Here is a 140,846-nt window from a genome sequence, read left to right on the forward strand (position 1 = left end):
TGGCAACCTACCCCATGATCAATGTCTTCCTCTGCTATATTCAGCTTCATGCATTTGGCCACCCTCTTAGCTTCCCCATCGAAATCACTTCACCCAGCAGCTCCTTAACAGAACAATAAGGGTTTAATTTTTGTCGTTGTCATTTTTGCATTAATGTTCAGTCAATAAAACGTCATAATTAAAAAATAATTCTGCCCATATGCAAAATGCGGCATTTGTGGCTGCAACTGCTGCTGTTGCTGCTGCTGCTGCTGGTGCTGCTACGGCTGCCAGAATGACCTTAATTGCTGACATACGTGTGGCAGCGATTCATTTGCAGCACTATGGCTCTGCTAGTGTGTGTTTTGTGTGTGAGTGCCGGCCTGTGTGTGGCAGCAAGTGAGCCTGTGTTGCAACTGTCAAATGAATAAAATTAAGTGTAGCTCTATTCCTGTTGTTGGCGTTGTTGCTGCCGCTACTGCTGTTCGTGCTGCTCTTTCGCACGATGCGGCAGCAACAGCAACAGCAACAGCAGCTGGTTGGCAGGATATGTTGTTGCACTAATTGAATGTGGCAGGCATGCAGTCGACGGACAGAAAGTTGAGCTTGTCTTTCGCCACAGCCTGCTGCACTTACCATCTCGCTCTGGCTCTGCCTCTGCTGTGTCTGTATCTGTGTCTGCATGGCTGTCTGTGTGCGTATGTCTGTAATTGTATCTGTATCAGTGTCGGACACACAAGTAGCTTCATTTTGCGCCACAATTCGTATTCGCATTCGCATTTTAAGTGCAACGGCACACAGATTGCTATTGCTGTTGACATGGCAATGCAATAAAAGTTTGTCTTGTTGTGCTGCAATTGCACTGGCAGCAAAAGGCGACTGCCAACCCTACGGCACCATCAGGCAGACGTCAGCCGTCAGGCGGCGGCAATTGTTTCCTATTATTGCTTATGCTGATGATTAAGAGCGCCAGGCGCAGTACTTTCTCCATTGGGTCCACAGCGACCACACAAAAGCCATCAGCCAGCGACAGATTAAAATGTGTTAATGGTTCGCAACACACACATACACACACACATACGTATTCATTTAGAGTAGGGAGTCTACAAATTGCCATCAATTAGAATTAAGTAAAGGCAAATCCGTTCACATATCTCTTGCTATTCTTGACTGCTGGACAAAAGAATTTGCCTAATCAGTTTTGCATTTAATATGCAAATCAACTATGAACATTTCATGCTAGACTTGTGCTTCAAGACAATAAGTCTGCAGTCCCAATGGCAAAAGGCAATCGCAATGGCAATGGCAGCACAATAACTGCCTGGTATTTGTGCTTCAGCATTAAAGTTTTCGAATATTTTCTAAAATATTTATAAGCATTTGCCAGTCAAAAATGCTGTTCATGCAGTATTTCCTGCCCGTCTACCTGAGCTGTGTGTTTGCACTGGCTTATTGTCTATTTACTTGAACAACATGGGCAGCAACAACAACATCGAGTGGCCTTTTATAACTTTATATGTGTATGTGTGTGTGTGTTCCATTTTGCCCATCTTTGCCAAATTCCACCATGTACTTGACTGTAAAGTGCAGTGAAATGAATAATATTGTTCAACTAAATCAGGTTAGTAAACTTTTTTAAACTCCCCAAAAGTTGATAGACAACAAAGTTGAATCAGTTTAACACATAAATAGAACTTTATTTAATTATTCACTAAATATTACTGCTCCTTAATTTAAGATATGTGCATTTACGAACGAAAGGAAAAAGGGAATATATAAAGGATGTTTTTTTAGAGTAACAATAAAACTTATTAATTATAGCTGATAGTTTCATTTAATTAAGTACAGCTTGACATTTTATTATATATAAAATAGCTCTTGGAAATGAGTGATACTTTGATCAAGAATGACTATTTTAAACATGAATATCTATTATTAATATATTTAAGACATTTCCCAAAGTTTTTTTATTTTTCTTGACTTTTTAATATTTTTATTATTAATTTCGAGTTTGACCCTTTCATATACTGAGATCCCCAAAAAGACAAAACTTAAATTCAAATTTCTTTTATTATTATGCCAGTCTGAAAAATGGATATTTTCAAAGTAAACTCTGGCTTGTGGGACACTTGGATATGAATTAAAATTTCAGACAAATCATGTCTTTTATTATTCTATATCATAGAAGCAGTTCTGAAAATAAACATATTTGAGCCTTAACACGCCTCTGGCAAATTGAATGGCAAATGCTCACTTGCATTGTTATCTCAGTAACGTCTCATTTTTTCAGATTGACAGCACAAATGCAAAAGCTTACTGCTTTAATTGCACTCAGCGGCAGCCACTGTGACTCAAAAGTACTTAACTACACATAGAGACAACAGATTGCACAGCCTTGTATATAGAAAAAAACTGGAGGATCTCAGGTTGCGTTGCCAACAGATGAAAATATGGCTCAGGCTGAAGCTCAGAGCCAGTCGAGCTCAGGCACTGTTAACTAACGTTCGTAGCCGGCTTACTTGTTCTGCTCTTAGTTCCAGAAGTGAGTCCGACTATACAGCGGACAAGCCAGGCGGCCCACCCACGCCACTTACGCTGAAAAGCATGTTTAATGTTGCTTACTTTGTTTGCCATTTGCTGTATCCAATGCTTGTCGCTGGCTCTGCTGCTGCTTTTGCTGCCGTCTTTACTACATACTTACCAACATATATACATACATAAATATATATATTTATATATATTCCAGCAATTTGTTACATGTACTTGGGCCCGTGCCTGTTTGTGTGCGTGTGCAATATGCTGCAGGGGCACACACGACTTGGTAATGGCCCTAGACTCAGACTTAAGCTTCGATTCACTAGACGTGCCATCGCCCCCACCCATGCTTACACCCATCTCCAGTCTCCTTGGGCGGCAGCGCAAAAGTCAAGGTAGGTATTTTACTTGTGAGCTGCAAGTAAGTGAAAAACTTTGTGCACACGTTGCTTCATAAATAGGTCCAACAAAGCGGAGACAAAACAAAGCCGCACTTAAGCGACACTATAAAAATAATATAGGGAGAAAGTTGAAGAATTTTGTTAATATAAGCGATTTACAATTTTCCACATTCTTGTAAAATTCCTTTTACAATCGATTTAAATACATTAATATTTATAGTTATTAAAGTAGAGGCATCAAAAGTTGTCGATACGAAATTGATGTCGATATTTACTTTCGCAGTAATGTTGAGCAATTTCTATTGAAATGACATGTTAATATGCAAGTTGACAGACTCGCACATTCTTGTAAGTGAATATTCTGGTAATTTGGCAACATATTTGTCCATGACATTGAAATTATGTTAATTGATTAATGGCCGGCTAAGTGAAATTAGCTAACAATGCATGTGAAAGGACAGCAACGGCAACATCAATTACTCAATGAAAGTCAGGTAAGTTGGCCTGGCGACTGACTAGTGTGAGGTGAGGGAGTTGGGCGTGCCAGATAGATCAAAAGCCATCAAATAACGAACAGAGCGACAGACAATCGAGCAGAAGCAATCACATTTCATGCATTCACTGCTGTCGTGCTAACAACCCTGGCAATGCCTCCCCCAACACCCCCAATCAATGATAATCCGATTCTGCAGCCCTGCCCCGCACTGCACTGGCAAATGACTTTACAGACGAGGCAGGCAGGCAGGCAGGCAGGCAGGCAGCCAGAGCATTGGGATGGGGTGGACAAAAAGCACCACTGTCAGAGCCAGATTGCTGCTGCATTTGGTAAATTAATCAACCCTTGCCGAATGACGCATTTTTTGGGCGTCGTGGTTGACAAGTCTGCTGGGCGACAAGCTATAATTGCGCTTCAAAATGCAACCTTTACGTTCTTTGTTTCCCTGTTTAAATACCCAAACCATTTGACATTTGCCAAACAGCTTGGAAATCAATTGCATTCAATTCAATTAGAGATGCTCTGCAACAGTGTTTCAAGTGCCGTGCTCCAAAGTTGAACTGCAAATTCAGATCGAGCCCAGAAGCAGCCACAAAAATGTCATCAATATCTCTGATGGACCTTGCGATAATTATCTTGAGGCATTTGTGCAGGTGATAAGTGCTAAATAGGAATAGAGCTATGAACTATTTTAAAGATATTTAAATAATAAATAATAAAAATAAGTCAAATATTTATCATTACTTTGAAATTACAGGTCATCAGATAACCAGTTGCTATTGTTGCTGCTGCTGGCTATATGCAATATGCGTGTAATTTACAAAGTCCATTGTTTCTGCAGTTTTGTGTGTGCGTGTGTATTGCAATTGTGATGTAAAAATGGTTCTGTTTCGATTTTCGATTTTGCCATTCCGATGCACCCTGCTCGTGTGCGTGGTTGCATCCTTCGGTGGCACACGCCCACAATTTATAAGCCTTTTGGCTACATTTGTGGCTTTGATTGCAATTATCTTTTGAATTTTGTATTTATTTGCTACACTTTGTCCAATTGTTCGCTCATCGGCTTTTGTATTGTCATTGTTACTGTCATTTGTGTCCATATGTGCAAATAAACTGCAAGCACATCGCAAATGAAACAGCCATGGGTTGTGGGCTTTGTGCTATGTTCTGGCCCCGTAGGCTAGCTAGGATTGGGGCACTGCATAGCAGGCGATAGCAGGTGCGTGTGTATGTGTGTGCGTGCGTGTGAGCATGCAGTTAGCCAGTTTTCAATTTGGCAATTTGCCGTTTATTAATTGGCAATAACGTGCAGTCTGTAAGCTATTCAAACGAGCCTCGAGGCTGTTGGTCCTGACTATTGCCAGGCTTCACTGGCAAGCTGATAACATTGCAAAAGGTTTTTGAACACAGGCTGAATAATACAGGAGCCTATTGTATTAGATTAGCTTTTATTGGTTTATTGACGCTTAACCTTTCATCAGTGTCTCGTAGGAAACTATTGAAGGCCAAGCCGAACTTAGAACTGACCCCAGCGGTTGGGCAAGCCTTCGCCATTTGGATAGTTTCGACTGTTCATATGTTTGATCAAATAGTTGGCAAAGTATTCGCCGCGTTTCTCCGGCTGGACACACTGCACTGCTCTCCAGCCATTCGAAATGAGAGCGCACCTCTCCGGCTGCACATGAAAGGGCTTTGAGATAGTCAAAAAGCTCCGTTTCTTGCGCGGCCGTTGGGGCACGTTCACCGGCTCCAGCATGTGGTGCAATTCAATGGGCGGCTCGTGCGGGGCATCTAGCAACATGGCCACTTGGGGATTCTCCAGACGCATCGCTTGCATCTGCACATCATCCAGTTGCCTTTGCCATGCATTCTCGCCGTCGCCGTCGCCATCACCATCGCCGTCACCGTCACCGTTTCGTCCATTGACAACGTCGGCAGCTTGAACCTCGGGCAGCTGCAAGTGTATCAGTTCATCATTTACTCTATGATCCATATGGCTGCTCTTCACTTTCCTTTGCGTTGATTCGAAAGTGTTAAGAAAAATTCCTTTAATACGGCAGTAAAGATATCTGCTAGAGTGGAGTGATTCTAGACGCTTTATTTTTTTTCTATTTTTGTTTTGTGTTGTGATTTTAGACATTTAAGTAAAACTAAATTTGCTAATAACAAAAATAACACAATTGTCCAAATTATTCTCCAGGCCTGCCTGACTTGACAGAGAGATGCGCACATGTGTCCTCAATGTTAAGTGCAATCTTTTTTTCGATCAGGTCTAAATGCTTTTCGATGACGATTTCATATGCGATAAAGATACTACTGTGATCCGATATACATACACACAGCATCAGGAGAGCTACACATACATATGTACATGCTAAATATCGACAACTTAGTCGTCTGTAGAGCCGTCTGGCTGCCCAGCGGCAAATGCTACTGTTGCTCCCCAGCGTCCGGCTACAAATGGATAAATGCTGTCTGACATTTACCCATTTCACCCCTCGTATACACTTACACATACGCTCACACCTACGTAGAAAACCCGGCGCCCACCCAATGATTGCACGCATTTAGCCCTCTTTAACCCGATGGCGATTGTGTGTGTGTGTATGTGTGTGTGTTCGTAGCTGTGTGGATTGCTGCCGCTATTGTTACTGCTGCCACCGTCACCATCATCATTACAAGCAATTTAATTCGTCGAAATGTTGCCATGAAGCACACGCCGCAGCTGCTGCCCCATGTTGTAAGTAGGTGTTGGTGTTGTTGTTGCTTGCGCTAATAGTGTGCGATAAACGATGTCATTATGGGTATACAATTAATAATATTGCTTATTATTAGTGCTTATATAATAACTGTAACTCGCAATTGCCACATTTGAATCTACAATTTCAGTTTTACAGCTTCATCAATTTGTTCGGCAGGCAATTGATGTGCTTAAATACCATTTTTGGGGGTCGCTTAACTCGAAGCTTTTAAATGAAAGTCAGGCAAGCGCGTGGTGCCCAACGCGAAAACAAAAACACACAGCCACACGCACACACACAGACACACACTCACGAATACAAAGTTGCGCGCATCCAACAAGTTAGCAGCTGGCAACATGTTGCTAGCAACATTTAAGCAAAGCGCCGTCGCAGTTGCTCACAAACAGCCAATTTGCTACTCACTTTCATTATCGTTCTCTTTCTCTCTCCCTTTGGCTCTCACTCGCAGTTGCCGTCTCGCTCTCTGAGTGGTATGTGTGTGTGCGCGCTTCTGCTTGCAATTTATTAAGGTCTATCCTGTGGCACTGTGTGTAATCACATTGTTGCCATTTTCACTTCATTATTTGCTTTTATATGTGGCAATTTTGTTTTATTGCTGGCGGGCTGGCAGCATCCTTCGGCTTGTGCTCGCGTAAGCTTTGGCGCACTCCCTGGCGTCCCCTCACTGCGTTGCTCTCCCTTTGAACACTTGCAATTTAGACGGTTAAGCAACAAGGCCTCCTCACGCCACCCATTGGAGTCAAATCCAGCGCCAGTTGGTGCTCAATGTCGCTTATTCGCTTCTGGCGACCTTGTTTGTGTGCTTGCGTGCACGTGTATGGGTGTGTGGGTGTATGTGCGTGCGTGTGGACAGCAGACAGTAATTATTATCCCATGTCCAGCGATAATTGGATTCAATGAAATGTCTCCATGGAAGGTTCGACTGTGCGAAGTAGCATAAAAGGCTTCGCATGTCAATGTGTCAGCTCCACAGTGCTAGTTCTTCTGTCTACGTATATATATATGTGTGCGTGTGTGCGTTGGTTCGCTAGGATTTCTATGTTTATTAAACGCTTGGATTCCAATTGAATATTGTGAACTAATTTCATACAGTTGGATAAAAACACATTTTCCCACTATTGTTCGTTCGCTTTGCGAGAAAAAGCAAATAAGGTGCATTGAAATACACGAAAACTAACTTGCGCCTTGTCCTCGTGATAAATAGTTGAAGAGTTGAGAAACAAACCAAATGACCCCATTAAACAACAATTAATCAATGTGCGAAAAGGGTATATTTTAAAGAACTCCATTTCATAAGTATAAGCAATTTCCCAAGGTTATTATATTAATATTATTATATTAATTTCTTAATATGCAAATGAGTAATAATTTTTAATATTTTTTATGAATATAAATCAGCAAGCTTAGTTAATTAATTAATATAATAACAAAATCGAATTTCGAATGTTTTACACAATCTAACAAATTCTAATCGAAAACATTGCAGTCTGACATGATCAACTCCAGGATACATGTGCATAGTTCTAAGATATTGAAATATATCTGGACTTTAGGCAATCGTTAGCAGCCGCGAGGTAAGGTATTTGTTGAATATTATTTACCAATAAAAAAGGAAGGTATATTAATTTAAACATTTTTAATTTGTCTATATAGCTCCTTGAAAGCAATCTCAGTTCTATCAACAAAAGAGTTTGCTAGCTAACAATGACTCGTTATAGACTTACTTCTTTTTTTTCTAGGTATAAACAGCCGAAGAAAGTGAAACCAGGTGGCATATAACTGAGAGTGGCTTGCCTCTAACTATATTTGACAATGTTTTGCAAACGTCAAAAAAGATGAATGAATTGAATTGATGGATTAAAAGACATTAACATTAAAAATGTTACTTCTCGATCTACGAAAACTGTGCAGTGGAGTCAAGGGTTGTATTCTTAATATTCTATATAATACAATCAATATTCTTCAGAATACAGGCAATCATAAAAACGGTTCCAATAATAAATATATTATAAATGGGCTTTATTATTAAATAAGCATCGATGCTAGCTAAGTTTTGAACAGGTGTCGTTTTGAAAGCCATTTGGTGTGATCATAAAATTGTCATTATCAGCTCATAATGAATTAAATCACATTAACATAGCCCAAATATTGTACTAATGAATCTTTCAGTATTCGTGGCACTGAACATTTGCCCCAATGGTATTTACCAGCTGCCAGCTAATTAAATTGAAATATTATTGCATTTAATTATCGGGCTGGCATTCGGCGTGGCCCATAGAACTGCAATTGGCTGAGCCTCCCATTCGGCTCGTCGCCGTTCTACTCTACTCGACTCTAATGTTTTGGTGCGTTCTCTGGCCTAGCATAAAATGTCAACTGCATTAGCATCATCATAATGGCAACACTCTAAAGACTGCCCGGGAGCAGTCTGCCCGTCCGACCGGGCCTTTGATCTGCGTTGGCAGCGATGGCGGCGACGTTTCGCTTGTTGAATCCAATATAGACAAACATATTTTTTATGGCGGGAGAGAAACTGAGATGTGAGATGTGAGATGCGAGCTGCGAGCTGCGAGATGGGAGCACTGACTGTGTGCGTTTTGCTTTTATATTTTCGTTTTTAATTACTTTTGCGCTATTTTTGAGCTGTCTGCGGTACAGGCCCATAGCTGTACCCAAACCCGTACCCGTACCCGAGTAATGCGAAGGCAGCCTCTTTACTAGGTGTTAATTTATTTTTAATTTTTATTATTTATCTGAGCTATGCGATCTCTTACAGGCTGCGACGACAACGGCAAAGGCAGCGACAACGACAACGACAACGGCAACGACAACGTTGACGTCGACGTCGGCGACATTGCAGCCAGGCCCGTCCCCTTCATAGAGTCAGGCACACATTTAAGTGGATCTCGCAGTGCGCCATTCAATTCCATCATCAAAATGTTGACGTTTCTATTGCATGCCAGTGGCAGTTGGGCTCCAACTCGGGTCTCCGGTTCTCTGGGCTCTGCACTCTCGCATGCAATTAATATCATTTTTATGTTCTAATGACATTCGTTGCGCTGCATTTCGTATGCATTTAGTGGCCCCCAACATCATCGCTCAAAACGGCGTGGCAGGCACGAATCTTTCAAGTTGTAAAAACGCCATTAAATTGGCAGCGAAGTGGATGCCAAGCTGCTATTGCCCCTGCCCGCCATGCCCATGCCCGTGGCTGATCTGGGATGATCACTCAACAGCCAAACAGCCTGGCGGGCTGCCATCGCCACAGATGCCTCGGCTTCGTAGTCATAAACTTACCAATGCGTAGGGCGCCCCCATTAATGGGTGCGGAGCGGGTCGGGGTTTGGCTGGGCCCTTGTACTGTATGGCAACATGCCTCTTGTTTATTGGCATTAATTAATTTGTATGTTTTTATTTCGATTTGAGTAAAATTTTCTACGTTCACTCTTTTGTTGTAAATATCATAAATACTTCGTTGTCGGCCCCATAAACTTGCTTCAAAATTATAAAACCCCAAAAAATGTAGAAAGTTGCGCCACTGACACGGACAGCCACTGGTGGGTGTTATACTTGGCTACTGCGTCTCTGGATACAGTTATTGTATCATGACTGGAATCTTAATGGTCAATAAAAGCTAATTAAATGTTAATTCAAAGGAATCTTGGGCCCTGACAAAGAGTTGGACAAGTCGATCAAATATGGAAAATTTTTGAATAAATCAAGTAAATCCAATAATTTAACTCTCTGTTTTAGACACACAGACAACCACACACTCCCACATTCATATATAGCCCACCAATTATGTGTGGTTCAAATGTGGTGTGTGTTGCTGGCGTATGCATCACAATTTTCACTGTAGGGTTTGCCTTTCGTTGACAGCCGTCGAAAAGGCGAATCAAAATTGTGGGATGGTGCCGGCGGGTGTCTCTGTGTGGCAGTCTGGCAATGGCAACCGTCTGCATCTCTTTAGCATCAACAACGTCGTGGCTCTCTTGACTTCTTGGCTGTCTTATGAGTGTCTGCCCCTGTTCCCGGTTGGAGTCGAGTGGGGGCTATTCACCGTGTCCCTTTAGTCCAACCCAGCAAATCGTCGTGTGTTCGCCTCGCAAACGCATTTTCAAAATTGATGCAGTGTCTGCGTTTAGGTGGAAAATTGAATTTTCATTTTCAGCTTTCAGTTTTCAGTTTTCAGTATTCAGTCTTCAGTCTTCAGTTTTTATTTCATTTTATTTTTTCCTCACCGCCGTCTGTCGCAATGTGTCCCGTTCGGGGTGTGTTAACTTAAATTTGATGAGCCCGAAGTATTTAAATAAATTGTTGCATGCGCTCTGTTTGACATTTTGTTATTTTCGTTGTTGATTGGTGAAGTTGCCGCCTCGAGAGTATGTGAGTGCCCATTCCCGTCCCCGTTCCCGTTCCCGTTCCCATTTCCATTTCCATTTCCATCTGCCACCCATTCCCTGTCACCCACTCATTTGTGTTGTGCATTTTGGCGCCCCTTTGTGCACCTGCGGCGGGTGGCTCGCCCACGCCTATGAATTGCTTTTCGGTGAGGTATAATTTTAGATAAATTCCCGCACTCCCAATCCATAAATCTCTTTAGGGTGAGAATGTGTGTAAAACTAAAGTTTTCAAATGCATTAATAATGCCATTTGGTTTTGAATATGCCAAGCGTAATTGCCGTGGCAAAAGGTTAAGAAATTAATAAAACCTATTTTAGTTTATCCATAAATTATTCGAATATAACACAAACACTATTAAAATAATATGCACTTAAAAATAAGTGTAAATATAATATAAATATAGCTTAGGGTTGCCTTGAGAGAAGGGATGTTTTCTTATGTGACAACCTATTTACTAGTTGATGGCTTACTTTGCTTGAATTTGGCTTCACATTTTATTATGGATAGACTTACATTGGACAAAGCTTGTAAATTGTTGACAAAACAATTTATTTTACTTTACAATTTATAGTTTACTTTGTCCCTTGTGGCGTACTTAATGATGGAGGCCATTTTAGGTTGAATGGGTACGTAAATTTGCAAATTGCAGCGAGGATAATCAATAATCTATTATTGAAGGTTCATTACATTCACAGAAAATCAATATTTGGTATACTAGTTGGGCTGGCGGAATCATTGGTTCATATGTCTTCAAAAATGACGATGGTCATGATTGTGATGATTCTGAAAATTAGTGTTCCCGATTACATTTTATATGCGTCAGTCGAGGTAGTTATTCGTAAACATTATGTCATATAATTCACCATTCAATAAAGCTCGTTTTATTGATTTTAGAAATGTATTTGTACTATACTACGATTATACTACGATTTAAATTTATGTAACTTAAAAAAAGACATTCGAAATATTATAAAATAAATTCATGTCGATATATGAGAGATACAAAGAGCGCTGAACAAAGTAAAAATATGCAGAAAACAGATAATTGGCATATAATTAACTGAGATTTATAGATTGTTAAAGTTTTTATATTAAAGACATGAATATCTGGGGAAATTCATTTAATTTCTGAGAGTCGAACTTTCCTTTTCAATTGTAATCTGCCCTAGCTAACTGCTATCAGAAATCATAGAAAACAAGGAAGAAACAGCTACATATCCAGCTGGTAATAATAAATGTTCATTCACAATTACATTCATATAGTATAAATATACCAATATATACCAATGACAATTATAAAGGTCATAAACTTTAAGTTTTTCATAAAAATATCATGTAAAAACAAGTAATTTACTGGCCAAGGATCAGACCATACTTATATAAACGTTTTCAATGTGTTGTATCGCAACCTGATATATATATATATATATATATATATATTAATATGATATATACTTTAATCTAAAAGTTGGGAAAAGTCTTTAGATAGACATCTTTTAGTGAATACTGTAAAGCTCATTAAAAATCTTTTTAGTGCGTCTCTCTCAGTTAAGCAACCATTTCGTATTTAATCAGCATTTAGTTGTTGACAATTAAGAATTTAGTTACATTTTCGACAGGGGCTTTTAGAGGCGATCAATATCTACGTAATTTTCAGATGCAGCAGGCTATGTAATCAAATTTTGTGACTCTGTCTACTTTTCCATCAGTCGATCAGTTTGGCCAACGTTTACTCTATTAATCAAATTAATTTTTATTGATTTAAGTCAGTCAACTACTCTATCTTAGCGACAAATCTCAAAGTATTTACCAATTAGCGAGACTCTTAATTACATTTTCCCTGAGATGTTAAGTATCTATTTTATCTATATAATCGAGCTGAGTTTAATAGCTAATTATAGGTAATTTTCAGTAGCCAAATGCTTGATATTTATTGTTTCGGATGAGGTCTATGCTTCAAATCAATTATAAATGATTTGGGAAAGCTAAAGAGACATCTTTACTACTTAAAGGAATTCTCTTTAATATGTTTAGCTTCTCAGGCAAAACAAATGCGGGCTGGTGGGTCTAGGCAATCAAGCGCAGACATTGCTAATTGCATGGCACTTTCATTAAGTTATCTATGCCCATACCTGGGCAGTAAATAGAATCATCAGAGCTCGATAAACGTTATCAGCCAATCACTTTTATAGCTGCTGATTAATGAAGTTGAACGTGGAGCACAGAATGCCCAATGTCGACTGTCGAATGCCGATTGTCGATTGTCGATTGCCGCCGGCCGCCGGCAGCAGCAGCAGCAGCTCATTTAATTGCTCTGATGGCGGCTTGGTTGTAAATAAGGCAAAGAGCAGAGCACAAAGTGAAGCACAAAGAGCACGCAGAACAGACGTCTCGAAGCCCATCAGCAATATCAACAGGCAACGGCAACAGTTGCCGCTGGCTGTTGTTGCTGCTGTTGTTGCTGTTGTTGGTGGTGGTGGTGGTGGCGCGATGCGTTGTGGCTCATTGTGTCCGCGTGTCTGGCGCGCTGCATTGCCTGTCAGCTCTTAAACGGCCGACTGCAACATTCTTTGCTGACAACGCAGTAATTAAAATTCAATTGCAATTAAAAGTGCGCACGCAAAACAGGCAACGACAAATGAAATGAAGTGCAATGTCGAGAGGGCGCAGCATGCGAAGGCAGAAGAGGGTGCCGAGTGCGCATTGCTTAAACATTTGTCGCATAGCCAACATTTTACCTTATGTTCGATATAGTCTGCTGCTGTTCGGCCCTGGCTACTGCGCCCTTACTCGCGCCGTTTCCACTTGTTCGCACATTTTTCGCGTAGGCGTTTGAGGTGCCGCTGATTAGCTTGCAGTTCCCAAGTTGTATGTAGATGCCGCAAACGATTGTCAAATAATAAATATGCGTTATATGAGATGCTTTCGGACCTTTAATTATTTGTTAATGCAAAACTGCCAAGCCAACAGCAAGCAGCGGCCAGTGCCTGGGAAATGTTTTCTAATCAAAAAGCTTCGTGGAATCAATTTGAAATGTTTAATTATGATGCTTCGGTGCATTATATTACTTCGAATAATACCATTAAAAGCAAAAACAACAATAAGAAATGAACAAAACAAAAGACAAAAGCCACCCATACGTAATTAACTTCAACCAAAGATATGCCAGTGTCGATCCGACCCTTTTGTGGCCTTCGCTTCCATTGCTGCAGTTCGCGTGAATTTTCTACACCGGCCGTCAGCAGAAAATTGAAATTATTAATAAGTGCAAAATTAATAGGAATTATAAACAATTATTGTCCAATGGCTCTGTGTCGTTTAGCGTTGTTGTTGCCTTTGACTCAACACTTTCGTGTGCATTTAAAGGTTTTTCTTTATGAAGCGAATGACCGTTTAGACAGGTGCCAAAAGAGTCCAATGGATCGTTGCGTGGCAGCTGTTTTTAAAGTTGAAGCTTGTATTCATTCGCCAATCTCTCTGTCATTAACATAAGCATACATAGCTCGTATTCATATTTTAAAATACCCATAGACAAATCCAGTTCATGGCAAACTCGTTGGTAGTGATACATGCCAATCAGTTCGTCTCTGTTTGTGATTATTATTTTATGTTCATTAAATAATTGGAGGCAGTGCAAGTAATATGAAGAAGCATGCACACATGTATATATACATATATATATATATATATATATATATATATATGTATGTATATTTTGTTATTTTAGAGGATTGACGCTTATCCACCCCCATTATGTTGAGCTGAACATAATTAATTGCAAGCTGTTGTCGAAATACAATACAAATACCCTATGCCAGAGTCAGCTACGCAGGGCATATCAACTTTAACTGTTGTTGAAGTACAAATAGAAAAGTAATTTAAAAATGAATGAAATAGAGGAAGTGTCTTGGAATATCTTATATGCCTACACAGTACATTTAAGTAATCTCTAGAAAATGCTAATTGACATTCCCTTAATCTTAAATCTGCGCAGCTATATATACTTATGCATATATAATTATTTTATAGCGTATTAGTTACGCTTCATCCTCACACTTTTAATGTTGCAATCATTTTAATTAGTTCTTTAAACTGATTTGGAAACGAATATCAATAATATTGATTACATGAGTTAATGACGAATTGTCGGGTTCTGGTGCTTGAAAAACAAACTTAATTAGTTAGTTAATAAAAAATTAAGAGAATTTCAATTATTTCGCTCAGTGTCATTATTCATACGCAGATTGTACAAGTCCCGCATAATTGTCACGGAATATCTGGAAAATAATTCACAAATAATTTCATCAATTATGTAGCTCAGCTGTGGAGGACCGTTAGCTGGCTGCGTTGTTGCCATTTCAATTATGTTGATATTAATTTTCATATTTAATTTAACGCGAAAATAAAATGGCAGCACGATTGACCGCCGCAAAAGCAGCTCAGAGGACACGCTTGAATATACAAACAAACAAATATACATACATACATACATACATACATACATACATACATACATACATACATACATACATGCGTATGCGTTCACGTGCGAAGCTGGCGGAGAAGCATATATGGTCGGCCAGGAGAATACAACTTTTGCGAAATCCATTTTGCAGTAAAAACCGCATGCATTATTTAAATTTTAAGTGAAATCAATTACAAGCTCGTTGGCAGTGAGGGGCGGGGCCCAAGGCTTTTGATGTTAAATGCCAACCGCCGACGAATGGCAACAAAGGGGCACATAGAGCACGGCACGGAAAATGGTAAATGACAACGCCAGCATCAGCAGTAGCAGCAGCAGACGGCGAGGGCGACGGAAGTGCGCATAAATGCAGTTGCAGTCGAATAAATAAATAAAAATATATTTTGCCATTAAATTTCAATTAATAACAACGCAAACACACACACGTACAGAGCATCAGCGGCCGTAGTTGTTGTTGGTGTTGTTGCATTCACAGCTGCGACTGCTGCTGCAATATTAATACATTTTGGCAGTCGTGCGTGCGCTGATTGCCGCAAGCCCATGAAATTAAGTCACAAATTAATTAATTAATGCAATCAATACGTGCGACATTTGCATTTGCAATTACAATTATGGTTTCGCATTGCTTGGCTGCCAGTTAAATGCAACAATTTCTTGCGCTCTAAATATAGTTACGCATACACACACGGGCACACACATGCACTTAGATACATATGTGTATGTGTCTATGCATTTATACAGCCCGTTGAGGTCGTTTGCCAGCTTAGATTTGGAGACACACACATGCACACACACACACTGCTTACGCTACCTAAACAGGAGCCCTGGTACACCATGGCGAACATAATTTTTTAATGGACTTTTAATGTTAGTCGCCTGCATTTTACTACATGTGAGTGTGAGAGTGTGTCTGCGTCTCGCGTGTGCTTTTGGGGTCAGCTTGGTTGCCTGGGCACAATTAGCGGCAGCTTGTACATAACATATGTCAGCCACATAGGTGGGTTTTCCGCAGACAAAACGTTAAGAAGTTGTTGGATATCGGGATTAGAAATGAACTGATGTAGGTTAAAAGATTAGTTTCATTGACTTAACGTCCGGCCAAAGCGAAACTCTTGAAAACGATTATGAATGTTGCAGTCACGTGCTACCTGCACAATGTTCATTTAAAGTGTAAAAACAATTGAATCTGTTTTTGCTAAAGTCACGAAGGAGTCTGCAGTAACTAAACGGCCAAACTTTAAAACGTCCATTTGCAACGTCCTCATGAAGCACATATATATATATATATATATATATATATATATATATTTAGCCACGGCTTCATTGGGCGCAGATATAGCCACTGTATATTGCAGAACTTGGGTAATCAACGTGAGTAAATATTCTAAATATTAAAATAACTAGCTTTTTAACTAATAGCGTTTGTGATATATCAATAGGCAAATACTCTTATTCCCCAATAGGGAAATCTTACAACTTTTCATGACAAGCACGCACAAGACAATTAACAAATTCAATTTAGGCCAAGCGGACATTGAAAAAAGCCAAAATACTCTTTCACCTCGTGAACTAACAATGAAAATCAAATTGTTGGATTTGATTATGCCTTTATCTGTACTATTATAGATAGGTGTAATTTGGATTGGATTTCGGCAAAAACTACTATTTATTGATAAGATTATGCTTGTATGAGCTCCGATTACATAGCTCATATTTTCAAGCATTTCAATAAAAAATTTGTGAATTTTAGTGGTAATCTTTAAGCGAGTAAGTTTACTTAAGAAACTGCTTGCACTGTTTGATTTTATTTACACTGCTTGTTTGAACACAATCAAAGCACCTACTGTTGCAATGTTTAGCTCTACTTCTACTGCTTGCTTCTCTTGCTTATTACCCTACTGCACGATAGATGGCGCCAGTAAAAATAATCTATTTCAGCAGATCTGTAGAATATGAATCAAACGAATAAGATAACTGCACAAATAAGTCGGAATATATATACTGTTTTTGCATTCCACATTTCATAGTAAGTTTATTGTATTTCGCATATGTAATTTTATGTGATTATGTATACGTAATACTTATTTATATGCTTCGCTTTCTACACACCATTTCTTGACATTGGTTAGGTTTTATTTGTCACTGCTACCTGTAGTAGTTGATACACATTTACATTATCGTAGCATATAGATAGATATACATAGATATACATAAATAAAACTATGTCGCCAAAATGGGCATTTACAGTATTACAGTATATTGATCAAGGATCATAAGTTTCATACATACATACATCAATAATATATGAAGGGCTTAAATTTAGAAATAACTCTGACACTAAATCATATCTATATAGACATATATTTATCATTGCAACACATATCGAGGTGCTGTGAAATATTAATATAACCAATTTAAATGATTTTTATTTTCTGTCTAAGAACCAAATCAATGCAATTTTCATCAACTTGGTAAAAGATTTTGTTGAGTGTATGGGGTTAGTAATTTAACTTAAGATTATAGAATTTGACTAGCTGAATTTGCTTTACACATTAAAAGGTTGCTTTTCTGATTCCTAGAGGGATGTATCCATGTTTTCCGTTTTATATATTGCGACGACTACAAACTAATTAACATTAAACATATTTTGGTGCCATAAACATAATTTGAAGCTTTTTAGAAATCGTAAAAGTACATTTGTGATATTTATGTGTTGAGTATTTTGGATGTTAGATTTCGTTTCGTAAAGTACAGATAAAGTAAAGTATGCATAATTAAGACCACGTATAAATATAATACAGTAAATTATAGCTAAACAAAAAACGTATTGAAGTTTTTACGAAATAGTTTTGGAATTATCGTAACTAGTTAAGTATTTACAAAAATATATGTTGTAGTAAAATATATATATATATATGTACTCGTATATATTCCTTTACTTCCTTTGAGTAGTATATCTTAAGCTCATGTGGTCTAGGTCGTAAAATATGTCTGCTCGTTGGGATTACCGAAATTCTTGCGGGATTTGTGTGTTTGTTATATGATTTTGATATAACAAGTTGCATGTCGCACTTATTAGACCTTACTCTCGGGTCCATCGGCAACATGCTTAAAAGCGAGACGTATGCGGGACAAGTAGTGCGAGCAGATGTGTCCATAGTTCTTGTTGTACCACTCCGGAGTCTTGCCCCTGAAAGTAGGCAAATTTTCAGTTAAATTCCATTGCCAACATGTTTGCATTGAGCTTTTGCTTACTTGACATCCACGCGCGCCAAATGCATGACTCGGGAACGTCCGCTGCCGCAGGGTTCGATAAGGTAACGGGAAGCCAAGACGACACCTCGTACAGCACAGAACAACGGCTTTGCCTTGGCGTGGTCGATCGAGGTCTCCACAATAACACAGGCGCCACGCGGCAAGTCCGTTTGCCAGGAACTAGGAGATGCAAAGACGAATTAAACATGTCACGTACAAAGCTGAGATTGAGTATAGCCGCAAACTTACCGCAGCACACAGAAGTCTGTGGTCAACTGACCATCCAAAGCATACTGATAGATTTCGGTGCGATCATCTAGTTTCTTTACCGTTTGGCATTGCAATAGATTTGGATCCCAGGAGGCGCGTTGTTTGATTATGTACTCCAGCACCTCCCGCGGCGGACCCTCAATCTCTGTAGAGCAACGCCACAGACGCAGAGGATGCCCATCGCCCACCTTTTTGTATGCAATGTCCACATTGCTGTCGTTGAGTGAACTTATTGCAATCCAGCTACGTGTTCTGGTTGGGTTAAGAGAGAGTGAGATTAATCCGTTTGGAGTGAAACCACTTCAACTTACTTTTCACGGCCTTCTTTAATGGTGGCGCTTGTGCACTCGTATAGATAGCCGCGCCAGTTGTGAAACTGCATGCCCTCGCCAAGAGCTTCCAGTGGCACTGGCTTCGACTCCTCCATGTAGCCAAAGTTGCATTTTCCCAGTTTCTCTTTGGCGGCAGTATAGATTGGCTTGTAATGCTCAATCATAAAGGACAGACACTCGTGCGATGCCTTGGCTTCTGCCAACTCCTTCATGTCCGGCATTCCGGAGCCCTTGCCTTTGCGCCGCGGTGAAGCCGACACCGATGCGGAGCCAGTTGAAATGGACGAGTGGAATATGGACTGTGCTAGACACACGCCAAGATTGTTGCTTGTCATTTGATTCTGTTGTGAGTTGGCAGCCACAATGGTGAGGAACTCTAGCAACACATAAAGTATTTCTCGGTTCTCATCCGGCAGCAGAAGCACGGCGCATTGAACGGCATCCAGACGCACATCAGCGGGTAAATCTGATGAAAATTGAATTCAATAACTGTCGAAAGATAAGAAAGTTGCATGCTAACTTACGCTGAAAGATGGCCACAAAAGTCTCGGACATTTTGGTGGTCAGCAGCGACTCGGGGAGCTCGCGGAAGTATTGCTTGAGCATGTCGGCCACATCATAGGCCTGCTGTAGGTCAAACACATCCATGCACTCTGCCGTCGAATCAGTGATCTCGATCTGCTCGCGCAGCTTCATAATTCTTGATTTGCCACCGCTCTTGCGGAACAGTCCCACCTGGTCAAGGGCATTGAGTTGCAGCCAGCGCAGAGCAGCGCGCACGGCTAACGGCAAGGTTTGACCGCTGCGCTGTAGTATTAAAAGCAGCGGAACACCAAACACTTTCTTGTCCTTGTAGTCTGGCATCTTGATCTTCTTGATGAATTTGGGCAGCTCCCAGTTCCAGCCAGAGCGATGAGACGGGCAGTAGCGTTCCATGTAGCCCGTCAAAGTGACCAGCGCCAATTTGCGAATGATTTGCAGCTGCCCAGCCGACATGGCAGCAAAGGGAATGCCAGCGTCCTCTTGCTGGGCATGTGGCTCGATCTTTTGTGAGAAGCATTTGCGGAAGATCATGTTGGGGCGTTCCTCCATCTGGAAACTATGCCAGCGCACAACTGGCTGACGCTTGGAGCCGCCAGTATGCTCCTCCTCGTTCATCGTCTCTTTACGGGATGTGCTTCGTGAGCGGAATGAGGAAGAACGGAAGCCATCCCGTTTCTTGGCATCTTTGCCCAGATTAAGCGAGCCACCACGTGTCAGCTTCTTGATCTTTACCTCTGTGGTATTAGAATTTGCATCCTTAATGAGCAGCTTACGTCCCTGATGGCACTCGGAGTCTGAGTGCGCACCAATGTCGTCCACCTTGCCGGAGCGCTGCAAAAATCGACGGGCTTTGGAGGGCTTCCGCAGGGAAAGTGAGAGCTTGCCTCCAGTCGACGATTCCTGACTATCGCTATAGTAGGAGGAAGAGTCGTCTGACTTACCCTCCTTTAGCTGTGTCATGGGGCTGGAGAAGAAGTGCAGCGGACTGGTGCGCATTGAACGCGGCGTGGTTGGTGTTCGCTTGGGGCTGGATCGATTCGGACTCAAGAAGTTCTCGCTATGACTGGGCACCTTCAGCTCGTTGCCAAAGAATGGTACCTTGGGGAATGTGTGCATTGGACTTAATGCGGATGGCGAAGGGGGCGTGGAGTAGACGGCATCGGGTTTGCGCAAACTGCTGCGTTGACCCAACTGTGCCAGGTCCAGTACTTGTGGGCCACTAATAACCACATTCTCACGATTCTGACGCTTGCGACGTCGCGACTTAATCGACTCCACTCGCCGCAGAAATGCCTTAGCTCCGTCCTTGAAACGCTCGCTGCCCGTTCGACGCAGACGCGCGGTTCCATCTGAGCCCTCATTCAGGGAGCTATCATTGGCATCGCCCTTGCTGCAGCCTGGAATCACGAGGGTAATGCCAGCGCCGCCTAGATCGTAGCTGTCGTCTTCGAAGCGATCGGGACTTGACTCCTTGGATGAGCTTTCGGTTTTCTCCAGGTTCAGAAGTCCCGGTGGTGGTAGCTCCAGACCCATCTCACCTATGCGCGACCAGCGTCGAATGTGTGGTTGGAATGTCCAGTTCTCGCTCAGAGCAAAGTTCTCATCATCAGACTCTTCCTTTTGCTGCCAAAATACGTAAAGATTAAGCTGATCCTGCATGTGCTGTGGCTTGTGCAACTCACCTGTGGCGTTTGGGGCTTGTGTGACTGATCCAGTCGCATATTGGCGCAACGATTTAAAACACAGAGCCGTCTGTAGAGCGACTGCAGCTGATCGTTTTCAAGATTTGTGTGATCTTTGGCTACATTGTTCAGTTCTATCGGAAACTGATGATCTGCAAATATCAAAAAGTTTAGTTTGTAATTGCCTATTGGCCAGGGGTTCGATGCGGCTGCTGCTGTTTGCTGCGTCTGCACAGTACGACGGCGCATGAAATTCTAATTGAAAACCAGAAAAATCGAATCGCCAGTAGCGCCTACAGTCGCAACGGCTAGGCGCCTATTAAACGCTCTACACACACACACATATGCGAATGCCTGCGAATGTCTGCCAGAGTCAGTGCGTAGAAGACATTGCCACGCTGTCGCAGTGCAAAATTTTCACAGAGTTTTTCCACATATTTGCGTGGCCAATTTGCACGTAGGAAATCAAGTTCCCAGACGACGACGAGCCAGCCAGCAACCGACCACATAAAACAGATACGCCAGACGTTTACACATGTCGCGTCGCACTGTTACAGATGCAAATGCAGATACATTTACAGCTACAGGCTGGATAGCTGGCTAGTTGGCTGGCTGGCTGGCTGGCTGGCTGGCAGGCAGGCAGGCAGGCATTGATGCCGTGAGATACGAACTGTGGCAGTTCCGTAGGATGTACGCCTGGAAAAGCTAGCCGCTTTTGTTTGTACAAATATTGTTAGTATTACAATACAATAATCGTGCCTCATGGAAAAGTCATTCTCAGTTTATTGAACTTTTGATGAGCTCGCCTCTACCTCCAATCTCTACCTCACCTCCACCTCCACCTCCACATATATTAATGCCCTATCCCTGCAAGCTTTCCATAGATTTGTTTACTCATGAAGACGCCTTATCTGCACTTACGTGTGGCTGCTTTAGGGTTATTTATAATTTAATTTAAATGTTTCACTAAATACTGTGCTTAGTATCTAATTGTGTGCACTTTGATGCTAATGAAATAAACAGAATTGCGCGCATGCCAGCACATTGGAGACCCAATTTAGAGAGTGTGCCACTTAGTTCAATAATATGTGGTGGCCTCACCCAACGGGCGGTCCCACACCACGGACCAGCAGCCACACACCACAGAGCAGCAGCAGAGCAGTAGAGCCAGCTGCAGAAACAGCAGCATCATCTCATTATCAATAGCAACAGACACCGTGCGCACCGTTGACGTCATAGAGAAATTCTTGGGAAACTAATTTGAGTTTTTCGACAGTTTACAACAGTTTACAGGGCAATGCGCCCGCCCGGAACCACTCCGTCCCGGGATTCAGTTTATTGGGCCAATTATATGATTAATTTTTTCACTGTGCCACAATGGAAAAGCGAATTGTTTGTTTGTATTAGATAGCATCAGCGGATGATGCAGCCTGCAGAAATATCCAGCTCTTTTCATTTTTTCGGTAGTAAATTTGAATCTATGGCAAATTTGGGAATATTTTGAAATCATTCGAAATGGAATTGGAATTTTTACAGGCCCAAATTTTTCCTTTCGTTCAGGAAGTCAGTTGTTATGGGCCTAAAATATCGCATGCCTGGCAAATCATTGTTCATCCGAGCTTTAATCGAACATCAGTCGTTCTTAAGCACACCCATATGTGGATGTGGCCATGGACCTGCCCTGGCGCAAGTCACACCCTCGAATTAAATCTGCCACTTCTCAGTGAATAATGTGCGTATGCCATGGGAGCTTGAAGCGAACAGAAAACCAACAGAAATTACACTGTATCTTCTTGCGTACGTTTAGTCGCATTTCTTTCTGGGTTTCTGTTTCTGTCGCTGTTTTCATCCACCTTGAGCAAATTAACAGTCGCTTACAACTGCTACACCTCCTTTCAGCAGCGCGGGTCCAAATGACAGAGCAATAAAGAGTGCAACTGCGTCCCAACACCTACGGCATTTCAATCTGTAAAGCTGTGGACGCAGTGCCAAAAGAATCCCGAAATCCTGCAGAGCTTTGGATATTTGAGGCGCTCTTCGCGCATGCGCCGCTGCCTTGTTTACACAAAACTCATTAAAATACGCATTTATCATTTCTGTGTGTGCTTGGGCAGATGGGTTATGGGTTGGGCTCTGTGCTGCGCGCACCACTGCAGTGCAATTTAAATGCGCGCACAAATTATTCTGCCTCGTACAAATTCGGCCGGGCCTCTCCGCAGGCTCTGGCCCTGGCGAATTTATGCAACCAAATGGGCATATTTCAAGGTCGGCGACAGCCGCAAATACACGAAGATATGCATATGTGTATCTATATATTTTTATATATATTTATCGTGCGTTGTAAAGCAGTTCGTGCTGGGGCATCTGAGCTGGCTCATAATTCAACTGAAGTCGGCGAACTTTTTGGCCAGCTCTAAAGAATCGCGATTTCTTATGTTTCGGCGCTTTATTTATTTGAATTTGGAGATTTGGCGGCGTCATCAATCTGCGCGGCCTTCAGGCGTTAAATGCAAAGCGACGGCGCGCAAGAAACTCGGCGACAAATGCGTAGCAAGAGAAGAAGAGAGGACGGCGGACGATTACGATTAAGAGACCCAAATAAATATGCAGCTTCGGCTGGGTTCAATGAACCCATACTAACATTTTGGCTAGTGGTTGCCCAAGAGCTCTGCCCTCTGCCTTAAAAAACCAAACCATTTTAATTTCGGTCTTCAAATCTCTGCTTATTTTTTTTCTTTGTATCATACAAAGGTGGTCTTTATAAATTCTTGCGCAACGTGTCCTTTAGCCTTTTATTATATTTTATCTGCGCTTCGGAGCTTGATGAGTTTTTGTGGCTGCGCCAGTTACCTGTGCTGTGCTTTGCTTTGCTTTTACTTTATTTTTTATACATTTTTTTCTTAAATTCTTTCAGACCACGATCGCTCACAGCGTTGCTCAAAGTTGGGGCGTTTTTAGCTTTCGTTTTCGCTCGAGCAGAGATCGCTCCTAATTGTTGTCGCGCCGTCGTGCTGGGCATATCAGATTCACTTGGTGGCTGGCTATCATATCCCGGCGCTGCATGCCAATGCCCTGGTGTTGGAATCTTTTAGATGCTGGACAGTTCATTGGCCAGCGCTGAACAATGAGCTGCGCGTGATCCAGCACTAAAGCGGCGTGTTCTTCTGTTTAGTTGTGGCGCAACAAAAAAGTTGCCACGTCATAAAAGCTGAGTTGCTCGAACTGGGTCTATTTGATGGCTATTTATTATTTTTAGTGGCAGGCGAAAGTGAAAGTGCGCTTCATGGAATTAATAAACGCCACTTGGGAAGCGTAAAATACTCAGTGCCTTCAAAAAACGCAGCTAAATGGCAAAGCAACTGCCCGAGTCAGCGCTGATGACGTCGTCGACAACGTCATTGTTGGCGTCAAGCGAAACCATCAATTACTCCGCTGCCAGAGTACAGAGTATAGCCCACGTGGCCACGCCCACGGGGCAGGCATGTTAAACATGACAAGGCACCGTCTTGGGCAGACGGAAGTGCGTGCTTTGCTACGCTATTGGGGCGCAGTCTGAACTCGTACTTACCTTCGTACATCTGCGCATATTGCGGAAAGCCTGCTGCCCGCAGCCATTTACAAGCTTCCACGGCTTCGATTTCTGCAAGAGTAAAAGAAAGAGATGTAAGAGGGGTGAGTGAGAGCGGGAAGGGGTATTACTATTACGCATACGCCGTGTGGCCTACAAATAATGCTAATTGTAATTAAATTGCTGTGCGAATTCTTGCGGCTGACAAGCCTCAATGCGTTTCGCCTGAAACCAATTAAGGCGCGAAATGCGCTTTTACTTAAGTGGCTGGGCATGCGTTGCTGTGGTTAGTGCACAATATTTGTGCCTGTTCCCCATGACCACTTGATGGATTATGCTGTAAGCTGTCCAAATGATGTCGACGTCGAAAATTATGCGGCAGCAAACTTTGCCTCTGACTGACGGCGCTTTAAATTGTGTTTTGGTTTCCCCCTTTGGCCGTTGCGAATATTTCTTAGCTGGCTGCCTTCCGCTTGATATAAAAGTAAAAGTTAAGTCAAATCGCGATCAGTCGTTCGACCTGTAAAGACGTGAATTCGAACAGCCTTCGCTTAAGCTCTACTGCTGCAGAGTTCTAAAAATAGAACTTTGCGGTGCATTCTTCAACGCAACAGCAACAAAAACCGCACACGCAGCGTTTTCTTATCGCTTGCTTCCGCGTAACTCAATTGCTTTAATTGCAATTTACGAAATTTCGTCGCTTGGCGCGAGTGCGCCTGCACTCAAAAGCACAATCCGCGATGACATCTAATGTCAATAACCTCGCTACAGCTGTAAAGGTAAATGCAGAAATGCAAGCCCAGCTTAACGTTGTGATGGCAAATAGGCAAGCCTCCATCATGCCAATAAACTCAAAAATAGATATCGCCTCCGTGCAAGGCATCACTAACAACAAAAACACGAAACGTAAACAGCCAAATTCACCAAAAACCATCAAGAAAAGGCTCATCTTCGACGAACCAAGCACCAGCAATGCAGCATTAATATCAGAAAATCGATTTTCACTGCTCGTAGAAGAAGATGAAGACTACAGCGAATCACCTGTAGCTCCAGAAGCCCCAGTATTGACCGACCAGCAAACTACTCCGAAACCTCGTCCGCCCCCCATATGGTGTCCAAACATCAAGTCTGTGGCCCTACTTCAACAGATAATAGATAAAGTAATTGATGCTAAATCATACGTAATTAAGCCAAAGAAGAATAACATAGGTGTATTAACCCAATGCAGTGAGGACTATCGCAGAGTTATAGACCACTTTACTAAGCTGGAATTGGAGTTCCACTGCTACCAGCTTAAGGAGGACAAACCATATAGAGTCGTGTTCAAAGGGCTTCACTCCAGCACTGATACAACACTAATTAAAAAGGAATTGGAAACCAAAGGCCACACAATTACAAATGTGCACAACCCACTGAGCCGTATGGACAAAACACCGCTAAATATATTTTTTGTTGACGTGGCTCAGGCCCCCAACAACAAAGAAATTTTGGACATTCGAGTTGTCTGCAGGCAACGCTGCACAGTGGAACTGCCAAGAAGATACAACGACCTGACACAATGCCATCGCTGTCAAGAATTTGGACACACACAACGCTACTGCCACAAAGCTCCCAGATGTGTGCGTTGCGCCGGGAAACACGCATCCAAAGACTGCACCCGCGAAAAGGACCAGGCACCAACTTGTGTGCACTGTGAGTTACAGCACCCAGCCAACTATAAGGGCTGCCAAGTATACAAGCGGTTGCGCAAATTGCAATCCCCAGCACAAAAAAGGAGTCCCACACAAACACCGTCTACGGGTCCGAGTACTGCTTCCGAAATTACAAGGCCCCGGAGCATTACCCAAGCCACGAGCTTTGCAACGCCTATTAGTGGTGTTTCTTACGCACAGGCCGCTAGAGGTGGACCGTCAAATAAGAATACCACAAGTGACACTTTGTTCACTGAAATGCTTCAGCAACAACAACGTCAGTTTGACGCAATTAATGCCGAGCTCAAAGCGATGCGAGAAGTACAATCCCAACAAGCAACCATGCTAAACAGTTTAATGGCCATCATAACCAAGCTTGCCTACAAATAATGGCTTTACGTGTGGGTATCTGGAACGCCAATGGCCTGAGAAACAAGACTCAGGAACTGGCTGCGTTTCTCTCACAAGAAAACATAGATATAATGTTAATAACAGAAACTCATGAGTGCCCCACTACACAAATTTTCGGATACGAACACTATCAGGCTCATGGTGAAGGAGCAAACTGCTTTGGTGGATCCTCAATCCTCATACGAGCAACAATACCGCATACACCTTTACTGCCAATTTGCAACGCAACAATGCAGGTCTCAGCCATCACCCTGCCTACGTCTATTGGAGCGATCGAAGTTGCGTCAATTTATCTTCCGCCAAACACTGGTCTGTGTGATCATCACATGGAACAGGTTCTAGGCCAAAGGTTGAATAAGACCCTCATCGGCGGCGACTGGAATGGATGGCACCCATTTTGGGGAAGCAATAGTGCGAATCGTCGCGGAGAAGTCATATTTGAGGCGATTCAAAACTTACAATTCAGCATATTGGCGACTGGAGCCCCCACCCGTTACCCAATTAATGGACACAGGCCCTCGGCAATCGACTTCGCTGTCTACAAAGGCATCTGTGACCGGCAATTGACCATTGAAGAATCCTTGGACCTATCCTCTGACCACCTGCCACTAATAGTCACAATCCACGCGCAGCCACAGCCCTTGCCCATTAGGAAACAACTACTGCCAGCAGGATCAGATTTAGGAGTCTTTAGGCGCGAGCTCCATTACTCTTTGCACATAGAAATGGAACTTAACACTCCTGAAGACGTGGACTACGCAGCAAACAAACTGCAGGAAGAAATAGTCAAAGCTGCGCACCAAGCCGCCCCACCATCTTGCCAAACAAGACAACAGTCTCCGTACAACATCCCCCTCACCTTGGAGGCCCAACACCTACTAATACACAAAAGATGGGCCAGGAGACGCTGGTTAAGATTACGCACGCCTGATGCCAAATCCATGTACAACGAAGCCACGAGGCATCTTAAAGCTGCTCTCGCCCTGCTTCAAAAGAGGTGTATCAGCGATGCGCTGGTACGAGCTGAATCGCCCACTGACGCAGAGTTTCAATTATGGAAATTTACAAGAAAGCTCAAACGGCAGCCAATACGACGTCATCCCATTCGGAGCATTTCTGGTTCCTGGCACATTGGAGACGAAGCTCAAGCTGAGGCTTTTGCAAACCACCTTCAAGACCAATTCACGCCGGTGATTACCGCAGAGGCCTCAGAAATCGAAGCAACAGAAGACATCGTTCTCTCGCCCCTCCCAGCTGAAGACCAGATAACTGGATGTACAAAAGAAGAGGTTCTTGAACACATCAGAAGAGTGAAGGCAAAAAAATCCCCTGGATATGATCTAATAAACGGCAGAGTCCTTAGAGCACTGCCTGACTCCACCATAGACTACATAACTATGGTGTACAACGCCATGCTCCGCATCCGGCACTTTCCAGCCTGCTGGAAGCGCGCCGTGATTGTGATGATTCCTAAGCCTGGCAAACCCGTGGGAGAAATTGAGTCGTACAGACCAATTAGCCTGTTGCCAGTACTCTCCAAAATATTCGAAAGAATATTTCTGGAACGAGTACTGACACATCTGGGACGCCAGGAGGCCATTCCAAACCATCAGTTTGGCTTCAGGAGACAGCATGGAACACCGGAACAGGTTCACAGAGTTGTGCACCATATCCTTGGAGCCTTTGAAGAAAAGATGTACTGCTCTGCCGTCTTTTTAGACATCAAACAGGCGTTTGATCGAGTTTGGCACCTGGGACTGCTGCAGAAAGTGAGGACCACCCTTCCAGCCCCATTTTTCGCGTTGCTATCCTCATACCTTATTGGAAGAACCTTCCAAGTGTCAAGGGGGCAAACAGTATCCTTGACTAGACCAATTATGGCTGGAGTACCACAGGGTAGTGTTCTAGGCCCAACACTTTATACTTTATTCACAGGAGATATGCCAACTCCCGAGCCAAATATAGGAAGTACAGATGCAGTACTCATAGCGACCTATGCAGATGACACCGCCATCTTATCACGTCACGTATCTGCGCAAGAAGCTTCAGACTCACTACAAAAATATCTGGACTCTTTCGGACGCTGGGCAAAACGGTGGTGTATCACCATTAATGCACAAAAGTCTGTACATACTACCTTCGCCACTAGAAGAGGAGATTGCCCAAGCGTTGCATTGGGGCCCACTATTCCCAAAGCCTCAAAAGTAAAGTACCTTGGTATCACTCTTGACAGAAGGCTGACTTTTAAAGCGCACATAAGTCAAGTAACCTCAAAATGCAAAAGCAAGCTAAAAACCCTCGACTGGATGCTGAGAGCTTCAAGCAAGTTGTCTTACAGCAGCAAGGCCGCCATCTACAAGGCAATAGTTGTCCCAACCTTCGTATATGGTATCTCTCTATGGGGCTCCTCGGCGAAGACTACAAGGAACAAAATTCAGACCCTGCAGAATAAAGCACTACGCAGATGGACTGGAGCCAGCTGGTTTGTAAGAAACTCAGTCTTACATAGGGATTTAGCAATTCCCACAGTTGCTGAACTCATTGGGCGACACAGTTCAAGATACGCGGACAGACTTGCAGCGCATCCTAACCATCTCGCAAGCAACCTGGCTATAAACAACAATAGGCGAAGACTGAAGAGATTGCATCCTCTAGACAATATTAGAACTAATTAAGATAGTAGCTACAAGTGCAGAATAATTGGCATATCTGCCCTCCCATTAGTTAAGGTTTAGAGCTAAATGCGCTATAGAGTCTAAGACAATAAGCTGCAACAAAATAAAGAAATAAAAACGAAAAAAAAAAAAAAAAAAAAAAAAAAAAAAAAAAGTTAAGTAGAATTTTTCGAGTATTTGTGGTAGATGAAAAGTACCATTCGGTTTAAGGTACCTTGCCCTAAGCATAATACAGAAGGCGTCTCGTCAAGTCGTTTTCTTTATGCTGCTTTGATATAGATACAAAATATTTATTTATGTTCTTAATGTCCGTATTTAGTAGCTCAAGTCAGGGCTAACTCCGTATTAGCTTCAACCACTGCTCAGAAATAGGCAACGATTTCTTTTGTAAGCAACCAATGAATACATGAATCGCATTTCAGCTTGTCTGCCTCTAAGGAGCTCAACATTGGCTCAGCTCTGGTACTCGCAGCCAATTGAGTTAAGCCAAAAAAGGCAGCCGTCTATGTATATCTGTGTCTATAAGCTGCCACAAGGGCTGCTATTTTAAATGCTAATCTGTTTGCTGTTTCACATTGCTCGTTGGCTCTCAAAACGAACCTACTTTGGGACACTTTTGCCCACCACACCGAAAAGGCAACTGCGAGCTGAGAGGGGAATGGGTGTCTGAGAGTGGATTGCAAGGATACTATTGATTTTTAATCAACTTTGTGGAACAAGCGAAACACATAGGGACGACAACATGAAACACTTTCCGGCAGCTTACTGCCAGAGCGACGGGCTGTTTTATGGGGAGAATTATTATTGAATTTTGCAAGCGATTAACTTGCACGCCAGCTGAAAGGGGTTGCCTAAAGGTGGACAACTGCCAATCAGCCAGGCAAGCAGGCAGGATGACAGGATGGCAGGATGCCTGTCGCCTTACTTCCTAAGTTGGGGTGTCGCTGGGCTTATGTTTTTAAAAATAGCCATGCATTCGAAATCAATTTAGGTTAGTTAGAGATTGTAGCAGTTGCCTTAGACGCGGCCACTTGACACGCCTTGCACACGCTTAAAGTCGAACAGTGTCGATTGCAACATGAGTAATGTTGACTTGCTCTGAAGGTAAACACAAATTGTGTGGGCTCGCCGAACGTCACAGTGCGTTGTTTCGCTGCGCCCATAATTACATTGAGTGGTGCAGGTCGCTTTCCGAAAATAGTCCAGAAAGAGCTTATTAATTATCCATGCGTATGCAAAAATAAAACAAGCACCTACCGACAACAACTCGTCTGTGGACAACAGCTACAACAACTTCAACAACATGTCAAGACCCAACAATGCGAATTCCACTTGAGCCTTATTAAAATTGCGCATACGCCGCGTTGTCGCGGCTGAGCTACTTGCTCATCCGAAAGCCATTTAAAGTGTGCACATTATTGTTATGGACGCTTGTCAGGGAGGCGTGTGCCGCACAGTTTATTGCGCCCGTGTCAATATTTGTTGTTGTTCCTGGCCGCACAATGTCGCCCACTGGCCATGCCTCCGCCCCCTAGACAGGTGGGGCGGAGCCGACTACAGAATATACGGGCTCTTTGTTGTCCTTAACGTTCTCCTTGTTCGACTCATTTTCGTCGTTCGTTTGGTCATGTTAAAACATTTTAAAGCCAGCCACGCGCGAATTCATGAAAGTTCGCCTTACGTTGGATAATTGTTATCCACTTTCTGTGTGTGGGTGGGTGGGTGTGGGTTGTGGGGCTTTCTCGCGGCTAAGGGCACCAGCTGCGAATGCGGCGATGAAGGTTGATTTAAGTGCCCAGCGATTACATACGTCTAAAAACAAAGCCGCTCATGATTGTCTAATTAAAAACGCAATTAAATTGAAATGAACCCTAAAAGCAATCGATAACGATAAAAGTAAAAGGCGCTAGGCAGAGCCTTAGTGTGAGTTAGCTTAAAGGAAAGCTGTACTTTTAATAAAGACGAACATTTTATAGTTGAGAAGTTTTGAAGGTGACTAAATAGGATTAAGTGAACTAACCTTCGACTAGATTCTCGAACCAAGTAGGACAGGGGATATGAATATGAATTCAAGCTCATCTTCATATTTTTTGATTACTTTATGGATTCAAAATATGGACTTGTTTATGTCTTAAAGTCATGTGACTGCTAACAATAAAATGTCTAATTCGTTTAAGCTCTTAATCGCATTTCTAAGCTTGCTTGCAATGAATGCGAATGAAATGAGTGAATCGCTAACACAATTTCTACGTCAAGGATATGTTGATACGTGGCTTGTTGCTGGCTGAAGGCCTCCGCTGAGCGTGCGTGTGCTGTGCTAGTGACATGCTTTGTCTTTACGCGTGCTCCAGAAAAAGTGAAGTGAACCAGCAACACAAAACACAAGTTGACGTCCACACACAGACACACATACACACACATACACACATACGCGTAGCAACACATATGCACTGCATGCAAATGACACCCACTTCCGATTATGGCAAGGAACTTACGTAAAGAGTTGCCAGCATTTTTCAGTGGCTCGGCTGAACTGCGATTCGAATGGCTTCGCCTCACACTGTTGGTTGTGGCACGAGACACGTGGCGTATGCGTAACAAGCTGGCTACAGAGTTCGCACTTTATTTATTTAATGTCATCCAATGCAAAAGTTAAAAAAAAGTTTGACTAACTGAATTAAATGGACTTACATCTGAGCTAAAAGCTTTTGCGATATGTTGACCTTTCGTAAATTGTTAAATTGAGTTTTCAACATGAACACTAATTGTAAATTAATTTAGATAAACGTCGCCAGCGGCATTTCAGAGCATATTATTAATGCTGGCAATTCGAACATTATTCAGCAAAAATTTCCGCTAAATGCTCGCCGAGTGGCGTTTGTCTGGTCGTTTATGCCGTTATTTTATAGCTAATTGAATTGCCCCAGGAGCTGCAGGCACGGCTGTTAAGAGCAATTTGCGTTGTTATGGCCAAATCAGTCAATGATTTTGACTTATGCGCAAATGTATATGCTAAATGCAAGCGAATCCATTATGGTAAAAATACTTCCTCTAAATGCAAAATGTTCAATTATCGGATGCATTCGCTTTGATGTAGGTGTTTGCTATTAATTAATTGCTTTGCATCGTGGCGTTGATGTCCGTTGGCAAAACACTATGACACGCACACCCACACATACACACACAGAGGCATCTACAAAGACTTTGTCTAAGACGTAGACCAAACACTTAACTGTCATTTGCAACATAAATTTTACTCAAAAGTGACAGCAAATGACGCATGCAACACAATGCAGTTGTTGTTGTTGCCGACTGCAAGATTAGCCACTGAAGCAAAAAGCTTTGCAATTTTTAATTAATTACAAAATTCTTGACAAATAAAAACAAAAGACCGGAAATAAATGAGGAAAAGACACTTGCCCCAAGGCTTCCTTAAATTTTCAGATACTCTTCTGCAAATTGAGTTCCTTAAAGGCTTCAACCGCATCCGAAAATACAATTTAGCCTGCTAAATATACATAGACAGTAAACTGTAAGACAAAGGACTATTTGCAAGCATTTCCTCTTCATTGGCCACATGAAAGGCACCTTCGGCTGGCTAGCTAAGGATCAAGCTATTTATAAATGTGTACACAAGGTACAGCCAACGGTAGTCAAGACAGCTGCAAACCGTGCGCGTGCCAGGGCCAGTAAATAAGTTGCGCTCAGGGACTGGCTGCAACAAGTGGCAGGCTGTCAGTTCAATTTGCGGCAAACTTGACGATGAGCCATGCTGTGCTTGTTGGACCAAATACTTGACTTGAAATTAGCTCGAAGCACGCATCAAAGCGGCTTAACCATCGCTACCGCCAACGTCTTTAGATACTGTATTCAACTAAAGTTGTCTACCTTACCCCACCGCACTGCTGCTCCACCTGCTTTGATATGTGCCAACAGAAATAACAGATCATTGAGCTTTTAATTCGTTTTTAATGTCAGCGTATTATACGCCGCAAATTTCCTGCTGAGCGGTCGAGCGGGCGGTCGTCCACCCCTGTCGCCCCGCCACTCCACATCACCATCCAATCTCGCCCGCATACAATAAATTTAATTCAGCCAACTTGCCGTTGTTTGGCTACCAAAAATGAATACACACAAAAAACAACAAAAACATGGCCCGAACAGAATAAAAATATTCGCATATAAAAATAATTACATTTGAAAAGAAACCGAAAATAAAACAAACGCACACGAGCAGGCCAATTGCCTGAAGAGGAGTACAGCATGGGCAGCCGGCGGAAAATTTATGCGTTTTATTGTTATAATACGAAATGGGTTAAGAAAAATCCATGTGAGTTAAACACCACTCTCAACGAAGCTTTAAGCAGATTGTGCAAAACATAATTTGAATACATAATTTGAATATGACAATCAAAACAAAATCATTTGCTACAGGTTAAGCTGTTTTATAGCCTTTGAGGGTATATGGCTAAGTACTGAATTGAACTGAAATTATTTATTGAATACAAGAATCAATTATGTTTTTAAGAGCTTGATTACAGAAAAATAATGAGCGAACTTTGTTTTAAAGCGCGACTAAATCGTGGATAATTTATCACCGCTTGAAATCTTCATTTGGAAATAATAGATATATACCTATATATAGTTCCTATAGAGCTCCTACTTATTATATTATAATTGTATTCCATAAGAATCATGTTCAAGCTTATTCATGTATGTTTGGTACTTAGGGGCCTTCATCATTCATGGCAGTTTGCGGATTGCCCAATCAATTCAGCCTGAGACAAATCATGCGATTCCAGTAACGTTTGCAGCAAATGATATTGGACTCTTTGCTATATGTACAACGGCATGGAATAAGTTTTTGGGGGCATGGACCATGGCGGCAGGTGCTCATTATTTATTTTATTTATTTTATTTATACTCGCACACACACTCACATATACATATATATATATATATATATATACATATATATGTACTCGTATAGTATGTACATATTAATTGTATAATAATTTTTCTCATTTATTACTACATGCAAACAGTTTTCTTTATTTGAATGAATCGCCTCGCTTGACTGGCACGCAATTTCACTTGGGTGTAAAAAAGCGAAATCGTGGCGCAAATGATGATGGGGTTTTGAGTGCCACTGGGGCAGACTGCCAAACCGACTGAGAGACTAACAAGCCGGCTGACATACTGGCTGGCAGCAATGGCCAGCTGTGGAGCAAATGTAAATGACAGACTGACCATTTGCTGGGGCAACTTGTTGCAGCCCTATTCCATTTTCCTATTTTATTTCCATAGACACTGACATAGCTTAATAATGCAATGAATAATTCGATTAAATGTGCGCCGTGCCGCGTCGATTGATAGATACAGGCTGTGCTGGTGCTGCTGCTGGTGCGGTCCAGCTGAAAATAGCCACACTTGGCTCCTAAAATAGTTGGCGGGGTAGCCTCTTAATTGGGTGTGGAAAAACAATAAACAGCAAGCGGCACGCGTCCATACATAGCTCTGGTACTCTCCGCTTGTTCGCGTAGAATCGATACGAGTTCAGATTTAATAATTTCTGCCCTTGGGATTCGGCGAGAGTGTACATTTTGTTCGATCATCTGAAAGTGCTCACCTGCGATTTTGCGCTCTCGCATTTTGCGCCACAGTGCCTCGGCCTTGCGCTTGGGCCAATTCTCGAACTTTTGGGAGAAGCTCCTAAAGAACTTGTACTCCCGTATCGATACGGACATCCGGCGCTGCATTTTGACTAGAGTGGGCAGCGCCGTTTTGCTAAAGTCACTCTTTGCTAACGAACCACGCGAAAAAGTTAGCGGCAATCAAAAAGCCCAAAACTCTGTCTATGTGTGGGTTTTACACGCACTCAAACCAAAGTTTCTTTTTCAATCTCATTCTGACACTTGCACGTACAAAATGCCTACGCACTGTGCACACTGCACTGCAGAGTACAGTACACGGCTGTTGTTGTTCTTTTGTGATATTTTGTGTTATCGGCAGACCGTTGCACCTTTAACCCGTTACACAGCTATTGAGTCGCTGGCGTCGACGCGTTCCCGTTGCCTGCCCCAGACTCGATGCCGATGCGGTCACGAATGCGTCTACCGTGCACGGCGCCTGTAAGAGCACTAATAATTTTGCCCGCGAACCAAGCAAAATGGCTGAGCCGAGCAGTGTCCGTGCCCGATGCCCGATGCTAGCCGAACAGAGACGAGACGAGTCGAGTCGAGGCGACCGCATAAAATGCTAAGTGAGCAACGGGACGTATGAGCAATGTTGCTGCTGCTGGCTGGCTGTGTGTGATGGTGGCTGCTGTGGCTTTTCTTGTTCCTTATGATGGCTGCTGTGTTAGAGCTGCTTGTGATGCCCTTACCATGCAGATCTATCAGTGCCATAATCATTTATTGTTATTATTTTTTTCTGTTATTCTCTGGTTATTTTTCTCGAAAAACATGCTTTGCGGCCCTTGGCTCTAACAAACCAAACAAATAAATAAATAAATGAATAGCCACTGTCATGTTGTGCGTTGTTGATGATGCTTATTTCATTTCAATGTTTATTGAAAGGACACACACACCCACACACCTATACACACACACAGAGCCAATTCTGTTTCTATAGACTCTGACAGCTTTTGTTTCAAGTAGTTGCTTTTTATGGCCATATGAATTGTGAGATGGGCTGTGAAAGTTTCGAGTCGATGGCCAACCGCACCTGTTGCTTACAGGTAGGCGGCCCAAGGGGGCGGGATGCTTGTTGCTGCTTAGTGGCCGCTGGCATAGTTAGTTGCTGAAGGTTAAACTTTAGTATTATATTTTTCTTCTTTTTTATGTTTTCTGTGCACTGGAGCATTGGAATATTTATGTTAAGTTAAATGCATTTTGCAATTTGCATTTTCTACTTTGATTGGCTTCCACTGAGCTGGCAAATAGTTCAAAGAACAAATTGCTTTCGAAATCTGAGCAAATCACAGGAGTCATTTTTCCAATTAATTGCATTTCGTTATGGGCGTGACAAGGCGCGTAGAACAAACACGACATTGACACATGCTCAGATGTGTGTGCATATAGACTACTGACGGGAGTCTATGTATATCTCGAAGCATTTACGCGATGACGATGAGCAAGATAAATAAAATAAAATAAATGCTGGTAATTTTTATGTGTGCAATATGCGATATAAATCATGAAATACTGCGTGTTAATCTTTTCAACAAAATAAACAGCAATGAAAGCAACAAGAAAAGCGCCAGCTTCCGTTATGAAACGATGAGCACAACAAATGCTACCGGCCCAGCCTCAATCTCAATTCTGAGGACCATGCCCATGGCCACGCCCAATCCCATGCCAGCGTCTCAGCCTTAACATCAGGTCCCAGCGTATTATAAATGGAACGAGTGTCACATGGCAATGAGTAAATGGCCATAATACGATATTAGCAATATAAATACAAGCGATGCTAAAGGCCACGGCATTGGCACCGCTGAGAAACAAGCTGACCTTTGCATGTGGCCAATGTGGACGTCACTCTAATGACGTCATGTAGAGAGCAAACAAAAAAACGACCGGATAGTTCAGCCAAGCTACGTGCAACCACCATGAAGTGGCACCTCCTGAATGACGTCATCCCTTGGATGCTGCTGTTACTCTGATAGCGTTGGCTCAGCTAAAGCCGTTCAGCTGACTGCGAGCACTTTGCTGCTGATTCAATTTAAGTTCATTTATATGCCAGTTTTGGCACCACCCACCCACCAGCACCACGCCATTCACTGGCGAGGCACAATGCAGATGAAATCGAATATATGTGCGCGTGTGTGTGTTTGTGTGTGTGTGTGTGTTTGCTTGAGTGTCTACTATTTGTGTGTTGGCCAATCGCCGCATGCACATTGACAGATTGACAGTCATTTTCGGCTCGCCATTTGTGTTGGAGTGTTGACGGAAGTGCTGGAAATTGGCAAAAGAGCTGCGGCTGGCCGCCCTCTCGTTGCTGTGGCTATTGCTGGTGCTGGCCAAAGAACATGAAAGTAATTTAAATGACAGCTGCCCCGTCCTTAAAGCTGTCGCAATCGGGCGCTGGCAGTGATTGCCTTCAATTGTTTGCTGCGAAAATCAAATTATGCTAACTGACTGAAATCGAAAGTTAAGTCTGACGCATAGAGCGCCGACTCTGTTTTGTATATTTAGGACTGGCTGGGAAATATTTGGTCATAATTATAGAGATTATGAAATGTACTCTTCACTGTTATTATAAACCACTCACGCTTAATAACAGGCCGCTAATTGGCTGGCAGGACCACCAGCACATCAAATCAACGAGCCCCCTAACTTGATGGCCGGCCTCGTCCTCGCCCTTGATCTTGGTCTGGATCTTGATCTTGGCCTCGGCCAGACCATTTAAATAACTCATTTAGTGCACAGATACTTTTAAAGCTAAACAAAAACTCGTTGCCAGCCACTCACCTGCTAAATAGCGATCACTCTGTGAACGAGAATAGCGCAGCGTCTGTGGGGTAGATGAAGAAAATAAAAAAAGGAATATATTAATGTCTGCTGATCAAGTTTGCGCGAGGGCTGCTCGGTAAATAATTCGTTCACAGTGCAAATCTATCTAATTTTACGTTAAAGATTTTGCTAGCAATAAGAGCAGAAGGTATTATATGATATGTATAAGAATCTTATATCTTAGTATCTTAGTATTTGCCTGTTACTAGACTTGAGTGAATTTAATTTTGGCTGAACTTTGCTGTTCAGTTTTTTAGCTGCCAAGTGCATGTCTATCAACTAGTTTCTGTTCTGACTGCCCTCGATACTAACCAAATGCTGTGCGGCAAAATCATCGCAGCGACGACTCCGCTCACGCTCCTTGAGCAGCAGCGGTGCTGAGTTCGATTTGGTGGTCAGTTCCTGAATGCCGCCAGTGTCGCTGTGCAACGAGGCGCTGCTGGGCGAAGGAAGCTCCACAAAATGATGTAGATGCGTGACCGTTGTGGCCGTGGGCGAGAGCAACGACTGGAAGGGTTCCTGGCGCAGCGCCAATGACAACTGACCGCGCTCCTTGTGATTGTGGCGCGGCAGCAGCTTGCGGGGCTGCAGCAGCAGCTGATGTTGCTGATGATGATGGTCCAGTGAGAGGCTGCGCTGGTTGCGTCTGGGCATGCAGGGCATCGGCACCATAATGGGCGGCGCAGCACTGTACTTGCGACGTAGCACAACCGGCGTGGCTATCGAGGCAGTGCCGCCACTGGCACTGCTCGCATCGCCGTCGGTGCAGTCACAGTCGCAGTAATGCTGCGCCAGCTCGAACTCATCCTGGCACTCGTCATATTCGGAGGCAGACGCTTTGGCTGGTAATTGTTTGACTGTCTGCTCGTCTAGCATGTCGTCCTGAGACTCGTTGGCAGCCTCGCCCCCACTGCCGCACAGGCTGAGCACCTCAAGCAGATCGGGATCATCGGACGAGGCCACAGAGCCACTCTTTTGGAATTTCATTTTGCGCAACGCTTCCAGGCTGCTAACAGACTCATTATCGGGCGCACTGCCTCCAGTCCTATGGTGATGATGTGAATGATGGTGCTGCAGATGGTGGCTCTTCCAGTAGGACATGTCTTTGGGCGGCGTAGCCGTGCCAATGCCGCTCTCGTTGTTGTCGTTGTCCAGTCCCGAGGAGTCGAGTGATATGCCGGACTTGCCAGAACTCAGCACACCGGCAGCCTCCTCACAGGCCGAAGACGACGAAGTGGAGCTGTGAGCAGGCAGGTTAGAAAAGTTGACATATTAATACTGAACGAAGATGTAATGACTCCATTAGCTACTCACTTGTTGTCTTCATCGACGGCGCCAACGCTGCGCAGTATGGACTCCTCCGAAGTCCATAGTGTTGAGGTGGAGCCTTTTTTGGTCACATCCACCAGATAGCCAGGCGTGGCGGCGCCTTTCCCAGAGGTCAGCTGTGTTCCACTTGTTGCTGTTGCCGTTGCCCCGCCGGCTGCTCCTGGCTTTGCTGGTGGCGGGGTTATAACATTTCTGCTCGTCAACGTTGGCGACGTCGCGGCTGCTGCATGATTAATGCCCACCCGTTTTGGCATGGACATGGAAGCCGTTTCCATGTCCAAGCCGGTGAATAGACGCTGTCGCCTAGATTTTAAATCGTCCATGGTGGTCGCAGTAGCGGCTGCCTCACCTGTTGCCGCCGTTCGCTCTTCGATTTTCAATGCACTTTGGAAATTTGTCAGCTTATGAGTTGCTGACGTCGCTGCCGCAGTCGACGGCTCTGCTAGTCCATTAGCTGCGAACACCGCCAGACTCTTGCGCTGGCTCTGCGCACTCGCCGCAGCTCTTGGTGCCGTGCCATGGCCGCCCGGCGCCGACAGTGTTCGCATGTAGGCAATGCTCGGCTTGGCGGCGACTTCGCTGCGTCCGCAATCAAGGTTGAACGATTGCAGTGGAATGGTTGCCTGCCAGAGGAAGAGGGAGAGATAGAAACAGAGAGAGAGAGAGAGAGAGAGAGTGAGCAAGAGAGTCAAGAAGGGAAGTAACGTATTAAAATATAGTCAGTCAGGTTTAATATAGAAAAGTCGACACAACACAGTGCTGACAGATTCGAGGGGCCGCAACCTCAACCTTTAAGCGAAGGACCTTGAATGCATAATGAGCTTGGCTTCGCGATGGGGCTGTAGTCCATAGACTGGATAGCAGGAGGCCTGAAGCTGCTGCCTGCCGCCTGCTGCCTGGACCAACGCGTTTTCACGTTTCGACCATGCCAGAAGACAGCATGCGCATAAAAACAATGCCAAAGGAAATATCAATGGTATTTTTGAGCGTTGTCAAGTGGCTTTGGCCAAGTACGAATACAATCAGAATTTGTATTTTATGCAAATCGCCAGAAAGAAACTGAGCGCTGTGCTGCAGTTAGTTTTCAGTGGAATCTGCTGAAAGCCATTTCAAGTGGCCGACACGCAAGTCCCCCTTGGTCAGCTTTTTATAGTGTAGAAAAATTTGCTATTGTTGGGTTTATGATTTATGTGCCACAGCTGATAGCTGGCAGCCTTCCACGAACTATGCAGAGTATCCAGCGTAACCAGTCACCTGTGCCTGTCACCGCTCGTTTGCTGGCCAAAAGGGGTGGTGACCGTGGTGCATTCGTTAAGTTCGTTATGTCAATTCGATTTACAAGCCTTTGGCAAGCGATTGACAATTTGCTTTTTACTTGGCTGCCAACGTGGACGACAGCCAGTGAAAATTCATTTTAAAAGCAGCAACAGGCGGAAATTGATTTATATGATTTATTGGCAAAAAATGCCAATGCTAGTGTGTGTGTGTGTGTGTGTGTGTGTGTGTGTGTGGCTTGGCTTAAAACATGAGAGTATGATAAAAAAATCCATAGCAGGTTGCCGTTTCTGTGCTACCGTCGTTGTTGCAGTTACTGCTGCTGACGCGACCACTCTCAGCTCCTTGGGGCTTTTTGCTCCGAAACTGTAACAGCAACAAAGTGGCTAACGAGCCTGGTAAAACTGAAAACTGTAACAGGAATATGAAGGGAGAACCCAGAGCATACGGTTGAAAATGGCAGACAAATTTAGTGTATCAGACTGTTACTTTTGCGCTTCGACTCGGATGAAAGCATCAAATAAACTTCTGTTGCAAATATGCAAGAGTTGCAACTCGAAATTGATGACCGTAAAATATGAGCTCGAGCTTAAAATCGAAATGTTGAAACTAATTTAATTGGATGCTGTTGTATAATTGTTTCAATTGATTTTTGATTGAACAAAACTAAAATACTTTTAATTGGATTGAATGAGATTATGCCCAGGCTTTTCCACAAATTTCATAATGTAATTGTGAACAGACAGGATGCGGCCAGAGTACCTGGCCACAGGCATGAATGTAAGTAAATCCTTAGGGAATATGGCAACTGTTGCGGTTGCAGTTGCTGCAATCGAAATTTGTAATGCATTATGGAGTAGCAAAGCGAATGCAGTCTGTGTAAAACAGCTCCTATGAATTATTAATAACGCTCAATATCGATGTCGACGACGATACCAATGCCCAATGGCGTATCAGCCAACTGCGTGCTAATGAGCCGCCAACTCTCGCTGGCGACGCATTAATTGGTCGGCCATCCGCCGTGGCTTTTATGGGCATTTACACATGACTATGTATAGCCAGGTAGGCGCCAGGCCTCGGCTCCAGTTTCAGTTTCAATTCCAGCGCCAGCTCCGAATATTAGATCGAAAACTGCATCAAGCCATGGCACTAATAAAACTTATAGTTTCAACGTATTTTTATTGATACAGACAATCTAAATGTCGTCGGAGTTCGCTCCATGGGCATTTAGTGATTTTATCAATACAAACAAAATTCTCAATTATGGAGCCAAGTTGAACTTGTTTAACATATGTTCCTCTACAAGCCGACTATCGCTCTATTACATATATTCGATTTGGAAATTTTGCTGTGATTGAAATGGAAGCCTTTTATGATTGGGGCGAGTGACAAGGAAAATCAGTTTTATTTCCATTGCATTAGAATTCGTTATTCGATATCCGAAACACTGCCAAAAGCCAATTTAAATGCAATAAAATGTGAACATTTCTCACAACAAACTGACAACGCGACGCACTCAAATCAAATGTTTTCTTCGGTTAATGAAAACTGCAATAAAATGAACACAAAATGACACAATAAAATATTGTCAAATGGCCCTAAAGGGGTTATCTGGCCACAATGCATTGAAAATAGGCAACTGTAAATGCCACTAATTGATCATAAAAGTCTAAGAGAGAAATCTTGAGAGAGTCAGCAAGAGAGAGAGAGAGAGAGAGCGTGAGTGAGAGGGAGACAAATTTGTGTACACGTTTACTGCTTTCAATATATACAAAATTTAATGACAAATGCAATGCAGGCAAAGCCTCAGCGTTCCACATTTATTGATGTATGACCCAGAAAGAAGGCCCTGTTTTCAGCTCCGCACCCAGCCCTGTCAATATGCGGTACGAGCCTGTCCAGACAATCGCAAATCGATTGGACATGCCTCTACCCGCCTGCGGTCACGCATGCTCTCTGATAATAATTATCAAATCAAAACACTTAAACGCCTGGCCAGCCCATCGTTTTACGGCAAGGCCTAAGCAACAAGCGCTGCCTCTCGCCTTCTTTGCCAGCAACTGTTGCTCGTCATGTTTGTTTGCCTTGCAGTGATTTGCAAGTTCTACTTAAGTCAAAACTGTCCAATGTCCGCGGTCCATTTATGCTGCAGCAGCAGCGAATTGCAACAACGTTGCACACATTTCGCGTTGCTGGCTGCGATGCGTGAAAAGCTTTTTGTGAGCGCGCGGCCTTTGTGTTTGCTGCGAATGCCCATTCTGTCCAACTACCCATCTGCATGGCTCGTCATCATTAAGCGCGGATTGCATTGCGCTGCATGCCACACATGCGAAGATTCACTTTCGCAGCAATCTGAGCGCGCCTCATAAACATCACAAGGGCAACTAAATTGGGGCGTTGGGTTCCACTTGGTCTGGCACAGCAGCAAGCAGCCAGCAGCCAGCAGCCCGCAGTCAGCTACAGTTCCATAGTGCTGACAGCTGGCCAGGAGTGAAGTGAAGTGCTCGGCTGCAGTGTAAGCGTCTTGATTTGTGTTTGAGTATCTGCCGCCGGGCGGCGTATTGACCCAATTCACTGGCCCACCTTTCGAAAGAAAAACATCTGTTTTTGCTTTACTTTCGTTGACAGTCTGTTCTCTTGGGTCGTTTTCGGAGGCACTTTGGGTCTCTTTTGCAAACAACGCACGCACTTGTGTCCTCGATAAGGTTGCCGCTTGCTGTATGCCGTCTCTGATTTATACAGCTATTGGTAGCCTATAAATCAAGCCAGCGCTCTGACTGACTAACCAACTGACTGACTCAGTCTGACCGTCTGAGAAGCGAACCACATTCTCGGCGTTAATTAGTGCTTACTACAGGTTTCGAGCTTAAGCGTTTTTAATTGGCACTTTTACTTGAGCGATTACTGTGAAATATGACAGCTCGACTGCCTACATTTTGGGAAAAGCAACAGCAACCGAGACAGAAACAGCGTCAGCAGGAGCAACTGCGAAATGTCAAACAAGCGCCCACATACCCTGTTGCAATTTCTAAAGGAAATCAATTCCACACAGCTGCTGCAGCTTGGCAACAGATTATGCTTTTAACATTGGGATCGGGCCTGAATTTGTGCCAAAATTTCTCATGCATGTCATGGAATATTTAACAAAACAGAGCAGACTCGACATCAGTTTCCTGTTGTGCTTAAAATAAAGGTCGGGCCAAGCAGCAGACGGAGACAGAAATAGAGATAATCAGTAGTAGAAAGGGTATGCAGCCATGCATATCATTAGCACAGAAATTATAAAGTATATATAGAATCTATGTAGTATATGGCATGGCATCATGTGCTCCTTGCGCCTCTGCAGTTTAACGATTGATGGAAATTTACCCAGCTCGCTTTTCAAATTTTGTGGCCCACAACAGCAACGTGAGTCGTGTCAACTCTAAGTCTACGTGGTTTTGCTTTATTTTTTCCGTCTTGCATACCCTGTAATCACTTTAAATGGCTCAAGCTGGGTATTGAAAGCCACACCTATCCATCCATCTTCGCTGCTATGCATAATATATAATTTATGTGATAGCAAAGATACAGGGTATCTCGTAGTAGTGGCCCACTTAGCTAAAATACTTCTTGTGTGTATTATTTATTGGGTTTTGTGGTATTTTGGTGTGTTTTTCCACTGGCACGCGTTTTGAAAATTAATATTTGTTGCCGTTGCTTTTGTTGTTGTTGTTGCTGTTGCTGCCGCAGCAGCAGCCTTTATAAGGTTTTTCCACAGATAATCACAGCCAGTTCAGAGCGAAATGTATGCTAAGCATATGCAACTATCAACAGGCAACAGACGACAGCCAACAAGAGACCACAAACTCAGTGCCGTTTATGAGCTGCTTGGGCTTATAAATGTTTTAATTAGATCCATTTGATATGATAAGCCCGAGACAGCTAACAAGTTGCCTGGGTTTCTGGGCTTTGGTTTATGGTTTATGTCTGGATTATATGGGTCATAGAGTGAGTGTGGATTGAACCTTTGCCTCTGCGTCTGCCTCTGCATCTAAATCTCTCTCTCTCTCTCTCCCTGCCTGTGTGTGTACGTGTTGTGACCGCAGCCGAGCTGTGATTTAGCCTAGGAGAGTTGCAAGAGCTGCAGTTGCATCAGTTCAGTTAAATTAATTTACTTTTGCGTTCAACTATGTTTAAATATGACTCAGGAATATTTTCTGGGCTGCCACTCAACGAGGGTTGCTTCGTAAATTATTCACTAATTAGCTTAATTTTATTACACATTTTATTGCGCTGCATCTCATCGAGTTTTCTTCATTGCAGCCCAAAATGCAACTGGTAGTCGTAAAACTGGCTTCTGTTTTATTTTTCATATATTTTCCCTATCTTTTCAACAGTTCAAAGTTTAACTCATTCAAGTGGCAGTCTGGAAGTGACTGTCTATCACTGCTCTCTGCACCCTGCGCCTGCCCCTGCCCCTGCCCCTGCCATGCTCTTGCCGCCTGCACCAATGCTGCTCATAAATTTCACGCGCTTCACTTGCGCATCCGGCAGCGTCGCGGGGTACAGCATATGGCACATATGGCGGCAGTTCTCGAGAGGCAATTTTTACATTTTTTTTGTTAGGGAATATGCTCGTGCCGGAGTGTTTCAAAAGAGAGCCAGCGAATGGCAAGGGGGGGAAGTGGATTGTTCGCGTTATGTGTGGACAACATTGTTTGACTTTAGATTAAATGCCTTTGTTTTAAGCGCTTTTTATCTAACCCACATAAAATATGTTGGGCTTGCCTCATGTTGAAATCGTGCGAGAGATTACAAGGGAATATAAGTGATTTCAGATTATGAAATCTCAGTGTGAGAATTTATGATTGCATTTAACTTACATGCTTCTCCGGTTTCAAGACGAGTCCATTTTGCTGCTGCTGCTGTTCGTTGCTGACAATAGCGTTCTTGCCAAAGCGGCTCTGCAGGGCTGCGCTGGCTGCTGCTGAGAGCAACATGGGCGCTGTCCTGGACGTGGGCGAACTGCTGGATGAGGCCGAATCTGACCCTGCGCCTGCAATGGATGCCAGATGCGGCGGCAGCTTATCGCCACCCATCAGATTGTCCAAATCACGTAGAAATTTGTTTGCCCAAATGTTCACATCATCCGGCTGGGCAGCGACAGGCGGCGGTGTCTCAGTCTCAGTCCGACGACTGGAGGCTGTACCTGGGCTCAGCGGTGGCGGCGGCAGGGCTCTTAGTTTAGTTGTCACTGGTTTGCTGTTGCCTGCTAGTGCCGCTGTGGTGGATGTTGCTGTTGCTGCTGTTGCAGTTGCTGTTGTGCTGCTGCTGTCAAAGCCGCTATCAGATTCCGTAGAACGCGACAATTCATCAAGCTGCTTGGCTGCTGCTGCTGCCTGTCGCACTGCCTCGAGTTGCTCCTGCAGTTGCTGTTGTAAGCGCTGCGCCTTGCGTAACTCAAAGACCTCGTTGATTTCCAGCTGCAATTAGAATACGAGTTGTTAGTTGCAGTTGCACATAAATTCAGAGCGCTGCTGGCCGCGATTGGTTTTGATTAGCGCTCTAATTGCGCACATATATCAAAGGCAAGGCATATATCGGTAGCGGCTTCTCTATAAATCGCGCTGCGCCCAGAGCGCCAGATTCTAATGGGTCGAGCTATGATGTATGTTTGCTTAATTTGCGCAACAAATAGAGCGAGAGAATGGAACAGACAGAGATAGGGAGAAAGACAGAAAGCAAAGACACGATCAGACATTACTCACATTGACTCTGCAACTCTGGGCCACAGAGACATGGGCACAATCAAAGACAAATAAATTAGAACACGACCGCAAAGGCACAAAAAAGGTTTTTCAAGTAGAGATCACAGAAAGCTGCAGCCACGAACTGCAGGCAACAACAACTACAGCTGTGCCACACAAAACAACAGCCAAGACGTGCAGCAGCAGCAGCAGCAGCAGACGAGGCAACAACAAATGCAAATAAATTGAAATGAAGCAATTTGTTAGCCAGATTAAACAAAAAGCTACAACAAAAAACAGCAGCCGTTTCTAAAGAAGATCAGACCGATGACCCACAGGGCTAACAAAGTCAGCGAATTACTTAATTAAAAAACGTGGCCCTAAGATACAAAAGAGCTGCTCCAGCACGAGAACGAGAACGAGAACGGGAACGGGAACGGGAACGCGAACGAGAACTGGCCGCAGCACCAGGCCCAGTGACATTAATAACGTGCCGAGCTCATTACTCAACAATTGTGTTTGTGCTGTTGCTGCAGCCCCAGCAGCCCTTGCTGCAGACAAATGCGATCGAGCATTAGCAAGTAATAAATTCTCAAAGGTAGAGCCCATCTATTGGCTGTGCCTTGAAAGAAAGCGCCGCCTTGCAGAGTCTAAGGCAGCCCCAGCCATGGCCGCTTGGTCTTCGCCAGAGATGCTATCGCTGGGAATGTTTTGGCAGAGCCGCTGCCTCATTTGTCCTGCTCGTGTGAGAAGTTGTCAGCTAATTTGTGCAAAGACCTGGCTGCTCCAGAAACCTTTCCCATGCCCCAATAGAGCTGAACAATCAGCAAACAGAAAAATAACGGTTTGCTTTGCCGCCCACAACACGATACAAAAGAAAATACCATAACGAGCCTGGATACACTCCTTATTGGCCCACACAATACACAGCTCAGCTACGGCTAGGGCATAGAAATGTGTAACATATAATATCTTGATTCAGTTTGAAACATCTCTGGTGGCTACATTCATATTTCCCACTAGCATTTCGGCATTTAATTTCACGGTGCAATGCGTCAAGCAAACAATGCCCACATATGCGTCAAGGGTCCAGAGCGTATTCCCAAAACTCAATGTGCGGACTGGACTGCTGGCCAGCCAGCGTCTTGGCGGCTATAAAAAGTGAAGTTGCTGTGCAGCCACTTTCAGTTTCTAGGAGCAGAACACAGCAGTCGCTGCATCAAAGTGCCCGACACGAGGCAAAATTGGAACAGCCATTCCGATCGAGCCAGGCCAGAGGCAGACTTCAAACCAACAGCCACAGCCACAGCCTGAGCTACAGCCGCAGACGCTTGCGCTACAGACAGCATGAGGCTCACGCTCGCTTGGCTCTGTGTCTGCCTGGCGATTTATTGCAGCGGTGGCTTTGCCAACAACGGCCAAGGCAATGTGGTCTTATCTTTGCCACCATCGCTTATCGCGGCAACGGAGGTGGTGGCCTTGAGACAGCTGCAACAGCCCCAGCAACAGCAGCGGGAGCAGCACCAGCAAAATCTGCACGAGCAACCGCGCTGGAAAAAGGATGCACGCGTCCTGTTTGACGGGGGCATCGATCCATCGCTCGATATGCTGCACAGTAAGGAGTCCGCATCCGCTGCTGGCAAACACATTTTGCTCTACAACGACGAAGACCACAACGACAGCGACATCGGGCGCATGGAAGTAGAAGTAGAGCAGCAACCGCGGCCGACGGATTTTAATCGAAAAGCACTGAGCGAGGGTTATGATTTAGCGGCACGACAGCAATCAGCGCCGCAGGAAATTGCACCGCAGCATAGCCTGGGACTTGGACTGCAGTATGCCACGCCCGCGCTGCAGAAATTCTGGGCCAGGCGCTGTCTGGCAAACAGCAATTGTCCACGGGAGTACAATCGCGCCTTGGTAGCAGTCAGGTGAGTGAAGGACTCTGTCTTTCTGGGTGGCAAGCCGTTGGGCAACGGGTTCAAGGTGACCCCAGAAAGTGCCAAAAAAAAAAACTTTCTCGAATCAGTTCATGTCGTTTGTGAGCCAATTAAAGGCGGTCTCCAATTTATCAAGTGTCTCGGGCCTAAAGTTAAGCTTGAGTTCGGGGTTCGGGGTTCGGGTTAAGCCTTTGACTACGGGACCTGGGCGCCAGGTTTTTAATCGCAATTTAAAAAGTCAACAATAAGAGCAACAAATCGTCGACAATTTGGCTGTCGGCCGAAAACACGCAAAACCAATTAATGGGCGTGAAAAAATCAGTTCGACGATCGGAGTTTTGTTTCTGCCACGCCGCAGCGCAAACATATGTTGATTTATTTTATAAATTTTTCGCGAAACAACAACTGTCAGCAAATGCATTGGCCCCAAAACGAAAACGAAACGAAAACAAAACGAAAAGTTGCAACGTGCATTAAGTTTCACTTTTCATTCAGCTTAAAAGCTGAAAGGGAGTCTGTCTCCCCTCTGGCCAGTCTGTGGGAAGTGAGACAATTGGAGTCTGCCCATGAAATGTTATTGTGGTCATAATAATTATTCTTAATTCGTAAACTCTATACTCACCCACTGAGCTGCTTTCATATATAATTCATAGCTAATATATATATATATATACAACTTATACTTTCAATTATGAAAACATACTTCAGTGCATTTTCAGACTCCAAAATATAGCTGAGCATATGATATTTAAGCTTGCAGCCTCTTACTTTGAAATGTAACTCAAAATAGAGTATTTGAATAAAAGTAGCTCCTGATGGTGATTGTCCTTATGAGTTTGTCAGCCTCTGTTGAGTCATATTCATAGGGTATGCTTTATAGTCGCACGAGCATCTCTTAAATATATTTAAAATTGTATGAGCACGGCGTTGAAAAATGATTGGTCTTGGGCGCTGCTATTAAATTACAATTAATCATTTCTCGAGTTTTCTTCATTTTGTGTTTTTGTTGATTTGTTAAATGCGTCGATTAATTGGCCTTAAGCCCGCATAACTTTCAGTTGTTTTTGTGCCTTTAATTTGTAATTTTACACAGCAATTTATAAAAGGGAATTGCCTATTGATTGGATGAGCCTACATGACAGCAAGATTAACACAGAGCCCACAGTCGATTCTGCATAGCATTTCGGGTGGGGGCCTATTGGTAGCTTTTCTGGGTCAGCTGCTCGAGTGGCTGTTATAGTTGAAGGCAGCCCACGTACACAAACATGTTCATCAATTTAAGACAAGCACTGTATGTGAGAAAAAAGAGAAAACCCAGCAAGAGATGTGCACGTGTAATTGAAACCTAGGCAGCCCACGCACTATTAAAGAAAAATGTTTTCCGAAATGATGCACAATGACGATCCTTAAACTGACATCGAGCTACAAATGATGCCTCATTAATCTTAACACAGACATCACTATAGTTTCTCACCTTCAATCCCTAACAGAACTAGAGAGGCCGTCTCGCGTATGCGACAGCAGCTGGATAAAATGGAGGATCACTCGGGTCCCGTCAATGAAAATGTGCCCAATGAGGCCTTAGACATGGATGACAGTGAATACTTGGACGTGGATAGCAGCGACTCCAATGAAGATATTAACTTGCCGAACCATAACAACGAGGTATTCATGCTGCTCACTGGGGAACAGGATCTGGCCAAGTTTCTGCACTGGGCCATGCAACTGCTCTACCCAGCGCAGCTTTCAACTGAGCATCTGGGCGGCAGTGCCGCAGAATTCTATCATCCGGGCATGTTCCTATGGAAGAAGTACAATTTATCGGGGCACTTGGAGCCACCGCTGATTGTCGATGAGCCACATTATGTGCTGGTGCGGCGCGAGAAGCAGAATCAAAAGGAGAGTTACCAACTGGGCGGTGAGCATGCATAAATCATAATTCTCTGGGCGTAACGAGTACCAGGGTGTTGAAATTACAAAAGGACCAGCCTCTAGTCTAGTTCTCCTCAGTTCTATTCTTGTTTCGTTTCATTTTAAATGCATGGGGCAAGCCGTCTGCCACTTACAGCACGCATTAAGTGCATATTTCTCTATCGCTCTCTCACTCATGCTGCCTTTTTTTGCTTGTTTTCTGTCTGTTTTCGCTCTCTACTTTTTGTGGGTTTCTCTTTTATCTTTTTACAGATGATCTAAAGACAAAGGACGATCCATTTATACCACCGCGAGGCCGTAAGCATAGTGCACCCGACCTGGAGGAGCTGCTGAATCGATACGAGCCGTTTGTGCCGAATCGCGGCAAGCGCGACCGAGTCAAAGATCTGTTCAAGTATGACGATCTATTTTATCCGAATCGCGGCAAAAAGCATCGCGATACTTTCAAGCTGGACGATCCCTTCTTTCCACATCGCGGCAAAAAACTAAAACTGCGAGATCTTTACAACGTCGACGATCCATTCTTTCCGAACCGCGGCAAGCGGCAATTGACAGCAAAGCAAATTCAGTTGCCGGCGAGCGTATTGGGAAGGCTTCAGAGAAAACTGCAGTTCGACAGTGACAACAGCAACGACAAAGACAACGGCAAAGGCGACAACTGGCCGCAAAGAATGCCAACGCATGAAATTAATGGTAACGATCAATCAGTCAAGACATCAATGTCAGCCGACGATGCAACCCTAGTGCAACTACAACTACAACCACAGGCTGCTAATAGATTGCAGTCGACAAGATCAATGTCAGCCTATTTACAACAGCAGCCGGACCGACCGCAGCCACTGCGCTTCATTGTCAATCCGGGCATGCGCCAGCAGCCGCAGGTGAAAACATCCTGGCCAGCTAGAAGCTATCAGCGCTTGAGGCGATCTGCGCACAATGCCCACTAGACACAATTAACGCTCAACGATAGTCCCAGAAGTCATGACACTGACATTGACATTGATTATGGTCAATTGGACATGTAAATGGCGATCGTTTTGCTATTTATATACATATACATGCAGGTTTTGGCCCGCATCCTTTAGGCACTCGACTCTCGATTTCTCTTTCTAGTGCACCTAGGTTCCGTAAGAATGTATAAAGTTAACCGAAAATATATATAGCTAGCCTGCAATTGATTTTGTCTGAATTGAAATCATCGAAGGTTACATGGCCCTGATGCCTGCTGACAGTGCCAGTGCCAGTTGCCCTTGGGGCCTTTCTAGAATTGTGCTGTGAAGGTCTGTGCCCTTGTAACAGCCCCAGCCTCTAGAGTCTGTGAAGCCTCTTGGGCATCGATGTTTTTTCTCTGCTTTTTAATTGTATTCATTGGCTAATTTATCGGTAAATGTAATCAGCATTGTGCTAGCAATTCAACTTTAGACTTCGTCGCAGACTCCAGATGCAGTCGCAGACTCCACACAGCTGCAACATGGCGACGCGGGCGTGGCACGCAGCTGCTGATGCTGATGCCAAGGCAGCGATATGTCTGCTGCTCAGATATGCAGCCAGATAGAACAACAAACACAACAGCAACAGCAACAGCAATGACAGCAATAGCAGCAGCCAGAGCAGCAGCAGCAGCAGCTATAACATAGCTGTGACCACTAAGGTCAGACTGCTGCTGTTTGCGTGTAATCCCCAAAACGCACATCAATCAAGCGGCTCTAGCTTATTAGCAAGCATTGAACCTTAAAAATATCACTCAGTCCGACAGTAACCGACTGACGTTTGGAGGAAAACCAAATAAGTTTTAAGCCGCCTTTACAACAGCAACTGAATTTTTCCACTTCAACAAATTTCTGACATTGACATTGACCAGTTGGCTTCTGGCTGACTGGCTGGCAGTCGGCATCCAAATCGACAACAGCGTCAAAATATTTCGAGAGACGCAAAGTCTGCTGGTCAGAGCAGGCTAGGCCAAGTAGCGAGGCAGTCAAAACGGCTTACCTCAGTGCAGGCCAGGCCAGCTCTTTGTTTTGTATAAATGACCATTGAAGGTCATAGCAACCAAAAACAAATTGGTTAAATAATACTCACAGTAAACACACGCACACACACACACACACACACACACACACAGAAGAGTTAAGCAGATGCGCGTCAACGTTTTCGTCTACGTTGAGTTTCGGGTTTTTGGTAGCTTGATGTTGCGATCAGTCCAAAAGCATATGAAGATCATTGTAATTTCAATGGCACTTCAGTCTGGGGGCAACCACCACAGCTGAACCCAGCTCTGAGTTTGTCTAGAAAAATGAGTGCAGCAGTTGTTGCTCTGATGCCGTGGGCACTCAACTGGGCAATGACACTTTGAGTGATCCACCAAAGTGGTCAAGCGAGCCCCACGTGCAGCTGTACCAAGATGCATATAATGATATCTGCCTGGGAAGCTTTTAGGGTTTCCTGCCATGAGTTCAGCATTTTATTTTGAGGGATTTATGTCATAATATATTCCCTAAGAATAGTAATAATAATTTGTGGAAGACGTATCAAACAATGCCAAATTATTGATATTTGTATTTACAAATATGTAAAGTAAGGTAAAGTTTGGTTCTTGTGATTGAACTTGGAAATCAAATTTGTAAAATGAAAATTTAAATGGCACATGTCTACTATACTAGAACATGACAAAGTAACTGTCTAATAAATGCAATCAGAAGTGCAGAGGGTACACATAAAATAGCATAGGTGTTCAGGCCGCAAGCTCTCAAACTGATATCATTGACTACTTTGTGTCACTTGGGCTTGACATCTGGCCAAGCAGCCACAAGATAGACAAAAAGAAGCCCATGTTGCATGATGGTTGTCCAAAAAGAAAGTCCGTGGCCAGCTCAAAACTGTCATGGAGCTGAGCGTACGATCCGTGCAGTGGCAACAGTCCAGTCGGCTTGAGTTGACTTGAGTCCAGTCTCAGCAAATTGGCGCAATTTTGTGGCAATGGTTTTTTGTTGCCAGAGATTTGCTTGTCGGAAAATATCAACGCATTGTCAGCAGTGCTGGAATGAGCCAAATGCTGTTGACAACACGCCAGGCACAGGTTCGAGGCGAGGGTGAGGCAATTGCGTTCACGGCAGCAACATGCAGCATGCAACCGGCAACTGCAACTGCAACTGTAACCCGAGCAGCATGAGTAGCTGGCAATATTTGACAGCAACTTAATTGCCGTCTGCAATTATGATTGTTGCTGGTGAAATTGTAGAAGCTGCTGCTCACATATAGTCGAACAGTCGGACACTGTGACAGCTGGAGAGTTGCTTCACTTTCATTTGATTTGTGGCAATGACAGCGCAGCAACATGTTGCTGCTGATTTTGTTGACTGTTTACTGCTGACTTTTTGTTGTTTTTTTCGTTTTTTTTCTTTTTTATTTTTATTTTGGCTTCATTTGGCGCATTGCTGCGATTTCTGGTTTATTGTCTGCATTGGGACACGGCAGCAACTCCTGGTTGACAAAAATAGTAACGTGCACAACGCTGGCACTGCCTTTTATTGCCATTTGTTTGCCATTTGCCGTTTGCCGTTTGCCGTTTGCTGTTGACGTTGACAAAAAAACGTCATTTGCAAATTGGGCAAAGACAACTTTCTCTAGGCAGCTGCGCAGACGCAGTTGCAGGCGCAAATTACCCAGGTCTCAGCTAGCAGCACCTAGCTCCCAGCTCCCAGCTGCCAGCTCCCAGCTCCCAGCTCCTAGCTCCAGCTTCACCTAATGCCGTTGCATAAAGTTATAGACTCGCAGATAAGTTAAAGGTAAAGCCGTCGCCCACATTCATTAACAGCATTCGCATAATTGGCTGAAACTTTGTAGGTTCACTGAACCACTCGCCTCAAGCTGAGACAATCCCTAGGAGCTGCCTCAGCCAATCCCACAGTTTTAGGCTGTTGAGCTTTACGTCTCAATTTCATTTTGCCACATTGTCAATATCTATAATTAAAATCGGTTGAGAACACACGCAACAGCATTTATTGTTGTTTTTGCTGGTGTTGTCGAAAGCTTATCAGATTTCGTTGAATGGCTAAAACGTTAGACGTTGAAGGCTTGATTGAGCTGATGGACTCGTCGGCCTGATGACGAGAGTCAATTATCATTGGTGTGCGTCGTAGTGAAATTATGGATTAGGTGTGTGTATGTGATGGTTGTTGTGTGTGTATGTGTGTAGCCGAAATGCAACACAAACGCTAATTGATGCAGGAAGCGCGAAGCAAAACGTGTTGCCGAGAGCTTGTCATGTTGCATCTGTTTCAAAGACAGCCCACCAGATTCGCTGCACGCTTCGCTGCCGCGACCAAAATAGGTCAGGCAACGACAACGTAGACAACTACGACAACAGCGCCGCCATCGCCGCCTCCACAAACGCATTTCATAACTAGGCAAATTAAGCCTAAGGCCACGACTACAACAAGCGCCTAGCCGAGTCTTACGAGTAACGGCAATTTGGAGCTAAAGTGCTGCACTATTTGTCATAATAAACGCGCCGCACAAACGCTGCCTCGCGGAGCGGCAACGTCGGGGGCAGCAGCAAAAGAAAGCGACTGCCCCGTGTGGGCAGCACTGTGACACATTTTGTCATCATTAGCCACAGTTGCCGGCTAATAATTTCAATTTAGCCAAAAAATTAGCCGCATTGAGCTGAAATATGAATGAAAAAAAGGTGTTTAAGCCTGGCTAGTACGGGCCAGGGCCAAAGTCACCATCGGCGCGAGAGCCACAGCCAGAGCCATTGCGCGTGTCATAAGCTGACAGCCCACGCCAGGCTAAGCAACACAAGACACCGCAACACAAGCAACGCCTATCAGGGCGTGGCTGGCCGCTCGATGGGTGTTGAGGTGATGACACTGATTATAAAATGTGCATAGATGGCGTGCAGCCTAATGGCAATCACAGACTACAAAGAAAACCAGACTGTGCTAAGGCCGAAAATATTTTTTATATTTTTAGGTACAAAAACAGCACGAAGAACAGACGAGAAGAAAGCTTTTATCTACATTATTTATAAAGAACTTTAGTGCGTTTATAAGCCAGGCTAAGATACGATGATTATGCTGTCTTGGCCCCGAAAAATATGATGAATATATGTCAAAATAGATTAGGCGCTAACAAACTAGATTTAGCTTAAAAAACATGTATTCGAGAAGCAAACAGAGTACGCAGATTGCGTCTGTGGCCTCATTAGTTATTGAACAGCTGATGTTCCAGGCAAGATAAGATAGAAATGAGTGTAACTTTGAATATCAAAGTAAAGCATACACTTGAGATAGATTAGCCTCAGTCAAATAAGGTTTCGATCGCAATGAAGGCGTTGTTAGTAACCGTTAGTTAATGCACGCAACATAGAATAAGCGGGCGATTTTTTGGTTCGACGAGCTCAACAAGCTGCGCAGAACCATAAACGCAATGCTAATGAACAACGCGTGCGTGCGCTGCTTCCGCTATGGGCAAAGAAGCAACTTGTCTGTGGACAAATTTCATGCGAAACAGTTATAAAAATAACTAAAGTTGCGCTCGGCCATTGACGTTGTCGCTGACGCTGACGCTGAAGTTGACGTTGACGTCTTTGAGTGTGTAATATTGCGCTTTCCGGTACAGAAACATAAAATTTTATGTACACGACGCTGACAACGCTAACGACAACGACAACCATAGCGACGAATAGCAACTACAACAACAACAACAGAGCTGAGCGTGCAACGCGTCGTATGCGTTACACATTACGAATACGTCGCTGCTGTGCCCCAACTGTGTTTGGTTTAACACATTTTTCTGTCACGCAAAATAATCATTTGCAAAATCACGCGGCGTTGACAGTCCACGGAGGGGATAGTCAACATAGACGGGAGCAGAGGCGGCGCCTTGCTCGAGACAGGAAGGGGACTAGCTTCGGCCGCGGCATAGTGAAATGTGTGTGGCGACAGCAACTGTCGCTTATCAATTTATGAAACTATATGAAATTAAATGTGGCCTGTTGGCAACAAGTGGATCGAGACATGGCCCAAATTCAGTTTAAGAATGATGCAATTGGGGGAACTATGTTCGATTCATAGCTAATTACGCAAGCCCAGCACTTACCTTAACACGCTCCAAATAGTCCTGGAGCACGCCATATGGATCATCGGCATCGTCGTCTATCAGGTCGAGTTTGTGCGCCAGGTCCAGATTGTCCAATGCGGCCAATTTGAGTTCGGCCTTATCGGTGAATTGCAGCTTATGATGTTGCTGTGGTGCAGCTGCTGTCGATGCTGAAGTGTTGGCGGCGGATGAGGCACGGCTTAAGAATTTCTTATCAGCTGTCATGGAGTTGGCTGCCGCTGCTCCTGCAGCATTGCTTCCGTATTGGCGAGTGCGCGGCATAGTTGCACAACCGGTGCTCAAAACGCTTGCAGCTGGCGCAGGAGTGGCAGATGAAGTTTCAGTGGCCGTGGTTGTGGCTATAGATGTGGATGGGGCTGTGGATGTGGCAGCATCATCAACGTCCTCGTCGGCCGCTACATCACTTAATCCCGATTTGTAGCGCGTCGTGTCAGTTGCGATAGTCGCGCAGGAGACTGACGTGTTGGCTGCTGCTGTTGCTGATGTAGCCATTGCCGGCGGCGTTGTGTTGCCGTTGATAAGCGTTTGATGTTGTTTCTGCTGACTGTTGCAGTTGCTGTTGCCGTTGCTGCTTCTGGTACTCAGGCCGAGGCTGCCACTGCTAATTGCACTTTTCACATCGCTTGTCATGTTGTTTTGATTTGTATTGCACTGAATTTTACTAAATTTCTTGCCGCCGTCATGTTGCCGAGCCACGTTGACTCCACTGTGGGGTTGCTCTGAAAGAGTAGAGTGAGTGAGAGGGAGAGGTGAGACAGGTAAGACAGTGTTTAATTTTAGCGATAATTCTTCAGCGAGTCATATAAAGTTGTCACTGCCGCCAAACACACACACACACACACACACGCACACACACATGCAATTCATGCAATTATTGTTGCCGCAACATGTTGATCATACTTTGCAGCAACACTTCGCAACAAATGGCGCGCCCAAAAACACATTTTCATAATCTTTTTACAGTAAATGAAAAATTGCACCAAATGTGCAAAATACGCCAAGTCTTAGCTGCCACATGCGGCAGGCATCGGTGTGCCACCGGGCCGCTAAGCCAAATCCGCGAAAATTTCTGCGCTAATCGCCTCAAATTGTGCGCCGAATGTGCACCATTTAAATTGTCATAAATTTTCGCAACATGCCCAGCACATGTGTGGACTTAAGTTTTTCCAATTTCTGTCATTTGTGTGTGTCCGTGTGAATATGACTGTGTGTGTGCGTTCGCATATGCAAATGCTTTAATTAATTTCTGGATGGCGAGCAAATGGCAAGCAATTATTTACATATTTGATAATATTGCTCACACCAGCCGGAGCGGAGCTTATCCATGCCCTCAATTGTTCACAAAATATTTATCTTGAGCGCTGTTTGCTCCACTCGTAGCCACACCCAGCACCAACTGCTTACCAGTGGATTTATTTCATGTCGGATATAGTTCTTACAGAACCGAAATGAAATACGAGTCAGTCGGATTTATTTCAAACAGGGCTCTATTGAATATTGAATATTTCTATAAATAAATATCTGTTTGAATAGACTAAAAATCCAGAAGGGATGCAAAAGATATGCCAATGTTATGAATAAAACTAAAACAGTTTTAAATAATAAATAATAATGTAGATTTTAAATGCAATTAATATAAAGATTATAATAATTGAATAATTGAAATGTGAAATATGATGAAGAATGCCTTCAATCGTAGTATTTACGTAGCCAAATCTGTTACTTCTATACAAGCTTTTTAATCAGTTTTAAGCTTCTATAAGACTACAATATATATTAAAATCAGTTTTAAAAAATATTTTTATTTATATAGTAATTTGTATGCTCTATATCAAGAATGGGTAGAGACAAAAGTTTTTCTCTAATTTAAATTTCAAGATGATTGATATAAATATATATATATATATATATATATATATATATATATATATATATATATATATATATATATATATTTATATATATATTTATATTTATATATATATATATATATATATATATATTTATATACATATTTATATAAGTATAAAAACTTTCTTTAAGTCAACAGAACTCACTTACACTACTTTTCTAAGCATATATTTACCATATGTTCTAGATATATACAGCGTGTTGTCTGAACCACGATATACGCAGATATTGTGACAAATGTACGAGTATACACATTTCATTGTAATACTGATCGGCACATTTACTCTACGTGTAGCCCACATGGGTATGCAAATAGGCGAAGGTATCGCCATAAATCGCATTTCAATTCGCATAGGGGCAAAGCGACTGAAGATCAAGTGAACTTTTTTTGCTGGCGTTCGTCAGTTGTTGTTGTCGCCAGCCCCCAATCGAACGCTTCAAGAGAACTCAGGAGGCGATCGGTTGGAATGTGTGTAGTTGTGTATGAGCGTGTGTGTGCAAGTGAAACGGTTAAGTATTTTTGTTGTTGATTTTATAGGTTTGATTTTATTTTTGTTTTTATTGCGCATGCGTGCGTTCGATTGGGTTTCTTGATTAAAATGTCGCCGCCACCGTCGCGACTTGGCGACAACAACAGCAACAGCAACAGCAACAGCAACAGTAACCGGCAGGCTCAATCTTTGGCTCGACTGGGGTCTTGGCTGCTGCTGCTGCTGGTCAGCGCTTGGCATTTAAAAATTCTGAATCGCATGCGTTACACAACGACAACGACCCGTGGCGAGCTCGTAAATCAGCGGCGCAAACGAGTCAGTCAGGCAGGCTGAAGACAGCGACAGTTTGGCTACATTTTATGGGGGTCTGGGTCTGGTTGGAGTCAGCTGGAAAGCGTCCACCAATTGATCGTCTTGTGGCGATTGGCAGGCCGCCAGCCAAGCCAAACCTGGCTGATCGAAGCCAGCACAGACAAGGCCCACACTGGGCTGCACTTTTCTTCTGCCGTTTTGGCAATATTTCAATTGTGCAACGCTAACGGTACATTTGGCAATCGACTGCCATGTGGCATGTGTGACTGTGTGTGGGAGGCGCGTTGAAAGTTCATGGGAGGTCTTCCCAGTCACAGTCGCAGTCGCAGTCGCAGTCACAGTCAGAGCCAGAGACCAGCCCTCCGAGTTGGCGACATTTGTGCGCAGTTGGCCAATTTGTGGCTTTCTGTGCGGCATTTAATTAGCGCAGCTCAACAGACGGAAATAACTCTCGCAGTCTTTGTTCTACTTGTTGGCCAGCCATTAACAATTCTTTTTAGACTCTGCGACTCAGCAAATACATTGTAGATATGTATGCATGTATATATATAGGTATATAGGCAAACAAAAGCCAACGCGAGAAAATGAAATATATTTGTACTTATTTGCTTATTGACTTAAAATAAAATTGTTTGCTGGGTGTGTCTCCGCTAAATGGCCACTGTCCGTCAGACATTGTTCGTAGTTGGGCGTGTGGTTGACTTATTGTTGCTGTTTTTTATTGTTGATTGATTCTGTGACTGAGGTCACTTGAACGTGATTAATTGTCCAATGCGTGCCGAGAGGCAACGCAAGCATTGTGCCTAATTGCGACCAGAGGCAATACTATGCAGCGAGGGTCTATTGAGAGTAAGCCAACAGCCAAAGATGACTCAAAGTAAATGCAGCTAATGGAGGCCTACCTCAATGCACTTAACAACAACTCTGGCCCGAGTACAGCTGTTAAGTAGGGTGTATAAAGAGTAGCAATGCGAAAACAAAAAGCAAATAAATAAAGAAATAAAGCAAATAAACGTGTGCACAGCGGCAGCTGCCCACTTGGCGAGTGCAAGGGAAATCTGGCCAAGATCAAGGCGGGGCGTGGCGAGGGCAGTCAAAGCTCCAATGGGCAGGCTGTCCATTGCGATGATGATTACCAATGCTTGAGCGGCTGTAAATGAAAGCCGCTCATTCTGTGAAGCTGACGTGCGCTCGCTTAGGACAACGCCGTCGTCATTGCGATGATCAGCAGATTGGCGCCTTAAGCCGTCACACGTCAGCTGGGCTAAGGGCAAGAACTCAGCTTAACTTGGCTGGAGATCAGGCCGGCTTTCAAGCCTCATTTGCCTATCAAAATGATATAATATGCGTTCATGACGTCGAACGCGTCGTACGTGTTTCCTGTGCCTGGGCCTGTGCAAAATTCCCAACTGGCGGCGGGTGGCAGTTCGCAGGAGGCAGTTGGCTTTGGGGCGTGTCAAAAGCCAGCTTAAGTGCACTCTACAATTGGTGACAAGGCCCAAATGCGAGGAGTGTTTGGTTTTTGTGCTTTTTGTTTTTTTGGAGGGGCAACTGCACCCAGCTAGACGAAAGTCATTTTTTATGCAACTCTGCTCAATGGCGGCGACGCATTTACGACATTTCCAATCGCCGCACAAATGCAGACGCACTAATAATAAAAATTTTTTTCTTTTATTATTAATCACAATTTCAAGTGACTTTTCATGAAAAGTTTTTATGCGGCTTTAAGTGGCTTTTTATTAAGCATTGCTGCATTTAATTGACTTGTAATAGAGTCGACTCTCTGTGCACGCGTGTGTGTCTGTGCGTGTGTGTGTTATGCAAAAGGTGTGTCTATGTGAGTGTGTCAGGCTAACGGAAATCCAAAGCTCCACGTCATGCATAATTCATGACAAAATTGCAGTCAATTTCTTTTGATTTTTAATGTAAATAAAAGGCAAATAAATGCTTAGGAAATTATATGTGCACGCCCTTCCCAAAAGGCAGTCATTTAATATTTGTCATTTGTAAGCGTTTACTGTTCGTATGATTACCCAATTTTCAGAAAATGTTAAGCGTGGCTTTAGTGAGTGACTAATAAGTTAATTATGGCTGAATTAAACTTAATTGCTCGCATTTAGCATTTTAAGTAATTGCCATGCCAGTGATTCAGATGCCTGAGATGCTGTATCTGATCTTTAATTAATATGATATGGAACGCTTTTTGCGCTGTGTTCAATAACAGGAAATGACTGGACACTGAGCTGGCTGACCTTCGGCATGTTGCCCCTAGGGATATAACATGCCAAGACTCTCAGACAGAGCGCCTCTAAGGCAGTGGGCGTCCGCTTTGGGATCTGTTGCGAGTCGTGGGCCTTTCTCCCTTATGACAGTTGAGTGCGCAAATCAATTAATAACTTATTGTTAGCTATTAACTAGCCTAATGACTGTGTGCTCGGCCTGTGGCCGATTTTCCCACAACAGCAACAACATTTCCGCCCAGGCACTGGCGACAACGCGACTTAGTTGCCAAAGCTGATTAAGCGGGAGCGAAAAAAAATAAAAAAAAACTTACCATTTCCTGCCGCAAAGGCGGCGATGCGCTCCCTAACCGAACGTCTGGGCTCGTCGTTGCCGTTGCCGTTGTTGTTGCTGCTGCTGCTGGTAATGTTGCAGCTGTTCGGTTGCAGCATATGCGTCGCAGTCGCCTGCGTTGAGTCATGGCTAGGACTTCGCTTCACCATTGTTGTTTTGATCACAGTCTTAAGGCGGCTGGGCGTGGTCGGACGTGCAGCTATGCTGGGCTTAGGTGTTGTTGTTGCTGTTGCTGTCAATGTTGCTTTATCGCTGCACAGCACTTCTGTGGCAGCACCCACAAACTCTTCTGCTGGTGCTGTTGCTGTTGCTGTTGCTGTTGCTGATGTTGGCAGTGTCAACCCACACTCGCTAGCCGTGGCCGTTGCTGCCACGTTCGTTGTTGTTGCTGCTGTCGTAATTGTCATTTTATTCTGCGGCGACTTCGGTGAATCAATTTTCGAGTTTTTGTTTTTGTTGTTCGTTTGGGGCACGGCGTCGTCGGGTAATTTACAATAATTACAGCGCGGCTTATTGTTGCCGTTGCTGTTTGTATTGTTGCTTAGTGTATTTTCCTTATTGCTAAGTTGCAATTGTTGCTGTTGTTGTTGCTGTTGCTGTTGCTGTTGCTGTTGCTCTTCCAAGCTATTGCTAAGTCTTTGGGTTGGTTGTTGCTGTTGCTGCTCATTGCCACTCTGCTGGCCGTTTGTGACAGCGCAAGTTTTACTTTGAATTGTTGTTGTTGCTGTTGCTGTTGCTGCTGTTAGTTGGCTGCTACGCTTGTTGCTGCTGCTGTTGCTGCTGCTGCTGCTGATGTCGCCTTTGTAGTCCTGCCGCCATTGTTCAGACACAATTCGTTGATTCATTAATATCAGCGCCACATTTCCGTCGTGGTCGCTGTTGCTTTGCCCAGAGATCTCAGCGATATCATTTGCCTCATCATCATAATCATTGCAATCGTAATCACTGTCGCAATCTTGGCGTCGCTTGCTGCTACTGCTGGTGCTACTGTTACTGTTGCTGTTGTTGCTGCGGCTGGCGCGTGGCACATCATCAATATATGTAAAATCGTTATCAACGAATATATTTCTAGCATGCAGCGTGTTCGCCGACGACTTAAGCTTGGGCTGCTTCAGAGTGTAGCGCCTGCGCTGTGGGCAACAGCAGAACTTGATGATGGTGCGCGGCGATGTTGGCGATAGACCTGGCAGAGTTGGCGTCGGCGGCGTTGCAATGTCAGCCCATTTCTCGATCAATGCCAGCTCACGAACATTGGACATTGTCGTATAGCCATGGAGTCTGATTCTGCATGAGAGACAGAAGAGAAAAACTTTAAATTAATTGCGAACACCAGTGAGAGAGAGAGAAGAGGGGGACAGAGAGCGCAGGGGTAAAACAGGGCGCACCAAAAATCAATTAACCACATTTCTCAACGCATCTCAGCTTTTCACCAGAGTTTCCTCATTCCTGCGCCGGCGCTTGCTGCCTTCGCTGAAAGCCGATTCGTTGCGCACATCAGCCTGGCACAGCAGCGCCATCTGTGTGTCATAGTAGCTGCCACGTCTAGACGACAGAGCAGCAGCAGCAGCAGCAACTGTTGTAGTTGTAGCTGTAGCTGTGGCTACTGCTGTTCCTGTTGGCAGCGGCAATGCCAACATGTTTTAATTGCAAACTGCTTTTTGCGCAACACTTTCGAATGCGGCTTAGAAGTGACCGCCAAATATGTTGCCAGCCGGCAGTCAGCAGTCGGCAGTGGCGAGTCGGGAGCTGCGAGTGGGGAGTCGCAAGGCAGCAGCCCGGCCACATGTCGATGCATGATTAACTGCCCCGTTAAACTGCCAGTGGCGGCGGCCTGCATCCATTTAATTGCATTCGTTGTGCTGCACAAAAAGTAACAGCAGCAGCAGCAAAGTATTTGCCCACAGGGCAGCCAGCAGCAGGTAGCAGTGGCAGTGGGCACTTCCATCGCCCACTGGCTGCCACGCCTAGCGTGAGGTTCGAGTCTTGACTAGCTCAACTACCCTTGGGGTTGACGCTGACCTTTTGTGCTGGCCCGAAAGCTTTTGTGAAAGTGCCTCAGCGCTCTGTAGTTCCTTTCACCAGCTATGCTGTTTGTTCGTCTGCGTCTTTTGTGAGGCTGTCCCAGTGTCCCGGTCTGTGTGGCACGCCTCTTGTCAAATGCTTGACAAATTAATTTCAATTGTTTAATGCACTCGGCTTATCTTTCACTTTATCGATTGCCGAGCGACAGCGAAAATAAATTAACAATAAATAATTTTAATTATTTCATGAAGATGTCAAATTACACACACCCACGCAGTGGGGCGAAAGCCTAAAAGCCAAGCACCGCCAAAGCTCACAACTGTTTGCCATGTGTGTGCCATACCCAGGGCCTGCACCCACTCCCGCACTCCAGCCCCAGCCCGAACGCCGACCCGTGCTGGTGTAGAGTGTTGCGATCTTTGCCATTAACTGGCGGCTATTTTGAGGCTTTGCACAGCTGCACAGCGCTCTTTGTATTTATTATTATTTCTCCTTTTTTTATTTATTAAATTTTTGCCAAGGCTTTTAGCGCGCCTATGGGAATTTGGACAGCTCTAATAGGATTTTGTAAAGTCCGCTGAGCTCAGCCGTTGATGGCAAGCCGCACACACATAGATTCACACACACATTTCTGGTGATATTCAATAAGCTTAGAGCCTGCAGAGAAACATTACATTTTGGCTGTTTGTTGTCTTTTTGTGGCGCCCTATTTATAGCCAATGGGTCTCATATTACACATTTAAAATATATATTTCAAAGTTGAGAAATTACACAAGAAGCTGCCAATGGGCATGGAAATACTAATTTGTCAATAAATAAATAAATAATATAAATACATTTAAAGCTGCGTTCATAAAAATAGTAGTGCGACTGAGCAACAAATGTTGAATAACAAAAGTTAGTGATAAAAATAATATTTGAAAACAATTTGTCGCGAATATTAATAGTAACAATTTTTAAATAATTTTTACTTATATACGTAAATATTCGTTGTAAAAAAATAAAAGCTGTTCAAAAGCATGCGTCATAGTGCATGTCTAATCTTAACTTTGGATGTTAACTATTATTTTCCAATATAATATAATAATATTTGTATATTATCTATCATCTATTTCTATATGTGTAATTTGAAAAGCGAATTGCGAACGTTGGGAAAACTCTTTTATATTTCTTATATATGAACGTTGGACTTTTCATTGTGCCATGCACATTCTATAAGCCCCTTTTAAGCGATCCACACATCGTAAAACAAAACGCATAAAAAACTCAAAGATATACAGTTGAAACCTCAAAAAACAACAGCAAATATGTAGTTGCTACCTCCTTTGCCATATGCTTATGTTCAATAAATCCAAATGCGGCATATGATCGTGTGCTTATATATGATATTGTGATTTATGGCTCCAGGCTGCGATGTTGTCGTTTTTGTTGTTGTTGCTGCTGGAAATTAATATTGAAAAGCTACTAAATCCAGACTTACGCATAAATTAAAACTTAAGTAGGTTGACAGTTTTTGTTGTTGTTGCTTTTTGTACTATTTGTATGCACAGTAAGAATAAGAGAAACAGCAGCAGCAACAGCAACAGAAAAACAAAAAACAAGCATTGAGCACCCTTCTCGCATGCTTAACTCGTAATTTATGGCATCGAGAGCTGGAGAACATTTTTGCACATTTTGCAATGCATTTCAATGCGTTTTCGTTTGACATCGTAAATACATATTTGTCAATGCACTTCAAGTCGTTCGTGTATAAAAATAAATGTATATAAAAATAACAACTAAATAGCGTATAGCATGATTATATGTGCGCATGCGTGGCACGTACCTAGCCGTACCGATGGGGTTGTTTATGAAGTCTAGACGCCAGATTTGGCATACATATAATTATCATATAACAAAATGTGGCAAATGTTATTGCAGCTGTGTTGCGCGACATAAATATAACGGTAGCAAAGTTCTATGAACCCGCCCGGAGCAGAGCGACTGTCGGCTCTAGCTAATTGAGGAGCACTGAGCGCTGATGGCAGTCGCTTAATGTCAGTTAGTCCGTCACTTTGGCCGGGCCATCGATCAATCGAGCAATCAATAAGTCAATCATATGCATGAGCAGTCAACAAAGCGCATACAAATTGCCGCAATGTCCGCAGCTTTTATAAGTGCATTACATGGAGCAGCTTACAGTTTCGCTTTTCTGACGCAGACAGCGAGCGAGACAGAGACCGAGAGAGAAAACAGGCGAAATATAATGAAAATAAAATATATATTTATATATATATATATACATATATATATATATATATACATATATATATGTGTATTTGTATATTTGTATATCTATTCAATAGATTTATAAACGCACATTCACATAGAAAACGTTTTTAGCCACAGGCGCATTGGCAGGCAATCAAAGCGACAGACATTAACGCTCCAACGGGCAAAGACTGCAACTTGGCCACGTACGTCGGCTCGTAATGCTGCCCATTAACCCGCTGACCCCGGCTATTGGCTGGCTGCTGCATTGCGTGGCCAGCTGGTAATGACTCTTTCTCTTTCCCTAGCTGAATAGCTGGCGCGGACTTCACGCAAAAATACGCAGAAGCCAAACGCTTTGCGACCAGCCATTTGCCATTTATAACAAGTATTGGCCCAGTGCAGTTGCCATCAGCCGTACTCGAATTTGTTGCCAATTTGCAGTGCCAAAAAGTTGGCAGTTATCTCTTTTGTTGTTTCGCTTTTTGGTAGTCGCCCAATTAATTTCCGCATTTCCCAGACAAACTTGGCAATTAATTTTGCAGTTTGCATATCTTCAACCTTGTTGCCTGACCTTTTGACTCAAGTGATTCACGCCAACGCCATCAGCCATCCACCAGCCGACAGCTCCGGACGTCAGCGTCAGCAACAGCGACAGCATCATTTTGGCCTAACGAGAATGGCCAGGCTCTAAGTCGGCAATTAATCAAAGCGCCTTTGGCCAGGCCACGGACAAATCCTTTTGTATATATGTTAGCTCGCCAGCACTCGTGCTCGAATATGGCCAAGCCAACTGACAACGCAAATGGCCAAAATGACAGCGGGCCCGATCAGCGTCATGAGTCAGCCCATGGGCAACGGTAACATTAACATGCGTTGGCTTTTTGGGCGGCATTTCTTCGAGCCAAACGCCCGACAGGCCCCTGCCAAAGGCCACAGCGAGCGATGCCTGTTTATTGAAATTAACTTTGTTGCTTATTTCAAAGATAGCAGTGCCCAGAGGAAGCAGTTGGCCATGGCAACAAATCACGTGCAATGTAGTACGCATAATCTTATTTAGTTTGCGCGGACTGCAGCTAATCTATCTGAGACTTAATTATCTACCGAATAATCTGTTAGCTGCAGCAAAATTCAAAGAACTTCGCACTTGATAACTCTTGACACAAAAACTAAGCTAAAATAATTTCAGAGAACTTTTATATTATAAGAGCAATATCTCATAAAGCTCTGAGAATATACTATGGTATATATTCTGAGATCTTACATACCTAAAGTACCAAATTGACATGTTGAGAACCACTGGCAAGTCTTAAAATTTTTTGATTCACGGACTTGGTATGTCATCATATTGAGAACATAATCAAAATTAATGGTACATGAGCAACAGTAACAGTATTTTTAAATACTGTAATAGTTTAATTAATTAAGCAAGTCTGACTTAAGCCAACTGCTGACATATTGCCGGTGGCTCATATTGTAGCCGACGCCTACGTCTGCGCTGGCGCCAGCCCAACAGCATATTGATTTCACGCACTCATAGCCAGGGACAAGGACAAGGACGCCTTGTGCAAATACTTGATACAATACTCTCACAATTGACAGCATTAGTGTTGGCTCTTTGACGCGTTTCGATAGCCACTCAACGCGCACTGATTAGTGTTGAGGCCCAGCACATGGCGAATGGTTCACCTGCAACTGTTTGAATTGCTGTTGTCTTTGTGAGAGGGGGCTGGGACAGGGGAGCGTGGTGCGTGGTTGGGTCTTTTGGCAAAGGCCAAGTTAATGAAAATATCATTACAATTTAGCCCAGAGCGTAACAATAAATTGTTGTCTACAGTTTAACGCTCACGTCTGCGCGTGTCCCACTCAGTTTATTGACTCATGAAATATGATCACTTCTTAGGGTGTGTACACTTTATAGCCAGCACACATGGGCTTAGGCTCAGACAGAGGCGACTCTTTGAGTGTCGTGCTAAGCGCACATTACTCACCAAACTCACCAAGCTCAGCAGCTCAAATTCTGCGCGTGCGCGCCACCATTTGCTTCATCCCAGATGCGCGCAGCTCTCGTCAAGATTAAGCGCAAAAGCTGTGCAATCGCTGAGCGGCTGCTGTCAATTTGACAAATGCTCAGCGCTCAGCGATTGTGACAGTTTTAGCGGATTCGTAATTAAGCATGCGCGCACATGCATAAACAGCATAAATATCCCAGCCAAAGAAAATACAAAGCCATGGCATGCCTGTTGATTTTGGCCAAATCCAAACACTTGAAGCACTGCCGTTGCTGCCCCGATATTGCCACAGACTGCGTACTGTCAGGATGACAAATTGCGCACATCGTATGGGCTGCTCGCATGTCATTTGCGCATATCAAAGCGCTGGCACTGCCAGCACTACGGCTGCTGCTGCTGCTACAGGTAATTAAAATAATGTAGAAAAGGTGTCAAGGACTCGCGACGTAAACTGAATTTTAATTTCGTACAAATTGTAGCTGGCACTGCGGACCTGAGTGTACACATCAGCTGCAACATGGCAGGGTGGCAGTCTGTAATTTACATATTTCTTGTATCGATTTTACATGGCAATGGGACACTTTGGTATATTGCATGCATAATGATCATGATCAATAAATAAATATTATATATTGAGCGACAAAAGCGATTTTCTCAATACTTTGCCATGTCGACTGCCAAAATAAGGCATAAAATTGAATGCATAAATAACAACAAAAAATTCGATTTCTACCAGTGTCTGTTAGAGATTTACTTACTCTTTGCATAAAAAACTTAACTGACTAAAATTGAATTGATAAATTCTATCTACTATAGAGAACGCAGCTTCAGACAGCAGCTCAGTCAAATGCGATGCGAACATATAGACTCTGCGCTTAAGTTACGTATACTCACACATATATATATCACAGTAGTACATACGTTCACACGTATCACTATACTTAATCTGAATGTGGAACGGGCCAAAAAAAGCAGCTCAAAACATTTGCATAATTTACCTGTAAAGAAACAACGGAAACATAAATTATTTTTTTTTTTGGCAAAAATAAAATAATAAAATAAAAAATAAGTACTCCTTTTTTATTTTAAATATATAGTTAAGCTAAAGCCACACCTTTTGCAATAAATTGTAGACATTTCGCTGTCACACACACACACAGGCGAACACATAGTAATTAAATGCACTAAAAAATGATATAAAACTTTGAAATGCAAATGCAATCGGCATTCACGGACTGCACTCGTCTTGAAGACGTGTGCACTGCCGGCAACTTCATTGACAAATAAATTCGAAATTCGTTTCCCCCAAAAATAATGGACGCCCTGTGGGCTGCCCCAAAGCGAGCGGCAGCATACATAACTCGACATTGGCTTCCTGCACAATATGCAACATTTTGCTGCACGTCCGGATGTTTACAACAAAATAAACAACACACAACAGACAACGCGCCTTCATATCATTTCAATGCGCACTCAGCTCACATCAAATCGATATTCAATGCATAAAACTTGTTACAGTTTCAATTTTGTTTACTTTGTCTGCGCTTTGTGCACTGATCAAAGTCACATGGAAATTTATTATATAACCCCGTTAACAAGTAGACATGTAGTTGGGCCGGCATCCATCCAATAATTGGGCGCAATCAATCAGTCGACGAACGAACGAACGAACGATCTGATCAATTCAAATTGAAATCGATGCAGCGTTAATCTGCCTCTTGACCCAGTTGACTCTTAGATCTATCTACTAATATCTACTATATATTTGGCTGGTGCATTGTAGAGGCAACTGCAGCTCCAGGTGAATGCACCCAAAGCAATTCGTAAACGTATTCTGTTATTTTGTTTACTAATGAATTCCACAATGGCATCCCGTTTGCTGCATGCCCCAGCCATGCCCGCCGAGAGATCTGTTTGAAGAGCTTTGCTTGTAATTGTTCTCTAAATGATTGGGCGAGGCCTTGTCGTCGTCTGCGGTTACGCCATGTGGCTTTTGGGTCGTCATAATGAGGTGCCAAAGGCAAATAAGCTGCACAAATATGACCAAACGATATTTTCCTACTCGTCTCAATATTTTTCTATCACCTGACATCTGCAGCGTTCTTTAATGAGCTTTCGTAAATCATAGTCGCGCATGTTGTGGTAATTAGATTTTTCTGTGTGAGTCAGATATAAATCGGGTATATTGAACAGCTTCACTTTCAATATGTTGTTAAATGTGAATCCATATAAGTTCCAGTATAAATAATTATAAAATATAGAAAGCGTAGGAATAACGAAACCTAGAACAAAATTGATGCATGAATAGGGTATCTTATGAGTCTAGCAACTATAAAAGGTTTTGTCTGTTTATTTTCTTACAGTTTGGTTCATAAGCTAAACATAATACTTATAACAATCCCATCGTAGCTCTACTCTAATTAGATTTTGAAGTGTTTTCCCAGCACTTTTCTTGTCAAGTTGAGCTTAGGTTTATTTTCCCACTGTGGCTGCAACTCAATCGTCGTATGCACAATGTGAGAGGCGAAGACAAACACAGCTGTTGGCTCGATTGGAGCTCGCAATTGTTTAGAAATTTGTGGCCCCAAAAAAAGAGAAGAGATATTTCAATAAATACTCGTTTACGAGCTGGCTGGGGCAAACCATTTGGCATGACTGCAAATTGGGAACGCATCAGTCGAAACTCAATTTGTTTGTTTTTTCTATTTTATTTTTTTATTTCATTTCGGGCAAAAGCTCAGGCCGCTGATAGAATTGTAACAACTGTCGCCGCATAAATAAAGCAATTTTGATTTATGCTCCTTTCGAGATTATGAAATATGTAAGAGCAGCAGTTGCAGCAGTTGCTGCTGCTGCAGTTGCAGCCACAGGCCAAGGAGAACTGGCGAAGCAACGAGTGGTTGCCGTGCCACACGGATTTGCATGTCTAGCGCCAATAATTCTAAGGTGTGCACTCCGATGATATTTGAAGTGGTTGGCGGTGCGCCGAGATGTCGACGTTTGATATGGCGCGAGGCAATACGACTAAAAGCAATCGCAATGGCAATCGCCAATCTGTGGCCCATCCATCGATGTAAATGTGCGTGGAATTGTAAGTTTTTTCTTTACTTTTTTTGTTGCAATTAAAAGAAACCACAGCTGCAATCTTTGAGCATGGCTTTTGTGCATGTAAGCGGCGCTTTTCAAAACTTGTGCTGCTTATCAAGCAGCTTGTTTTTGTTGCTGTTGTTGTTGTGATTGCTGTTATTGCAGATGCAAGAGCCGATTGGCGCGCCGGCACGCAAATAACCAACGCACGCCCAGTTTGAGTTGCAGTCGAAGTTCCTGCAAGTGCAAATCTCTCTGAGTCATAGGCTCTGAGAGCAGGCTGCGCACAGCCCACAGGCAAAAGCCTCATTAGGCGTCATAGTCTGCAACATGCTTGCTCTCAGTCTGAGTCTGGGTCTGAGTTCGGATCTGGGCTCGTTTCAATTTCTGCGTTGGCGTCGAAAGCGCGTCGAGCACTCCTCTTTAAGTACATAGTTGCAGTGATTGCAGGAGCACCCAGACAGCCAACCGCTATCATTCCCATCCTCAGCCTCTTCTTCGAGAGGTGAATTCAGCTATTTGCGTAAATATTGTCAAATGGGCCGGCAAGGTAAATCATAGATGTCAGGCGGCCGATAGCTATCGCTCGAATTGGTTTTCACGCCGATCAAATTGTTTTTGGGTAGTGAAATCAAAAGTTTCGTTGACCCACAAAGCGTACAAATTCACATGGGGCCAGCATAAAATTTATTGTTGTTTATTTTCGCCATGGCCTATTAAAATATAATACTTTATACTTGCGAGTAGCTTGTGCCAGATTTTTCAGATTTTTATATCTCCTGCGCAGGCGCAGACAAAGCCAAAGCCAAAGAATATCGGAGCCAACTTTCTGATTAAGAATTATATATGCGACCATAATGGAAAGCCATAAAAAATGATACTTATATGAATGCAGCTACCCTCGCAGTTATTTGCAATGTGCTGCGGATGAAGTTCGATTCCCAGTGCCTCCAGTGGGCTCCGCTTAAATTTGACCCAGAATCGACAGGCGCAGTTGCAGTAATGCGGAAGTTCTTTTTACTGCTCTACAGTTGCCTGGCTGCAGAGTTATCTTTCGTCGCGTATAAATATATTTAATGACTCAATTTGTAAAGAAAAATGTGCTGGGGTCTTAACCCATCTTGTTTGCTCAGCGCGCATTTGGCACTCGTAAGCTCCACTTGGAAAATTTGCCATAATTTCGTCTTAATTGCGGGCATCGGCCACGCTGTGGCTGCAACTCGTATGAATCTTGACTCTCTGTTGGTCTTTTATTCAAAAAATTTGCATATCCACTTAATTTAACATAAATTATGTAATTCAAGGGATCCATTTGCCTTTGTTCTTCAAGCTAAGGACTCAAGAACCTACAAAAATGAAACACATTCTCATAATCTCTTCTCTTTGAAATCACATAATAAAATCCAAAACAGGTTCAAAACTCGATAAGATCTGGCCTTTGTTTGCTTCAATCGTATACAATTTTTATTTGTCATACAACAAAATTCCCTTAATTGCGAATTGTGGGGCTAACACGAGAGAGAAAAAAAACCCAACAGCAATAATAACAGCGCCAGGCAGTTATGGCGACATTCTTTCAGCTATTTTGACTGCTTTTATTTTTTATGGCCAGAGCAAATGGCGAAAATAAAACAGAAAAGTGTCAATAGGCCACAGTGCATAAATTTTACTAATTAACATTTATTGTTTGCTGATAGTAGAACAACAACAACAACAATTGACACAATATCACTTTGCTATAAAACAGCATTCAATTTGCTAGTCATAAACTTTTATGATTTCGCGATTTCGTTTGGCCCTGACAAATAATTTAAAAATATCTCAGTAGCAAAATATTTAGCGATATTTGTTTCAGGAAAATTCAGAGATTATAGGTAAGCCTATAAGGAATGCGTATATATATTTGTTATTCAAATAAAATAAAATAAGGAATATTTATTATTAGAATTTTTAATAATATATTTATAATAATTATATTTATAATAATTAATGGCATGCTAGGCTGCATTAAAATAATAACGATTTGTCAACCATATTCTCCTCTAATGACACCCAGTACCATACATATAAAATTTAATAATGAAAGATAATATTTAAACATCTGGCTTTGAGTAGCATACAAAAACTATAAGAACAAAACTTACAATTTTGACCCAGAATTAGTTCAACCCGTGGAATGTGTGGCTGGCTCACTCGTTGATAAGAGGCATGGACCATGCTCTATGTAATCAGCACTCAATCATGCACCAGCAGCTCCAGTAAATGAATGCTGGCGACTGGTAATTAACCCAGTGCATTATTGACCGTTTGCTCTATACAGATACAAAATGTTTTATAGCGCACACAATTTAAAGTTATTTAGAGGCGGAAAGAGGAGAGACAAATGTCGAGTCAACTAAGCGGGCTGAAGAGCCAAATTGATATGATTGAAGCAAATGCAGTGCGTGATGTCTGCGTCTTTGTCTTTGGTTATTCTTATTATTATTATTTTTATTGTTGTTGTTGTTGTTGGTGGTGCTGTAAACAAACTAATTAAAACTGACACTGACAGCTGATGACAATTTACGCAGCTGCTGCTTCAAAGGGATACTGAGCTAAGCTCCAAGCCAGCACCGAGTTGAGTTTCTCCGCAAGAATTTATGAAGTCTGGGGCAAGATGTACCACTCTCCCTACCCTATACCACACAATAAATGTCGCTGCATTGCATTTGTTCAATTGAAATGTTGCACGCGTAATTGCGAAAAACTTCAGCTGTACTTCAAAGCAGCAATAACAATCAACCAAGAAGCAACTGCAGCAGCTGAAGCAGACGCATTAAAATAGAAATGCAATTTAAAAGACGATCATTTAAATTAGCCGCAACTGCGCGCCGCATACAAATTGATGATTGCCACTAGTAAATGAGGCATTGGCAACATGTTGCCAACAGCTGGTTCTGTTGATGTTGCTGGCAACACATGTTGCACACGTTAAGGCTAGCCAAGAATCTCTTGTTACAGGCGTAAGTCAGCTGAAAGACACTTCGTTTTCGATGACTGATAGTCGCCTGCATGCCTCATTTCATTATTAGCCATAGGGTATACATATGTGCGCTATATATGTGCTATATAGCAACAATCTGTGCAGAGAGACACACCTTAGAGCAATGCCAGCGACTACGACGACAGTCAGTCTGGCAAAACATGCGAAACGTGGGCAAATAATTATATAGAGACCCACTTGGCATTGCTGCTGATGCTGCTGCTGCTGCTGTTGTTGTTGTTGTTACTGTAATTGTTGTCTATTTGGTGTTGGCTTTTAGCGTAAATGCAAAAATAAAACAACAACAGCAACGAGAGCAGCAAACAAAGCGCATGTTTAACTTGAAATTGTTACACATTTTTGTGTTGTTGTTGTAGTTGTTGGTGTTGTAGCTGCAGCAGCAGCAATCGAGCGAGCAACCGACCGACCGACCAGTGACAATCATAATTTTTCATAACTCAACCGGTTTTTCGGCGCGCCTGACTGACGTTTATGCTGCTTGCTTTGTGCTAGCGGCAGTTTTTAGCTTTTATATGCCAACAAAAAAAAATATATATATATATACATTTATAGTGGTGTGTGTATGTGTGTGTGGGGCTGCACATGCGCACAAGTGTCGTCGGTTGTTGGCGTCTGCGTCCGCATCTGACTCGGCATCTACTACAGCTACTTACACGAAAAAACCGCTAAGCGTTAGCCCGCATGCTGCTGGGGGCAGCCGGGCAGCAGGGTTCAGGGAGCGGTGTCGTGCTTATTGCACAAAAGAATAATGTGGCATGTGCTCGGCCTGTAATTACCTGTGGGTACACGCACTCACACCTACACACACACACGCACACAGGCCACAGACCATGTAAATTTATATATAAGTTGTATCTCGATCGCGCGTAATTAGCCGCATTTTTGTGTACTTTTTGTTGCTGCTGGTACGCAATGAAGGCCCTAGTTTCAAGGTACGAGTTTTTATTTTATTATCGTGCTGTTAATAAAACATGTTTGCATAATATTGTTGCTATTTGGGCTTATGTTGCAGGGCAGCTTCATAGACTTTTGACTGTCAAGGTGAAGCGGACTTGAATATGTAATTCCCAAGTACGAGCTTATAAGTAGCATTGAAATTATTGTCAAACTTAATAGTTAGATATCTATGAAACCTGATTCCTAGCTTATATAAGTATATTCTTGATTTTAGCTAAGCTTGCAACAATTGCTCGTGGGATTCAGAGCAACGTCGACGAAATGCATACGACAGAGTAGTCTATAATTTTGAAGCATTCAAGTGCCCATCATGCTGGCATGCCAGAGCTATTTTTCTCTTGGCTGGCTTGTGAAAGGAAGTTGCTAGTAGACAAGAGCAGCAGCAGCTACAACAGCTACAGTATTGCCAAAATGCCGAGGAACTTGTCCAGTCCACAACAGACAACAACATGGAAAACTATTGCAGCTGCAATTACTCGCACTTCAAAATGCCAACATTTCGAACAAAGAGAATTTTTCGATGGTTTTTTGTGCAGCAAGTCCAAAGCAAGGCAAACAACAAAAGGCAGCCTGGCAACATCAATCATTTTGCATTTTGCATTTGCATGCAACGGACGGTAGCCCTGCAACAGCAACGGCAACAGCAACAGCGACAGCAACAGCAGCAAAACGAAAAATAAGACATACATTAGCCGCAGGGACTGTGTTAAGTTTTAATGCTGCACTTGCTGCCCTCCTTAGCAGAGTGGACTGGGGCGTTACTGGGCACAATGGCGATGCGTTTCCATTGTAAACAACCCACCAAACAATAACCCTTAACATTTCGCAATCATCTGGCCATTTCATTAACATACTGAATTGCATTTAAGGCGCGAGTCTTGGGCCATTTATGGTCGGTCAACTCATCGCATGAGTCACACACACACACACACACACAGCCCACTTGAGAGCCCTGCATTGTCATTTAGCTACTCGTCATAGTTGGTTTACATGTTTGTTTCGAGAGTTTATTTTTTTTTAGCGCTGACTGCCTTTAAGGTGTATTCCATTCACCCACACTCAGCTTTATGACAAGCCCCTATGATTCCATTGACCACATCCGCTACGACTGGGTGAGTCATTTGGCAAGTGGGCAGATTTACTCTCGGGCGTAAACATTTGCATTTGGCATTTGCTAAAAGTTCTAATTGAGGTCAAGGCCTTAGAATTTGATTTTCGAATACAGGTTTGCAGTCTGTCTAATTGGAAATGTTGCGATAACATTCCATGAAATGCTTTTTTATAGCAGCTTTCAGTTACTTTCATTGCAGCCAGATAGCATTGGACATAATTACGTGTAGCTGCAGATAGGAGCCATTAGGTATTGTTATGGTTGTTTCGTGTTCTTGATAAAGCAAACATTGAAAGCAAAGAATTTTGTTGAACTACACTGCGAGAAAGCATAACTATTCATTCAAGTGGAACCCGGATCCGCATCCAACAAACTTACTCAGCATTGGAGAGAGCATTGAAATACTATAAAAATAGAATAGAATCGCAACACTTCCATTATTCAAGAGTTTTATCATAACAAACCGTAGCAATATCCATTTAGACCATTATGGAGAAGGGCCTTTTCTTGTTATTTCTTCATTTAAGAGCCGCTGACATAACATTTCGCATGGCCATGATTTATGCAAAATCCAAATGCGTACAAACGGACAGGCTTATCTCAATGAGCTGCTGCCGATGGCCATGAGGCTGCCTGGCTAAGCATGCGGCCAACTTTTGGCTTTGGCTCTGGCTTTACCCATATGCGTGCAGCTTTGACTATAGCCACAACAGCAACAGCAACAGTAACAGCAGCAACAACAACGGGAACAGCAACAACGACACAACAGCGATATTGATAGGCGCAATTAATTATACGCGCCTCACACTGACAGTAAGCGTTTTGCTTTGGTCGCACCGTTCGACGCCGCATTTGCCCTCGCACCACTTTGCCCCTCTTTAACTCTTCTTCTTCATTTTGGTGCTGCGTACGCCGCTTGGCGGCATGGACGTCGCGACGTAGCACGTATCAATGACCAAATGACATATTAGCCTTCGTCTTAGTGTAAAAAGCCGCGATAACTTTGGCAGACGCACACGCAATGTGGCGGCGAGCAGCCAACAATGCTAACAACAACAACAGCAGCAGCAGCAACAACAACAACGTCTCTAAGAACTGGGCGGTCAGCTAATCGTTTATTGAACCCGTCTGTAAAATAATGCGCATACGCAGCGTGCACCATGCCGCGTTGTGTTTAGCGTTTTGTGGCCGGCTTTGGTTAGCCAAGTGCTGCATTTCCAACTGTGCAGCACCGCTGGCCCGCTGCTCGCGTTGAGTGCTCCAAATTACTACCAAATGGCACCGGAACCCCATAGGGCAGCACTGATTAGCAGACCAAATATGGGCAACTTTGTGTGTGTGTGTGTGTCTGTCTGTGTGAGTGAATGCAATAAACATGAATGCATATGAGTTGGAAGCTTATGTGCACGTTTCGTTTGAAATATGAGCACCTAAGTGACTTTATCACAGGAACAGCGATACAGACAGAGACAGAGATAGAGACAAAAACAGGTAAAGCGAGAGAGAGACACAAAGATAGTGACAGAGGCACTGTCGCTGGCGCCATTACAGTGCTTCTCATGAACTTCGGCCACGCCGGGAGAGCAGAATGCAACTCCCACGCTATAAAGCAGCTCATTTAGTGCATTTGTCACGTCTTTGTTGCTGGTTCTGTTGCAGTTATTTACGAGCGCGAAGCGTGTTTTGTGCTGCTTAGAATTATGATGGGTCCAGGAGCAGACCAAACAAACAAAGAACCATCATGACGACAGCAACTGATAAGTATATGTTGCGATAATACTTATATATATAAAGAGATATTTTCTATTCAATTGAGTTAACGCAAGTTCCTGCTCATAAACGAATGTTATTGCAAATTGTCAGTTACTACCGTGCAATCAAGCACAACAATTGCAACTGCAACAGCAACACTTATGGCATTGGCATAGAGTGAGCTTCTCCAGAGCCCTCTCCAACTGATTTGCTAAACAATTACGAGTACGTATACGCTCTCTGGCAGTACAGTGCAGCAAATAGGCTGTACAAGCACTTAAGATAAAAATCTTAATAGAATTGCAAGGCGCATTGCAATACAAATACTTGTGCGAATACAAAAAACATGAGGAAAAAGCGAAAATGAAAATAAAAAAATAATAAAAGCAATGAAGCCCCACTAGTGGTTGTTGTTGTTGTTGTTGCAGAGTTGAGACCTAATGATATTTATCAGCGATTTATACAATTTCCATGGGGCATCATCATATTTACAAGTTAATATTTGCGCTAACAAGATTTGCCTGGGCCCCACAATGCCAACAACAAAGCCGGCGATCAGCCAGCCAATGGCTTGTCTGAGCCGTCCCAGCCGTCTCTGCCTCATGCCAGGAATCCCACACAAAAGGATCGCATCTACGGCAATGGCATCTCTACGGGCGAGAGAGCGACATGAGTAGACAAGCAAAATGCTTGTTAAGGCACAAAACATGCAGATTTCATTAAAGATATCGCGACTGAGACTGAGACTGAGACTGAGACTGTGACTGCGACTCCGACTGCAGTTGTTGCTGAAGGGCGCACAGACCAGGGCCACTTTGCATGTATCAGCATTCAGCGGATGTGGCTAAGCTTGCGCTTGTGTTTGTCCTCGGCGGTGCTATATGCCTTGTCAGCTGGCCATTTCTGATGCGTAAATGAAGTGCAAGACGTGACGCTCCAATACGAGTTCTAATGAAGGACACGACAGCGACTGCGACTGCCAGCTGTGGCCTAATAGTTGAGGTAATAAAATGGCAATTAAGTGTCTTTATGGTCAGGAGTGGGGCTGCTCCACAGTCGCCCGAGATCCTTTTATGCGTAGCAATAAAAATACTTGTTTACCCATGTAACAACAACTTCATACAAAGGAGTCTCGGCTTCTCAGCATATATATTTTTTAGGGCTTGTCTGCGGGCATGGCTTGTTTATGCTTATTGTACGCATAAGTTTGTGCTATTTTATAGTTTTATAGCTTACACATGTCCAACGAATTCGTAGGTGGGCAGGCGTTGCCCAGTTTACGTTTATTGATTTTAAGTGTGAGTTTATGTTGTCTCCCGGACACATGGACTCGCCGACTGACGGACCGACGCTTCCACCACGATTGGGGCCGATGAGTGCAGCATGTCCATAAACATAGAATGATTCGAATGCAACTCTTCCCATTCGTTCTGCATGTCAAGTTCATAAGCAGCGCACACAATCAACTTGCCCGAGGGGGCGAAGAGTGCAAAGGAGTCAAGTGGTGCCATGCTGTGCCTGGTAATGAAAGGAATCAGACGTGGGCTTTCATTCCATTTGGGCAGCATAACAAAAGCAGCGCTAAGATTAACGCAAATCAAGCAACAGGCGGGCATATTTAGACGCGTTCTGCTTAAATGAAAAGTAACAGCGACACATTAAGACTGCTGCCGTGGTCAAGTGGTTGAGTTTACTATGCAAAGATATTATACAATCTGGAACTGCGACAGCGAATACGAAAGTTCAATAATAAATCAAAGCTTCTTGTAAAAGTCCTATTCAGCTCGTTTAGATGCATCTAGATACTGGATAAACAACAAATTCCGAAATTATTATTATTCTATTTTATATTTTATATTTTATTCTATTTTATTATATTTATTATTATTTACTATTATTATTTAAAAAAATTGAACATATTTGACTAAGCAATGTGTAATAAAAGTCAAGTCGTTTCTGTGATAAATCTCATTCAGATATCAAACTTTAGAGATGGGAGTTTCTTTGCTCCGTAAATTGAAGTATGTAAAGAGTGTTTTTGTTTGAGGTTCACAACTTTGAGTTGCTAATACTGCTTTAGTTGACAACTTATTAAAAAACTGGCAGTTACATTTCATTAATGAGAATTTAAAGATAAGACTCGTTTGCTAGTTTAGCATAGAAAACAAATAAAAATTTGCACTTTTGGCCAACTTCATTGTTTAAGCGTCGACCTTTGGGCTACATAAAATCATTAAAAATAAATAAATAAATTGACAATAAAGTGCATTGCTTTTGCCCATATATCAAGTGATTATTTATGAGTCATGTCTGGGTAAAAAACAAGAGAATCACATCACGGGGCGTATGCGTAATTTGATTAAGCATTTAGCTGTTTGCTTTTACAGTTGTGCTGCTCTCTTCAGGCAAAAGCTGGTTCTGGCAGAAGCGCCGCAAATTCACGTCACATGGCAAGTCAGTTGGCACTTTATGGGCCGCCTTTATCTGCGCTGTCATTTATGGTTATTTAAAAGCGTTAGTTATCATTGTTGTTATGGCTCTCGCTGTTGTTGTTGGTTGTTGTTCTCTGACTGTGGTTGTTGTCTCAGCTTTCGAGAGTTGAGCGCACAACAAAAAAAGTTGTTTTCACCTTTTACGCTTAACTCGTTTAGAAATTAATGCGAATTCGATTTTGAAATGTGTTTGGCGAGTTTGACGATTTTGAGTCACAGAAAATTTCGCAAGAATCCGCAGTGATGTGCAATGTCCGCAGATAGAGGGAAAGAGATAGAGAGAGACCATTTACGTACATATCGTATCGTGTTTAGCAAACAGTTGGCGAGCATCAACAGAAGCTACAGCCACAACTCTCGTCGGCATTGGCACTGCATATTTGCATAAGAATTAGAAAACCCGCGGCGCGACAACGCAAGGCACGCAGAAATCTTGTATGGCATGGGGCGGCCATATAAAGTCGGCGGCACACCAAAATAACTCTCGTGTCTACACCTTCAGCAGCAGCATCAAAAGCAACAGCAACAGCAACAACGACAAAGACGACACGAACAGCAACAAACTGGCCCATCAATGTTGCTAGCAGCAGCAGCAGCAGCAGCAGCAGCAACAACAACACAAATGGCAACATTAGCGCAAATTTCAACGGAGCACAATTTGAATTTGATTTTGTTGTGCGACACACACACACACAGATGAGAAACACGTTTCTTGTATATATTTATTTCGTTTCGGTTTTTTGGGCATTTTTATATGCATATATATAGAAAGAAAAAAAGTCAAACAAATAACAAAACGAGACACTCCAGAGAGTCAGACACATTACATTAGCCAGGTCTATCGCGCCTCTGGTCTGTGGACTTGGCCTGGCCAATGACTTCGAAAACATGTGTTGATTAACATAAATGATTTCTGTCTGCCTCACAGCACGTTGTTGTTGCTGTTGCTGTTGTTGTGTGTTTCTTGTCATCTGCTGCTGCTGCTGTCTTGACTATTTGTAATATATATTTATATATATTCATATATTATTGTTGTTTTTTGGAAATCTTTATTGCTATTTGGTGTCAAAATGCGAATAGCTACGTTTTGACATCAGGCATTTGGCATCTGGCAAATATTTATTGATTTCATTTGCATATTTGTTCATCTTGTTTCATTTTGCGAAACATCTTTGTGCGTTCAGCAATGAAATTTCATTTGTGCTTACCTGTGTTGACTGCAATTTTCATGCAAATCTATCAGAAGCGAGCTGCAAAGAGAAAGGTAAAGTTTATTAGTTAAAAGTGAATAACAACAGCTTGATATATGATAATTTGGTATTTCTACTTAATTTATTTCGCGACGAGTTTCACTAGAAATCTAAAATCGACGCCAATAAACTATTGATAAATATTTGACAATAAATCTAGGCAAGTGTCGTGTATGTAGGTTCGCTAAATTAGTATGCAGCTCATGCTCGACAGTATTTGGCTATTGATTAGCCAACTGATTGGTTAGCCATTAAGGCAATGGTATATACACACACATGGTTAGAACAGCAGCAGGCCAGAGATGATTGCCAAATGTATCATCCAACTTGCAGAGCAGCCAGCTCAAATTTTTGCAATTCAATCAGATGACATTGGCTCACTCAACGGAACCAGACGTCATTTGAAATACAAATCGCTACACGTAGCACATCAGGTTTCGCCATGGCCATCGGAGTCTAGCAAGCTCGGGCAGTTCGTCAGTCAGTCAGTCAGTCAGTCATTCTGCCTGACTGCCTAGCTGCCTGCTAGTCACTTAAAGCTGTAGAATTTCCAAACTGGTTGAGCGACACAAAAGGCCGGACGAAACGTTCGTTATACTAAATACAAGTATAACAAATTCCAGTAGGTGCTGAACTGAACTGTTTTTACTTTCAAATGCCGCGCATATTTCACAGCAACGATGGTCAATGGCCAGCAGCTGTGGATAATAATTTGCGTGTGTTAATTGAGACTAAATAGCTGCCGGTACAGCCGAGCGGCGGCCCTAACGCTTTGATTAATTATGGACAGGCTGTCATAATTTACATTGCAATGAAAGTGATGGACAAATGGACAGGCCCACAGATCGACAGACTGACTGACAGCTGCCTCTGTTAATTTGCTGTAATTTCGATGCATGCGAGGGGTGACATATGTTGCCTCATGGCATGCAAGAATTCAATTAGGCATATGCGTAAGTGTGTGTGTTGCACAATGTTTTCAGTTTGTCTCACAGAAAATGAAAGCTGCTTCGTTTTTCCTTTGTTATTGTAACCCACAAATATGGAATCACACTTGAGGCGTTTGGCCAAACAGTTGACAAATCATCATCAGATTTACTTTTCAAGAATTAATCCGCCAGCGCTGAAAATAACGCCAACTCATGGCCTAATCAAAAGTAAGAGTAAAGAAATTGTTAACAACGCCAGCGTCAAGCATCATCAGAAACAAACACAAATACAAATACAATCAACAATGAAAACAAATAATTGTTGCTTGCGCATTAACCCATATTTTTTGCCAAAGCCAGCGAGAGTGAGGGGAGAGAGAGAAGTTGCTTGCGTGCCTGAAACTTATTGATCAGAGCCACGTGATCCAATCGGCAGCAGCAGCAGCAGCAGCAACCGCAGTTGCAACTACTGACACACCTCTAGTCGTAGACGAGAGACAGCAAGCAAAGGCTGCAGCAACAACTGTTGCAATAATGAGCAACTGCCAGGGAGATAAGACAATTGTGTGGGTGCCACAGTTGGAGCCACCTGCATTTGCAGCACTCGCTTGGCAAATTTGAAAGCCTGCCAATCAGCTGGCTAACAATACTCTGCCACAGACTGAGGCACAGCGTGTGACTGCCAAAATGTTGTGTGCACACGATTTTGTTATGCATTTCAAATGCAAATTGGTTTTGAAAGGTAATTGATCCCAGTCGGCTTAGGCAGCCAATGACAGAATAATTCTGTGTCTTGACTTTCAAATGCAGCGCAGGAAATACAGCAAGCAAGAAACCTGAAATAAAAGACAAATACAAATATAGAGAAATACTATGGCACACGATTTGTGAACTGATTTTGTATGCCGTCAGCGACGACAAACGAAAAGTCGAAAAATGGGAAGAAAAAAGCCAAACAATATTAAAAAACTCTGCACGAGCTGTGGCACATTTATAACTTTGAACTTGACGGGGGCCAAGAGATCGCGAGTCGCTTTCAGGCCGTTTTGCTTTTCTGATATGACGGCGTTAATTGATTTTCGTTTTCATTAACATTTTTCCATGCGACGCGCAGCGCAGCGCAGAGTTTCCCTTTAGAGCGATTTCCTTTTTTGTACGCTTCGTTGAGAAATTGAAAACTACTTATCACAAAGGGCAAAGCCAGCAGAAGCCACCTCTCACAAGTATTTATGTAGTTCTCGGTTGTAGGCCCGTTTGCTAATCGGGTTAAATGGTTCATTACGCATGCATGCGAGCGTTACAAATTAACCCAGTTATTTATGATTATTTAGTATCTAATTTGGGCAGCATTGGAAAATGATTTATATACAAATGGAATAACAATGGCAGCTTGAGAAGTTTTCCTCTTTTTTCAACTCATGCCTAGTGTCGGCCACAATCAGCTTGACATAGGCGTAATGCCCCTGGGGGCAGAGAATAGGAAAGCATCAAGTAAATTGCATAATCATTGGGCAGCTGGGCAGCCGCTTGGCCACTCTCTTAAGGCCATAGATAGAGATTCTGTGTTAGACGAAACTAGTTTTAGAGTCTCAAGTTAGACTATTTTGCTCTATTTTCCCCTTGGTAATTGGCCAGGCAATTGCAATTTGCAATTGTGTTACCGGCTGCCCCATCTAGATTGATGCCTCAGTTTGATAATGGCCAATGCCAAGGCATGCAATTTTAACGGTTGCATGCTGACCGCTGTAGTGTGAGTAAGAGAACGTGGGAGAGTGACAGAGAGAGAGAGAGAGAGGGATGCTAATGTGTCGATGATAATTCCCAGTAGCCAAACTGTTGCTGATGCTGCCATAAAGGGGCAACAAACTGTGCCATGACTCAACTGCCGCCATAAAGGTGCAGCGTACACGTGCCCAGTGCCGTTGGAAGGAGCCTTGTGCTGAACTTGAATGGCTTTTCGCGTTAAGTCAGTGTTGTTAGTCGCCGCGTTGAGCCTTGCATACATAAACGAATTTATGTATAATCGTATAAACGCAAACAAATACGAATTTATTAGGCGCGCAATAGGCGTCATAAAATTAGCTAAAACAAAGTGTTATGCGCGACAACTGTCAGTGACAATTAGGCGCATTTTGTTGTCGACAGTTTTTCAAGTCAAGTCAAGCCAAGCCCGAACAACCCGATGCAGCGGACACTTGCGGCGATTGCAATGAATTTCCCAAAAACGAAAATTGTGCAATAACAATTTGAGCTGCACAAAAATGCGCCAGCGACTGGTCAATGCAACGACAGCAACTAGCTAAACAAAGAGACTGCTCCAGCGTTAGCCTGGTCAAGTGGCTGGCCAGGAGGGGCGGCGACTGTTACGGCGGTGGGTGGGCGTGGGCAATTGCACAAAACAGCACAAGCCACAACGAATTTGTTTCACACAGTTCATTAAGGCAAACAAATAAATAAAGTTCAATTGTGAAATCGAACGACGATCGAAATTGTCAACACACAACGGCGACAAAACGAGTGCAGCTACAACACACTAACAACATTGACAATTTAGAGCTAAGCCTAATGAAGGTTAATGGACAGCCAAGTGCAGCCAACAAAAATATTCCAAAACTGTGCTGAACGAGGCGACGCATCGTCATCGTGCTACGACGGCTGCGGGGGCAGCTGGCTGGCAATGCAAAATACACACAGTTAATAAATCGATCGAATTTCATTAATTGTAAAACAAAACTGTAAACCAGATGAGCTGCGAGTTGGCTGCGGCTCTGCTTTGGTTTATATATCTGGAGGAAGCGCAGACAACAATCATGCGGAAAACGCGCTGCGAGTTGCAGCTTGGCAACTTAGCGACTTGGCAAACTCTGCAACATGGCGACAACTGCATGCCAATGAAAGGCTGCTGCCTGTCTGCAAAGACACACACACACGCGCGCAGAGATGATGCGTGAGTTGCGCCATAGAAGCAGTTACAGATACAGAAACAGAAACAGAAACAGCAAGAGATACAGATACAGCGGCTGCAGCCTGAGCCATAGATATAGATACTCACTCAGACTGTGTTGGACAGTGTGCTGGCATTGTTGATTGGTAGGCTGTTAGCTGGCGACGTTAATTTCACTTTAACAAACATTTCGCTTGTCTCTTCGCCGACCGCCGACCGCCGACCGCAGTCGCAGACTTTTGCGGCTTTCAGCCTGATGTCTGATGTCTGTTGTCTCTTGTCTGTGACAGATCATATAGAAATGTGTTGCATTTTTAATCAAAACGATCGATCAAACGGTAGTTTTATGTTTGCCTCCACCATGCCACACTCACGTACGCCACGCACACACACACACACATTCATATGCATTAGATATATGCACATGCATTTATGTATGAAGCCCAAGATGTGTACGCACATATGGCGCTCGCTGACTGACAGTCCGCCCGTTTGTTTGTTTATTTGTTTGTCCCTCTGTTTATCTAACCAGCTTGTCGGTCTGTCTGGCCGTCTTTCTGTCTGCCCTGGTGGCAGTTGCTGCGCATGCGAATGCATTGCTTGACATACGATACCCTTCCCTAATCTGGCCTGCACACACATCTGCATCTGTGTGTGCGTGTGCTCTTCCATTTGAATTTGATCGATCGCTGTTGAAAACATAATTTAGCAGTATTTGCTTAAAATGAAATGCCATTAGACCGATAAGACCTATGCGATTTGCTATCAGCCAAAAAAAGTCTCAATTACTCATTTATTTATGTTTGGTAATCTGAGCAAGCAGCTGCCATCAAATAGATATGAAACTGAGCTATTAGCTCTAACCTTTCGCCCCTTAGACATCTGCACTCCTTAACCTTGGCGTGTTCAACCCTTGAGGCAACCTTGAAGTCGCAGCCAGCGTTAAAGGCCATTAGCGTCTGCCTGCTCCAAAACCTTTTGGACTGCCGCCTGCTATCCCACTTGAGTCGCTGGAGTATTTACCAACATCATTACGATGAGGCTGCACATTTTCTTAGGAACTATTACAGCAACTAAACAAAATTATACAAGGCATGCACCATGAGGCAGCAATGAGAAGTTGGTATGACCCCGCGACGCATACTCCCACCCACCACCAGCTGAGACGCCGACCAAACTTTGTTAGAAATACTCGCACAAAAAATGTATCTTTACGTTTCTAAGAAGTATTTAATGCCCTCACACGCCGACGCCAAGCAGGCGGGGCATGTGTGTTGTTGTTGTTTTTGCTGCAAGACTTTGTAACTTCAAACTATGGCAGCGCCTAGGACCAGGCATTGCGGCTGAGACTGAGTTGGAGGCAGAGACTGTGACTGAGACTGAGACTGAGACTGGGGCGCTCTGCTGTGGCAAGTGTGACTATTAAATTGGCGGCGGTAATTTTAGGTTATTTCTCTTTTTGTTGCAAGTTGCGAGCCCAAACTCAGACACATGCACAGACGGCGAGTGCACGCAAAGTGACGTCGCCCGCAGCAGCAGCAGCAGCAGTAGTGGAAACAACAAGAGCCTGGGCTTGGCGAGAGTCTGGACCACACAGCCAAGCCCGAGACTCATTGCGTCGTCGATGCTTTGGGTTTGTTTGCCTTTACAGAAATTAACTCTGTTGTGCCTCTGCGTGTTTTTGAAAGTGTGTGTGTGTATGTGTGTGCATGTTTTTGATTACTTCAACTGAAATTATGCAATCGCAGCGGCTGCGTTGCACCCGCGGCACATATGAAAAGCGAGTCTGAGTCTCTCCCTCTCTCTCTCTCTCTCTCTCTCTCTCTCATCTTGCCTCTCTCCCTGTCTCTCTCGATTCTCAATTGAATTTTATGACGAACTTTTTATGAGGCTGACTCTAACAATCAAGCAGAGCTTGTGCCTGGTCAGTGGGCCACCCAGAGTTTAATTGCCCATCGATTGTGTAATTAAAACAGGTCTGTTTCTCACAAAGCAGTCGCGGAGCATCGCAGCAAATCTGTTTAGCGACCTACGCGCGACATTTCAGAATCTTATGCAGCATTCTTGATTGTCACTGTGCGAAGGCTGCTGCAGCTTCAGCTGAATATATAGCTGTAGCTGTAGCTGTAGCTGCAGCTATAGCTGAAGCTGTAACTGGGGGCCTGTCCAACTGTCAGGCGATTGCCCACACGCTTCGCTGCACATGTAAAGCAGCTTTGGCGTCTGTCAGAGGCTGTTTGCTTGTGCCGCCTAAAGCGGCTGCCAGCCAACCAACCAGTGCCATCCAGTGACAAATCAATAGCCAGAACGTAGGCCGATCCGCTGGCCAGACAACCCCCAGTCTCAGCCCGGCCAACTGTATGCATTAAATATGCTGCTGACACTTTTAAATCTGTCACACTGTTCGATGTAGTTGTAATAAGCTACGAAGCATAGCTCAGACCACTCGCCGCAAGCAATCATTTGATATTGCAACATTATCCGAGAATCAAGAGCCGAGAATCTGACGCGTGGGCCTACGGCTAATTAAGCAACTTGTTTTCTTTTGGTGTTGTTTGCCAAAAGCAGAGAAACAGAAACGATAAACTATTTCAACCATTGCCCAACTTTGATGAGCTCAACAGAAAACAAAAAACTCCTATTAAAACAGAAAAGCTGAAACTAAGATAAAAGACGGCCGCCTTGCGCTTGTTACAACTTAATGAGTTCACTTTAACAATATAATAATAGATTTTAAGAGCGGTAGCCATAAAAGGCGGACGTGAGTTAGGCTATCACAATTAATGCTAAGGTCAAGGACTGACTGGGCAAATTTCGAGCTAAAACTCAAGCGGAAATGGGTCAGCTCTCAGCTCTAGATGAAATTTGCCTTGAGTTTTAATCAAAGCTATGTCTAGAATGAAAATGAGAATACGCCAGCAAAGTAATAACAAATCAACAATTAATTATAGTATTATAATGTTAAGCTAAATGCATTTAATTTGTAATATTTATCTAATATTTATATATAAAAAAAGAATACAAATATGTATATATGTATTATATAAAGTATTCCGAATGATGTTTAGAAATCTTTATAAGACAAGCCCCACAAACGTCCCACACTCTTTAGCCAGATTTTTTTGTTTAATTAACATTCCCATCCAAGTTGCAGTTAGTCGAAATAATTGGCCATATATGAGCGACTCCCACAAAATTTGTTTGATGCCGAATGCAGTTGGAGACGCGAGATGAGCCAGATCCATGTTGAGATTTAAGTGCATGGCCAATCAGAAGAGAATCATTTGATTTACATTTTATGCGCCTGCTGCTTTCATTTCAATTGCGCATTCTGAATTTATTAGCGAGCTGCAAAAGTCGAACGCCAAATCCAATTTATGCCATTTGTGAAGCCTGCCACGAAACAAAGCAGAAGAGCTATCGACGCATGGACTCGCGGACTCTACGGGCCACAGACAATTCCTATGCCAATGGCAATGGCTGCAACTGCGAAATACGAATGCAAATTTTCTGTTGTCCCGAGCCACTTGAACTTTTTGCGCTGCTTGCCATTGATGCTCCGATACACAGTTGCTGATGCTGATGCTGATGCGCAGGACGCTGTTGTCAGTCGGTCTGTCTGTCAGCAGGAAAGCAAAGGCAACAACAGCACTGCACTGCAAACAGGCACAAGCCAAAAACAGAAACTGAAACATTACACTGCACAGATCTTGGACGTTGAATCTGGCAAAGGCGCTTTTTCATGCGCTGCCAGAGCCGACGACTTTGAGGCTTATCTTGTCACACAGCCATAGAACCAGATACAGATAGCTGTTTCCCTGTCCGCTCTGCGCTGCTGCGCCTGGGTGACGAATTGACGTTTGTTTCGGGGCAAGCTCATGGGATAAAAGGAAAATAGAAACGAGAGAATGCGACCAACGACGAACGATTGGCTGGCTGGCCGAGTCCACGTTGATACATTGTTGGAGGAAGTGATCTCATCGTAAATTACAAATTACACAAAGTCACGATATCAATTTCAGATTCCCTCGTGTAGTCGACGTTGTTGCTGCTGCTGTTCGTTGTTATAATTAAATTGTCGCTCTTTTCTATTCATTTTTATTTGTTAGTTTATTTTTGTCTACATTTTTTTGGCTTTTTCATACACATTTTTTGCCGTGGGAATTGATTAATGTATTTAAATTTGAATTGATTGAGCTTTGCAGCGGACACAGAAAAACCCCGAATAGAGTTAATTGAAATAAGAATTTTGAAGTCAGCCGAAATTTACATATTTAGAAACAACAAAAGTCTTTGACTGAGGGTCAAACACCTACACCACAAAACAAGTTGAAAAACTTTGCTACCCATTGGCTGCGAGAACAAGTTCATTAGGAGCAGCGTTCTGTCTTAGATCTGTGTGCTGGTGCCGTTGCCGTTGCCGTTGCCGTTGCCATTGCCGCCAGAATGGGAATACTCTCTGGCGAAAGGTGACCCACATGCCGGTGAAAGCCTCGGCATTAAGGCAAAGCGCCTTTAATCAGCAAACAGCGCGGCCTTTGCCTAAATTTTCAATGAAAAATTCCCGGAAAGTGCATGGTCATGGCATCAACTGAAACGCTAATAACTAACTCTGACCCATATATGCACGTGTACGCGTGTGTGTGTGCCCGTGTGTTGATCTCACCCACACACACAAGCACTACATGGGCATTTTAATTGAAATTGAATTTGCTGGCCACATCAAACAGCTGATAGATTTTACAAGCTATTTGCGTTCTCGAAAGCTGGCTTTTGCAATCGATGAACTAGTTCGACATTTCCTGGTGCCGGAACCAGTTCTCTTTAAACGGTTATTGGCCTCTTGCCGCTGGCATTTACGCAATCGCCAACTCCATCGAAATCGAGCAAACAATAATTTACGAATATAACCATAACAAAACAAACTTATCATCCGTCGCCCGTCCGTCCAGATGCGCTGGCACTTGATCGGCTTCCGCATCTTGTCCATTAATCATAAATGCAATGCGCACGTGTTGCTTGAGATTTCTTTGTCTCTTTCAATTTGTTTGCCCGGACGACTGTTGACATTTGGCTAAGTGCATAAAAGTCTTAATCTCGAAGCGCCCTTAAAAGCTGCATTGCCAAATATTATCGAAATATTCATAGCTGGGCAAATATTATTGATAAACATTGCATGCAATTGCTGCGTTGCCTAATTAATAAAGTAAATATTTTGCTATTTGCGGTGCGCATAAAAGCCAGGCAAAAAGTAAACTTATGCAACATGCTGCAACGACTATGGCAACGGCAGCGGCAGCGGCAGCGGCAGCGGCAGCGGCAACGGCAACAGCAAAAAGCTACGACAACGAAAAAGACCAACATCTATAAACACTGTCATAAATTTACACATTCTCATGTTATTGTTGCTGTTGCAATTGCCAATTTTCTAACAAATTATGCAAGCAGCAAAAATTTGTGAAATATTTGCATGCACAAGTGTTTTGCTCTCCGTTTTGGGCCATGAAGTTATCTATGGCATGTCAAGGTATGTCATTTGGCTTACTTGTAGGTGGCATGCCACAAGATAGTATGCAAGACAGCCCATGTATGCATTATTGGCTGAAATACCCTGCTCCAAAGGATCTATTTGTATGTAGACACGGAAGGTGAGGCTCTGATATACTGCGCAGCCCAAGCGCATGTTAAAGCTTAGCTTCCATCTGGCTTAGGGTATACAGAAATGCCCATTTCACAGTTTGAGCTCGAGTTATGTCACCGGCTGGGCATGGCCTGCACCTGGACGGTCCACGACATCGCTTTTGACGTGCTGCGGACATAAACAAGCAACAATGGCAACAACAATGTCCAGTTGCACTTGTTGACGCGGCTGGTAATGTGAGACGACGCGTCGAGTGGTTTTCAGATTGCAAGCTGGCGGCTGCCGCATTTTGCATAGTTTTTGTTTAAGGTTTGGCTGACGACCTTCGGTATTTTGTAACTATGATCGTTTACATGGCGACAAAAACAACAACAGGTAACAGCGACAGGTATCAGCCCATCCTGGCCCGAGACACCGACACAAATACAAATGCAGACACACGGCCAGGGACAAGGTCAACTGCATGTAAAAGCACTGGCCTTTTTATGTGCATTACAAATCAATATAAATCGAAGAGTTATAAAAAGCTGAGCAGACCATAAATAAAAGGCCATACAATGAAATGTCTCAAGAAGCCACCAACAGCAAAGGCCACAAACTGGAATCGTTCGGGTGAATGGCTGGCAATGCAGTTGCTGTTGAAGCCAAAGCTGCCTTGGGATATGCATGTGTGCCGGGATGGGCGGCTGTGGCTGCTGCCTGTTGGCTGTTGGCTGCTGTGGGGCCAACGCATTGATAACTGCAACAACAGCGACGGCAGCAAGATGCTTGCCAGGCACATAAATCTTTTCACACCCAGCTTCTGCCTGCCCAGCCAGCTGCAGCCTTAGCTCGCTGCTTAGTATCTGTGCAAAGTGCATGTAGTTTTGAAATTTGAGCTACGCATGCGACGTTCAACTAGCTAATTACTAGACCAAACTCAAAGCTGGCAAACAATTCTGAAAAAGTTCCACGTAGTGTGATTATCGCCGCTCATAATTTACAAAAAGCAACAACAACAACAGCAACAACATTAACAGATACTTTCTGGTTTTTTAATTGGCAAAAACGAAGCGGCATGATATCATATTGTGTATATACTATATGCAGTAATAATTTATTTTTAGCCAAATTGACAGCAGTTGAGCGAAGTCAAAAAAGCAAAAGCGCAGATAAAATTGTTTAGTTAAGAATAACAGAGACACATAGACAGCCAGTGAGAGAGATAGGGAAAGAGAGAGAGAGTGTGAGTGAAAGAGAGTGCGTGTTTGCTCAAGTAAGTAATCGAGCTCTGATTTGACTTAGCTTATCAATGAAGGCATATCATATAGCTAATTTGTAGCCTGGTGTGAATGATTGCCGACACAGTTCAAGGCTCAATGTCGTAAAAAAATGCCAATGAACATTTTGTAGCTTCAATAAAGAAAAATACAACAAACAAATAAACAAAGCTATTGACTATAGCCGATAATCAGTTTTACATTTTACTGTGCACTTTGCATTGCATCGAAAGTTAATTTGAAGTATGTGCAAACTCACCTATCGTTCACTTGATTGGCTTCGTACAACGTACCACGTTGCGTATGATTGACAATCGCCCAAGGCGTACCACGCACAGCAATGAAGAAATGACTTGAAACCTAAACACAACTGGCCGCCTGCTGTAAAAATGAAATGCACCTTAATCCACGGATGAAACGCTTCGAATCTGTAATGAAACCAACGAAAGCAACAATGAAAATTAATTGTAAATTGTTGAGTCTATGTTTTTTAGATAACCCGCCTTTGCCTTGTGTTTGCCTCAAAAAAAAAATACATAGAAAAACAAAAAATGTTTACACTGTTTGCTATTTTTGTTGAGGCATGGTAACAGGCGGCGTATACGCTATTTGTGCAGCAACAACAACGGCTACTCTGTTGCAAGTTTTTGTCCGTATTTGAAAACGCATCGTGTCGTATGCCAATCAACGCGCACAGCTGGAAGCTTCTTAGTTTGTTTATACCAAAACAAATGCCAAAGACGTTGCATGTGAATTATTTTTTTCCAGTTTTGTAACTAGATTTTTCACTACATAAATAGCATACATATATACAAACATAAAGTGGCGAAAAAAAAAACAAATATAATATACAAATATCATCATCATATAATATTATTTCATGGAATAAGAATCAAATTTCTTTCTTGACTATTTCAGAGCTGAGTATCTTCGAGTCAAGCACTCTCGACTGCAGTCTTTGCTTTCTCGTGTTGCTGCCAGCAATAACAAATTATTCGAAAGGCAAATAAACACATACAATTATAAAAACTCATTTACAAGTAAAATTCTAATAATCACAAATTAAACTTTTATTATTACTCGCTAGAAATGCATATTATGGCATGATAAATCGCATATTTGTATACACATTAAAAATGAGAATATGCATGTGAATATACATGTATGAGACTAAGAGGCGTGCCACATCCCATAAAGTAAGTAGAGAGAGTAGAGTCGATATATATATACCCACTTTGCCAAATACACACGTATGAATACTTTTATCTCAGTCTAAAAATTTGATACAGAAAGTACAGCTAGAAGAAAAGTTCTTCAACAATTTAGTTGTTAGCCATAGTGAAGTGCGCAGTAAGCGGAACGCGTGCTTTTAAGTATGTATGTGTGTATGTGTTACTCGCAATGTATGTATGTGTAAAAGAAGCGTAGACTGATTGGAATAGAATAGGGTTCTTCTAGGGAGAAAGTCCCGACTATGCCACTATTACTTTATTCAAATAATATATTTATGTTTTATATTTAGTATGCAAATAGATTCTAGATACATTATGAACAATGCGATTGACAATCATTTAAGCCTTGCAACTATATATTCTTAATGTTTATCGAATTCGGCTTTGATCAATTCATCAAGTGTAGAAACTAAATAAGCTAATAAAGTATAGTTTCATGTTCATATATATAATTATTAATAACCAGAAGACATTTACTCAACGAATTTGCTCACATTGCTAAAGTCTAGACTGTCGGCATTATTAAATAATAAATATATAGTAATATATATAAATAAATAAATGAAAACAATTTATGTTTACATATGCACAATAAATATATATATATATATACACATTTAAAAGTGGAAAGCCCACTTAAAACCAAATAAAGATTATTAGTTTAAGGATCAGAAGGGCATGCCTGATAATGAGCGCTCAACACTAAGCTTATCAGCGAAATTCGTCTTTAGTTGTTATTCAGCCAGCTCTGTGAACGGAAGCTAATTGAGACAAGCGTGATGAGAGCTTCTGTGGTCCTATTAGTCTTTGTGGTGCTTTTGCAAAGCTTGGACAGAAGCGTATTGGCTTCCCTGCCCAATGGCGTAGACACGGTACAGCTCAGTCCGCGGCTGCTGTACAGAAAGCTAGAGGGACAGCTGACAGCGAGACAAAACGCTGTCGACTTGGCACGCAATCTGCTGAATAAGCTGAATTTGGAGCACAAGATTTATAAGCTGAATCAGGCAAAGATCTTGGAAAACAATGAACTGCTCTTTGAAATGCAATCATATTTGGATGCAATAGAAGTAGTTAGAGCTTGGAGAAGGCAGATTTTCGAGAATGAATTAAGTCCAGTGGCTGCCGAAAAGTCCAAAAACTGTTATTCCGATTGTGTGAATAGCGATTTCGAGCTGGTTCAAACTGAAAGGGGTTTCTTCAACGATGTCCAGCTTGAATTTAGAATCGCATAATGCGTAATTTATAAAATGCGAAGTGTATATTAAAATATGAATAAAGAATCGTCTATCAAACGAATTGGCGTTCAGTATATAGTGAAAATATACATACATGGGAGATAATTCAAGTGTTGTTTATCTTATCGCAATTCGCGTCAGATAAAAAACTTCATTCATTCCTTTGAACATACATATTTGTTTATTTCCGTATGAGTTATATGATTATCAACAATTTTGTATTCATACAGCAAACACTTACTCATTCTGTAAAAGAATATATTATTGGAAATCATACCTTAGCGCGACAGCAGTTGGTAGGTATTTACCCTTGTTGGCGAATTGGAGTATCTGTATATTGGCTTTGGAGAGACGATGGCTTGATATCGCATACGCACACCCCCACACACATTTGTGTGCGCTTTTGCAAATGAAATTTAATGCACTCGCCACGATGTGAAATTCAATATAGCAGCTTGACTTTATGAGTAATGCAATTCTACAGCCCTGACTTAATTTGCGTCGTCTCTTTTTACTTTGAAAGTTGCAACGAAAACAGAATTCACACGCTTAGCCAGCCAACAATGTGGCAACATCAACAGCAGCAGCAGCAACAACAAACAAGCAACAGCCAACCTATTTTCAACGGCACTTGGCTTTGGTTTTCAATGTCAAGCTATGGCCAAACACCATGAGAGCACGAGATAGAAAAGGGGCAAGAGCGACAGAGACAGACAGAAAAACTTTGGATACACAATCGATTGTTGTCCCACAATAAATCACTAATGGCATCGAGCATATCTGTCTGTTTAAGGCGCCATAAATTCTTAAAAGCCAAAATCCGAAACCTCGAAAGGTTCTAACACCCATACCAAATGAAAAAATGATAAAATGAAAAGGAAAAAAAATAAACACTACATTCAGCTCTCCCATGGGCTGCAATCTACGGCATTCATAATTTATGCGATCTGCTGGCAAACACAACTCTTTGATATCAAATTGTTGTTGCCGCCACATGAGTTATAGCACCTTATATCCGCCGACCGAAATTATCTTACATTCTAAGTCTCAGATTTGTGTTGGGGTTTTTTGCGTTAAATTCAGCGCGCTGTTTCCTGTCTTGGGCAACGCAATTAAAACTGTGGCCCAAACGCATGCCAAGCCCCTGAATATATCCTCTATCTAGCTTTATATATAACTGATGTTTCTAATTTATTAATAATACTCCTATTCACCGTCTTTGTTGCAGCGCGTTTCACTTGCATAAATTACTTTTCAAAATTTGCATTCGAATTATTGTAATTACAATAATGAACAAAAGTCTAACAAATCACAGAGATTAGCTCACCAAATGCGGATTAACATTTGAAAGAAATCGAAATCTACGGCTTAGCTGCTGATAATCGAAAGCAAATTGAATTAATAATAACGAACCAATAGCTGTCCGCCATACGAAAATAAATTTGAATTATTGTATTAGGAAAATTGTCATAATTTCAACTAATGTGCCATGAGAGCAACTTGTCACATTGCGTATACGCCACATTGCGCTTTCAAGTCGTAGCCGCAGCCGCAGCCGCTGGCACTCGCACTGGCTCTCATGTTGCTGTAAATGTACACGTTATCGAAAAGAAATTTGTTGTACGCATTTTGCTCAGAGGCTTTTTGTCTTTTTCATTTTTTTTGTGTATGCCAAGCGTGCTTGTCAAATAAAATGTAAAGTTTATGTGACAGTTTGACGATTAAAAAAATGCTTTGAAAACTGCGTTTTGATGTCAACGGGCAGCCAAAAGAGATTAGAAATTGACGGCAGGCACCCAAAAATATTAAAAGCCAAAAACGAAAATTATATTTAAATGTAAATTAACTGAGCCAAAATTACCAAATATAAGTTATTTTTGTGTTTTAAGTAGTGAAAGTATTATGAGCGTGCCACAGTCACACAACCCAAAGCCTCATTCGTCGAGTAGAGTGGGTGCGAACTGGGGCTTAGCCACGAATCGAAATAAATTAATGCGCGCATAATTAAAGCATAGTTTATTGGTTCGCTATGGAAAATTTAAACAGCATGCGAGACATCTATCAACACTGCAACAGAAATGTAACCCCTGACACAGTGCGATAAAATGTTTTCCTTTTCCTCTATTGCTGTTGCGTGGCCTGGCGCAACTTATGCAGGTAGCTGCTCAATTACATGCACACAATAGGACCATATCTTATGAGGGTATATATAGATATATACTTTTATATGAGCCGAAAACATTTCAACTAAGCATGCCAAAAATGCCTAGCTCAAGTGCTCAAGAGACGCGAGAGTGGCAGCAAAATAAAAATAAATTAAAATTGAAGCAATTAAAATACGACCCCAACCAGCAGCAACTACAACAAATACAAAAGCAGCAGCACCACCACCAGCAACTGACATGACAATTGCGCTGCGATACCCATTCCATTCCCATTCCCTTTCCCTTTCCCTCTCCCGTTCCCGTTCACATTACCATTTCTGAGCCCGTGGTTGCTGAAATTACCACCATGATCGTCGTTCAACAATTCCTTTACAGCTGTGTGTATGCTCAAACATTCATTTCGTGTGCCCAGCAACAACAGCCAACTACAAAAACTCATTGCAAACAAAATGATCGACGATAATGCGGCCCAGACGACGACAAAACAATGTTTGGCAGCCCCGCATTTAGCGACAATTAAGAAATCAAACCTTTCCTGCGCCTTGCAATTGTAATGGAGACCGCTTGCCAGGCAGCCAGGAGCTGGCAGCAGCAGTAGCGGCAGTAGTCCCCGCCAAGCCCCGCCGGTTGACAGACTCAGGTTTGGAGCGCATTTCTGCTTTCCACTCTAATGCAAATGTGCAATTAAATTGTTGACGTCGCCTGTCGTTTGCTGCTAATCAAAATTGTACGATCATAGGACATGGTCCATAGACCCGACCAGACCGAACCAGACCCCCAGACCCATGCCAGCTGCGCTAGCTATGGGAGCGTAACGGCAAACGTCGAGCATTTGATGGGTTTTTGAAAAGCTGGCAATAAGTTGTAATTGACCTTTTTAACATCGCCAAAGCAAATAAATTGTGGGCGGTCGTTTGGCAAATGATTTAAGTCCAAAGTGGGGCATGAAAAACCAATAGGAAAACTATAAACACTATAGACAGCCGCACAAATGGGCATTAAAATAAACACAAGCTGCGATCAATATGCATTAAAACTAACGAAAATAATAATAATAAAAAGACATATTTGCACAAACTAATTAACAGTAGCTTTTTGCGTTTTATAGCATAATTAAATGAAATTTGAATGGAACGAATTCAAGATCTCTGCGAAGACCTTCCGATGAGCACTGTGCACAGTTACATAATTCTCGCTCTTCACATGTAGCTTAGCTCAGAAGTCAGGGTATATACAGTTGACATAGCCATAAAGCAGCACGAAATCAGCCGGGCGGCCACGGTCGCCACATATGGCTACAGTTCAGCAATTTTCATTTTGTTTTCAAGTGAAAAATCTATGTATGAGCGCGAGAGATGTGTATCTACACAGTAAGTGTGTGTGTGTGTGTGTGAGCGACGCACAGCAACTATAAATTGAAACGGGTGTGTCATTATTTTCAACTGAATTTCATGCCACATGCAATGCAGGAGACTTGCTGTTGTTGTGCTTGGCTTGAACCGAAAAGAAAAACAAAAACACAACGTGGGCAGGCGCAACATTTTGACAGAACAGTTAGTCAGTTAACCTTTTTTAGACAAGGTGTTGCAAAATTCAATAGAACATTTATTGGGCAACACTTTGGCTGGCAATTTATAGCAGCAGCAGGAACAACGGCAACAACAACGGCTGCTTAGGCCAATTGCATAAATGAGCAGCACATCTGTCCGTAGTATCTATACATGTGTTAATCTATCTGCTGCAGCTTTATATACATAAGTGTATCTGTATGCAAGAGCCGTAAAGTGGCCAAGAGCGACGCCAGTTTGATGGCAGCTAAAAGTCTACAAAGTAACTAAAAGCTGCTAAGCTTGTGCGCAATTAGAATAGCCAAGCGGCTGCAGAAGCAGAAGCAGAAGCAGGCCGTCGCCTCGTCGCTGCTGTTGCTGTTGCTGTTGCAACATGGCTACACATGTTGCCAGTTGGTAGAGGCTGGCTTGCTGGTTAGTTGGTTTGTTTGTTTGTTTGTGCCAGGCGTCTAACTAGCTATCTATATTTGAGCAGATTGCGCTGCTAACCTCATTGCAATCTTGGCCCAAGCCAATGCCAACAGACAAACTGACTGGCCAAAGTGACTAACTGACTGCAGTTGAGTGTTGCTCGTTTGGTTGGATATCACTTCTACATTTATTGCTTGCATCTAACTCGCTGTATGTGTGTGAGTAAATTGTTAACATGCAGACAAGTGTAATTTAGTTGTTAGGCGCGATTGAGAGAAAGAGAGCGAGTGTGTTGCAAGAACTTTCAGGCAGCAAGCATTGACAACACGTTGACTCTTCAACAAATTGAAATTTAAAACGCTCCTTCTTTTCCCCAAACACCAAACGCCAAACGCCAAACTGGTTAAGCAGCAGCTAAAGCATTTCGTTAGCCTGTCGCATTTATTTAAATTGCATCGAAAACCACTTGACTGCACTTATTATTAGCCAGTTGGTGACTTAATTAGCTGCCACGCATGTTAATCGGAAAGCGTTCTCTGGCCGGAGGCATGTTCTTGCCCAGCTAGCACAAAACACAATCGTTCCGATGCGTCTGCACACCATCAGCTGTTTTCAGTTGCATTGTTGCTGGAACTGCTGCTTTGGCGTTGTTGTTTATAAAGCTGAAAGTCGTTAACCTTCGTTGTAACACATTCATCATCATCACTCACCTCGGCAACAACAACACACACTAAGGCAGCAACAGAGTCCAAGTACAACAACGTTGCAGTCGTCGCAGCTGTAAAAAGAAGTCGTCTTAATCTTAAACGACGTCTCCATCCATCTCGGTAGGCACTCGCAGCAGCAGCAACATCGACATCAGCTGGGCAGTGGCTGCTCTTAGCCAGTTTTGTGTTGGCTGCTTTTGTTTGCCTGCATTTGAAAACAAGCAAGGAAGTTTACTGCCGGACTGACGAACTGAAGAATTGACGACTGACTGTGTATGCGTTGGAGCCACTTGGCGTTTAGAAGGCAACTCCAACGCAAGTTGCTGTTGATGCTGCCGCCGCTGATGTTGCTGCTGCGACAGATACAACAACTAAGTAAACAACGCGCACTTATAACAAATTAGCTTGGCACAGAAAGTCCAAGAACTAGGCAGCCGCATGACTGGATCAGAGTAGTGTTGCTGCTGCTGCTGCTGCTGGGTTAAGCCACATGCTGCAGGCGAGTTATTTGGGAAATCGTCATGGCCGTCCGACATTTGAAAGCATTTGAAAGTGTCACGTTTGGTGAAATGTCTAGAACTAAATATGGAGAAAATTGGGTACAGCTGCAATGCAATCATTTGACTTGACACTTTCTAAGCCACACGAGCAGACGATGCCGCCACCGACACCGCCATCGCCATCGCCATCGCCACTGCCACCGCCAAACAAATGAAGAATGCAAACAGTTGAAGCCGCAGCTACAGCTGCTCGCCACGAAAAGGTTCGCGGCGGATGTTTGCTAAGAGTCGAAAAACAGAAAAAAAAAAGAAAAACATTCTCTGACACCGACTAACTGTAAACGAGCTAACAATGCAAGAGCATCAGCGGCATGGCGCGACAGCAGCCAGTCGGGTGAAATAATTAAAATTCCATGCTCATAACTTCCGCAATTAAGGCTGATAGACTGGAGAAGTCCTACGTCCCAACGGGCCGCACCAGGACAGGAGTCGGCAACAGCAGCTAATTTCCACGCACAGTTGACGCGACCAACTTGTGTGAGTGAGCGCTGGGCAGGCTGAAGAGTAAAAAGAACAGAACAGAGCACAACTTGCCACTCGCAATGTTGCAACGTCGCAAAGTCAACGGTGGCGGCGCTGTCTGACAGCCAGACAGACGCTTGTGTAGCTGCCTGGCTGCTTGGCGTGTATCTTTGAGATACACGGCCGTCGACCAACGCATGCCACACGGAACACGCCTGCACTAATGAAGTAATTCATTGAACCGTGCTACGGCAGCGCAGCTGGCATTAGTTTAGACGTTGGTTACGCTGCCCCGCAACCGCACCCACGCCCTGGTCCCGTTCGACGTGTACAACTGGCAGCCCTTTGTATTTGCCATATTGCCGTTGTGCCTGGCATTTAATGTTTAACCCATAGCTGGCAAGTTCAGCCGCTGGCTTTGTTTACGGCTGGCCTCTGCGTCAGGCCGGCATCTATTTGCTGTTTTTGGCAAATGGCCTGGCGACTGGGAGCGTTTCCTGGATCGCACATTAGATCACTCGCTGACAGGGCGGCTGGCATGCGGCCAAGCTCATCAGCTAATGCCGCTGCCGTTGGCTTGACCTCGCCTTAAATACATCGAACCGGACCCAAGGCACGACCACTGCCACACAGAGATAGCCACTCCTCTCTGCTGCATTATCAGCGCTCGGACCAAGCCCAAAATGATGGCCGTTGAGAAAAATGTCTTTGATAATTAAACGGGCCAACGTACCACTCACTCTGCCTCAACCCTCGCGCCGCTGTTCCCTCACTAGCCCACAAGCAGCACAGAGTCCGCATTCTAACGATTGCACTTTCACGAAAAGCGCAAGAACTTTATCTAGCATGCCGCATGCCGCTAGCCGCTAGCCACTGGCCACGCGGCAGGCATAAAAAGTAGCAACTTAAAGCGTCGACTGGCAGCCACTGAAGAGTGGCCACTAACCAAGGCGCATCATCTTAATAGAAATATGCGTGCTTAGTTGTGTATGTGTGTGTGTGTGCGAGCTGCTGTGTTGTGCATATCAAAATCCATTAGTGGCTTTTGTAGAAATAATCAACAACGACACCAAAAAAAAAAAAAAAATAAAAACTGCAAGCGACAAGCGGCAAGCGGCAGACCATGCGGAATTTCCGCTGAGTAGAGTATCTTTCTTTTAGGAGTCGCGACGGTTTGAGTTTAGTGGTCATATCTATGCCCCGACTAAGTGAACATTTGTAATGGTCACTCAGGCGGCCAGTGCGACGTCTATCAGCAAACGCGTTTGTTACATTGTCCATGCACACACTCACACTCACACTCACACTCACACACACGCACACGCACATGTACTATGTGTATGTGCAGCTTGTTATTTAGAAATTTTTATAAGGCACCACAGCAACAACAGCAACAACATCATCATCATGGCTTTCGCATCTAATCATTTGTTTTCGTTGTTTATTTCAAACAGAGCGTATCGAGCGCATTTTGTAAAAATAATTACATTTGCGGTTATTTGACGGACACACTGCGTGTGTGTGTGTGTTTGTGCAGCATTCAATCGCATCGCTTAGCTGCGCGCTGGTCAGTGCCCCTCGCTGCTGTAGTTGCAGTAAAAAATTGCATTTAATTATAAATTCTATAATGAGGCAGCGCAAATAATGTTCCTGCAATCATTTTTTTCCAACCAGTTGGTTTCACTCAGCGATTAAATTAATCAGCGTCATGTGGTGATTGACTTGTCGGCATGCAAATATATTTAAATAGTCGCCCTATGCACTTGTGCTATAAATCATATTTCTTATAAATACAACTCTACATAATTTATGGCACAAGCGCTGTGGACAAAAACAACTACAACTGACACCGTCTGACGTCACAGGTGGAGCTTAATCTACCATCTGTATATATCTATAAGTGTGTGTGTAAACATATGTGACTCTACGTTTAAGGCCTCAATAAAACCATGATTACATTCATTCAGCACGACAGCAAAGTTTGTAAACGCAACATAATAGATCTGATATTCTATATAAGTATCTTCGGATTCCATTGACATAATAACAACCGATTCATTCGTTTCTTTGCTGCTTTTCGACCATTTTTTTTGTTGCCTCATAGATTTATGTCCGATTCGACCTTAACCAATTTATTATAGTATTTATAAGTGGCGACTTTTGTAGCCTTTCGGACTTTAAATAATTTTTTACGATTCTACTAACTAAATATCTGCCCTGCCTGTATATGTGGCTGTCTATATATATATGCATATATACATATATATATATATATGCTTGTATATATATTTGTATATCCACAAGTATGAAATGATGAATATAAAGCAATTTTGATTGCTTAATATCAACAAAGCGGCCGTTTTAGACGCCTTTGCCAATTCTATACGTATTCTGTGGTGTCTTTAGCAGTGAAAATAAAAACAACATGGCAAATTTTGGCAATTGTTCAAGGCTGACGCACATGTGGAGACAGCAGAGACTAAATTTTGAACGTCTACCGCACAAATTACATACAAATTGTTTACACGAAATGAAAGCTAATTTCTAGCGACTGCGTCTAATTTCTTATTCTGGCCATGGTGTCGTCAGACGTATTACTGAAATATGAAATCGGGTTTACTTTTTCTTTTATTGGCGACCCACTTGCATATCCACACTCATAAGCTAATCAGAAGAAAGTTCTACCTGGAGCATGGCTTAGCTACTTGCTTCAGCTACCAAATCTGTTTGGAACACGCTTATAGCTGCGCATATGAGAGCTTGTTTTTGTTTGTTTATTTGCTTATCAGTGGTGCGGCGTCTCTAATTAATTTCTTCTTTTTTGTCCACTCTCACACAAGTCGTTGTCGATGCTAGCCAAGCGATCCGGTCGAGGCGACTTTGCTGCCCACGTAGGCATAGCAAACTAATTAAGTCGCATATACAAAACTCCAGCTCTTTTATCAAAGCGATATAATAAAATATAAAAAGACCCAAACAGAGAGGAAAATATGTGTGGAAAAAACTGAAATAAACCCCTCTTTATCTATGACAACACACACAGACATACCTAAAAGTGTATTGTAGATAATCGGCATAAGAGTAAAAAAGAACTGGAAACTTTTTATCAGCCCCTAATGAATGAAGCTTGGTCAGTGATAAGAGGGCCGAAAGCGACTTTAAGCCACGCACGTGTGTTGCCAAAACCACAAAGCGAGGCAGAAAGGTCTATAGATATGCATGCAAGTAATTTGTATACCCAGCAAGCAGAGTCTGAACGGGTATTTTATACTATTATGAGCAGATTATTAATTATTATTAATTATTATAGCAAATATATTTCATAGAAGTTCTTAAAATTAAACGCATTTATTTAATTAAATTATTATTATTACCAAATAAGACTTATATATAAGCTACAATAATTTAATTATAAATGAATTTTATTCTAATGTAATGTAGATCTTCGTTTTTATAAATTAATTTATATTTTATACTTTATTATTGAAATTCATTTATTAAAATTATTAAAATAATTTTTTACATTTAATATATTCTAAATATTTTTTATAAATAATTTAGAGAGTATCTCTATGCCGCAGACTGCTTGCAAAATTAGTTTTCTTATTTTTACCCTCTTCTCTTCACTTCTTTTTTAATAATTTTGTATAACAATTGCTGACGCTGCTTGAACGCCAATCAATCACAGCACTCGAGAGTCTCACAAAAATATTTATAATAACTTGAAACGTTTATTTTTTATTCATTTGTTTTTGGCGCACTTCCGAGTAGCTTTCAGCGTTTTCAATTTCATTTAGAGGCCTTTAATTGCCGAAATCAATTCAAAATCCAGTTGAACGCGTTAAAAGCAGCCACAGCAGCCACCAAAAGAAAAAGAAAAAAAAAGCTGAAGCAAAAACAAAAACAAAAACCAAAACAACAACCACAACAAACCAAAAATTTTAATAATTATTAACAAGACGACCAGTTCATTAGCGCCACAGGCACCCAAAATACATATATATATATATAAAAGCTTAAATAAAATAATAAAAAAAAAAACAAAACAAAAAAAATTGAAAAATTTTAATAAAAACACAAACAAATGTTGGGTAATTAAGACTAGTCTTCTGTATATGTAGATATTACGAGTACTCGATACATTGTTCGTGTGCTGAGAAACGAAAAGGCGTCTGGAAACTTGTTCTACAACTTGTTTTTACATACCGTCCATAGACTAGAATTGCACACGAACGGGGACCTGGGAGCTGTTAACTGGCGAGGTGCTGGGTGTGGGGGGCCAGCCCAACTCAGGCGATAATGTGTAGCCGCACCATATGCGATAATGTTGCGAGCACATGATATAATAAAATTGGAATGTGCTGCAATTGGTGGCACACACACATGCATACTCTCAGATAGCACTTGTGTGTGTAAATAACAAACTATTGGCTTGTATTACACTTTATCAAGCCATGCGCATGGTTCAGCTCAGCTCAGATCAGATCAGCTCAGCTCAGCCTCGGTGCAGTTCGGTTCGGTTCTGTTTGCGGAGCAACATACTTGGGCCGCAGTAAATTTCCATAAATTTACATGCAATAAATCAAAATGAAAATGTTTTTCTGCTAGCAGACGAGCAGAGTGAGCTCTCTTATCTCCATTGACTGGCTGTCTAGGCCTGGGCTGCTGTGCGCCGGAGAAACTAAACAGTGGGCTTATCAATTCAATGCTGACAAAGTGCAATCAACTCTGCAACGCCGAGTTTCCTCGTAAGAGCCAAACACCATCATGATAATGATGATGACGATGATGATGTGCGTTGTTGTCGATGACTAAGTTGTCAGTTGGACACCCCACGCAGTCCAAAGCCACAAAGACTGGTCGTCTGTTTTATTATTTGGTTAAACAAAACACAGCCGGCAGAAATGGCAAATGCTGACGCCGATGAACTCATTCATTGCTTCATTCATGTAGCGGCTGCATATCGCCAAGAACTGAGCAACCGCGCAGACGAGCAACCGACCACAGACAACAGTTCCCAAAATGGCAGTCAGTCAGTCGGCATATTGACTGCCTGCTAAAATGTACTTAACATGCCTAATGGACTTCTGAGCTGGCCGGGACCACAGGAACTGCTGGCGAAAAGGAAATGCGCCAACAACAAAAACAGTGCAAAGCAAAACGAACATCAAAGTAAAAGCAATGTCGGCGGCTCATTCAACTGTTTATTTAGCTTCTCTTTTTGACTCAGCCGATGACTAATTCACACCGTTTGCTGATAAAGCACACAGTGCACAATGCATATGTGAATGTCGAGTGTGCGTCCCTTGACTCGGCGTTTACTAGTGTCACACTGAGACACTATGCTAATTAAGCCATGCTACACATTTGGGGCAGCTCGACAATTACGTCATTGACAAAAAACATCATCGTCATGATCATCCGCATCGCGGCTAGCCAAGAATTGTGAATTTCGCCTTGCCTTTCATAGTGCACTTGGCAGACAGTCGAATTGCTTATGGCATATGGCATATGTCATATGGCGCTACTGGCTTTTGGACAGTGCTGTTGATAGCACTTTTTCATAAAATGCACGTTTAGTAAATTTCTTATACGTTATTATTCTGATTTTTATTTATTTTTTTTGCTTTTAGCTAAAACAAAAACATAAAAAAGCGACGACATGTGTTAATGTGAATGTGCATGCGGTACAGAAAAATATTTTTGTTTTTTCCGTCGAACTTTACTTACGATTCACATTTGCTTATAGAATTCTAGAATTATAATTCCTTTGTGGGATAACCGATATCACGTACCTGCAAAGAATATAAGAAATTATTAGTAATTAATATTTAATGAACACATTAACAAAATACATATAAAACGCTCTTTTGGTATTTAATTAGCAATAATATTATCAGCAAATATAAAAATTCGGGGAATAGATTTCGAAGCCAATTACAAAATGAAAAGAAATATTAAAAACTTGCATTTATATACAGCTGTGTTCATGAAAATAGTAATGTGACTGAGCACCAAATATAGGACTACAATGTATAGCGATAAACACAATAAAATGAAACCAATTTGAAACGAATATTAAGATTAACATATTTTTTTTTATTAATTTAAATATTTTTTTGTTACTTATTAAAAATTTTGAAGTCTATACGTTTTCAGAGCGAGCTAAATTTGTTTTAAATTTTGTGACTACAGCACTACTATTTTCATGAACACAAATGTCTGTTTCTAATCTATTGTTCATAATCATTTTCATAGGCAAAATCGTCGCATATACTTTATATATGTATTCGCATATATGCCTTATCGATAGAGATAGATCATGCAATAATATTTTATGAAGGCGCCAGCCCAAGGCAATAATCATCCATTCAGCGAGAGAATTACACACGACACAGAGCAGCGGATGTGAATGTGTTCGAGAGCTTATCTATAGCTGTAAGCATGAGCAAATAAATATTTGGTATATTGGCAATAATCAAAAAATAAACACGAAAGCTGATTCACACGTTCTTCCAACAAAACAGGCAGCAGCAAAAATAAATTATAGTAAATTAAAACAATTCTTAAAGGCGAAATAAACAATAATTGAAAAGGAAACTAGAAACAACAATAACAAGAAAAACCAAACACGCAAGCGACAATAACGAACTTAATTAAAAATCAAAAATGTGGTGCACAAGTCAACAAACCACCCACACAGCTCAAGAGAGGGCAGTTAAATAAAAAGCAAATGCACAAATTAAAAAAAAAAAATAAAATAAAATTAAAAAAAATTACGAATTGCACTTCAGCGTACAGTGTCCATAAATATGAAATCGTATGGTAAATTAATGCTATTATAGCGTCAAAAATACAACACACGCTTAAAACTACTATGTAGAAGAAGTATGTTTAGAAAAAAACACAACAACAACAACAACAACAACGGCAGCAGCAGCAGCAACAGCTGAGAAAAAAGAGCCATATTTGAAGACCTTGTACGTGTGCTGCCTACACAACCAGTTCGCAGTTTCAGTTTATTTCAATTTTGTGCCTAGCCTGGCCCGCTCTGGCCTGGTCTGGTCTGGCCGGCTCTGCGGCGGGCTGGCTCTGACGACGTTTCGGTTTCTTGGCATATATATATATATATATGTTGTGTGTCTATCTGAATGTATATATGGCGGCACTTGATTTGCATAACAAATGCAGCAGCAGCAATAGCAGCAGCAGCAGCAGCAGCAGCTCAAGCAGCCCAGTTTGCTGAAGCATATCAAAAGTAGCAAAAAGATTGCCTGCCAAAATTCACTTTAGATTCATCAAATGCGCACCCAAAAGTCAAAGCTCGTCGCGCTCAATTACCACAAATTTCACTCCATTAAGACACACACCTCGCGCTCACATAAAAAGTAAATGTCTATCATTAAGAAATGTATTTTTTGTCTCAGCTACCCCCTGCTCTGCCCCGCTCAATGAACGTCCATTATCAATGAAATGCTCTCAGCGTACAGCGATTTTCCATTTCCGCTTTTATGCAAAATTAATTGCACTTAATTATGACCGAAAATAATTGCCAGCAACTGAACGCCTTGCGATTAGCTCACCTGACGCATAACATTTAAATGATATATATATATATATATATATATATATAAAGCAGGGACAACTTTTTTGTCAGTTGAAAATTTATATAAATAGTAATTTAATTTCATAATGAAGATCATTAAATATGCTAATTTGCAGCCAACATTTTTTTAAATTTGGCGCCAATGCGAGCCAGCCCCAACACCCCACGATCAAAATTGTGGCACCTACACTAGAGACGTGTCAGTTATTGACAAACGGGCAAATAACTGCGCCACATATAGGGAATGCCCATATGACACTACGTGTCCGACAGAACGGCCCTTATTTGGAGTCTAAATATATATATTTATTTGAGCGCAGATGAGCATTAGTCAGCATTTGAGGTTGATTGCGTAGCACGGTTGTTGTGATTGTTTGAATTTTAAAATTTACCTTTATATACACCTGTGCACATCAACAAATTACGCTGTAAACAGTACACAGACAGGTGGGGCTAGTTGGGGGATGTGTGCATGGAGATACTGGAGTTATGGCAAATATGCATAATGGCTTGGCAAAAGGTTAATTATGCAGGCGGGGTGTTTTCACAATACGATTTTCCACATGGATTTAGTTAGCTTCGTTTGTCAGTCACTCAGTTCGTCAGTCAATTTTGTGTGGTTGTGGTGGTGGCGGTGGTGCTGGTGGTTGCGCTTTAGTTGTGCATGAAAATCGTGTTTGTAGTTTTCATTATTATTATTTTGGTTATTTCTGTTTTTGTTTTTTGTTTAACATTTTCCCTGCATTTTAAAGCTAAACAAATTTTTTGACAAGCAACTGACAGAAATTGACAAGCGCACGATCAATGGTCCGTCAAATGTATGGGGAGCAGCCAGGGAGGGGAGACCAGCAACCAGAAACCAACTTTAGAGCAGCGCGGCGCAGCGTATAGCAATGCAGACCAGTCTGAGAGCAAAAGCAGAACTGTAAAGTAATGTGAAAGATGATTCCAGCTGTGAAAAGGTCAACATAGAGACCCAGGCATTTAGCCAGACATGCTGTGTGGCTGTCCGCCCGTCCATCTGTCAGACTGTCGTGTGTCGTGCAGAGCTATTGCTGTTACGTTACTTGCCTCACTTTCCAATGGCTAAAAGAAAAGAAAAGTGTGGCCTGAGAACCGATCACGGCATTTCTCCCAGCCATCCAACGAGGCTCGCTTCGAAGACGAGCTAATATTGACAAATTAAATGCAGTCTAATGTGTGTTTAATGAGTGCGTCCAGTTGATTGGTTCGGCTGTTTTTTCCTCTGCTTCGGTTCTTCAACCGAAAGCCTCCCGCCGCGATTTATATATATACAAATATATATATATATATATATATATATATATACATCTGTATATGTGTTGTCAGCTCATAACAGTTCGCTTGCATCATTTTCACATGTTAATTAGTTTTTTTAGCATTAGTTGTTGACTGTTCGTTTCCCTAGTTGAAAACTATTTATTTAACGTCGAGCCAATGGAAATAGCTCCAAACTGAAGAGTTTTACAAATATATAACTATTTGAGAAATGCGCAACTCGCGAGGGATAAATAGCATTCAGAACAAAGCTGAATCCAGAGTTGACTTTGCTTACGATAAAGAGAGAAAGTAATATTAAGATCTCAATAATTATTATTTTGAAAATAAAAATAAAAAACATAAAAAATACAATAAATAATATACTAAAATAACGAAGACTTTTTTAAGAATTTGAAAATGTTAAAAATATATTGAAATACATTTTTAATTTTTTATCTCGCATTTATATCAAGTGAGCTTTTAAACAATAACAAATTTTATAGAACTGCCAAAAAATGATCATAATAACCTTTTTTTTTAAATAATTTTTTTTCTACATGCCTAACCAGATGTTGACAAAGTTTCAACACTCCACGGGTGTTATTGAGAGAAAATGCTGCTGCACGAATGCATCTGCTTGCAATTTGAGGCAGCATATGTAGCTAGGCCTAGGCCCTGGAGCATAAAAAACATAAAGAAAAACAAGAATACACACATACAAAAGGCTACGCATCAGAACTAACACACATGTGTGTCCAAGTGTGTGTGTGCGTGTGTGTGTTACAACTGGCAGCCAAAGGCAAGGCAATTCAAAAGTCATTGAGGCGCAAAAGTCAAGCATAAATATTTCAAATAATGTTTGTTGGCCCCGGCCAGAGCTCCACAACGCCACCGGGCACTGGCAATAGCTCTGGCCATACCATTCAGCTATAGCAATGAGCATTGGGTCTCGGGTCTCGGGTCTCGGGTCTGGATCTGTTGCTCTCTGCGCTCAACGCTCAGCGCTCAGGGCAGGCAACGTTGTGTGGCATAATTTGGTGAGAGTTCGAGTTCAACATCTGAAAAACAGCCACAACAACACGAGCACATTAACTCGAAATAAGAACAACACACGAATCTCGGAGCGAAGGAGAGCGCAGAGGCGAACATTCGTTCACTGGAGGCATGACGACGACGACGTCGCCGATGACCTCAGTTAAAAATAAATAATACTTTACATTGTTTGGAATTAGTTGCTGTTTTTGGTTAGAATATTGTTGCATCCATCTCCATCTCCTTCTCTGTAGCTATGTAGCTATGTAGCTCTCTAGCTATGCTGCTTGTTTGGGTTGTAAGTTCAGGGTGGCGCTCAGTGTCGCCGCTCGTTGATGCGACAACAACAACCAACTCTGACGACAACAACGACGTCGGCGTCGACAGAGACTACGCATACAAATCATTTTGTCAACTCAACTTGCTCTGGCAGCTGTGTAGGGTATTTATGTAAATTCTTGTCCGACATTTATCACAGCTGAAATTGATGAACCTGCTCGTGATATATGCTCACACAGTGAGGGTGCCCTACAGCAGACAGATGGAAGGAAGGAGATTTGAAGAACATCTGTAGCAATTGCAGTTAAATTCTCTTAATAGCAATAAAAGTAAATAGAATATAGTTACAGATTATATATATCTTTTCCGCAATCTTTGTTTTATTTATTACTATTGCCAATGTCGGATAAGCTTTTTCTGAATAATTTGATATTCTACAAGTGCAAAGTGAAATGAAAACCAAAAGAAAGCGAAATCGAAGCAAAGCTGTCTCAAGGATTTCGCTAATAACACTTAGCTATACTTCAGGTGCTCGCTATCAGCTGTGTCTCATTTTTCCGAATCGGGGCAAACAGTAATATAAGCACAAACCATGTTGTTTCAGTTTTATTTACCTCGAGTTTGCCGTTAAATTAAACAGCTCGCACGCACAAGTGTTTCTTTATAGCTTTATATACACATACATATCTAGATATTGTTCAGGTATATGTGTTCAGGTATATAAGCATATGTGGAATATAAACAAAAAGGTAAAAAACCAGTTTATACGACGGTGGTGTAAAATGCGCAAGCCACTCCAAATACATAACTCTAAATATATATATACATATATATATATATATATATGGTATTGTATTCTATAGCTACGAATCGAATAAAGAATCGAGCTGAACTCCCTTGCGCTGTATAAAAAGGGGATGACGCATGCATAATACTACCGGAAATATATCGATGCAAATCAGAGAAGCGCAGCTCATTAAAGAATTGTGTTTATTATATCATCAACAAAGCACAAAGCAGCGGAGAGTTTCAAACATCAGCCACAACTCATTTATAAAGTTGAGAAAATAAACAAAACATAAACCCTTATCTCTGTATTATAATTCTATATACGTAACTACAGTCGCCGCTTGAAATGTTGAGAACTTCTAGAAAATCTTTTCAGTAAAAACTTCAACTTTTTGCTTTTGCTAAATGAAATTTATGCTTTGACGTTAACGTGTCTTCACCGTACCTGAGAGATCAAGAAGCAGTGATTTATGTGATTGTGATTTGAGATGCCGAAACTGTCCCCTTCTATAGTAGAAAACACAGCCAGATAATGTCTCTAGTTCGTTGTCTCAAGTGCGAGTGCACGCTCCGATTCGGATCGCTCTGATGAAACCAGCAGACTGAAGTAGATAGATAATGCATGCGACTAACTAACTGTTAACACATAAGTACAGTATATAGTATATATAGGTTATCACTATATCATTTTGGAGTCGCTCGAGCAGCCAAGACGAGCCACCGCCACTCAGCGAGCTGACAAGATAAAGCAACCTAGCCGAGACTAAAAAGGAGAGACGACCACAAGCCCAAACCCAAACCCAAACCCAAACCCAAAACCCAGACGCAAGCCAAGGCGCAGGCACAGCCAATTGCGATAGTGATAGTGATGTGTGTGTAAATGTGTGTGGCATATGCCGGTTTGAGTAGAGTCTGTTTTCTTCTCTTTATATACCCTGTTGCCATACAAAATGAGGGTAAAATCAATGTATAAAAACCCACCTTCTAGATAGAAAATAAAGATGAGATTTAACTGAGTTATTTTTAATAATTTTTATGATTAGAGAAATATTTTTTTGCATTGGTACTCAATGTGTACCTTAAAGAGCAATTCAAAGATTAGCAACTGATTAGATTTCTATATCTCGCCAAATTTTCATGAAATATATTTATAAATATTAACTTTATTTTATGAATGAAAAATAGATCATGAATCACGTTTTTGTTAAGAAAACAATTTTGTGTTAATTTACAAATTAAATTATATTTCGAATGTTCTGTTTAATCTCACAAAAATTGACTGTTGAGTAGAGGGTACCTTGTAGTCGGGCACTCGCTAACGGAGCACTCTCGCTTGTTATTTATTTATTTCGTTTGGTTGTTAATTTTTATTTTTGGAGTGAAAGTAACTGCAAACATAGCGACAACAACTAAATGCCTTCTAACATGTTCTCTGTTCTAGGAATTGTCTCTTGCATTAACTTTGCCATCTGCAGCTGCGGCTGCTGCTGTTGTTGTTGGCGTTGCTGCTGCTGCACAAAGATAAGCTAATGTTTGCTAGCGGCCAATGATAAGCGACATATGGGGTCGCCTATGCTGCTTTAGACTAACTTTAACACGTACCTTTTAGACGCGTTTGCAGCTGCTTCGGTGCAAGAAAGTTGGGAAAACACAGCTGGAAAGAGAGAGGGGTTTTCCGCTTCAAACACAAATTCAATATTTTCCTTTTTTTCACCAATTTGAAATATTTCTGCAATTTTCATTTATTTTACTTTTAATTTTTCCAATTCAATTTCTTTCCCACTTTTCACACTACGCACAATTTCTTTGTTGTTTTGCGCTCGTTTTCGACATAACAATTTCGATTTCGATTACAATTTCAACATGTTTGTATTTTCTTTGAGGGCTTATGCGAGAATTTTGTAATCTAAAACAAAAACAAACGCTCGGTCGCTCTCGCTCTTCTTCGCTCTCTCACTCTCTCTCTCTCTCTCTCTCTCACTTACACACACTCACATGCAACGGGGCCGAAACGAACCGAATAGCTCAGAAAACAGATTTTTACGCACTATTTAGCTTTATATTTTACTGTAATTTTTCCTGCTTTTTATGCGTTTGTGTGAAGATGTATGTACGTATGTAGCTGGTTTTAAGGGGGCGGCAAGGCAGGGCGGGGCTGTGCGAAATTCAAGCCGAAAAATACCCGAGTTCGCCGCGTCTTGACAATCGAAGCGTTTGTTTTGTTTGCAACTGCAATTTCCGCGCTCGTTTCTTTTTGTTTATACTAAAAGCGATTTTGTAGTTGGTGAGTTGTTGTCGTCGCTGTTGTTGTTGTTGTTGTTGTTGTCGTTGTTGCTATTGCTGTTGCTGCTGCAGCAAAACAAACGTTTTCTTTCTTAATAAACTTTTACGCTGCGCTATCGTTTCGTGTGTTTCTTGTTTATCGTATTTTCTTCGGGTTTGTTTTGTGATTTCGTTAACGTTCTTGCCCACGGCCTCTCTGCGCTTGTGTATGGGCCGTATGAATATGTCTGTCTCACGCTGCGCGCCGCTCATTCATAAATCGTAGACGCGTTACAATCAGCGACAATAACTAATCTCTCGACCCGTCTGCACGTCTGACCAGTTTGGCAAGCGGTTGCCGACTAATGGTTGCAACCAATCGGCAAGAGCACCACGATCGCTTCACGTTGCCATCGAACATGTTCCAGTCGAACGGATGCAACCTATGCTATAGTTGAGAGCGCAAGCTGTGTTTTTTGTTTTGGTTTCCATTTGCCAAAAATGAAATTAGGGATTAGAGTTAAGGAATAGGGAATAGAATTCTTTATATATTATTATTATTTGTATAAATAAAAATAGTTATGTCTCAGATATTTATGTTACAAAGATAAAGTAAGCTAAGCTCGTCTAAGGCTTAAAGTTTTAATTGCATCTCATCCATGAAGCTTATATATAACTATATAAATTTATAAAACATATGAAATAGAATAAAACTGTTTTTCAATTAATTTAAACAATGATTTGAACGAACAGACAAATTTAACAGAGACTTAACAGCAGCACATCAGACACATTTGAACAGAGCGAACATACAAAACTTAACCGTTTCGATGAACGAACTTGTTGGCTATGGAACCAGTGTGTTCGCGCGCCTCGCAACATTCAAAGAATCAACGGTTGAAAGAACTTTTCATCATTGAAAGTAAAACTGAAATGGAAAAACTCCACCTGCGGTGATTCGTTGGTTGTGTGTAAATTTACACACTTTCCAATGTTAACAAGCGGCGATAAAGCAACATGGAACGACTCTACTCAGTTTGTGTTCTCGGTGCTAACATTGTTTGCGACCTGCGTTTTATGGGGCACTGTTCACAGCTGGCCGCAAGGCGACTGTTGCATCTCTTGTTGCAGCATCCGAGAGTTTATCGCCGTCTTAAATCATTAGTTCTTATCAGAGCGTCGGCTATCTGCCAGTTTTATGACCGGGGCTTTTCCTACCATTGTCGAAGTGTCAATTTCCAAGAAGGCGTCTTAACACTTTCATTGTCTTAATTAGATTAGCGCCCTGTGTGCCTAGGGGCTTAATGTTGCGTTTGCTTCTCTTTGTGCTCGCTGGTCGAGCACAGCAGCATTTGAGATGACACTCATATAGTTGCTTAAATGAAATTTCACAATCACTGAATATTAATAAGTAACGTAAGCAATACACACATTTTTATTCTTTACTCTTATTTTTGCGGAAGGAGGTTAGAAAAATCATTGGCATCACAATGTCTTGGATAGTGCGTGCGCTCAAGAGATGCTTCAACGGCAACTTTCCGATCGTCGGCAGGAAACATCACGTGAGCTTTACCAACAGCACGCTCAATACGGAACGAGAGCGAACGATGCGGCATATGGCGTCGCCCATTCCATTTCAGAACTTTCTCAATGAGGTGCGTTTGACTGCATTGGATGAGCATGGAACGGGTCGAATGTCCTTGAAAGAGTCGACTCAGATGCGCAAGGCAGCTGTGCGCATGTGGTCCACCCTGAGCGAGGAGCAGAAGAATAAGTATCGCGCTCTGGCCAACAATGCCCACGAGACTCGCCTTCCCTTGTCGGTCCTGTCAGAGGCGAAAAGTCATCCTCGTTTGGCGGACCTTCGCTGCATAGAGAAAAGCCACTCGGAGCCAATTGTCGATCTTAGTTCGCTTAGCGCGCCGAAAAAGAGATCAAAATTCAGCCGTCCAGGCCCGGCTAGTACGGCCTATAGCAAACGGAAGCTGTGCAATATGCATGTCAATAAAAGAACAAAGAAGAGCAAAAAATTCATCAAGTCGGCACACAAGTTTTTCAAGAGAACTATGCGCAGATCAAGTTCGATATCGCTGCCAATATCATTGGAAGTCTGCTCCACAACTTCAGAGCTACGGTCTGGCCCATTGGGCAAGCGGCGACATAATCGTGCAGAAATCAAGGATTTGGCCAGCAGCCAAAGTCAAAAAGCTTCAGAGCATTCAGGAGCGCGTTTGGCATCGTGGCCAGAATCACTTGCAATAGAACAAAGCCAAGGGTCAGAGACAGATCCACAGCCGCAGCCGCAGCCGCAGCCACAGCCGCTGCATGAAGACGCAAAACGTAGACGTAACTAATAAGTTGACACGCAGAGTAGAGTCTCTAATACTATTTTGAGCGACAACCAAATTAAATGATTAAGGAAATGTTTTAAATGTTCTAAGAAATATAGTTATGATTAGCCAGATAATTGTGTTTGACCTGCAGCTTGTTCGGAGGCTCGATAACTATTCATCAGGATTGGCTGTGTCAACTGCGCTTCCCTTTCTTCTGCTCTCAGCCGGGAATTATTTAGTTTTCTGTTTGGTTTTTTTATTGGTGTTTCTCGAGGTGTGTGCTAAGCGGCGGCCACATCCTTATCAAAGGTGCGCATCAACGTCACAGAAATCCCCAGCTCGAAACCAGCTACGTGCCTGCGTTCTGTCTTTGAAATCGAAACCTCTGACGATCCATTGTGTTGAAATCTAAGCGAGACCCGCGTTGCATGTTGATCGATCGCGTTTCTTGTCTGTTTTTTCCCTTTTATTTCCAATGAAAAGCAGAGCCAGCACGAGAAAGCAAGACAAAACAAAAAGATGCTACGCTGATATATTTTCGAGCATATTTTGAATAGTTTTCAATGCCAATGACAGCAGTGCTCATTGGCTCCAAGTGCCATACAAAAATATGCAAGATCTTTAATCTTGTTTTTTAATTGTAAGAGTAGAGAATGCATTTACAAAACATTTCAAAAATAAATCTAAATAAATAATATAAGCAGCTTGTGTGTGGAATAACTATCGATATAATATATAACTTACAACGTGTCATATTTATTAAATATAGATCTAGCTATATCGACTATCAAGAACTGAACTCGCAACTTCATTTCGAAACAACAAAATAATAATAGGTTCAGAGTCTCCAGCACATGCCTTGAAATGAGACTTCTGCTCAGGATGCTTATCGAATGTACAGCATTCCAACCCAAACGTTTTTATCTACAAGTAACTATGATATAAAATTGCTAAAGCATTATAATTAAGCAACTACGTAGAGAACACTTAAGAATAAAATCTCTTTCCTAAACAAATCAGGCTCCAAACTGCTAATAGCTGCGCTAGTTGTCGATCATTTAGCCGATTGCATATCGGACATAAGTATATACGGAACGTATATATACTGTAGGCAATAGCTACACAAACATCAACATTTTGAAGGCTGCTAACATTTGAATATTGTGATCAGCCTAATCCATTTTGATGCCAAGAGTTCACTTAACCAATTCTTTGCCTTTCTACCCAGCTAAGACATCAGCAGTTCCTTAAGAAGTTTCGATCTTATTATATTTAACTTATTATAGTATTAATAGCTAATACTATATAATAATTAAATAATTAATGCTTAAATACATATCATATTCATTTATAATAGACATTTGAAACGAGGCATCAATGCCACAGCTGAGCTCAGATGAGCTTATGCCCAAGTTGTAATAGTCAAAGCCAAATATTTGAATATAAAACAGATTCAAGGTCATATCTTACATAATCTTAACTTTGTTTAAATCGCATAAGTAACTATTGACTTTTTATCTTAAAAAATTTAAAATAAGTAAAGTTTGAACTTAAACATTTCTTGGGTAAGTCGAATTGTGCTCTCTATGAATTTGAATTTTATTTAGTTTTCAATTTTTAAATGTGCATGTGTGTGTGTGTAAACGCACATATCTTTCTCTTTTGCATAAATAATGCAAATAAAAAGCGATAAGCGATAGTTATATATTAGCGCACAGCGGGTAGCTGACCAATAAAGTCGTACGATCGTTTGGCCTGGGTTTTCCCCGGCCAAGCCAAAGCTCTGACGACCAAGTGAAAATTGCTATAAAAAAAGGCAATGCTCGCGCACTCACTCAATGATGGCGACATCGTTCTGTTAATGGTCACACCATCTCCCTCTCACACTCTCCCGCTATCTCCCTCTCGATAGTGCAATCCTCCATAGTCCTGTTGCTGCTGCTGCTCGATACCAAAACGCATTTGCGCCGTTTGGCGGCGTTGGTTGATAAGTCAAGTTTTTATGGCCGCGCGCGCATTTAACTTGCTTATAAACGACCGCAGGCGGCCGGGTAATATAAAATCGCTTTTCATTATAGCCGGGGCATGTGAAATTAATATGCCAGGCCAGCCAGACAGCAGTCAAGGCAGCGAAACCTCTAAGTCAAGTTCGTTGCCTAAGTCTTTTGTTTTGTTTTGTCTTTTCTTGTTCAGCAGTTTTGCTTCTTTTTTTGCCGACTGCCTGCTGTGTGTGTTTGTGGCTAAACAAAATCAAAGTCGTCGCAAATGTTCATTAATTCAAATTGATTCTAATCGTGGCGCACTCATTAATCCAAGCGCCACCCCACGCATGCTCCAAAGGATTGCCAAATGCATTTCTATTGCCTTGCGAGCTTTATTGATGGGATGCAGTTACTTGCCGGACCTGCGCTCTGGTAGCAGCAGCAGCAACAATTTCGTGATTAATGTATGCGATCACTGGTGAATGCATAGCTACTGCCACGTTCTATGACAATCCAAAATGTATATTTCTATACACTTATAGCAGGCAGGTAGACAGGCAGACAACGGAGCACTGACTGCTTGCTTGAGATCCTTTCCCTGTGTGTGTGTGTGCACTTCCGCTTGCGAGCCACTTGTTACTTTCACAGGCAAACACGACCAATTTTAAGTGCTGTTTGACTAACAGATAAGCCATAAATATAGGAAGATCCTTCAATTCTTAATGCCAGACAGCAAACAAGGCAGCACACAAAATGACACCTTCCGCAGACTGACTTACGACCAGGAAGACACATAGCTCCGCAAACAGTCAGGCTAAAGTCAATAGGTATATATATAAAATTATATATATTACAGATCATGCTGAAAACTGTGCTATGTGTAAATTAAACACGCGCAGAGCTAGCGAGCAAACATCGTGGCACTACAAAGCAGCGAGACAACGAGCTGCCGTTAGGGCCAACGGTCGAGGCTGTCGAGGCTGCTGAGTCGGCAGCAACTTATGCAAGCCCCTGGGCTCTCGGGTCTCAAGGTTGCCAACTGCCAGCATTGGGTCAAACGATCTGCGGGCTGGAGCTGCGTACTGACCGCCAGTCGTGTGAAAATCTTGTACGACATTAAACGCCAATGAGTAAATACGGGCATAAATCAACATGACAAATGACTAAATATTCTGTGTGCCGACAACATCACAGGAAAGCACGAGTATCAATGAGACAGCAGACGTTGACTCGACTGTCACATACCACGCAATTAAACAGGTCGAAATAAGACTTTAAATTATGCCCAATAAGCCATTGAGACAAACACAATTTTACAATATGAGCAGAAATCTTTAACGTTAAGCTAAGCATGTTAGTGTGAGAGTCAAAGAGAGAAAGCATATGAAAATAGAGACAAACACCGAGATAGAAAGAGCAAGAGACATGGACAATGGAAAAAGATAAAGAGAATACTAAACATGGATATGGAGATATATAGTAAACGGAGATAAATAGAGAGAGAGAGAGAAATGAACAGAGAGAGAGAGAGAGAGAGGTAGAGAGAGAGATATGTATAAATATATAGAGAAAAAGAAAAGTTGTGAGCAGAAAAGGAGAAAATCAAATCGAATTGAGTTGGAGATAGAATGTGAGAGATTTCAGAAGAAATTGTAAGAATAAGAGACAGTGTGACTAAGGCGAACACGATGTAAAAGTGAAGAAAGTAACCGGAAAAATATGCAGAAAGAACGAACGATTAATGAAAATCGCCCAAAAGCCGAGCTCCCATACTAGAATAAGATAACGATACGTTTTAGCTTCTCAATGAATATAAAGCTGCTTATAAAAAACGTATAAATTAAAAAGTAGATTCACTCATTGCTGGGTAAGGCCTGCATTTCGTATATAGAACCATTAGTTCGCTTGGGTTTTATAGATCTTTTATGTAGGCATTGGAGGCCATAAACATTTCCATAGCCTGAGATAGCCCATAGCAACTGCACTTGAGCACAGGGTGTGCACAGCGTGCTGTACTTGCTGCTGTACACGGCTCCCGTGGTTGTTGTTTATGTTGTCGTTGTTGTTGTTGTACAGGCCATTGTTTCGCCAACGAAATCTGCATAAATGGGTCAGTTTTCGGTTTTGGTGGCGGCCCATTGGCTTCGGCCCTGCCTTTATGTACTTGTTACGCCCGCCCGAGCAATGCGAGCCCATTTATCGAGGTGCATTGAAAGTTCCAGTCGGTTTTTTTTTTGTTTTATTTTTTTGGTTTATTCATTTCAGCAGTGCACAGCCCGCAGCAGCAGCAGCAACAATAACAAGGGACGTTGCTTTGTTTTGCATTTAATTTTTATTTATGGCTTGTTAGTTGGTGCTGCATTTTGACGCCAACTCCTATCAACACCAGAGCCCAGCGCAGCACAGACAGCCGCATTCCAGGAAGCTCATATTTCTAGAAATCTTACAGAGTGCGAATCTGCCGGGGCTGCTAAGTTCAGAGCCGCCATGAAATGTGCAGCCTATGAGCTGTTGAAAATGTGCCGCTGACAACATTAAGCCCAACACCACCGCACCACCACGCAGCACATCCGCTGACAGCCAGCGCTGGCAAGCAATTGTGCGTGAAGTCAATTCTATATGCGAACTGTTGACAGCGGCAATAGATACGACACTGTGCGCATCGAAGCAAACTCGAATTACCAAACTAATTCCATATCATATTAATAATAATAATAATAATAATAATAATAAAAATATATTATATATTATTGCCTTTTGAACTAGGGCAACTCATATACCCTAAGGCCAACAAAACCCAAATATAAATAATTTTATATCACAAATCATTCTCTATGTTAATCAATGTGCGCTTCATCTACAAAGCTAACAGAATTTGCATTTCGCTAGTAACATTTCCAGCTGATGCTGACCTGCTCAATAGGAAAAGGTATATATATTATATTTTATAATGATACGAGAAGCACTTTCATTGATGTGAAAGTCCATGTTCAGCAGCCAAAGCTCAACTCAATCAGTAGCTCATCTCGGTCCCCCTAACATTATTTTTAATGAAGTCTAAGCGGCATTAGAATCTCATCTTGAAGCTCTATACATGATTGACGGCCATGCTATAATCGCAGATTTTCTATAATAGATTTTTAAATGTTTTGCAAGGCAACAAATTGATTTGCGGTTCTAAATGTGGTTTACTAAAATGATTTTAACCACAGCACAGCACCACACACACGCACGGGCTATAATAGCTATCTGAATAGACATAGATTAAGGCGAGGCATATGAAATACAATTTTAGTCGCCACAACGTCTAACCCAGCCGAGCTAAGCCCCGCTGCCCCGCTCGACTGACTGACTATATAACGATAATTATAGAGAACGCTCGATGCCGCCGTGTCACAGTTGCCACATAAATCAAAGCCGGGCGGAAAAGTCAGTCAGGCGGGCACAGTTGCCGCTTGCCACGCGCGGCGACTCTGACTCTGCTTTCATGAAATCATAATTCTGTGCCATCAGCTGCGGCATTTTCAAGTTCCCTGCCAAAAGAGCCAACCAGTTTGCTCGGACTGGATGTCAGTTGGCTTTGTCTTGAGCTTGTGCTTTTTTTGCAGAAATGACGCTGGCACAGTGGTTACTCTTGTGGCATCCGTCTTTGTAATTAGGCGCTCATAATTAGCCAAGCTGAGCGATTTCTTATAGCGCACAGAGCTAGAAAAAGGTGGATTTAGAAAGTTTGTAAATTTGTTGATTATTAGCGCGATAATATTTAATTAGATTTCTTCTAGACACCTTGACGACGTGAAAGGCCCGGCTCGACCAAAGCTTAGATTTTTGGGCACGGCTCACTACGCAAAGCCAGCAGCAACAGCAGCAGCAGCAGCAACTACAACGCCAACAACAAGTGGGCTGTGCTTTGCATATGAACGTTTCCGTTTGCAAAAAAAATTTGCAATTTATAGTACTTAAGCTAAAAGCTGCTCCGCTCAGCTGCGCTGAGCTGCTGCGGCCTTGATCGCATGCGACGAAGCGTTGCGAGGCGAAAATGTTGCAACGTTTGTTCTGCTGATTGTTTTGTTTATTTGCCAAAAGTGTTTGTTAGGCACAACAAAATCATAAAACTGTAAACACGAAATGCATAAATTGCAAGTCGAGAGCAGAGCCGCACTTAACCCAGTTTGTTGCCAGCAACAGTTGCTGCCGCAGATCGGCAACATTGCGTGCAGCTCTGCTATTGATTGCAGCGCTGTTCTTGCAGATCTGGCGATTAGACAAGCAGCCAGCTGTGGGCTAGTTTTTGGCTTAGCAGCCTCCATAATTAGAAGTCCCTGTTCGGGCCTAGCCGACATCAAAATGACTGTCAAGTGCATAAATTTGAATTGCTGACATTTTGGGCGCGGGAAAAAAGAAGGAAACCAAGCAAACAATTGCTGCCACGCAATACAAATATTGAATGCTGGCTGAATTATTCACAAGTCAACAAGCATATCAAAGACATTATCACCTGGCCAACTAGGTGCGGGGTGGCCCAAGTGCAGTAGCCAAATGACAGCAGGATGCAGCACGAGCGTCAGCCGTCAGCTGTTGTTTTTGCTGCCACACAGGAAACACAAGCGGCAACACACACACACACACATGCACATGCAAATGGGCGACGGCTTAATCACCTGCGGGCTGATAAACGGATAGGCATACGACAGAGCTGGCTGGGCGTGGCCAGACAAGGCGACTGCCTGGCTAATTTCTATAAACAAATTTCATAGCGCCTGCCTACCTCAGCAGCCAACCCGACCGAACTTTGATGTACAGTTAGGCAAAAAACGAGCGCCAAGTTGTCTGCAAGTGTTGCACATCGCACAGATGCCAGTGCCGCGATACAAGCCAAAGGCCAGCGACAACAACACAAAAAACAAAAAACAAAATCAAAAACAATGGTGGCAGCTGCTACCGCCACAAAACATAATCTCCAGCGATATCTCAGCGAGCAGCGGCATTCGTGTGGCTTCCTTGGCCTGCTCCTCCAACAACAGCAGCAGCAACACCAGCTTCAACTGCAGCCTGTTCCCCCTCAGCAACTGTCTAAGTAGCTGCAGTCGCTGCAGCCGCTGCCTGCCTTTTGAAGCGCCGGCGGGCCAATGCTTTGGTTTGCTTTTTACTCAATGTTGCTGTTGTTGCTGTTGTTGCTGCTGCTGTTGCCGCTGTTGCTGTTGCCGTTGCCCGGGCGTCCGTAACTAATAAAAATTTCAATTTGTACGCTAAACGGTTATTGACGTATTACCGCTCGGCCAGCTACGGCAGCAATGCCAGCCAGCAGAGAGGTAGCAGCAACGCCTTTAGTTATTGTTTCTTTTGGTGCATTGCAACGCCTTCGTAATGTTTTATTCATGCCAAAAACAACAGCAACAGCAACATTCAGTGAAGTGCATTAGTCTTTGGCTTGGGCTTTCGCTGGCAAGACGAAAATATTTTACTGCCAAATCTTCGAAAGGCAATTTCATATTGCCTGCTAATTTTGATTAGCAACTCTACGAAATGCCCTTGACATTGTTGAGGCGCACCTGTCTACGAGGCAGCGGCCACAGCTTAAATTATACGCCAGCAGCGCAACGAGCGGCGCTGAATCATGTCAATTTTCATATCCGGCCGCTTCTTAATTACACATCTTAGTGCGCCTCAATAGGCCAAATGATTGTCTATCTTTATGGTAATTACGGTAACTGGCTTAATTACATAACCAAGGCGTCTCTCGCAGCGCTGAGAGCTTTCAAATTTCATACAATTTGCCTTAGACAATGCGGCATGACATTAACCTGAAGTACGCCTTAATGTCAAATCCGAATTTCAAGAGGCATATCAAAGCAGCTAACAAAACTAGTTAGATTCAGGCAGATGCTGATGTGGCCATCAGATTAAGCGCAATCTGCTCATAAACATAATTTTGTATTTTTGGCAATGGCAATGATATTTTGTTCATGGACTGAAATAACGGGCTCAACAAATCGAATGCTTTGAATAATCATAATTAGCATTACGCCAGACCACACATGATTATGTCTATAAATAAATTTGTTGGAAGGTTGGAATATTTTATATCATGTACGAGTGCAAAGGAAGAAATGGATTAGTGAATGGGTTCGAATGAGAGCAATTGAAAGAGGCGGATTAAAAGTGTGCTAAGATAGATTGCCAAATGGAGATGTAGAACTATAAATGGAGAAAGACAGAGGCATAGATGAAGAGAGATACATATATATAAGAAAAGGAAAAGAGCTATAAACAATGAGATACAGAGGCATAGGAAAATGTGAGGAAAAGAGAGCGAACAATAGATAGATAAACATAGACTAAAACACAGAAAGAGAGAGAGATAGAAATATTCACATGAAAACTGTATGAAAATACGTTTCTTCGCAACTTCGATTAATTGAGTGAGTTTTCGTTAGAAAATAAGAAAAGTATATACCACTAAACAGATATATTCTTGCATAATATTTTTCAATCAATCCAAATATCAAGTCACATTCTCCAAAACCTCCTGCAAGCCTGCGCCTGCATATGAAGAGCTCCTACTGTAACTAATAATAACTAGAAAATTTACTTAAGGAATAAGATTCATTTTTAAACAGCACAGCTGTGGCAAACCCGGAAACAGTTTGATTAACTACACTTGACCACATGCAAGGTCCAGCCAGGAATCGTTGCCAGTTCGTCAAACAAAGAACAGGCTGCGCTGTTGCTGCTTCACTTCACACAATCCTGATTGCCTTCGCCACCCACACACTCATACAATTGCCAATTAAGGGGCAGCTCAGGCTCGTTGAATATACATTTATTTTCCATTTAATTAACTTCCTTAAACGCTTAACATGTTTTTACATAATTATTGCTACGACAACAACAACACAAGCAAATTAAATTAAACAAAGATAACAACAACAACAATAATAAGAGCCGCAGCAGCAACAAGTTATGTAGGTCACAGAGCGCAGGCCAACACAAAAAAATGTAAGAAGGAGCCAACAGCAACAAACGACAAACAGCTTGGCAGACAAACAGACAGACGGGCCCGACTCGACATAAAAGGCTAAACACATCCAACTGTACAATCGCATAAAGATCACGATTAAATGAGTGCGCAATTGGATCAAATTTGCGCCAAGAGTGAAGCCAAAAACTAAACGAAGCAACAACAACAACAAGCGAGTCTGTGTAGGGACCCACTCCGAGGCACTATTCAAATGGCTCATAAAATTGCTAGCTGGTTGTTGTTGCTGTTTGTTGTTGCTGTTGCTGTTGCTGTTGCTGTTGCTGTTGGCTTGCTGCAGTCCCATGGCAGTAAAATTGAATGCGTGTGGGTTGCAATGTGACACATACTGTCATTATTACCAGGCAACAACCTCTAGCGGCATGGCCTGTCCAGGCTCATATTACTGCGGCTCAATGCGAGTTGGCGGCTCGTTACAGGAAAAGTTTGGTTTCTTTTTGGGCAATGGAAGATCGGCGGCAACGGGAAGAGAAGCGACACAAGCAATTTATGCATTATGCAATCGGCGACATTGCCATTTGTTTGTCTTTTCTTATTTTTTATGTAGCTTAGACAATCGCTGTTATCGCTAACAATTGGGAAGGCGTTACCCACTAATACAGCAGCTCATAAAGCTAATGAAGCCAAGAGTAACCCAAACTGTATGATAAATATCTTGTTTTACTAGGATATTTAAATAGACTTGCCATAGACCTATGGTTGAATGTGACCTAAGCGAATACTTCACAAAGGCAAATGCTTCAACTATTCTTATATTGAAATCTCTGTCAGTGGAATTGAAGGTATTAAGCTTTTCAAATGTAAAAGTTCATGCCAAATGAGCCAAATGAGAAGTTTAAGAACTTCTCCAATTGATACAGATGCCAACTGTAAATAAAAAAATAAAATAAGAGAAGAAATTAAATCAACGTGAAGCATTATTTTATATAGAATTCCATGCCTTTGTGAGGCTTATAAACAATTCTAAAATATCCATAAAGGGGAATAGCGAAAGCTTCTATGTTCACAAAGGTAAATCTCCGATGTTTCCAGTGTTTCTATTCAAGCTACAGCTGGAGCACTCAACTCTTCAGATGACACAATTATTTAATGAAAATGCTAGAAATGTAGCTCCTAGTATAATGGGCTGATTTCTGAGCTGCAATGCGGAACTGGGAAATGGAAAATGGGAAATGAGTTAAATGTCAAATAGTAGATCTATGGAGCTAATTTAAAGGCAGGCCAGGCGAAAAACTGCTCTTAATTCTTCTAGTGAAAGCGAGGGAACCAGCAGCGCAGAGCGCAGCACAAATAACACAACACAAATGAACAACGAACAACGAACAACGTGCAACGTGCAACGAACAGCGAACATTGCCACTGATTAGCCGGTAGCACAGTTGGCCTGGCTTGAGGTGCAACAGTTGGCGCGCACCTTGGCAAATGGCAATAAATTTTGCACTTGAAATAAAAAGTAATGCTGGAAATTGTAACATAAAGCAACTGTCACACATAAAAAAATCAAGACTGAGGACCAGGTCCAATCCCGACTTGAGACGTGCGACGCGCGATGCCCGATGCCCGACTCCAAGTCCAAGTCCGAGCTGCAGTGGCAGAATTTGCTGGCTGGCCGCGCAGCCGTTGACTGACTTGCAACTGTCAGTTTGCAGCCAAGTTGCATGTCCGCGCCAATTGCTACCATTTTCATTTCGTTTGCCGCAACGTTGACAATTTTCTGTTTATTTTTCGTGTTTCCCATGTTTTTTCTTCTCGCGGATAACATTCACCCATCGGGCGTCGGCTGCGTGGGCTGCGCTTAGTGAAAATTTGCAAAAATATTTGGTCAAAATGTAAAAGTTATTGCAGCCGCTTCGGTTACGGTCGCGGTGGCAGTCTTCGTCGTCTGGCAAATGTTAATTTACGATTTCAATTTGGCGGCCGTTGCGGCTGGCGCATAATTTATGCGCCTTAATTGAACCGGCTCATGGCTCATGGACAATGCGGGGTCTATTGAGCTTACGGCCCGGTCTTGGCGGGTGGCTGGGTGCATTAACTTGAACTTCAAAGAGCGCACTAAGTTATGACATGAAAGTCGGTTAGTCACGTCTGCAGCATCGTCGACGATGGCATGATGCATTTGACACACATTCGAATCTAGCTTCGGTGGACGGATTGCTGCATGCCACATGCCACATGCCACATGCCATATGCCATATGCCATATGCCGCCTGCCGTTTGCCGCTTGCTGCTTGCTGTTTACCAAACGGCTTACCTTGCCACTTGGCAGCCAGTGGCTGTGTCCGTACCCAAGCTGTAGCTCAAGGTCACAAGAGCAGCAGAGCAGTTGGATCTGCGTTTGGAGCTCCATTAATTCGAAGCGTTGCCATGACGCGCAGCTTTTGTCTGGCTGTCATATGCGGGCGAACCAATTCATTTGAATTTAAGCTAAGTTCGTAGCTAATTCAAGGGCATGCAGGCAGCAGCTGCTGAAGTATGCTGCCGTTTCTCTCGGCTCTGCAGTCAGGCAATTTATTTCAATTAGAAACTCGTGTGTGCGTGTGCCAATCAGTGGAAAGGGTAGGGGCAGCTTTGTTGAGTTTTGTAGTGCCTGTAATCGAGCTCAATTTGAATTAAATGAGTTGAGTTCGTTGTAACTGAGAAATGCCCAGTGCGTACAGCTCATTTAAAAGTAGTTAAAATAGAGTGCAGCACAGCCTGCATGAACTGTAGGGACATGTTTACCAGCAGCAGGGCCACTATTAATATCGGAGGAGGAAATTGTGACCCAGTACAGCCTTCAAACAACTTTCATTGCATGGCGTAACTCGGCATGCAGTGCAAAGAAACAAAGAGGCAACACCTTTCCACCTTTCGCTTGGGGTGCATAGCTGTGAGTTAGTCAGGCATATCAGGCTGTAACAAACGGCAGCAACAGCCACCGCAACAGCTGACACAATGAGTGCTTTCTAAAGTCCAATGCTGACACCACAGACAGCAACAAACAGTTATGCGAATTTCAGCTAATAAGTTTGCCAGCAAATGTTGGCCCATAATAATGCAAATTAAGCAACTGCAACTGATGATGATGATGATGATGATGCAATGCAATGCGAGCCCCAAATCAATCTCAAATAACTGCAATTGAGTCCCTCTTCGTCCTGGCCACTGCTAAAAAATATATCCACAATTTCGACGATGATTTGTTTTTGGCCATGGCAGGCGGATAATGGGCTCTATTATGTTAACTCGATTTGGGCAAACAGTGCGCCAAATTATTGTTATTATTTCCGCCTCACAACAAATTGGCAGCCGAAATAGAAAAAAATCGGCCAAAATATACAATAGCAAGATTTCAAAACGCTTGCGAAATTGGGCTTACAAAATTGGCAGACTGACCCGCCGCCACCCTCGCACCACTTCTGTCTCTAGGCCTTCTCCGGCTAACCATAGATATATGTTTAATTTTAAATGGGAAATTTTTTGGCTCGTTCGTAGCTGATACAAATCAATCATTATATTTTGAGGCAGCATAATTTATACCCTTTTGCTTGTTTTCACTTCCTATTAAATTATATTTGGCATTTAACGAACGCCAAGTGGGCGCACCGCTAGCACTAGCATCACTACCAGCACTACTAACAACAACAACAACAACGACAACAACAAATTGACATCAATTACAAGACAAGCGACTCCTGTTGCCAGACCGCGGGCCCTATGCCAGCAGCCACAACCTCTGGGCGCCCAAAAGGCGCGGCATTGACGGCTCTTTGGGTTGCATTTGACGCGCGTCCATTGCAAGCTTTAAAAACTTCATAAAGAGCCTTTCTCAAACGGCACAGCCACCCGCACCACCCGCAATTGCTATGCCACTCTCAACGTGATTGAGTAATTTCGATTGTCTTGTGGCAGAAGTTTATCAAGCCATATAATATTAACGACATGCCCGGATTGCTGCTGTGCACAACAAATAAAACAACAAAAACAAAACAAAACAAAACCAGGCACTGGCAAAAGAAAGGCAAATAATGCGACGGCCGCACGTCATTTATGGGTGGGTCGGGGTATATTTAGTCTTTTTTTCCTTTTGGGTGTCGCTGCTCGTTGGTGGCGCAACGTTTTTAATTATATTCCTGCCACAGCTACCAGAGTATCGAACTGAAAGGCAGACATGCTTTTTAACGGCCAAAAAAATTAAATTGCTTTTGACTGGATTTATGCATAACGGGCCAGCTCCAGTCGATTGGTCGATTGCTCGATTGCTCGATTGGCTGGTACTTCATAAAGAGTATTCCCAAAATTGTTTCGAGCACTCGCTTGCGTTTGTAAATTAATCATCTGCTGGCCTTCTCATGCATATTAATGTGCAAGAAATTCAAAAATCGTTAAAAATGAGCAAAGGTCTCCGGAGTTGAAAATAATCTTCTGCCGCCTTGTAATCTGCATCTACAGCAATAGAAAGAATTTCAGCAGGATATGTTCCTGCTGAAATGAAAACTTCTTCTTACCAAGGTTAACCCCTTGAACTCATATTTAATTTCAATATTAATAATCAACAATTACAGCCCAAAAAAGAATTGAATCAGTCTTCTCGAGGCGTTGCCAATTGAAAATTCTGTTTGTAAAGCCAATGTGGGTAAGGCACTTTTGTATTAAGAATATATAGAGTTGATTTATTTCATATTTCAATACAGTTTATTTATATTTTCATTGTCAAATATACTTAACATAGAAAATGAGCCGGGGTAGAGCTCATGAAGCATAAACATTTTTGATCAAGGCGAAGGGCTGATTTGATCTAGAGATAGATTAAATTAGAATGATATATTCCTGTATCTACAAAACAAGATTATTATAATTTTACAATAACTCATTGTGTTTTTAACAATATTTTTAGCAATATTTTGCCATCTCTTTTGAGCCAAAGTGTTATATAAATGTTTCTGAAATCAGTGCACCAATTATAAAAAAAAACGGATTTCAACTAATAAAATCTTTGGCTTAGCAAATGTTTTCTCTTGTGTGTGATTACAACAATCTATTGAAGATAAAGCATTTACAACAAAAATTATACAATAACTGAGCTCCCAAGGCATGTAATGAACCTCAATTCAAAGCAGTAGCTATGTGTGTGCTTATACAAAAATTATATTATTAAAACTGCAGCTCGAGTCACGGTATCAGGTATCTTCTAGTCGAGCATGCCCGACTTAACCAAACTAAATGGTTTATGATAGTAGTTCGCATCAAATCAAAACCGCGCTTTCATGCTTGATTTTTTTTGTGCAGAGAACTCTTCGACACGAATTGATTAACGCACTCGAAACTCAATACTTGTCAATTATCGTGGCTAAATCAAAAAATTTCAACGACTCATTTTTCGTTGATGGATTTTTGTGTTTTTGGAAAGGCAGCCCTTTGCGGCTTGTGCAATTAACTGGGTCGCATTTTTGGATGCGTTTTTGGGCACCTGGAGCCCACATACAACATGCTGTGCACTTTTTCAACAACTGTGTAGAGATTGCGCATATCAAATTTCATGCCGATCGGTCTCTATACCACATTCCCTTTAAAGCCCTTTAAAGACCATTAACAGTGCCCAAAGTAACTGAAAGCCTTTCAGCCGACAGTCGATTGAAAGATACGAATACAAAGCAATCGGCTAGCAGCATTAACAAGATGCAGGCAAGCTGCCAGGCCGCCAGCTGCACAAGGTCGAGTGCCTAAAAATATTAATTAAATCATTAGTGTAATAAATTATTTATTAAATGCGCCATTGAGATACGGTAGATACCGTCGAGATTTTTCTTTTTGTTTTTTATCACGCATGAGTCATTAGCAGGCTCACACACAGCCAGCTTGAATGCAACAAAAAGCTGGCAATGTGCGAAAATGCTGCAATTAGCATGCAGCCAACTGCAGTCGGCTAGGTAGCTGTGAAAACACTTTCCCAATCATCAAAGTCATTCAAACGCTTTTCAACTGCACGCGCGTGCAGTGGCCTTCTGTGTGTGTATCCGCTGGATGCATATTGTGTTGATATATTAATGATGATTTCTCGTTTTTCGTTCGTGTCTATTGAATTGCATGATTCAACACACACACGCACACACACGCTGGTAGCTGCGTATCTTTAGCCCCTGTTGTAGCTGTAACTACATCTATTATAGCACTGCTGTGCGCGTATCTCGTGCAGCTCTTTCTTTCATTTTTTTCTCGTTCGAGGGGGGCGTCAATTTTGTAATCAAATTAGCGTGCCCGCTGCGCAAATGTACCATAATTTTTATTTGTGTACATTCATATTAATGTTATAAACAAAATTTTATTTAATGTTTACTCAACTTATGCATCAGGAAATCCCTGCTCTTACTTATGACAGGTAAATGCGAAACTTAACATATTTTATAAAATTTATGCCCAAGCGCAAACGAAATTATTATGCAATACATTTTGTGGCCTTTTTATTAAGGAGCTTTTATCAGATATTGATATTAGGAAACGGAATGAAAAATGTCTTGTGGGAGATCTTAGATAAATAACTAGATAGCGTTAATATATGAGATGCTGTTCTAATGCTCTTTTGCAGGCCATCAATTGAATTTTAATTAATTCTTTTGATACCAAAAAAACTCTATCATATAGAAGTCGTCTATTTTCTTTCTTAAAGATTCAGTTCTCGTAGATAAATCTTTTTGCTCAATATTTCACTTTTTAATATGTTTACTAATATGTGACTCTCTTTTCATATACAGATCTTTAGAAAACATCAACAATGCTACTAAAGTCATGCTCTCAATTACTTATCGAAGCGGACTTTTTTTCTGCCCTTTTTTCATTAATCATCATTTTCATTCACAATTAATTATAAAAATAATTTCCAAATTTGAATAAATTAGGCAAATGGCTTGCTAATATATAGATTGATCGAAGCTAATAATAATGTATATATATATATATATATATATATATATATATATATATATATATATGTATATATATATATATATATATATATATTTATATATTTATTTATTGGCAACTGCCTGGCAAGGTCGATCAAAAATAGAATCGCATGTTGAGCTCTATTTATTAGTCACATCACTCGGATTATGTCTTTTTGCACAGCAAAGCCACAAAACGTCAGTTTTCATTTGGCAATCCGAATCTTCGTCTAAATTTAAATTTACTATTAGCACATAGACGCGAATATATGCATATATATTTATTGCACAGCAATAGGCAGACAGCGATGCGACTGTGAGTCAGCTTTGGCATCGTTCCCGCCGCCGTTGACGTCGTTGAGTGATTTGTTGTTTGACGATTTATTCATGGCGAAAAGCGAAAAGCGAAGAGCGAGCAGATACGTATTTCTTAAGCATTAGCTGAGCGAGACATTTGACACTAAATGCAATTTAAAGGCAATAAAACAAAGCACAAAATCCATTTAAATAAATGCTCATTATGCATGCGGCGTCATATCTCGAGAACGGCTCGAGAATTGCTCGAAATACGAATTTGCATACAACGAGGGCCCATGGAGAGCTGCCAGACAGACGGACAGGCGGACAGACTGACATGAGCTCCAAAAAGGGAGTGCCATGTCTGCATCGGTTCTTGGAGGCCTCGAGGTGACAACCAAGACACCGAAGCCATCGTCGTTGTCGCCTGACACACTGACACTGACGAAGCTGGGGGCTGCGCCTAATTGATTAATTGCAAAACAACAGTGAAACACGATTTGCATTTGGATTTTTGATTTCGGATCTTGATGTGACTGCTTTTTTAGAGTGCAATTGGAACTGTCAATTTGCATTTAATTCGGCAAAAATAAATTGCCGATTGACTCACGACTTGGCTGCGGGTCGCGCAATTTTCGATTTAAATGAAACCACAAGGCTGAGATTAATTTTTTAGATACTACAATATATCGAAATTACTCACATCTGGCAATTTCGCCTCACATCGGGCCATCAACAGTAGCAGCGGCAGCAGCCTGAGATCCAATTTGTGCTTTTTTATTGATGCGTGCGATGCGAGTTTGTTTTTTATTGAGATGCTAATTTAAAGTGCAGGTCATTAATAATTATAATTGGCATAAGCCTAGAGCTGACCTCTGATGTGGCCTTGCATAAAACAAGTCGCATTATGCAGTTGATTACAAGCCAAGCAACAAGCGGCTTACATTGTTTGCCCCCAGGCAACTAAACAACCAAACAACAGCAACGACAACGGCAACAGCAACAACAACGGCAACGGCAACGTCAACAAAGTGTCGATGTTAACATTAAGCCAGCGACAAAATGAAGCAGATAACTGCGGTTTTTAATCAAATCAAATGCAACAACAACAACAAACAGCGGCCAGCTGTAATGTAATAGTTGCAGCAACAATGAACAACCGAATGGAAAGTGTTAAAAATCTGATTATCATGCGGTGGCGCTGCTTTTCACATGCATGCACATTTTTCTTCCCTCTGGTTTTGCATGCCAACTGGCAATTGTTTTTGCTTTGCTGTTGCCGTTGTCAGGTAAATGAACTTATAATTGGCCAAAGAGTACACACTCCCATTGACTGGCCGAGACAGACAACAGCCACGAGTTGATGCTCTGCCTAGCTGAGCGCATGCGCCAAAAGCAGACAATTTGCATTTTGTATTTTTTAATTAAAATGTCGCTCTGTGCGGTGACTTTTTCAGCGTATTTTCAATATTTATCGCAGCTGCCACACAATGCAAATAAAGTGATAAATATGTGCAGATAAACATATATTTTATGCCGTTCATTGTTATCGATAGCTTCGTAAAAAATATTACAAAAAAGCCGAGTAGCCGCGCCTGTGCCTGTCCCTGTCGCACCGCTCAGCCCCAGTTTTCTTTTTGCGGGCGCCAAGCTAAGCAAATAGTAATCAACTTTCACGCCCATTAATTGGCTTTGCGTGTTTGTTTTTCTGCATCTGCAACTGGCAACAGGCAACTGACAACTGGCAGCCGACAAGTGACCAGTGGATGACGTCGACGTTACCTGGCGCTTGGCCATTTTAGTAATTCGTCAGCAAAAATACTACACATAAGTAATATTATGGCGGCGAAATGTAACGCCATGTCACAAAAAAAGGTCATAAAACAACTTGCAAACAAAACTAAAAACACTTTCACTGCAACCTTGAGACAAGAGTAACAGTCGTTGCCAGATCTGCACTGCTCTGCTCAGCTCTGTTGTGCTGCGCTGTCCATCTGCGGCTGTCAAGCAACTGTGGCCGTCTTCTGTCGGGACAGCCGCCCAATTAACCACATTTGTTTCAGGCTCGTTACATAGCTCGTGGGGCTGCCTTGTGAGTGATTTCATTTCAAGTTCGATTATGCAAGTCCAAAAGTTCTGTGCATGGCCAGACGGAAATGAAAGACTTAAGCAACAAACTCGTTTAGGTTGCCCATCTGCTATAGTTGCTGCTGCTGTTGCTGCTGCGGAAACGTAGCTGCCTATTGAAACGAACTAAATTAACAAAATCATATATCACTGGGTACTTGGGCAGCGCTGCGACCTCCCAGCAAGACGACTCGCTGCTCGGCCCCTCGCTGTGGAATTGCAGCTTGTTGCTGGCCTGATTTATGTCTTGCACCAAATGAAATGAATTGTGTAACCCTTCTTCTCTTTTTTTTTGTTTTTCTTTTTTGCTGGGCATGGGCCAAGAGCATGAAGCAAGTTAACGCGAATTTCATGTTTTTGATCGTGGGTAGCAGCACGCAGCATCATCATGTGGCAGCATCCACAGGCTGGCTGACTGGCTGGGCATATCGTCTTGGGATGCTGCTTATCGCTGGCGGCGCATCGCTCGCACGTTGCGGCCATAAAGCAAATCAAATTGCAACAATTGTTGGTAATATGTTAATAAATTTTTCTCTTACTTTCCGAACAGCAGCTTCACTTTCATTAACCGAAGCGCGATTCTGAATGAGCTTCGTTTAAATTGAATTTATTACAAGCTTCAACAAAATGTGCAGCTTGCAATTTCATAAACAGAGCAAAAGGTACGTTAATCAGGCACAGTCCTACGCAATTTTCACTTGTATTACTCTGCTATCGCTTGCTGATATCATTCGGTTTTGAGTTACTTTCGAAAATTGCACTGCCAGAGTGTATGTACTTGGTGAAGCTATCAAGTGTCGCTGGAATGTAATGAGGGCTGAGGCGATAAGATGTCTCCACGAAAATAAACACGTACTTGCGATAACAGTTTTTTAGAACGTAAATATTAATTAATTGAGTCAATTTAATCCGAGTTTTACTTTTTGAATGATGCGAAGGCTTTGTATCTCTTCTTCAAATTTTTTCTTTGTTATATTTGCCAATCAGATTATCCAGAACAACATAACTTGAAGAAATTTAATAATCGAGCATCATAATTCACTCTTATTGCTGTGTCCGAATACAAAAATAAACGAGGGCTAAAATGTCATTTCTGTTAAATATTCTCACATAAGGGCAATAGCTGTTGGGCAGTAACTTAAATACATTTGTTTATTTATCTGAAATTCCAGTTTTCACTGAGATATTGTCTATAAAAAAGATTAAGAAATCAAGAAACATTTTAAAAAATTTAAAACTATCTATACTATACTATATATAATACTATATACTATACTATATATAATACTATAATGGTCTTATAAAAATATTAGAACATTGCGCAAGCTTGACGAGGTGAGTCATACCAGTATAGGCAGGCCAGCAAATAGCTTTGGCAAATGTAATCAGATTCTTGTTGACTAAATTCTCTTGCTATTCATCATGGCTAAATGTCAAATGGCAATTTATGATATGCAATTAACCCAATATCATAAATAATTGATCAATTATCTATAATGCATTTATATAATTCCTCATAGAACGCCTCATTAACTGAAGCTGACTTAAGTTTTATGCAGCTGAAAGCTAAACATTTCCAATGATTAATATTGCAAAACACTTAATTCGAAATTATTTAGCTAGAACTTTGATCGTCATTTAACAAAAATGTCTAATTAGTTGAAGCCAACAAAAAGATGATGAAGAAAACAAATTATATGTACCTAGAAAATTAAAATTTATACCTAATGACCCGACGTTGTAGCTAAAGCAAACAAAAGGCGGCAACGGATTTGTCGACAGCAAAATATTCTCATGATTGTCAATTGACAACGTCAGCGTTTGTAGTTGGCAGTTGGCAGACCGTAAAGTAAAGCGCAGTAAGCTAGCAACAAGCAAACTTATGAGTATTAGCCGTGAGTTTGGCATTTTAGCCAAATATGGCGCTGGATTTGAGCGGCAATTTATGTGATTTGTGCGAGATTTTGGCAAATGCTGTGCCAGTGCCCATTGACAATTGACTTGTTTCGGGGTAGAGTCAGCAGAGAAACCAGCTACATGCAGCGATGAGGCATGTCCAAGCTGAACCTCAATGGAGTCCCACGACTTATGTATGCTTGGCCGGCTGCAGCCGCAACAGCAACTGCGACTAATACAAAACTTTATGGCTTAAATCGCATTTGTTCGTCTCAGAACAAAATCAGCTTAAGGCCAGATACACACACAGGGGAGCAAAGATCGTATACAGTAGCTCACGTGGTGTTGGCTTTTCTATTTTGAAAAGAGAAACGCACTCGCAGCAGTCATAAAGTTGGGCATTAAGCCTCAGTTCGAAAAGCGTGGGCAGCTGAAAGGCCAAAGAATTGGAAAGAGTTGAAGCTTGCTTAGGTCAAGGCAAAGACGCATTTACTAAGCGCAGGCAATGTGTGCACAGCGCTTGGCCCGCTGTAAGTGCGACCTTGATGCCTGTTGGGGCCACGCACAACAACTTAATTTGCCCATAATGAGAATCAGCTGGCTGGGCAAACAAGCGTTGCTGATTTTCCACAAAAGGGCGCTCGTTGCTCTTTTCGTGGTAATCCTGTAACCATGAATTATTATGCGCCCCAGCCACATTTAACCATTTAACCACAGCCATAATCATTGTAGAACCTTGAAGTGCATTTTTAATGCCAGTGCTTGTCTGATAAGATTAAGTCATGAAAAGACTGCGCCCAGTCAAGTTGTTAGCAACAAGCCACATGATGAGCCAGACCAGACTAAAGCTCTATGTGTCTGTCTGTGTGCGTGTGTGTGTGTGTGTGTGTTTGTGTTTGCGAAAGTGCTTGGGCTGGGTCTCAAGTGTGTCTACATGACTCTCACTTTTAGGCCACCACAGGACTGCGTGGCCCAGAGCTGGCCAGAATGGCAAAATAAAAAACCACTTTCCCATCTAAATGCACATATTGTGGCACGACAACTGCGGCAACAGCAACAACAACGATTTTAATGTACATTTAAATGTCGAATTTGCAAATTGTTGTCTGTTGTTGTTCAATTTCAATTATGTTCGTTGCGCAATGCGTTGAAATTGCGCGTTTTTTTATTTTTTACTATTTGTTGCTGTGGCCAAAATAGTCATTGGCTTTTGTCTTACTTTGGCTCTGGGCCTGAGCAAATCGTTTCCGCCTCTTGCAACTTAATTGTCTTGAACAACATAATTCGGCTACAGTTACTAGCGCCAAAAAGTAACAACAATTTTCACCGGCAACAACAATTTATGTAAGTTAATTTCAATTTGCTTTGGTTTGTTTTTTGCACTCAACTGTGGTCGGCCATATTCTCAGCTCTACGGCTGTGTGTGTGTAAGAGAAAGAGGGTGAGACGACCCAAAAAAATGTACCAAAAATATGCCAATTCATGCAGTTTAAAACATTTGTTCGACATTTCGAAGCGGCGGCATTTCAATGCCGCACAAAAGAAAGGCATTCATGTGCCGCAAACAAACAGACAATACCAGCAAAAGGTCTCAATTCCCGTAGGGGGTGTTTCACCTTGTCGGTAGCATTCCATATCTGGCCAAGAGTAACTTGGCCAACACTAACACTAATACTAACACTCTTTGCAGCCAGCAATTAACTTATTTTTGCAGCTGACTAAGACAAACTGAGCCACTGATTGCAATCACCAAGCTGCGCGCCACACAAGTTGCCACAGCCACACATGCACCATATCTTTATATAATGGAATTGAGCCAGCACGTGCCGCATAAATATGCCCGGCTCTGGCCGAAAGTAAGCCAAATGTGTTTGGCCGTCCCATGACGGACGCAGACATGAGCCATGAGTCAATGCGATGTTCTAACTGAAAATCATTGCATGCATCGCTAAATCAACGACATGCAAAATGCTGACTAACCAACTGAGACGGCCAATGAAATGTATACAGGCATTCGAAAGTACTCACTGGCTGAAACGGATTGCCAATGTGGTCGGTTGTCTAGTCGTTGTGTTGTCCAGTTGTTGTTGGTGGCGATTTCCGCGAAATGCCTGCCATGATTCACTGAACAGACTGAGACTGTGCCATGTACTCTTGCTCTTGTCCGAGTACTTTTGCTCGTAATTTATATGTCCATTTTTACCATGGCATATGTGTTCAATTTGATTTTCAACTGTCAATATGTTTGTTAGCATTGTCAATGGGATTGTGATGGAAAGTTGCAGCGATTGCAATTGCCCAGTCACTGATTGTGCTCTAAGACACAAAGCACTGGCCATATGAATAAAAGATTTAGATACTAAAATAGCCTAGAATAGCTACATTTGTAGCTGTCCTTGGGTAATATTGTAGTTTAAATCATGCTTTTAATTTATTCATTTAGCTCTAGACCTTAACTAGTGAACGGACATGCAAGCCAGTACACTCATCTTAAATATATTTAACCCCAACATGTCTATTCTTTATTCGATTCTATTCTAATCTCCTGTCTGAATCATCGGCGGCCCAGAGAATATAATCTTTTCAACTTTCGTCTGCTGTTGTTGATTAGATTAGATGCGAGTTGTCTTGGATGCGATGTCAGTCTATATGCATAAATGAATGCGTGCATACTTTTGGGGTAGCATACTTTTGGGGTATGCTTATGTATGTGTGTAGGGTATTCAACAATATGTCATTTCAGCAAAATGAACCGAGTTGAGCATCTAAATAGAAAAAATCATAGAGCTTCTTACAATCGAGCTTGTCTACAGTCCGAATGTCATACAACTTTTGGCTTAAGTGACGGCATTTCATATTGATCTCGTTCTCAGTTCCTCTCATTCTCTCTTAATTCAGAGAACATTTAATTCCAAACAAATAGCAGGGAAACTCAGGAACAGTTTTGAATCGTCGACAATTTATTAAGTAGCTCAGGATTGCGCACTAAAAAGGTTGCTGTTGGCACAGCCAATCACTAGAAATGGCTCTAATAGAGCAGATCATTCATAAGTATATTACAATATATCTGAAAATAGAAATGCATTGATGACAATTTGAACATTGAGTATCATAAAGCTTATTTATTTTTTATAATTTTTATTATATTGCTTTGAAATATTTTTACTAATTGCACATGAACAACGTTTATCACTCTGACAACATCAGCTTGCAACAACAGCGGTAACAAGACTTGTTGTTGTTGCTGTGGCTGTTTCTGTTGCTGCAGCTGTTTCGGTCTCTGTCTCACTGTTGTTGTTATTATTGCTGAAGCTGTTACAAGGAAAACTCATAAGCATTATCATTAACAATATTATTGTTGTTGTCATCAACAACAACAGCAACAGCAACAGCAACCACAACCGCTGCATCATCAACAAGCACAACAAACGGAGGAGCCAAGAGGTTCATGAAATTGTCGGACGCTGCCTGCGCATAATCAGCAAGGCATTTAATAATTTTTATGTTTATATATATTTTGTAAACTTTTTTGTACGCCCACGCAGCGACGTTTTGTCTGGGAAAGTTGTTGTTGTTGTTGCAATTGTTGCAATTGCTGTTGGTGTTTGCGTTTTGCTGTTTGGTGCTGTTGACGGCGTTGATTTGTCGTTAAGTTTGCTTTAAGTGACCATCATTAGTTAAATATGTGCATTTTTCTTTAAGGATTTTCGCGTTTTTCTTTCGAGATAAACACAGTAAATGGCTGTTGTTCCGCAGTTGGCGGCCTGCCATCAAATTGCCATAATTCATGGCCAGCAGCGACAACTTTCCTTTTCACAGCAATTTCACTGACTTGCTACCTTAAATTTGTATTTTGTGATTTTCAAATTTGTGCCAGAGAATTGACCACTATTAATTGAATTAGCTGCCAGCTCAGCCCATAAATTGGCATTGGCATTGGCAAGTCATTAAAATAAGTTGGCTTTAAATTAGATGGCCTTAGTTGCAATATGAACGGAAGCTGTTGCTGCTGCTGCTGCTGCTGTAGTTAGTCAAATGAAATTGAAAGACAATTAACCTGATTAGCGTGCGGTCGGCAACATGTTGCCGCAACATGCATGTGTTGCTACTGTACTGCGATAGCGGTACATTTGTATCGTTAGGAAGTCATAGACTTGAGCTCTGACTAGCAGCTAGTCGAGATCATTAATCACAGGCTGGCCGGGACTGCTGCGCGGATACGTAATTTAGTGGCCATAAATAAAAGAAACTTCGCACAGAGCTGCGAGTGAAATTGAAATGTTTAAGCGATGAGACAA

General features: G+C 42.3%; 3 protein-coding genes across 6 annotated transcripts; 1 reads left to right on the forward strand and 2 right to left on the reverse strand.

The window, feature by feature from the left end:
• Positions 1-4,842: 4,842 nt before the first annotated feature.
• Positions 4,843-5,575, reverse strand: LOC111601489 (male-specific protein scotti). Its single transcript, XM_023318076.1, has one exon. The coding sequence runs from the start codon at positions 5,549-5,551 to the stop codon at positions 4,928-4,930; it is 624 nt and encodes a 207-aa protein (XP_023173844.1). The 5' UTR covers positions 5,552-5,575; the 3' UTR covers positions 4,843-4,927.
• A 12,408-nt stretch (positions 5,576-17,983) lies between these two features.
• On the reverse strand, positions 17,984-113,445 carry LOC111601530. 4 transcript variants are annotated; one of them, XM_023318161.2, is made up of 17 exons: positions 113,295-113,445; positions 92,625-92,793; positions 81,551-81,592; positions 68,795-68,898; positions 61,597-62,900; positions 56,308-57,047; positions 45,470-46,069; positions 39,315-39,952; positions 38,313-39,240; positions 37,959-38,001; positions 24,711-24,782; positions 21,143-21,294; positions 19,442-21,083; positions 18,897-19,383; positions 18,565-18,837; positions 18,316-18,495; positions 17,984-18,250 (listed from the first exon to the last, which is right to left on the reverse strand). In XM_023318161.2, exons 5-17 carry the CDS (start codon positions 62,873-62,875, stop codon positions 18,136-18,138), a joined length of 7,149 nt encoding a protein of 2,382 aa, XP_023173929.2. In that variant the 5' UTR covers positions 62,876-62,900; positions 68,795-68,898; positions 81,551-81,592; positions 92,625-92,793; positions 113,295-113,445; the 3' UTR covers positions 17,984-18,135. The 4 variants fall into 4 exon arrangements, with proteins under 4 accessions (XP_023173929.2, XP_023173927.2, XP_023173928.2 ...); XM_023318159.2 differs by lacking the exon at positions 68,795-68,898; XM_023318160.2 differs by lacking the exons at positions 68,795-68,898; positions 113,295-113,445 and adding an exon at positions 106,436-106,453.
• On the forward strand, positions 47,561-51,152 carry LOC111601539. The gene is made up of 3 exons (XM_023318173.2): positions 47,561-48,264; positions 49,764-50,191; positions 50,458-51,152. Exons 1-3 carry the CDS (start codon positions 47,681-47,683, stop codon positions 51,150-51,152), a joined length of 1,707 nt encoding a protein of 568 aa, XP_023173941.2. The 5' UTR covers positions 47,561-47,680.
• Positions 113,446-140,846: the final 27,401 nt, after the last annotated feature.

The sequence above is a fragment of the Drosophila hydei genome, unplaced genomic scaffold (genome assembly GCF_003285905.1).
Source record: "Drosophila hydei strain 15085-1641.00,03,60 unplaced genomic scaffold, DhydRS2 tig00000063-arrow-pilon, whole genome shotgun sequence".
In the NCBI taxonomy this organism is placed as follows: domain Eukaryota; kingdom Metazoa; phylum Arthropoda; class Insecta; order Diptera; family Drosophilidae; genus Drosophila; species Drosophila hydei.

Excerpts from the sequence above, each read along its gene's own strand:
- LOC111601489 (XM_023318076.1), bottom strand. The coding sequence starts at position 5,551 with ATGTCTAAAATCACAACACAAAACAAAAATAGAAAAAAAATAAAGCGT.
- LOC111601539 (XM_023318173.2), top strand. The coding sequence starts at position 47,681 with ATGAGGCTCACGCTCGCTTGGCTCTGTGTCTGCCTGGCGATTTATTGC. Across the intron at positions 48,265-49,763 it reads CGCGCCTTGGTAGCAGTCAG|AACTAGAGAGGCCGTCTCGC; the intron begins GTGAGTGAAGGA and ends AATCCCTAACAG. Across the intron at positions 50,192-50,457 it reads GGAGAGTTACCAACTGGGCG|ATGATCTAAAGACAAAGGAC; the intron begins GTGAGCATGCAT and ends ATCTTTTTACAG.
- LOC111601530 (XM_023318159.2), bottom strand. The coding sequence starts at position 62,875 with ATGTCCAATGTTCGTGAGCTGGCATTGATCGAGAAATGGGCTGACATT. Across the intron at positions 57,048-61,596 it reads CGCCTTTGCGGCAGGAAATG|AGCAACCCCACAGTGGAGTC; the intron begins GTAAGTTTTTTT and ends CTACTCTTTCAG. Across the intron at positions 21,084-21,142 it reads ACAAGCCCCAAACGCCACAG|CAAAAGGAAGAGTCTGATGA; the intron begins GTGAGTTGCACA and ends GTATTTTGGCAG.